Below are 144,179 nucleotides of genomic sequence, written 5' to 3' on the forward strand. Positions count from 1 at the left end.
CACAATTGGCACAGCGTCGTCCAAGGGTAGGGGAGGGAATGGCCGGCAGGGATGTAGCTCAGTTGATAGAGCATGGCGTTTGCAACGCCAGGGTTGTGGGTTCGATTCCCACGGGGGGCCAGAATAAAAAATAAAAAAAATAATGTATTCACTAACTGTTAGTCGCTCAGGATAAGAGCGTCTGCTAAATGACTAAAATGTAATGTAAATGTATACCACATGCTCTTAGAACATTCTATCACAGGCTCTTAGAACATTCTATCACACCCTCTTAGAACACTATATCACAGCCTCTTAGAACACTATATCACAGGCTCTTAGAACACTATATCACAGCCTCTTAGAACATTAGATCACAACCTCTTAGAACACTATCACAGCCTCTTAGAACAGTATAAGAGCCTCTTAGAACACAACAGCCTTTTAGAACACCTTCGCCGGCTCTTAGAACACTATAACAAGCTGTTAGAACAATACATCCTAAACTCTTAGAACAATATCACAGCCTCTTAGAAAACTTTATCACATTCTCTTTGAACAAAATATCACAGACTCTTAGAACATTATATCACATGCTCTTAGAACAAAATATCACAGGTTCTAAGAACACTATGTCACAGGCTCTTAGAACATTCTATCACACCCTCTTAGAACACTATATCACAGCCTCTTAGAACACTATCACAGGCTCTTAGAACAGAATATATCACAGCCTCTTAGAACACTATATCACAGCCTCTTAGAACACTATATCACAGGCTCTTAGAACACTATATCACAGCCTCTTAGAACATTAGATCACAACCTCTTAGAACACTATCACAGCCTCTTAGAACACTATATCACAGGCTCTTAGAACAATATAAGAGCCTCTTAGAACACAACAGCCTTTTAGAACACCTTCACCGGCTCTTAGAACACTATAACAAGCTGTTAGAACAATAAATCCCAACCTCTTAGAACAATATCACAGCCTCTTAGAAAACTTTATCACATTCTCTTTGAACAAAATATCACAGACTCTTAGAACATTATATCACATGCTCTTAGAACAAAATATCACAGGTTCTAAGAACACTATGTCACTGGCTCTTAGAACATTCTATCCCACCCTCTTAGAACACTATATCACAGCCTCTTAGAACACTATATCACAGGCTCTTAGAACACAATATCACAGCCTCTTAGAACATTAGATCTCAGCCTCTTAGAAAACTATATCAGAGCCTCTAAGATCAATATATCACAATCTCTTAGACACTATATCACAGCCTCTTAGAACACTATATCACAGTCTCTCATAACATTATCACACGCTCTTACAACACTTTTCACAGGCTCTTAGAACACTATATCACAGCCTCTTAGAACACTATATAACACCCTCTTAGAACACCATCACAGATTCCTAACACTATATCACAGCCTCTTAGATCATTATATCATAGGCTCTTAGAACACTATATCACAGCCTAAAGAAACACTATCACAGGCTCTTAAATACTATCACAGGCTGTTGGAACAGCATCACAGGCTCTTAGAACAATATATCACAGCCTCCTAGAACACTATATCACAGCCTCTAAGAACACTATATCACAGCCTCTTAGATCACTATATCATAGGCTCTTAGAACACTATATAACAGCCTTTGGAACACTATCACAGGCTCCTAACACAATATCACAACCTCTTAGAACACTATCACAGCCTCTTAGAACACTATATCACAGGATATTAGAAAACTATCACAACCTCTTAGAACACTATCACAACCTCTTAGAACACTATACCACATGATATAAAAACACTATCACAGCCTCTTAGAACACAATATCACATACTTTTAGAACACTTTACCGGCTCTTAGAATACTATCACAAGCTGTTAGAACTCTAAATCCCAACCTCTTAGAACAATATCACAGCCTCTTAGAAAACGTTATCACATTCTCTTTGAACAAAATATCACAGACTCTTAGAACATTATATCACATGCTCTTAGAACAAAATATCACAGGTTCTAAGAACACTATATCACAGGCTCTTAGAACATTCTATCCCACCCTCTTAGAACACTATGTCACAGGCTCTTAGAACATTCTATCCCACCCTCTTAGAACACTATATCACAGCCTCTTAGAACACTATATCACAGGCTCTTAGAACACTATATCACAGCCTCTTAGAACATTAGATCACAACCTCTTAGAACACTATATCATAGGCTCTTAGAACACTATATCACAGCCTCTTGGAACACTATCACAGGCTCCTAACACAATATCACAACTTCTTAGAACACTATCACAGCCTCTTAGAACACTATATCACAGGATATTAGAACACTATCACAACCTCTTAGAACACTATAACAGCCTCTTAGAACACTATATAACACACTCTTAGAACACCATCACATATTCCTAACAGTATATTACAGCCACTCACACACTATATTATAGCCTCTTTGAACAGTATATATCACAGGATCTTAGAACACTATATCACAGCCTCTTAGAACATTATATCACAGACTCTTAAAACACTATATCACAGTCTCTTATAACATTATCACAGGCTCTTACAACACTATATCAAATGCTCTTAGAACAATATATAACAGGCTCTTAGAACACTATATCACAGCCTAAAGAAACACTATCACAGGCTCTTAAATACTATCACAGGCTGTTGGAACACCATCACAGGCTCTTAGAACAATATATCACAGCCTCTTAGAACACTATATCACAGCCTCTAAGAACACTATATCACAGGCTCTTAGAACATGATATCACAGCCTCTTAGAACACTGTATCACAGGCTCTTAGAACACTATATCACAGGCTCTTAGAACACTATATCACAGGCTCTTAGAACACTATATCACAGGCTCTTAGAACACTATATCACAGCCTCTTAGAACACTATATCACAGTCTCTTAGAACACTATATCACAGCCTCTTAGAACACTATATCACAGCCTCTTAGATCACTATATCATAGGCTCTTAGAACACTATATAACAGCCTCTTGGAACACTATCACAGGCTCCTAACACAATATCACAACCTCTTAGAACACTATCACAACCTCTTAGAACACTATCACAGCCTCTTAGAACACTATACAACAGGATATAAAAACACTATCACAACCTCTTAGAACACAATATCAAATACTTTTAGAACACTTTACCGGCTCTTAGAATACTATCACAAGCTGTTAGAACTCTAAATCCCAACCTCTTAGAACAATATCACAGCCTCTTAGAAAACGTTATCACATTCTCTTTGAACAAAATATCAGAGACTCTTACAACATTATATCACATGCTCTTAGAACAAAATATCATAGGTTCTAAGAACACTATGTCACAGGCTCTTAGAACATTCTATCCCACCCTCTAAGAACACTATATCACAGCCTCTTAGAACACTATATCACAGGCTCTTAGAACACTATATCACAGCCTCTTAAAACATTAGATCACAACCTCTTAGAACACTTTCACAGCCTCTTAGAACACTATATCACAGGCTCTTAGAACACTATAAGAGCCTCTTAGAACACAACAGCCTTTTAGAACACCTCCACCGGCTCTTAGAACACTATATCACAGCCTCTTAGAACATTAGATCACAGCCTCTTAGAAAACTATATCAGAGTCTTTAAGATCAATATATCACAATCTCTTAGACATTATATCACAGTTACTCATAACATTATCACACGCTCTTATAACACTATATCACAGGCACTTTGAACACTATATCACAGCCTCTTAGAACACTATAGCACAGCCTCTTAGGTCACTATATCACAGCCTCTTAGAACACTATATAACACCCTCTTAGAACACCATCACAGATTCCTAACAGTATATTACAGCCTCTCACACACTATATTATAGCCTCTTTGAACAGTATATATCACAGCCTTTTATAAAACTATTTAAGATTTTCTTAGAACACCATCACCGGTTCTTAGAACACTATCACAACCTATTAGAACACTTTATCACAGCCCCTTTGAACAAAATATCACAGCCTCTTACAGCAATATCACAGGCTCCTAACATTATATCACAACCTCTTAGAACAACATATCTCAGCCTCTTAGAACACAAAATCACATCCTTTTAAAACACTATCAATGGCTGTTAGAACACTATTCCAAGATGTTAGAACACCATATCCCATCCTCTTAGAACAATATCACAAACGTTTAGAACAATTTATCACAGCCTCTTAGAACAAAATATCACAGGCTGTTAGAACACTTTATCACAGGCTCTTAGAACACTATATCACATAATCTTAGAACACTATCACAGACTCTTAGAACACTTTCAAAGCCTCTTAGAACAATATCATAGGCTCTTAGAACACTATATCACAGGATCTTGGACACTATATCACAGCCTATTAGAACACTATATTACAGCCTCTTAGAACACTATATCACAGTTTCTTAGAACGCTATACCACAAGCTCTTAGAACACTATCACAGCCTCTTAGAAGACTATATCACAGTATCTTAGAACACCATATAACAGCCTCTTAGAACACTATATTACAACCTCTTAGAACATTATATCACAGCCTCTTAGAACACTATATCACAGCCTCTTAGAACACTATATCACATCCTCTTAGAACACTATATCACAACCTCTTATAACACTATATCACAGGCTCTTAGAACACTATAACATAGGTTCTCCTAACATGATATCACAACCTCTTAGAACACTATATCACAGCCTCTTAGAACACTATACCACAGGATATTAGAACACTATCACAGACTTTTAGAACACTTTACCGGCTCTTAGAATACTATCACAAGCTGTTAGAACTCTAAATCCCAACCTCTTAGAACAATATCACAGCCTCTTAGAAAACTTTATCACATTCTCTTTGAACAAAATTTCACAGGTTCTAAGAACACTATGTCACAGGCTCTTAGAAAATTATATCAAACACTCTTAGAACACTATATCACAGCCTCTTAGAACACTATATCACAGCCTCTTAGAACAGTAGTTCACAACCTCTTAGTACACTATCACAGTCTCTTAGAACACTATATCACAGGCTCTTAGAACACTATAGGAGCCTCTTAGAACACAACAGCCTTTTAGAACACCTTCACCGGCTCTTAGAACACTATAACAAGCTGTTAGAACAATAAATCCCAACCTCTTGGAACAATATCACAGCCTCTTAGAACACTATATCACAGCCTCTTAGAACACAAAATCACATCCTCTTAGAGCACTATCACATCCTCTTATAACACTATCACAGCCTCTTAGAACACTATCACAGCCTCTTAGAACACTATATCACAGCCTCTTAGAACACTATATCACAGCCTCTTAGAACACAATATCACAGCCTCTTAGAGCACTATCACAGCCTCTTAGAACACTATATCACATCCTCTTAGAACATTATATCACAGCCTCTTAGAACACTTTATCACAGCCTCTTAGAACCCTATCACAGCCTGTTAGAACACTATATCACAGCTTATTAGAACACTATGTCACAGGCTCTTAGAACGCTATATCACAGCCTCTTAGAACACTAACACAGGCTCTTAGAACACTATATCACAGCCTCTTAGAACACTATATCTCAGCCTCTTAGAACACTATCACAACCTCTTAGAACACTATCACAGCCTATTAGAACACTATATCACAGGCTCTTAGAACGCTATATCACAGCCTCTTAGAACACTAACACAGGCTCTTAGAACACTATATCACAGCCTCTTAGAACACTATATCACAGCCTCTTAGAACACTATCACAACCTCTTAGAACACTATCACAGCCTATTAGAACACTATATCACAGGCTCTTAGAAAGTTATATCACAGCCTCTTAGAACACTAACACAAAGGGTCCTAGAACACTATAGTATTGGCTGTTGTGACTTATTGCTTTAATACTACTCTTGAAATTAAGGATACGTCCGACATGGCCCCCCATTCCCTACATAGTGCACTTCTTTTGACCAGAGCCTTATGGGCCCTTTTCAACAGTAGTGCGCCACATATGGAAAAGGGTGCCATTTGGGATGCACCCTACGTTTTAAAGTCCTGATAACCGTCGTCTTAGTTTTATGCTTAGTTAATTTTGGGGTGGGGGGGGGTTCTGCATCACTGGCATTTGCACTTTAAACAAAGTTAGTGAAATGTACATTCAAGCCTTTTTGTTTTCCTTTATCATAGCAGCAGATTATTTGCCATAATCACATAATAGGTTTTAGTCAATGTGCCTGTTTCAACTCACAAAACCCTTTTGGATCTGCCTTATGTTCTATTCTGGCTTTCATCACATTGCCCACTCATTCTATCACTTCCACTCTAATGGTGTATTCATTTAATATTTTCAGGAGTCTCGCATCAAAGCACTTGGACAGGAATCTCAAGGATTTCGATATGCAGACACTAACCTGTGCACATAGATTCAGTCCAACAATATTCCATATGTTAATTAAGTAAACATAGGTCTGCTGTTACACTTCCTTAACAAAAATATAAATGTCACCATTTGGTAATCATTGAGAGTTTAAATCTTACTTGAGATACTGCACATGCATGTTTAATTTAACTTTCAAGCAAATTTCCCATTGACATCAATGCATGCACAGCTCAGGTTCAACACAAACATCTCGAGTTAGGATTCAGCCCTGAATGGATAACAGTTTGAGGTGCAATTGCCTTCTAATAGGAAAAAGTCTTGACAGTGTTTCCCGTTCCAGATCATAAATAGAACGCTATTTGTTTGGCTGCTCCTGAAGGCAATCAACTTACAACGTAATTCCCTTGGTGTAACTTTGACCGATACACCCTTGGTGTTTCTCGCTCTAATAATGAAGTAACACCCCAGGTTACTGAACACACTGCTAAGGGCAGCCATCTGTTTTCCAATAACCTAGTAGACATGCTGTTTTTGGAAGAATGAATGTGTCTACTGGTGACCTCTGGTAGTTGACATCCTCTGGACCATCATCTGATTTGGGATTATCATTGGACACCCTAACAGACTGTATATTAACAGGCATCTACAGGCCACATCTGTCCTGCACTGAAGCTCATTTACCAGCATATAAATTAGGCTGACAAAAGGTCATGAGAGTTGGTGGGTTGTGTGTGGTGGTTGGGGGCCTCAGTCCTCCACTTTTAATGGTCCTCTGTGTCTCAGGCTAAGGGTTGTGCTGAGGGCTCACTTTGGGGAAGAGGGCTCTGTGTGTGTGTGGGAGGGGGGTAGTGGATGCATTCCAATGGGGCCACAACCTCCGGAGCAGATTTGGAGTGTGAGCCGGGATGTAGCCGAACCAGGGGAGCAGTCGAGAGCAGACGCGTGATCCAGAGTCAGATCGCTGAAAAGTCTGCCAGGCAGCAGGCAATTTGCCTTCTAATGCCTGAAAACAACCCTGTATCTTGAAGAGGGAGGTCCTTTCAATCCCCTGGGTAGATTTGAATCATACTGTTGTCTCAACATCATGCAAAAATATTATATATCATATAATTCTAGATGGGGCTACGCTGCTCTTTGTTGCATGATAACAGTGTTCCCAAAGCATCGTCATGTCATGCGATTGCTTTTTGGTTCGCGTTTAGAATGGCATTGATGATGTCAAAACACTGGCGCCATGGATTCATAAAAGCACAAACTGGTTGCCATCGTATTCATGGACTTGAATGAAAAATCGTTCTTCCAGAGAAAGCTCGTACAGTCATTAGAAGTAATACAGTGATTATGTTGATGGTCATGGCCTTGCAAGTTCCGTGCTGTGGTCAAAATCGAAACGGAGAAGCACCAGTGATGGGGGCTCTAAATCACATGACGTTTTGGCCAAACCAAGGATGAGGACACGTCTGCAGATAGGAGCTCACACCATCTCTGCAGGGTCAGGGCAAATAGTCGAATAGGACACAAAAAGCTTTTATGTCCTGACCTCTCGGGAAGACTTTAAAGAGCCAGAGACTTTGACGTTGACTCTGGCAAGTGATATCTGATTGAATACAGACCTTCATTCTTTCCTGGCTATATGAGGAATGTTCATGATACCATTGCACCAATTGTCCTCAGAGAGTCCACAGTAAAGACAGACTCGCAGCAACTCTCCATGGCCCCAGATGCTTGTATCAAAAAACATTTTTATTAATTTGTTATAAAAACCGTCCATTGTCCAACAAGTCCCCTTGGATGTGAAGGAAAGGGAATTGAAACAAGGGTATGATTTGGTGCACTTCTAACCATCTAGCTTATTCATGTCACAAGTTCTCAGAACTCTAACCTCATGTGGCGTGTCAGCATTACAGCAGTATTATGTGGGTTTTGTGAGGGAGGGTTTGTGAGGTTTCAAATGAAGTGTTGCCATTAATGTTACCTCTGAACTTTCTCTGACTTATTGGTGTGTTTTGGTACAAGTGCTATCATTGTCTTACACTGTAGTATTAGCATGACCATCCAATGGCCAATCTGAATCTATTCTCTCCCACAACACTTTGAAAGGACAACTACATTATCAGACACATGCTAGTGAACAGTGACAACAGATAAGCACAGTCTTGAGGCACCCAAAAACGATAAGCAGAAACAACTCTCTGTAGGTCTTTGAACTTGCAGTCTACTTTTCCAACTAGACCAAAAACAGTAGATTGATGTAGATACATGAAACAGAGGGAGATCAAGATCTTTATCTCCCCTTTAATCAGTTACAGTGGACTTTTCTCATGGACAAACCCTTGACAGAACCATGAGCTCTCATGGACAGCCAGCACATAGAACAACAGAGGTTCAACGGGTTTTCCACTTATAGCAAACCAATTTCATGGTGGCTGCAGACCAGAAGTGAGAGGGAAACATAGCAACGTTAACACACAGCATTCGCCACAGCACATACTTCCTCACCCAAACCTTTGATACATTAGCTAGATCAACTTATTAGTCTAGTTTGAAGACCATCTCAAATGGTTATTTACACATTTTCTAACACAACAGTAGATGAGAAGTATTTACTATCATGACGCCAAAGGCAACAAAGGCACTCCAACAAGAACAACAACGACAATGGCACTGTAAACCTCTTCAACTCCCTTTAAAATATTTACTTTTCCCAGAAGGGCTGATTTGGCAAATCCTAATTAGGGGTAATATGAGTCGATTAGTTACAATAAACTAACAGTAGGTGGACCAGGAGCCAGTGGAGCTGATAAGGATAAATTACTTACTGGTCGAGAAACAGACAGTAACACTTTAGAAACAGAACAGTTGAAAAATACATGGCAAATAGAAATCAAAACTGGATGGTATTCAGAAATAGATGGGAGGGGTTGAGGGTAGCTGAAGGATGGGACTAAAAACAAACAAAAGATAACTAATGTAAAATATAATGTGTCCGTAAAATGTATATAGTATGTATAAGCTGGAAGTAGAAGCCTAAGTGTTGTTGTCCATTAGTTTACTCCAATTAGGGGAGAGGTGGTAGTGTTAGGGGAAAATAATAAAGGAAAATATATAAACAAAGGAAAGTATAAAACATATACAGTGGGGAAAAAAAGTATTTAGTCTGCCACCAATTGTGCAAGTTCTCCCACTTAAAAAGATGAGAGAGGCCTGTCATTTTCATCATAGGTACACGTCAACTATGATAGACAAATTGAGAAAGAAAAATCCAGAAAATCACATTGTAGGATTTTTTATGAATTTATTTGCAAATTATGGTGGAAAATAAGTATTTGGTCACCTACAAACAAGCAAGATTTCTGGCTCTCACAGACCTGTAACTTCTTCTTTAAGAGGCTCCTCTGTCCTCCACTCGTTACCTGTATTAATGGCACCTGTTTGAACTTGTTATCAGTATAAAAGACACCTGTCCACAACCTCAAACAGTCACACTCCAAACTCCACTATGGTCAAAACCAAAGAGCTGTCAAAGGACACCAGAAACAAAATTGTAGACCTGCACCAGGCTGGGAAGACTGAATCTGCAATAGGTAAGCAGCTTGGTTTGAAGAAATCAACTGTGGGAGCAATTATTATGAAATGGAAGACATACAAGACCACTGATAATCTCCCTCGATCTGGGGCTCCACGCAAGATCTCACCCCGTGGGGTCAAAATGATCACAAGAACGGTGAGCAAAAATCCCAGAACCACACGGGGGGACCTAGTGAATGACCTGCAGAGAGCTGGGACCAAAGTAACAAAGCCTACCATCAGTAACACACTACTCCGCCAGGGACTCAAATCCTGCATTGCCAGACGTGTCCCCCTGCTTAAGCCAGTACATGTCCAGGCCCGTCTGAGGTTTGCTAGAGTGCATTTGGATGATCCAGAAGAGGATTGGGAGAATGTCATATGGTCAGATGAAACCAAAATATAACTTTTTGGTAAAAACTCAACTCATCATGTTTGGAGGACAAAGAATGCTGAGTTGCATCCAAAGAACACCATACCTACTGTGAAGCATGGGGGTGGAAACGTCATGCTTTGGGGCTGTTTTTATGCAAAGGGACCAGGACGACTGATCCGTGTAAAGGAAAGAATGAATGGGGCCATGTATCGTGAGATTTTTAGTGAAAACCTCCTTCCATCAGCAAGGGCATTGAAGATTGTCACGCCCTGGCTCTGGGGACTATGTTATGTTGAGCCAGGGTGTGTAAGTCTATGTTTTGTATTTCTATGTTGGTATGTCTGTTGGGTTCATTTCTATGTTTGAAGGAATGACTCCCAATCAGAGGCAACGAGTGTCAGCTGTGTGCTGGTTGTCTCTGATTGGGAGCCATATTTAAACTGTATGTTTTCCCTTGGGGGTTGTGGGTTTTTGTTCCTTTACGGTCAGTGTTAACCGTTGGACTTCACGAGTCGTGTTTTGTTTGTATTTAGAAACTTTAATTAAATAAAGTCATGTTTCTTTCACACGCTGCGCCTTGGTCTACTTCGCTACTAGACGATCGTGACAGAAAAACCCACCAAGACAGGACCAAGCAGCGTGAAGAGGAGAGAGGAAGGACCTTGGATCAGGGGAGTAGGAGTTTCGGCTGGGCCACGCTAAGTGAAGAGGAGAGAGGCTGGTCTATGAAGCAATGGATCGAGAGTCTGGCGAGAGCTAGGGAGGCCTGGTCCACGGGGAGGAGAGAACCCCAGAAATTTTTTAGGGGGGGGCTCACGACGTGGACGACGGGGCAGCAGGAGGCCGCGATGGAGCGGTCCAGCGGGTGTGAAGAGGAGGCCGCCAGGTTAAGGGGGCCACTGGTCACAGAGGAGAGGGAAAGTGTGGAGGCACGGCGAGAGGTACTGGGGTGTATTACCAGTCCGGTCCGGCCCGTTCCTGATCCCTGCATAGGGCCAGTGGCGTGTGTCCCCAGTACGGTTCGGCCTGTTCCTGCCTCTCGCACCGAGCCTGTGGTGCGCGTCGTCAGCCCTGTCCGGCCCGTTCCTGCTCTCCGTACCAAGTCGGTGGTGCGCGTCGCCAGCCCGGTCCGGCCCATTCCTGCTCTCCGCACCAAGTCTGTGGTGCGCGTCGCCAGCCCAGTCCGGCCCATCCAAGCTTCCCGCACCAAGCCAGTGGTGTGCGTCGTCAGTCCGGCCCATCCAAGCTCCCCGCACCAGGTCAGTGGTGCGCGTCGTCAGCCCGGTCCGGCTCATTCCTGCTCCCCGCACCAAGTCAGGGGTGCGCTTCGTCAGCCCGGTCCGGCCCGTTCCTCCTCCACGCATCAAGCCAGGGGTGTGCGTCGTCAGTCCAGCACAACCCGTGCCTGGGTCATGTCCGGAGCCGGATCCGCCGCCGAGGCGGAGTGCCCACCCGGTCCCTCCCCTGTTGTGGTTGTTTGGCGCGGCCGGAGTCCGCGCCTTTGGGGGGGGGTACTGTCACGCCCTGGCTCTGGGGACTATGTTATGTTGAGCCAGGGTGTGTAAGTCTATGTTTTGTATTTCTATGTTGGTATGTCTGTTGGGTTCATTTCTATGTTTGAAGGAATGACTCCCAATCAGAGGCAACGAGTGTCAGCTGTGTGCTGGTTGTCTCTGATTGGGAGCCATATTTAAACTGTATGTTTTCCCTTGGGGGTTGTGGGTTTTTGTTCCTTTACGGTCAGTGTTAACCGTTGGACTTCACGAGTCGTGTTTTGTTTGTATTTAGAAACTTTAATTAAATAAAGTCATGTTTCTTTCACACGCTGCGCCTTGGTCTACTTCGCTACTAGACGATCGTGACAAAGATGAAACGTGGCTGGGTCTTTTGGCATGACAATGATCCCAAACACACCGCCCGGGCAACGAAGGAGTGGCTTCGTAAGAAGCATTTCAAGGTCCTGGAGTGGCCTAGCCAGTCTCCAGATCTCAACCCCATAGAAAATCTTTGGAGGGAGTTGAAAGTCCGTCTTGCCCAGCGACAGCCCCAAAACATCACTGCTCTAGAGGAGATCTGCATGGAGGAATGGGCCAAAATACCAGCAACAGTGTGTGAAAACCTTGTGAAGACTTACAGAAAACGTTTGACCTGTGTCATTGCCAACAAGGGGTATATAACAAAGTATTGAGAAACTTTTGTTATTGACCAAATACTTATTTTCCACCATAATTTGCAAATACATTCATAAAAAATCCTACAATGTGATTTTCTGGATTTTTTTTTCTCATTTTGTTTGTCATAGTTGACATGTACATATGATGAAAATTACAGGCCTCTCTCATCTTTTTAAGTGGGAGAACTTGCACAATTGGTGGCTGACTAAATACTTTTTTTCCCCACTGTATATTGGGGGGGCTTCCCGAGTGGCGCAGCGGTCTAAGGCGTCACTACAGACCCAGGTTCGAGCCCGGGCTGTATCAGAACCGGCCGTGATCGGGTGTCCCACAGGGTGGCGCACAATTGGCCCAGCGTCATCCGGGTTAGGGGAGGGTTTGGCTGGCGGGGGCTTTACTTGGCTCATTGTGCTCTAGCGACTCCTTGTAGCAGCCGGGCGCCTGCAGGCTGACTTCGGTCGTCAGTTGGACGGTGTTTCCTCTGACATATTGGTGCGGCTGGCTTCCGGGTTAAGCGGGCGGGTGTTAAGAAGCACGGTTTGGCGGGTCATGTTTCGGAGGATGTATGACTCGACCTTCGTCTCCCGAGCCGGTTGGGGAGTTGCAGCGATGAGACAAGATCGAAATTGGGGAGAGAAAGATAAATAAATAAATAACAATAAAAACATAATAATAATATATATCGGGGATTGGAAAAGATGCAGACAATTACATTGATGGAAGCCACAATCTATATGCAATATTAAAGCTGATCCACCTCCTAAATAAAAAAATAAAATAAAAAATAGACTTTAGTTGAAACCTTTAAGGTTCATAAGGCCTAAATAACACTGGCATTAAATAACATGACAGGTGTCATAAATATTCATAACAGTTGATAGCCGCATTTATGACACTTGATTTCACACAATCGATAATGACATACAGACACACAGTACTTATACTGTATTCATAGAGCAGAACAAAATCTAACCAAATTGCTCGATACGTTTTTATTTTAAGAGCAAGCATCGTCTGCATAGCATACGGTTCTTTGTTGACATAATTGCTAGTATAAATCTGCTTTTCATATGTTTCTGAATATCCTCTCGTGGCCTACATTGAGTACACTAAACAGTCTCTTCAACTCCAGGCTTTTTCAAGGAGAAGAATGTGTATCTGATATGCTGTGACAAAATTGGACAGTGTTGCAGCAACAGAACAGCAGTAGCCTAGGGCTAATTGTCCATATGTAGTCTCACCAGCTAGTCATACACTGTGTTTGTGTTGTGCTATCAGTACTTGTCCAAATAATGCTTTTGTGGTCTGTTGACATCTTATGGCATAGTTTCATATAAACATGAATAGCTCATTCAGAGTGAATTCATATATATACACTATCATCAGAAAATAATACAGTGTATGACAGTCCTGATAGGGAGGGGGGGGGGGGGGGGGTAAAAAGAAAACAAACAACTTTAACGCACACAATCGTCAATTACCATCCATTGTAGATCGTTTGTAAACAACTTCAGGATTTGAATTAAATGTTTGCTTTAAGCTTGTGTCGAGGGTGCCAGAATAGCTACGGAAATACTACTGTCAGGTAAAAAATAAATCAAATCTAGACATACAGTATTCAGCAACTAGACATGGACATTTAGAACCCATGAAGAACCACAGTGCCTGGAAAATACGGTTCCCTTACTCCATCGCAACAATGGAGACTTTAATTTAGTTTCGATTCAGCATTTTATTCCCAAATGAAATTGAAATCCTAATCCTGCATGACTTTTTCTAACAGCTATGTGTCTTTTAGGAGCGTGAAAGTGTTGTTTCATTTGGCATGGTCAAGATCATATAGTCTGACTTAAACGGATGATGAGGTTACCTTGTCAAGGGTTCCTCAGGCCAGAAGACTATTGGTCTCCAAAATTACTTTCTTAAGCACTCTGACGAGAGAGGCGTTCAAATATGCACCCTTGATACACTTCACCACTAACCGCACTCCCTAAAGCTTATTTTTGAGTTGTGTCTCTGATGATCTCACCTCTCCACGTTGACTACTCAATTCGTCACCAAAAAAGTGATGATGATAAAACATAGCTTTGACAAAATAAATTAGATTAAAAATAAAATGTGCCTCGAGGTGAGTTCAGGAACAACCAATGGAGGACTCCATGATTTGTTTGGTCAGAAGACCTGACAGATGAAACAGTGTTGGTCTTGCTGGTTGTTTATAGAGGAGAGGTGCAGTGTCAGAATGGTCAACACCTTCTCAGTCGGTGTTCTTCTAACATTCATTTCCTCACTGCATGGGTGGGTGGGTGTGGAGCAGCATGTGTGCTCATGAGTTGTGAATGTGAGTGACAACAGCTCAGTGTGAGAGTCTCACTTGGAAAAAACTGACTTACTGTAACTTGCATGTTGATCATTTGCATGAAGCTATTTATTTACTGTTTGTGGCAGTTGGTATTGTCCTTAGGACATTGGTTCACCATCATCTCTAGTGATGGAAAAATGCATTGAATTTGTCACAAACAATTGGAGATAATTTGCAAGTGGTTTCCATCTGGATTGTAAAAGTCCTGTCTAAAAGACATGAGCAAAGCTTTGAGGCTCTGAGTAAGGGGGTTTCTTTCCTTTTTTCTTTAATTTCCAGTACTGTGTTGTCTTAAAGCGGCAATCTGGGATTGAAAATGTAACTACAGTGGACACCCCACCACTTGTTTTGGTAAATAGCTGAGAGCAGGGGCTTGAAAATGTAACTACTCTCAAATGCATAAACTCTAAGAAAAAAAGGTGCTATCTAGAACCTAAAATGGTCATTCGGCTATCCCCATAGGAGCACCCTTGGGAGATCCATTTTGAGTTCCAGGTAGAACCCTTTTGGGTTCCATTTAGAACCCTCTATGAAAGGGTTCTACATGGAACCCAAAAGGGTTCTATCTGAAACAAAAAAGGGTTCTACCGGGAACCAAAAAGGTTTCTCCTATGGGGACAGCTGAAAAACCATTTTGGAATCCTTTTTTCTAAGAGTGTAGACAGAGCTATGGATGCAAGGACCTACTGACCATCCATTTACAAAACATGTCAAACAATCTAACTGAGGCAAAGCTTTGTCAGGGGACATGTGTGTTTATCCTCCACTCACTTGCCCTCTCCTCTCCTCTCCTCTCCTCTCCTCTCCTCTCCTCTCCTCTCCTCTCCTCTCCTCTCCTCTCCTCTCCTCTCCTCTCCTCTCCTCTCCTCTCCTCTCCTCTCCTCTCCTCTCCTCTCCTCTCCTCTCCTCTGTCTCTCCTCTGTCTCTCCTCTCGTCTGTCTCTCCTCTGTCTCTCCTCTCCTCTGTCTCCTGTCCTCTGTCTCTCGTCTACGCTCTCTCTTCTCGTCTCCTCTCTCTTCTCCTCACTCTCTCTATCTCTGATTCCCTGTCTTTCTCTCTCTCCTATCCTCTCTGTTTCTCGCTCCCTCTCTCCTCTCTCACCTCTCTCTCTCTCCCTCCTCTCTCTCTCCCTCCTCTCTCTCTCTCTCTCTCTCTCTCTCCTCTCTCACCTTTCTCTCCCTCTCACACACAAACACCCCCACACCCCTAGAGGAAGTAAAATGCATGGTGTCAGGACTGTATGTACCCAGTGTAGAGGTATGAAAAAGACCAGGATAAGAACATTAGTATTTGTGTGTTTGTGTGTGCTTACACGCAAGGATGAATGCATGCATGTGTACACTACCAGTCAAAGGTTTGGACACACCTACTCATTCAAGATTTTTTTTTTTTTTTTTTTTTTTACTATTTTCTACATTGTAGAATAATAGTGAAGACATCAAAACTATGAAATAACACATATGGAATCATGTAGTAACCAAAAAAGTGTTAAACAAATCGAAATATATTTTATATTTGAGATTCTTCAAATAGCCACCCTTTGCCTTGATGACAGCTTTGCACACTCTTGGCATTCTCTCAACCAGCTTCACCTGGAATGCTTTTCCAACAGTCTTGAAGGAGTTTCCACATATGATGAGCACTTGTTGGCTGCTTTTCCTTCACTCTGCGGTCCAACTCATCCCAAACCAGGTTGGGGGATTGTGGAGGCCAGGTCATCTGACGCAACACTCCATCACTCTCCTTCTTGGTAAAATATCCCTTACACAGCCTGGAGGTGTGTTGGGTCATTGTCCTGTTGAAAAACAAATTATAGTCCCACTAAGCCCAAACCAGATGGGATGGTGTAACGCTGCAGAATACTGTGGTAGCCATGCTGGTTAAGTGTGCCTTGAATTCTAAATAAATCACAGACAGTGTCACCAGCAAAGCACCCCCACACCATAACACCTCCTCCTCCATGCTTTACAGTGGGAAATACACATGCAGAGATCATCTGTTCACCCACACAGCGTCTCACAGAGACACAGCGGTTGGAACCAAAAATCTCAAATTTGGGTAATATGGTCTTGGTATTTTACCAAATAGGGCTATCTTCTCTATACCCCCCTTACTTTGTCACAACACAACTGATTGGCTCAAACGCATTAAGAAGGAACGAAAACCACAAACTAACTTTTAACAAGGCACACCTGTTAATTGAAATGCATTCCAGGTGACTACCTCATGAAGCTGGTTGAGATAATGCCAAGAGTGTGCAAAGCTGTCATCAAGGCAAAGGCTGGCTATTTGAAGAATCTCAAATATAACATGTTTTTTTATTTGTTTAACACTTTTTTGGTTACTACATGATTCCATATGTGTTATTTCATAGTTTTGACATCTTCACTATTATTCTACAATGTAGAAATAGTTTAAAAAAAGAAAAACCCTTGAATGAGTAGGTGTGTCAAAACTTTTGACTGGTACTGTATGTTGTGTGTGTGTGTGTGCATACTGTACATGCAAGTGTGTACCTTTCTTACCCATATCTCATTCAAACTACCATTCTAACAACTAGTCTACGGTCTTAAACATAGTAAGCAGTGCAGAGAGTGTACCTAAGAGAATCATATTTCTAACAGATCCATCTGTATTGATAGGAACAGTCATAGTCCCACCATTCTCCTGTCTGATGACCAGGAGTAGAAATACGAACAGTCCTCACCACCATCAGGCTGTCCACTCCTCCAATACCTGCAGAAGAAACAACTCATAGAATGAGACTGGCCTACTATTCCATTCAGTTATTTCATAGTGACACAGAACTCATTAAATGTCTTACGCTGTGGTCAGTGGTGTGCCATCCACCCATTTCCAGATCCCCTCAGTAACAGCGTCAGTCAGACCAATCCAGACATAGTCGTGTACTCCGCATAACAAATTGACAAATGTCTGCGGTTGTTGCAGAGACAACATTGTTAATACACAGCCATTATTGCTCTCTCTCTCTCTCTCTCTCTCTCTTTCTCCCCTCTCTGTCTCTGTCAGGTTTGCTCCTCTCTCTCTGCAGTCCTGCTCCTGGTCCAGGTATTCTTCTCAATGGAGATGTAGTAACAACTGCAACTACACCTCTTCCATCCTTGCGGACACTATAAGTTTGATATGTATTGCTTTAGTCACTTTACCTCCGCTCACATTGAATTAAGTATACAGTGACTGTCAAACAGCACAGTCATTAGCCAATTTTACTCACTGATCAGACATTTCTGTAGCTGGTCTCTCTCTTTGGTCAGGTCGTTGTAGCTGGTCTGTAGTTGGTCTCTCTCTGCAGGCAGGGTGTTGTTGCTGTTCTGTAGCTGGTCTCTCGCTTTGGTCAGGTCGTTGTAACTGGTCGTTAGCTGGTCTCTCTCTTTAGTCAGGGTGTTGTAAGTGGTCTCTAGCTGGCCTCTCTCTTTAGTCAGGGTGTTGTAAGTGGTCTCTAGCTGGTCTCTCTCTTTAGTCAGGGTGTTGTAAATGGTCTCTAGCTGGTCTCTCTCTTTAGTCAGGGTGTTGTAAGTGGTCTCTAGCTGGTCTCTCTCTTTAGTCAGGGTGTTGTAAGTGGTCTCTAGCTGGTCTCTCTCTTTAGTCAGGGTGTTGTAAGTGGTCTCTAGCTGGTCTCTCTCTTTAGTCAGGGTGTTGTAAGTGGTCTCTAGCTGGTCTCTCTCTTTAGTCAGGGTGTTGTAACTGGTCTCTAGCTGGTCTCTCTCTTTAGTCAGGGTGTTGTAAGTGGTCTCTAGCTGGTCTCTCTCTTTAGTCAGGGTGTTGTAACTGGTCTCTAGCTGGTCTCTCTCTTTAGTCAGGGTGTTGTAAGTGGTCTCTAGCTGGTCTCTCTCTTTAGTCAGGGTGTTGTAACTGGTCTCTAGCTGGTCTCTGTCTTCAGTGTTGTTATTTTTCAGGAGGGACACAGCCTGTAACAACAGTTTTTCTATCTCATGGATGTTCTTGGCGTAATCTGTAATGATTAAGAATCAATCACTTGCAGAAAATCCTTTCAATTAATTATATAAATATATGTTGGTAACTCTTAACCCCTTACAAAGGGTATAAAGGGTTTATAAGTAGGTTACTTAATAGAATAGTTTATACAGGCTACCACAGTAGTACTCGTAGTTGTTTAAAATAATAATAATGACAATGCAACAGTGCAGGGTTTCCATTAGCTGGTAATAGCTGGCTTTTGGACCATTAAAAAAATGAAAAGCCTATAAATTAAATTGGCACTGGCCAATTGTCCAGGAGAAAAAAAAATCCCATTGCGAAATCATGCATTTTAGCCTATTAATTGATTAAAATACCAGTGGATGTAGTGCAAGAGCTGCTGACACAGCTCAAACAGCTGTTTGTTGCTGCTGGAGTGAAACTACAACCACACTTCTTCCAACCTTGCAGATACTCTATAAGTTTGATATTTCCTGCTTTAGTCACTTTAATACCACTCACATTTAATTAAGTATCATGATACAGAGACTGTCAAACAGCACAGTCATTAGCCAATTTTACTCACTGATCAGACATTTCTGTAGCTGGTATGTATCTGCAGTCAGGGTGAATGCACACACAAAGCTGCTGATACAGCTGTTAGTTGCTGCTGGAGTGAAACGTGATCTCCCCTCTTTCAAAATGTAAAATTGATAATTTCATCTCTGTCACATGTAACCGCTCACAATGGTGTTTTCCCGCTAATTGCATTATTGAACAAACATTCGCTCGTAGCCTACTGCCTTGTGCGAATTGCTGCGCTTATAATTTGAAGAAATAATAGTTTATCAAAATGTTATGCTAAACGTTCTGATCTGTTGCGTTAGACTCATCGCTTCAAGTTTTTTTTTAAATGTAGCCTAGGCCTACTGGTTGTATTAATTTGGGATCTTTCATCCCACATCTGTCCCAGAGTCGACAAGCTGACCAAAAGAATAGGTGAACTTTTCTACTCTGGGGGATAGTAGATTGACATAGGCTAGTGATTTTGCAGTTCGTTACTCGCCTTGTTGGCTGAGGAAAAGTAAATGTGGGCAGTTATTCTAACATAGGCGGCCTGTGGGTTTCAAGTTCGGGGAAGCAAATTTTCACCATAAAAATTCACCTTTATAATAAAGCATTCCATGCATCCTCGCATTTGCAGACTTCTGTAAGATAGCCAACTATTCCTATTGTGATGATGATTAGATTGGATAGTCATAATTTAGGCTAATAATAAACACAGTTCATGCAATTCTACTCCATTTTATCTGAATGTAGACATTAGCAGAATCTTACAGGGTAGCCTACTCTACTGACACTGACAAACAGATCAATAAAAACAACGTTGTTTTTAATTGTCCAAAAACAAACTAAAGTGGCAGTGACCCAATTATAAAGACAGTGAATATGCACCAATAAGACACACTACTGTTCACTCAATTAAGTTGAGCATTTTGATAACTTAGAGCCAATTTATGCTTGATCCGAAAATGCACTGTTGTAACTTCTACTCCTGAAACTTCTACTCTTGTAACATCTACTGTTGTAACTTCTACTGTTGTAATTTCTACTCCTGTAATGTCTACTGTTATGTCTACTGTTGTAACTTCTACTCCTGTAACCTCTACTCCTGTAATTTCTACTATTGTAACTTCTAGTCCTGTAACTTCTACTGCTGTAATTTCTACTGTTGTTCTGCTGTTACCTCAGTCGTAGTTTTGTGTCTGTTCCCTGCACTGCTGGGGCCTGTGTGTGACACAGCCTAAAGTAAGAGACAATTTTAACTCTCAAACCAGCATGACACTAACCACCACCACGTAAAACCAGCCTTAGTTTATGATTGGTCAGGATGCACTTCCTGCCAAAGGACACACTTCGTTATTGCATTTTTTTTAACCTTTATTTATCCAGGTGAGTCATTTAACAACAAATTCTTATTTACAATGACGGCCTGAAAACACATCTACACACGCACACACACACTATATAAACATTAATGACTCCTGCCGTATACACTAGGCATGTATCCTAAATAGCACCCTATTCCCTATATAGTGCACTACCCATGTACACTACCGATAGGGCTCTGGTCAAAAGTAGTGTACTATATAGGGAATAGGATACCATTTGGCACTCAACCCAGGCATATACCCTGCCTTCCTCATTCTGCTACATGAAGTGCAGAAAGTCTTTATTGAAAACGTATTAAACATTTTTCAGCCATATTGCATATAGTCTCGTCGAACTTTAATTGAACCTTATGATTAACGTAATGACATATAAAAACACACACACACACACACCATTATTATGTTATCCATCAGAGGATACTCAGCCAGACAAAGCAGGGTTGATTGCTGTAAATGTGAGAGCGATAGGGGATAGGTGTGTGTGTGTGTGTGTGTGTCTGTGTGCCTGCCTGTGCGTGACTGCAAATTAACAGTTTTACCAGGGAATGAGGAAGTCACACACACACTCAGGGCCCCAATAACACATGGATCAGCAAACAGTTTCTGCACACTCAGCACAAACATTAATTGGATGGCACGGACTCAAACCCACTGAGTCCAGGCCTTGTGGGGAGTGCGCACACTTAATCTTAAAGATGTCGTCCAGTATATTTTTTTACTTTTACACTTGAAAAGCGATATCCCAAGTATAAATACAGTAAAGTACAGACACTAAAGAGGATTTTTTTTTTTTTTTGAGCAAAGTTGGTCCTGAGCGCTCTGGAGCAAGCTTTCATCAACAATCTTTCTGTACCTTGCTCCGTTCATCTTTGCCTCGATCCTGACTAGTCTCCCAGTCCCTGCTGCTGAAAAACATTCCCACAGCATGATGCTGCCACCACCATGCTTCACCGTACGGATGGTGCCAGGTTTCCTCCAGATGTGACGCTTGGCATTCAGGCCAAAGAGTTCAATCTTGGTTTCATCAGACCAGAGAATCTTGTTTCTTATGGTCTGAGAGTCTTTAGGTGCCTTTTGGCAAACTCCAAGTGGGCTGTCATGTGCCTTTTACTGAGGAGTGGCTTACGCCTGGCCACTCTACCATAAAGGCCTGATTGGTGGAGTGCTGCAGATATGGTTGTCCTTCTGGAAGGTTCTCCCATCTCTACAGAGGAGCTCTAGAGCTCTGTCAGAGTGACCATTAGGGTTCTTGGTCACCTCCCTGACCAAGGCCCTTCTCCCCCGATTGCTCAGTTTGGTCAGCTCTAGGAAGAGTCTTGGTGGTTCCAAACTTCTTCCATTGAAGAATGATGGAGGCCACTGTGTTCTTGGGGACCTTCAATGTTGCAGACATTGTCTCGACACAATCCTGTCTCGGAGCTCTACGGACAATTCCTTCAACCTCATGGCTTGGTTTTTGCTCTGACATGCACTGTCAACTGTGAAACCTTATATAGACAGGTGTGTGCCTTTCCAAATCATGTCCAATCAGTTGAATTTACCACAGGTGGACTCCAATCAAGTTGTAGAAACATCTCAAGGATGATCAATGGAAACAGGATGAACCTGAGCTCAATTTCGAGTCTCGTAGAAAAGCGTCTAAATACTTATGTAAATAAGGTATTTCATTTTTATTAATTTTTTACATTTGCAAAAATATCTAAAAACCTGTTTTAGCTTTGTTATTATGGGGTATTGTGTGTATTGATGATGGGGAAAAAACGATTTAATCCATTTTAGAATAAGTCTGTAATGTAACAAAATGTGGAAAAGGTCTAATACAAAATATTACATGACATTACATTTCATAACACATTAAGTGTGTGCCCTCAGGCCACTACTCTACTACCACATATCTACAATACAAAATCCATGTGTACGTGTGTGAAGAGTGCATGTGTTATCATGTGTATGTGTAAGCGTGTGTCTGTGCCTGTGTGTGTGTGTCTCTTCACAGTCCCCGCTGTTCCATAAGGTGTATTTTTATCAGTTTTTTAAATCTGATACTCTATTCCACATCAGTTACCTGATGTGCAATAGAGTTCCATGTAGTCATGGCTCTATGTAGCACTGTGCGCCTCCCATAGTCTGTTCTGGACTTGGGGATTGTGAAGAGACCTCTGTTGGCATGTCTTGTGGGGTATGCATGGGTGTCCGAACTGTGTGTTAGTAGTTTAAACAGACAGCTCAGTGCATTCAGCATGTTCAGCTTACAAAAACAAGTAGTGATGAAGTCAGTCTCTCCTCTACTTTGAGCCATGAGAGATTGACATGCATATTAATGTAGTAGGCTAGACCTGCACTAGGGGGTTAGCCAACAGCTTGTATCTGCAAGCTGTTGGCTAGCCCCCTAGAGTCGATTGACGCACCAGTGCAATCTAAGTAAGTAACGACCCCAAAAAATGTCACAGGACTCGTCTGAAGGTAACAAGTATTGACGGTAACCATAGTATGACCATCTTACAACAATTCCATTTGACAGCTTAGCACCCCCCTTCCCCCAATGTCTTAGACTCTAAAGAACTAGAGCGCACGTGCCAATACCAGAGTGGGGACATTCACTATACCTACTGTATGCAAAAAAAATTGTGACAAAACCATCACTAGGCCTAGAGTTGAAAATGTGATGGAAACCCATTTAACTTGTTTTCTTTATTCCATACGTGGTGTGAAGGAACATTTTATGTTTGTGCTTTTCTAATAACCAATTCAACTGGGTTATGCAAGTGACTGATTGATCATGCCTGGGAGGAATCCTCACTATCAGTATAAGCAATTTGGCAGTACGCCCAGAACATTGTTTTGAGAAACGAAAGGGGTGTCTCAGTTTCAAGGTGTCAGCTTGGAGAGAAGAATCCTCGTGAGGTATTGGTCGGTCACATCCATGAACCAAACGTTAATGATTAATAATAATAATAATAATATGCCATTTAGCAGACGCTTTTATCCAAAGCGACTTACAGTCATGTGCGCATACATTTTTACGTATGGGTGGTCCTGGGGGTCGAACCCACTACCCTGGCGTTACAAGCGCCATGCTCTACCAATTGAGCTACAGAGGACCATTATGAATAATGAAATAGCTAAATCATGCAAATATAACTTGTCTGTGTAAGCAGTATATAAGAAAACTAACGGGACTCCCGACGGACATGTACTACGGTGAATTAAGTTTGTTGGAACCTCTCCAGCTTGCTGATAATAAAGAATGATTCATTTAAGATTGACTTCAGGTGTCCCTGGTAGTAATTTCCACAACAATGGGAATTTAACCGAAAAAGTTATTCTTATGTGCACTACGTATTTACGCACAGACTTTTTGATGGAAAAAGTCAATTTGATGGAAACACAACTCTGATGGGAATATGCACCGGGGTTTCCGTTAGCTGATAACTGCTGCTTTTGGCCAATAAAAAAATGAAAAGCCGATAAATACAATTATAGTGTTGCCAAATTGTCCAGGAGAGGCTGTCTATCATAGCCTACACCCCGAATTCACACTTCAGCAGCAACATTCTCTCGCTCCTTGCGCGCACCTGTGCTGAGGAGAGCGAGAGTGAGAGAGGGCCCGTAGCCTAGGCAACTGTTGATTGCGAAGATTGAGGCCTTTTTCATTCAAGTAAAACCAAAGTTAGAGGAAAAAGAGTATGCCTATAGTGAAAAGTGATGAATTTAATATACTGTACGTTTTTAATATTGTGGTGAACTAAGATGAGAAGAACGTTGGCGCGGCCAAATGCAAACTGCCGTGCAACTTGCTATTCAGATAGGATGCAATTTTGGAACTTAAATGTATTTATTTTCATATTTATAATTATAATTATTTTTATTTTTTATTTATTTTTTATTGTATATCATTGTTATTATTGTAAGCATATTTATTAATGAAACAGTTATTTAAATATGCAAAACATTTTCATTGGCCAAATTAAGTTCCAACTGTAATGCTATGTTTGCAGCAACATAATAGCCTGCTTGTATTTTCCCTATAAACAAAGGCTTGACTTACTTTTGATACCCTAATATCGTTCAGAAACTTTTCTGATGGTTTGGTGTGCTGTGGCTATTATTAAGATTTAGCACAGGCACAGGCACCAGCGCTCCGACTGACTCCGACAGTTGAACTTGAGGTGAGAAAGAATGTTTTAGACCTACCAGAGTAACTTCTATAATCTGACAATATAATGTTGTTTATACAAAATATTTTGATCGAAGCCTATATCTGTATAGCAGATGCAGTAGCCATCTGACATCTGACATGAAGAAATGCATGTCGGTGTACTAGTATGCTGCTGGCATAGATCTATCTCTTTCTCTATCTTTGTGGGGCTAGTCCTAAGCTTATCTTCCTTTATTTTTTTATGTATTATATATATATATATACACTACCAGTCAAAAGTTTGGACACCTATTCATTCAAGGATTTTTCTTTATTTTTACTATTTTTTACATTGTAGAATAATAGTGAAGACATCAAAACTATGAAATAACACATATGGAATCATGTAGTAACCAGAAATGTGTTAAACAAATCAAAATATATTTTAGATTTTAGATTCTTCAAATAGCCACCCTTGACGACAGCTTTGCACACTCTTGGCATTCTCTCAACTAGCTTCATGAGGTAGTCACCTGGAATGCATTTCAATTAACAGCTGTGCCTTCTTAAAAGTAAATTTGTGGAATTTCTTTCCTTCTTAATGCGTTTGAAGAATCTCAAATATAAAATATATTTTGATTTGTTTAACCCATTTTTGGTTACTACATGATTCCATATGTGTTATTTCATAGTTTTGACATCTTCACTATTATTCTACAATGTAAAAATAGTGAAAAACCCTTGAATGAATAGGTGTGTCCAAACTTTTGACTGGTACTGTATATACACTGCTCAAAAAAATAAAGGGAACACTTAAACAACACAATGTAACTCCAAGTCAATCACACTTCTGTGAAATCAAACTGTCCACTTAGGAAGCAACACTGATTGACAATAAATTTCACATGCTGTTGTGCAAATGGAATAGACAACAGGTGGAAATTATAGGCAATTAGCAAGACACCCCCAATAAAGAAGTGGTTTTGCAGGTGGTGACCACAGACCACTTCTCAGTTCCTATGCTTCCTGGCTGATGTTTTGGTCACTTTTGAATGCTGGCGGTGCTTTCACTCTAGTGGTAGCATGAGAAGGAGTCTACAACCCACACAAGTGGCTCAGGTAGTGCAGCTCATCCAGGATGGCACATCAATGCGAGCTGTGGCAAGAAGGTTTGCTGTGTCTGTCAGCGTAGTGTCCAGAGCATGGAGGCGCTACCAGGAGACAGGCCAGTACATCAGGAGACGTGGAGGAGGCCGTAGGAGGGCAACAACCCAGCAGCAGGACTGCTACCTCCGCCTTTGTGCAAGGAGGAGCAGGAGGAGCACTGCCAGAGCCCTGCAAAATGACCTCCAGCAGGCCACAAATGTGCATGTGTCTGCTCAAACGGTCAGAAACAGACTCCATGAGGGTGGTATGAGGACCCGACATCCACAGGTGGGGGTTGTGTTTACAGCCCAACACCGTGCAGAACGTTTGGCATTTGCCAGAGAACACCAAGATTGGCAAATTCGCCACTGGCGCCCTGTGCTCTTCACAGATGAAAGCAGGTTCACACTGAGCACATGTGACACACGTGACAGAGTCTGGAGACGCCATGGAGAACGTTCTGCTGCCTGCAACATCCTCCAGCATGACCGGTTTGGCAGTGGGTCAGTCATGGTGTGGGGTGGCATTTCTTTGGGGGGCCGAGATGAGATCCTCAGACCCCTTGTGAGACCATATGCTGGTGCGGTTGGCCCTGGGTTCCTCCTAATGCAAGACAATGCTAGACCTCATGTGGCTGGAGTGTGTCAGCAGTTCCTGCAAGAGGAAGGCAGTGATGCTATGGACTGGCCCGCCCTTTCCCCAGACCTGAATCCAATTGAGCACATCTGGGACATCATGTCTCTCTCCATCCACCAACGCCACGTTGCACCACAGACTGTCCAGGAGTTGGCGGATGCTTTAGTCCAGGTCTGGGAGGAGATCCCTCAGGAGACCATCCGCCACCTCATCAGGAGCATGCCCAGGCGTTGTAGGGAGGTCATACAGGCACGTGGAGGCCACACACACTACTGAGCCTAATTTTGACTTGTTTTAAAGACATTACATCAAAGTTGGATCAGCCTGTAGTGTGGTTTTCCACTTTAATTTTGAGGGTGACTCCAAATCCAGACCTCCATGGGTTGATACATTTGATTTCCATTGATAATTTTTGTGTGATTTTGTTGTCAGCACATTCAACTATGTAAAGAAAAAAGTATTTAATAAGATTATTTCATTCATTCAGATCTAGGATGTGTTATTTTAGTGTTCCCTTTATTTTTTTGAGCAGTGTATATATATATAAATACATAAATAAATAAAGGAAGATAAGCTTAGGTCTAGCCACACAAAGATAGAGAAAGAGATAGATCTATGCCAGCAGCATACTAATACACCGACATGCATTTCTTCATGTCAGATGCCAGATGGCTACTGCATCTGCTATACAGATATAGGCTTCGATCAAAATATTCTGTATAAACAACATTATATTGTTAGATTATAGAAGTTACTCTGGTATGTCTAAAACATATATATATATATATATATATATATATATATATATACACACAGTGCCTTCGAAAAGTATTCAGACCCCTTGACTTATTCCACATTTTGTTACATTACAGACTTATTCTGAAACGGATTAAAAAAACTAAAATCCTCAGCAATCTACACACAATACCCCATAATGACGAAGCGGAAACAGGTTTTTAGTAATTTATGCAAATGTTTTAAAAATAAATAACAGAAATACCTTATTTACATAAGCATTCAGATCCTTTGCTATGTTTCTACAACTTGATTAGAGTCCACCTGTGGTAAATTCAATTGATTAGACATGATTTGAAAAGGCACACACCTGCCTTTATAAGGTCCCACAGTTAAAAGTGCATGTCAGAGCAAAAACCAAGCCATGAGGTCGAAGGAATGTCCGTAGAGCTCCGAGACAGGATTGTGTCGAGGCAGAGATCTTGGGAAGGGTACCAAAATGATTTCTGCAGCATTGAAGGTCCCCTAGAACACAGTGGCCTCCATCATTCTTAAATGGAAGAAGTTTGGAACCAACAAGACTGTTCCTAGAGCTGTCTGCCTGGCCAAACTGAGCAATCGGGGGAGAAGGGCCTTGGTCAGGGAGGTGACCAAGAACCCGATAGTCACTCTGACAGAGCTCTAGAGTTCGTCTGTGGAGATGGGAGAACTTTCCAGAAGGACAACCATCTCTGCAGCACTCCACCAATCAGGCCTATATGATAGAGTGGCCAGACAGAAGCAACTCCTCCGTAAAATGCACATGACAGCCCGCTTGGAGTTTGCCAAAAGGCACCTAAAGATTCTCAGACCATGAGAAACAAGATTCTCTGGTCCGATGAAACCAAGATTGAACTCTTTGGCCTGAATGCCAAGCGTCACATCTGGAGGAAACCTGGCACCATCCCTACGGTGAAGCATGCAGGTGGCAGCATCATGCTGTGGGGATGTTTTTAAGCGGCAGGGGCTGGGAGACTAGTCAGGATAGAGGGAAAGATTAACGGAGAAAAGTACAGAGAGATCCTTGATGAAAACTTGCTCCAGAGCGCTCAGGATCTCAGACTGGGGTGAAGTTTCACCTTCCAACAGGACAACGACCCTAAGCACACAGCCAGGACAACGCAGGAGTGGCTTAGGGACAAGTCTCTCAAAGTCCTTGAGTCGCCCAGCCAGAGCCCGGACTTGAACCCGATCGAGCATCTCTGGAGAGACCTGAAAATAGCTGTGCAGCAACGATCCCCATCCAACCTGACAGAGCTTGAGAGGATCTGCACAGAAGAATGGGAGAAACTCCCCAAATACAGGTGTGCCAAGTTTGTAGAGTCATACCCAAGAAGACTCGAGGCTGTAATCGCTGCCAAACGTGCTTCAACAAAGTACTGAGTAAAGGGTCTGAAATATTATGTAAATATGATATTTCCCTTTTTTATTTGTAATAAATTAGCAACAATTTCTAAAAAGCTGTTTTTGCTTTGTCATTATGGGATATTGTGTGTAGATTGATGAGGGAAAAAAACAATTGAATCAATTTTAGAATAATATTGAAGTCCCTTTATGGCGGGCACTTTCTGATTTACATCCCAAGCCCTCCCCTGTTAAGTTAGAGCAGAATTGTGTGAAGCGAATCACTGGCTAGTGGCTACAGTAGGTTTCACTTTCAGGTATCAGTCACGCTGCTAGGTTTGTGACGCCCGCCAGAGATTGCCCATACCTCCAGTGTTTTCTCGCCAGGACACAATGTTAATTTTCACCCTCAGACTCACTCTGTGTTTTTTATGAGGTGCTTCGCAGCAAACAGTAACGCAACATGTCAGGAGAGAGAGTGTAGTTAAAAAATAGACTTGTTTTTCTTCCACCCACATGGTGGTAGCAGTTGCACCCCCTCCCCCACCCCAACTGAGCCAGTGTAATGCACGCATCCTGGCTGTTTTGTTTTCACAGAGGGTAAATGTTAGGGCAGATTTAGGGAGACCTGTTGCAGGCTGGAGTTAGGTATGCAAGGCTGAGGACATGAGCCCAGGGGCCACCCACACACTCACACACTGCCCTCCTGGTTTCATTCACCCTGAGAGAGGAACAGATCAAGTGATATGGGAGCGCCCAAGGACCATACTAGCAGAGCAAGATGTTGGCCTCCGCCGGGACACAACTTATAAAGCTGTGAACGGCAATTTAGTGCCATTCCCGTGGCCCGTAGTGATACAGATTGCAGTACTCATCTGAGGCAGACTACTATAACGCATTAATAAACATTCAAGAATCCCTTGGATTGGATCTGGGATAAGCACATGCACAAACAATTTGCAGAGCCTTGAAATCTGGGCCGGGCGCAGATGTATCGTCTTATTTAAAGTCAACACAGGGAATGAAGCATAGGTCCTTGGTACATGATGCGTCTCTTGGATAGCAGTGTGTTTTAGGCTTTGACGAGATTCCCCTTTAGCTTGACCTAGCAGTTAATAGAGTCTAACCTTTAGGTGGCCTACAGTGGCTTGTGAAAGTATTCACCCCCTTGGCATTTTTCCTATTTTGTTGCCTTACAACCTGGAATTAAACTAGATTTTTTTTTGGGTTTGAAACATTTGATTTACACAACATGCCTACCACTTTGAAGATGCAAAATATGTGTTATTGTGAAACAAACAAGAAATAAGACAAAAAAACAAAACTTGAGTGTGCATAACTATTCACCCCCCCCCCCCCCCAAGTAAAATACTTTGTAGAGCCACCTTTTGCAGCAATTACAGCTGAAGTCTCTTTGGGTATGTCTCTATAAGCTTGGCACATCTAGCCACTGGGATATTTGCCCATTCTTCAAGGCAAAACTGCTCCAGCTCCTTCAAGTTGGATGGGTTCTGCTGGTGTACAGCAATCTTTAAGTCATACCACAGATTCTCAATTGGATTGAGGTCTGGGCTTTGACTAGGCCATTCCAAGACATTTAAATGTTTTTCCCCTTAAACCACTCGAGTGTTGTTTTAGCAGTATGCTTAGGGTCATTGTCCTGCTGGAAGGTGAACCTCCGTCCCAGTCTCAAATCTCTGGAAGACTGAAACAGGTTTCCCTCAAGAATTTCCCTGTATTTAGCGCCATCCATCATTCCTTCAATTCTGACCATTTTCCCAGTCCCTGCCGATGAAAAACATGGTGTTCTCTGGGTGATGAGAGGTGTTGGGTTTGCGCCAGACATAACGTTTTCCTTGATGGCCAAAAAGCTCAATTTTAGTCTCATCTGACCAGAGTACCTTCTTCCATATGTTTGGCGAGTCTCCCATATGACTTTTGGTGAACACCAAACGTGTTTGCTTATTTTTTTCTTTAAGCAATGGCTTTTTTCTGGCCAGTCTTCCGTAAAGCCCAGCTCTGTGGAGTGTACGGCTTAAAGTGGTCCTATGGACAGATACTCCAATCTCCGCTGTGGAGCTTTGCAGCTCCTTCAGGGTTATTTTTTACATTTTTAGTCATTTAGCAGACGCTCTTATCCAGAGCGACTTACAGTTAGTGAATACATATATATATATTTTTTTTATATATACTGGCCCCCCGTGGGAATCGAACCCACAACCCTGGCGTTGCAAACGCCATGCTCTATCAACTGAGCTACATCCCTGCCGGCCATTCCCTCCCCTACCCTGGACGACGCTGGGCCAATTGTGCGCCGCCCATGAGTCTCCCGGTCGCGGCCGGCTGCGACAGAGCCTGGATTCGAACCAGGATCTCTAGTGGCACAGTTGGCACTGCGATGCAGTGCCTTAGACCACTGCGCCACTCAGGAGACTGAGTGGCGCAGTGGTTATCTTTGGTCTCTTTGTTGCCTCTCTGATTAATGCCCTCCTTGCCTGGTCCGTGAGTTTGGTGGGCAGCCCTCTCTTGGCAGGTTTGTTGTGGTGCCATATTCTTTCCATTTTTAATAATGTATTTAATAGTGCTCCGTGGGATGTTCAAAGTTTCTGAGATTTTTTTATAACCCAACCCTGATCTGTACTTCTCCACAACGTTGTCCCTGACCTGTTTGGAGAGCTCCTTGGTCTTCATGGTGCCACTTGCTTGATGGTGCCCCTTGCTTAGTTGTGTTGCAGACTCTGGGGCCTTTCAGAACAGATGAGAGAGGCCTGTAATTTTCATCATAGGTACACGTCAACTATGACAGACAAATTGAGAAAAAAATTCCAGAAAATCACATTGTAGGATTTTTAATGAATTTATTTGCAAATTATGGTGGAAAATAAGTATTTGGTCACCTACAAACAAGCAAGATGTCTGGCTCTCACAGACCTGTAAATTCTTCTTTAAGAGGCTCCTTTGTCCTCCACTCGTTACCTGTATTAATGGCACCTGTTTGAACTTGTTATCAGTATAAAAGACACCTGTCCACAACCTCAAACAGTCACACTCCAAACTCCACTATGGCCAAGACCAAAGAGCTGTCAAAGGACACCAGAAACAAAATTGTAGACCCGCACCAGGCTGGGAAGACTGAATCTGCAATAGGTAAGCAGCTTGGTTTGAAGAAATCAACTGTGGGAGCAATTATTATGAAATGGAAGACATACAAGACCACTGATAATCTCCCTCGATATCGGGCTCCACGCAAGATCTCACCCGTGGGGTCAAAATGATCACAAGAACGGTGAGCAAAAATCCCAGAACCATACGGGGGGACCTAGTGAATGACCTGCAGAGAGCTGGGACCAAAGTAACAAAGCCTACCATCAGTAACACACTACACCGCCAGGGACTCAAATCCTGCAGTGCCAGACGTGTCCCCCTGCTTAAGCCAGTACATGTCCAGGCCCGTCTGAAGTTTGCTAGAGTGCATTTGGATGATCCAGAAGAGGATTGGGAGAATGTCATATGGTCAGATGAAACCAAAATATAACTTTTTGGCAAAAACTCAACTCGTCGTGTTTGGAGGACAAAGAATGCTGAGTTGCATCCAAAGAACACCATACCTACTGTGAAGCATGGGGGTGGAAACATCATGCTTTGGGGCTGTTTTTCTGCAAAGGGACCAGGACGACTGATCCGTGTAAAGGAAAGAATGAATGGGGCCATGTATTGTGAGATTTTGAGTGAAAACCTCCTTCCATCAGCAAGGGCATTGAAGATGAAACGTGGTTGGGTCTTTCAGCATGACAATGATCCCAAACACACCGCCCGGGCAACGAAGGAGTGGCTTCGTAAGAAGCATTTCAAGGTCCTGGAGTGGCCTAGCCAGTCTCCAGATCTCATAGAAAATCTTTGGAGGGAGTTGAAAGTCCATGTTGCCCAGCGACAGCCCCAAAACATCACTGCTCTAGAGGAGATCTGCATGGAGGAATGGGCCAAAATACCAGCAACAGTGTGTGGAAACCTTGTGAAGACTTACAGAAAACGTTTGACCTGTGTCATTGCCAACAAAGGGTATATAACAAAGTATTGAGAAACTTTTGTTATTGACCAAATACTTATTTTGCACCATAATTTGCAAATAAATTCATTAAAAATCCTACAATGTGATTTTCTGGATTTTTTTTTCTCATTTTGTTTGTCATAGTTGACGTGTACCTATGATGAAAATTACAGGCCTCTCTCATCTTTTTAAGTGGGAGAACTTCCACAATTGTTGGCTGACTAAATACTTTTTTCCCCCACTGTATATACTGAGATCATGTGACAGATCATGTGACACTTAGATTGCACACAGGTGGACTTTATTTAACTAATTATGTGACTTCTGAAGGTAATTGGTTGCACCAGATCTTATTTAGGGGCTTGATAGCAAAGGGGGTGAATACATATGCACGCACAACTTTTCCGTTATTTATTTGTAAATTACTTTAGAACCAATTTGAACAATTTGGTGTATGTCCATTACATGAAATCCAAATAGAAATCCATTTAAATTACAGGTTGTAATGCAACTGTCACGACTTCGGTCAGGGCTGCCTCCCCTCCTTGTTCGGGCAGGCTTCGGCGTTCGTCGTCACCGGCTTACTAACCACTGCCGCCCCAATCATCATCACAATTTTCTCATCTTGTCTATCACACACACCTGGTTCCTATCCCCTAATTAGTCTGTGTATAAGTGTTCCCTCTGCCCCCTTGTCCTTGTGGGTGATTGTTAATTGTGAGAGTAATGTAGCTCGGTGAAGCTACTCATAACATTGTGTTGCCAGGGTAGAGTTTCCCCCCTGTGCCTATGTATTATTGGATTCCGTTACAGTGTAATTACCAGGGATGTTTTTTTCCCCTGTGCCTGTTTCGCTGATCGCTATTGGAGCGCATTTGTGTGTCAACGAAGGAATAAACTCTGTATTCGGTGATTACCCTCCTGCGCCTGACTCCTTTCACCACACTCACCACAGCAACAAAATAGGAAAAATGCCAAGGGGGATGAATACTTTTGCAAGGCACTGTATATGGAATATTATTAAATCTTATAACCATTGCTCTGAGGGGTGTGTTATGTTGAAACAAGGCCTACAAGACAATTTCTTGCAAATTAATGGGACTGGCATGGACACACCCCTCACTCCAAGTTATGCAAATATTTTCATGAGGAAGTTTGAAAGTGGTTTTGTTCTAAATGAAAACCCATACAAAATCATATTAAGCACGATTCTTGTTTCATTGATGACATCTTGCTTTGGTAATTCATTAATTGATGATGTCACTAATTTACTACATCTATATCAACTGTTTATATTTTTTAAAACCCTTACATTTCTAGACCCTTACAATTCTAGACCCTTACATTTCTACACCCATACATTTCTCTTCCTGATTTTGAGGGTGAAACCGTGCAGGACAACAAACACTTTAGGAGACCCTCAGATGATTCTCAAATCCTCTGTGATATTCATTAAAACGTCTGCATAATGTAGAAAAACAACAGCGGTCATGAAGGCCATGCAGGGATCTCATCTTTACTCAGTAGATACTAGGCTCTTTTGAGAGTGAAGGGGGGTTGGAGGTAGGCTCTTAATGCTTGACAAATTTATTAAAAAATTCCTTTTGGATACTGCTTTATGGGTGGCTTGTCGATAATCTCAAGCATGAGGTAATGTGGCGCGTGTCCAACAGAAACCTCTCTCAGCCAATTGCACGCCTTGGATGGTGATGTCCCTCCCGCAATTCCAAAATTGTGTGGGGTTTGCGGACACAGAGATCTGACCCCCTGAACAAAATGTTTTCTGAAATTATGTAAAGAAAATACCAGTAAGGAATATCTGGGCGGCAGGTTGCTTAGTGGTTAAGAGCATTGTGCCAGTAACCGAAAGTTCGCTGGTTCTAATCCCCGAGCCGACTAGGTGAAAAATCTGTTGATGTGCCCTTGAGCAAGGCACTTAACCCTAATTGCTCCTGTAAGTCGCTCTGGATAAGAGCGTCTGCTAAATGACTCAAAAACAAATAACAATATCATGTGGAGCTCTCACATTATGAGTCTGTGACCTTGTAACTTGGGGTGAAAACCCCTTGTGGTGCAAAATCAGTTACTGTTATGATAAAATGGCCTAACGTTTGTTATTGCACTTATTCTGTTTAACACAGACCCCATTATGTTGTTGCAATTTCATTCAATACATTTTAGAGGCAGACAAAGTTCCCATAGTTCCAATCAGGTTTGAATGGAACCCTGACTGAATGGCAGGCCTGTTGTTGGGGTATGTGTGGGGCTTGATCTTTTGGCAGTCTGGCCCCACACATCAACCAGGATTAAGGGGCAGGGCAATTTGTGACTGTTGTTTTCGTAATCAGTGGCTGTATTGGAGGGAGAGTTGTTTCTCCTCTCCTAGGCAATCAGCAATTAGTTCCGGGAGGTGTGCTCTTCACCTTTGCAAGGCAATTAGTATTAGTACTTCAGTCTCCCCTGGTTTCTCAGTGGCGGTCGTGTTAGCGGCAGTCTCGTCGCAAAACTAAGACCATCGCCGAAACAAAGACTGTTCTGCCGAGTTATTCGAGGAAGGAAGGAGAGGAAGGCTCCACACCACTCTCTCACTTGAGTATCTTACCTAGTTATTTTCAGATGATTTTGCTCTTTTGAAGCTTTGTCAACTGTGTGTGTGTGTTTTATATACCTGTTCGCTCCTCTCCCTGTAGGCTTTACAGACGCTCCCACCCCTTGGCTGCAACCCTTCTAAGTTAGTGTGTCCTGCGCGCACAACCCATGTGGAATTCCTGGTCTCTGGCAGCGTTTGGAACTGCCGATCTGCGGTCAAGAACGCTGAGTTCATCTCAGCCTATGCTGCCCTTCAGTCCCTTTACTTTTTGGCCCTGATGGAGATATGGATCATCCCAGAGAACACTGCTACTCCAGCTGCTCTCTCTTTATCTGACTACATTTTCTCTCATAGTCTGAGAGCATCTGGTCGTCACAGTGGTGGCACATGGCTGCTCATTTCACCTAAGTGGAGATTTTCACTCACCTGTCCATCTCATCATTTGAATTTCATGCATTCACTGTCACTTGTCCACTCAAGCTTAACATTGTTGTCATCTATCGCCTGCCAGGTGTCCTTGGAGAGTTCCTCAATGAGCATGACCCCTTGATAAGCTCATTTCCTGACGATGGCTCACCACTCTTTGTACTTGGTGACTTTAAATAAATAAATAAATAAAATAAATTGGTCATTTAGCAGACGCTCTTATCCAGAGCGACTTACAGGAGCAATTAGGGTTAAGTGCCTTGCTCAAGGGCACATCGACAGATTTTTCACCTAGTCGGCTTGGGGATTAGAACCAGCGACCTTTCGGTTACTGGTACAACGCTCTTAACCACTAAGCTACCTGCCGCCCACTTTAACCTCCCGACGTCTGCCTTCGATTAATTTCTTTCCAATTCTCTCTTTCCCCGCCTTGCCTCTTTTGACTGCACCCTTTACCAGTCCCCTCCCACTCACAAGGCAGGCAATACGCTTGACCTCATCTTTACTAGAGGCTGTTCGCCTACTAATCTCACTGCAACCCCCCTCCAGGTCTCTGATCACTACTTTGTTTCCTTTTCGGTCTCCCTTTCCTCCAACCCTAGCCACTCAGCCCCTACACAGACGGCCATGTGCCATCGCAATCTTCTCTTTCTCCCCCACTACTCTCTCCTCTTCTATCCTATCATCTCTCCCTTCTGCTAAATCCTTCTCCCTCCTGTATCCGGATTCTGCCTCTTCGACCCTACTCTCCTCCCTTTCCGCATCCTGACTTTCACTCTCCCCTTTCCTCCCAGCCGGCTTGACCCTCCCCTCCTGCTCCGTGGCTGAGTGACTCATTGCGAGCTTACAAAACAGGGCTGCGGGCTTGGAGGAAAACTAAATTTCCGGAGGACCTATCATCCTTTCACTCCCACCGCTCTACCTTCTCTTCCTCTGTATCCGCTGCTAAAGCCACTTTCTATCACTCTAAATTTCAAGCTTCTGCCTCTAACCCTATGAAACTATTTTCCACCTTCTCCTCCCTCCTTAATCCTCCACCCCCTCCCCCTCTGTGGACGATGTTGTCAACCACTTTGAAAAGAAGGTTGACAACATCCACTCCTCATTCACTCAGCCTATGGAGTCCACTGGTCCCACTCACATAGAACTACCCTACGCCTTGACCTCTTTCTTCCCTCTCTTTCCAGATGAAATTATGTGACTTGTGAGGTCTGACCCCCTGACAACCTGCCCTGTCGACCCCATCTGCTCTTCCCTTCTCCAGACCATCTTTGGAGACCTTCTCACTTCGCTCATCAACTCATCCCTGACCACTGGCTGCCTCCCTTCTGACTTCAAAATGGCCTGAGTAGCTCCCCTCCTCAACAAACCAACACTTGACTCCTCTGACATCAAAAACTACAGACCGGTATCCCTTATTTTTTTTCTTTCCAAAACACTTGAGCGTGGTGTCTCTGACCAACTCTTTCGCTATCTCTCTCAGAATTATCTTCTTGACCCTAACCAGTCAGGCTTCAAGACGGGTCACTCAACCGAGACTGCTCTTCTCTGTGTCACGGAGACTCTCTGCAATGTCAAAGCTGCCTCTCTCCTCTGTTCTCATCCTCCTAGATCTATCTGCTGCCTTCCACACCATGAACCATCAGATCCTCCTCTACACCCTCTCAGAGCTGGGTGTCTCAGGCTCTGCACACTCTTGGATTGCTTCTTACCTGGCAGGCCGCTCCTACCAGGTGACATGGATCTGTGTCTGCACCACGTAATCTCACTACTGGTGTCCCCCAGGGCTTGGTTCTAGGCCATCTCCTGTTCTCTTTATACACAGTCACTCAGCTCCATCTCTTCTATCATTGCTATGCAGATGACACTCAACTACTTTTCTCCCCCCCTTCTGACACCCAGGTGGCAACATGCACCTCTGCCTGGCAGGAAGGCCTGTCCGCTCCAAGACCTCTACATCACGGTTGATAACTCCACGGCGTCCCCCTCCCAGAGTGTAAAGAACCTTGGCGTGACCCTGGACAACACCCTGTCATTCTCTGCAAACATCAAAACAGTGACTCGCTCTTGCAGGTTCATGCTCTACAACATCCTTAGAGTACGACCCTACCTCACACAGGAAGCGGCGCAGGTCCTAATCGAGGCACTTGTCATCTACTGTCTGGAGTACTGCAACTCACTGTTTCGTGGGCTTCCTGCTTGTGCCATCAAACCCCTGCAACTTATCCAGAATGCTGCAGCCTGACTGGTGTTCAACCTTCCCAAGTTTTCCCATGTCACCTCGCTCCTCTGCACTGGCTTCCAGTCGAAGCTCGCATCCACTACAAGACCATGGTACTTGCCTACGGAGCAGCAAGAGGAACTGCCCCTCCCTACCTTCAGGCTATGCTCAAACCCTACACCCCAAGCCAAGCACTCCATTCTGCCACCTCTGATCTCTTGGCCCTCCCACTCCTATGGAATGGCAGCACCCGCTCAGCCCAGTCCAAGCTCTTCTCTGTCCTGGCACCCCAATGGTGGAACCAGCACCCCCCCTCGCAACTAACACTCGCACTTGACTTTTTCCCCCCTTACTAGCTCTGACTTTGCTGATCGCTACATTATTGAGGAAAAATGTACTTACTATGACCGTGATATGTGGTTGTCCCACCTAGCTATCTTAAGATGAATGCACTAATTGTAATTACTGTGAAGGCCTGGGCACCCTGAGGATTTGATTAGATTTATTAGGATCCACAATTAGCCAATGCTAATGACGACAGCTAGTCTTACTGGGGTCCGACACATAACGAAAAACACAATACAGACAAAATACTTTACAATTTACATACATTTAAAAACATTAACATGTAGTGTGTGTGTTTGCATCTATCAGTTACACATACATGTCAGTACATAAACACAACAAATGAGGAACCTGCATGTGTGTCAGGTATAGAGCAATCACCCTAATGCTTACTGACAGCTCATGGCTTGGGCTCAGCTGCTGGCGTTTTATGAAGGCAAGTCTTGGGTTTCAGGCAGCTCTGCTTCAAGCCTGGCAGGGTGGGCGTGGGGTCCCAGCCCCAACAGTAGCAGGAAGAGCGGCCATGCTGTGCCTCCACTGAGCCTTGCGAGGCGCAGCATGTCTCAACGCCCGAGGACCCCTGTCTGTGTTACATTTCACCACGTAATTAGATTACTAATGTAGTGTGAAATGAAATTTGGGTTTTTCGACAAAACCGGCATTCTCTGAGGCGACTCACTTTTTTTCCAATGTGCCAATAAAGTGCATGGTTTTCCTCAAGGGCGATATTACAATGGAGTCATATGTGCTGCTTCCAACGTTCATCTGTGTTGCCAGTATAAACAACTGCCTTATAATTACTTCCTTTGACCCCCCCTCTATCTCCCGGCTGCTCTCACACTAATTTCAAGGTTATTTCAGAATAAAACAATTATACATAGAGTGCACATAGTGGTTGTAGGTTTTTCCTAACCCCCCAAGCTTCGCAATAGCTTCCAGCTGTCTCTTTAGGACTCTTTGGGAATATTAAGCCCCAGTCACTTGATAATAGCCTTACAGTTGATTAGCAATCCTCCATTCCAGAGGTGAAAGATAATTGTCCCCATTCTGAGTTTTAAAAAATGTATTGTGTTGCATGTGTACTTCTGTTGATATTATGCTGATTTATTCACTCTGCCTTAAGTCTAATTTAGTAATTGGCAGATTTAATCCAAGGTTTAACGTATAACATGAAATGAAACAATACATTCAACATGAAATATATGTGAAGTAGACAGATGGTAAAACATATCCATGCCAATATTTCAAATCTCGAACCAAATTGAGGAGGATATTGAGGATATTGAATATATATATATATATATATAGGAAGCCATGCAGCGGCTTGACTGAAAACCACCAGCGGTTGGCGTACACTCTTCCAATATGCACTAGGAAAACTGTGAGCATGCTCTTTGTAAGAAAAAACCCAGAAAAAACATTCTAGATAAACACAAATAAATTGAATTTGCTGTGGGTCAGCGACCTAGGGAATGACTAAACCAGACCTTGAGCTGCAAGCCCCTGTAGGTGTGTCTGGAGACATTAGGGGGATGGAATGGCACATAATATATTTTTCTTTAGGGAGAGTTTGCAGAGGCTCAGGCCCATTTTCACATCACATGTCACGTCTAAACGCCAGATTTCCATCCTAACATCGTGTCTCGTAAATAACGGCAGTTAATTTGCTTCCTCGATGCATTTACCAATTGTTGATTTGCAAAGAAGGCATTAAAATGAAACTGTCTTGGGTCTTGTACGCAGACAGGAAGCGTACTAATTTCACTAGCCATTAACACTGTGAGCCAATGGCTGTTTTAAAGCGAAAAGCAGTCTCTGCATACTCTCACTCTGTCATATGATATATGATGCAGGGGAGCACACATCTGGTGACAATCACGGGTATCAGTCTTGACAGCGTAACTGTCAACACGCATCTCCTGCACCAAATCTCTGCCGGCTTTCATATTTTACCCCTCCATTCCAGAAACCATTTCTTTGTTTTCTCCCTCCGTGCAGTAAGCCAAGAGCTTGTTTGCACAGATGACTCCATGATCGTGTGTTTTTCACAGCGGATAAAAGACTCAACCCCAAGTGCATTCTTCTGCAGGCAGTTGTTGGAAACAGACTGCACATATTTGGCTTCTTTGGATTAGTGATAATAGTTTGTGTTTACCGTGAACATGCAGTACTTATTAAAATAGAGCAGTAGTGGACATTCTGCTGAAAGTCAGTTGTTTTCTCTTCCCATCATGGGGAATCTTTTCTACAGCAGAGTGCAGTGTCATAGAGAGGGTTGGCGCAAGGCCATAAGTGTGAAGCATGGAATCCTCTCCTGTATTGGCTAGCATCTCGGCTTGACAGAGCACTGCTTGGTCTCAGGGGTTCATAAGTCTGTTGAATATCTCCAGTAGCTATGTCAGACCAATGATTTAGATGGAAAGGATAGTTAGCTAACTGAACAATGAGGTTTGATACCAATAGTATTGTGACAAATCCAGCAGCCAGCGTCAGTGTGTACAATAAGTTGTTTGCCGCACCTGACTTTGAGAGCTGGAATGAATGCTTGGTTTGAGCACCGCGCCAGGTGGGTGGAGTTCATACAAATGATAGTGCCCCTGCATCGCTCCTGTAAGTTGGAGTGTACAGGACTGGGTTTGCCATTTAGACAGCTTGAAATGTTCTTATTGCAAATATCAATTGTATGAATGCAATAGGTAGACAACAGAAGTACAGTGCATTCGGCAAGTATTCAGACCCCCTGACTTTTTCCACATTTTGTTAAGTTACAGCCTTATTCTATCTTATGTAGCAAAATTTGAAATTGTGTTTTTTACATTGGATAAAAGCAAAGACACAGAGCTACAAAATGGTATATCATACACTGCATGTAAGGGAACAATGGGAAAGTAATTCTGCTTTGAAAGTTGATAAACTTGTAATCTCACTTTTGAGAAAATGGCCTTTGAATGTTTTGGTACCTACTGAAGAGCTCTTCTTTGTCTACACCCATTCAGCATCGTTCACACCCTCTTAAGCTTTATCCCCACCCATCTTGTTTTGCTCTCGGATCGTTCCCGAGCGCACACTTGACGCTCTGGCCGATGAGTAGGGTTGATCCGAGCATTCTGACCTCACAACGGCAGTCAAGCACCCAATCTAACTGGCTAACATTGGACTAGCTACTTCCAGATACAAAATTAGGATTATGGTTCATTGTTTACCTCTGGATAACATGAAAACAGCCTAACCAGCTCTGCCAGGGCGGGTAAAATGGTCACTGGGGTGTTCTCAGAGCATTGGTGACTGTAACTGTGCTGCTGGCAACAATTTAATCACCCTTTTTTGCCGACATTTACCATATTCAATGGGTGATGTGCGTTCGTAAATTCATCAGTTATTCTGCGCTCTGGCATACTCAGACTGAATTTACGAACGCACCCGAAATGGTTACTTGCATAGTGGAGTCTTTTGTTAAGATATGTAGCTAGCTAGCTAGGTAAACAATGAACCATAATCCCAACTCATGATGTTACTACCCTGCATGAATCTGCAGGTAGCTAACCAACCAGGTTCTATGTTAGCTAGCTAACATTAGGCTCTAACTAGCCAAGCAAATGGCTCTGAGATACGAATAATACGTATATGATCTTAACGCTACCTAGCGAGCCAGCCAGCTAACGTTAGCTAGCTAGCTAACAGTACACTTTAACTTTAAATGAAACACTTTCTGTCAAAATTAGAAATGTGTAATATCTGAAAATGTAGCTAGTTAGACTATTTTACCCGTAAACGTCATGCATGATGGACGCGTCTCCCAGTCATGGATGCCATGGTTGCCCTTAGTTTGAAGATATAATCCGGAGACAGGTGTTTTCTCCATCTCTTTAGCTATCATACTCCACTACAGAAAGTGGAGAGCAACACTTATGCAGCTCCACTACACGATACATAAAAAAAGCAGTGTTAGACAGGATTACCTACACATACTGACCAGATCAAGTAGACAGAAGCGTGCTACAGTTGAAGTCGGAAGTTTACATACACGCTGGTTGGAGTCATTAAAACCCGTTTTTCAACCACTCCACAAATTTCTTGTTAACAACTATAGTTTTGGCAAGTCGGTTAGGACATCTACTTTGTACATGACACAAGTAATTTTTCCAACAATTGTTTACAGACAGATTATTTCACTTATAATTCACTGTATCACAATTCCAGTGGGTCAGAAGTTTACATACACTAAGTTGACTGTGCCTTTAAATAGCTTGGAAAATGACAAATGATGTCATGGCTTTAGAAGCTTCTGATAGGCTAATTGACATCATTTGAGTGAACTGGAGGTGTACCTATAGATGTATTTCAAGGCCTACCTTCAAACTCAGTGCCTCTTTGCTTGACATCATGGGAAAATCAAAAGAAATCAGCCAAGACCTCAGAAAAAAATTGTAGACCTCCACAAGTCTGGTTCATCCTTGGGAGCAAATTCCAAACGCCTGAAGGTACCATGTTCATCTGTACAAACAATAGTACGCAAGTATAAACACCATGGGACCACGCAGCCGTCATACCGCTCAGGAAGGAGACGCGTTCTGTCTCCTAGAGATTAACGTACTTTGGTGCGAAAAGTGCAAATCAATCCCAGAACAACAGCAAAGGACCTTCTGAAGATGCTGGAGGAAACAGGTACAAAAGTATCTATGTCCACAGTAAAACGAGTCCTATATCGACATAACCTGAAAGGCCGCTCAGCAAGGAAGAAGCCACTGCTCCAAAACCGCCATTAAAAAGCCAGACTACGGTTTGCAACTGCAAATGGGGACAAAGATCGTACTTTTTGGAGAAATGTCCTCTGGTCTGATGAAACAACAATAGAACAGTTTGGCCATAATGACCATCGTTATGTTTGGAGGAAAAAGGGGAAGGCTTTCAAGCCGAAGAACACCATCCCAACCGTGAAGCACGGGGGTGGCAGCATCATGCTGTGGGGGTGCTTTGCTGCAGGAGGGACTGGTGCACTTCACAAAATAGATGGCATCATGAGGAAGGAAAATTATGTGGATATATTGAAGCAACATCTCAAGACATCAGTCAGGAAGTTAAAACTTGGTCGCAATTGGTCTTCCAAATGGACAATGACCCCAAGCATACTTCCAAGGTTGTGGCAAAATGGTTTAAGGACAACAAAGACAAGGTATTTGAGTTCCCATCACAAAGCCCTGACCTCAATCCTAATGAAAATTTGTGGGCATGAACTGAAAAAGAGTGAGCGAGCAAGGAGGCCTACAAACCTGACTCAGTTACACCAGCTCTGTCAGGAGGAATGGGCCAAAATTCACCCAACTTTTGTGGGAAGCTTGTGGAAGGCTACCCGAAACGTTTGACCCAAGTTAAACAATTTAAAGACAATGCTACCAAATACTAATTGAGTGTATGTAAACTTCTGACCCACTGGGAATGTGATGAAATAAATACAATCTGAAATAAATAATTCTCTCTACTATTATTCTGACATTTCACATTCTTAAAATAAAGTGGTGATCCTAACTGACCTAAAACTGGAAATTTGTACTAGGATTAAATGTCAGGAATTGTAAAAAACTGAGTTTAAATGTATTTGGCTAAGGTGTATGTAAACTTCCGACTTCAACTGTATATGGCAGACCAATCCGAACTCCTCTCTCGGCATGTCCAGCCCACTCATTACCTCAGCCAATCATGGCTAGTGGGAAGGTTGCTGTCTTTTTCTGTGGCTTAACCAACTAGGCTCGTAATTTAACAATTGTATTCGTATTTACAGATGGCATACAAGTTTGTTATTAAGGCACATGAAAGTTCATATGTTCCAGAAGTCATTTCTGCCAAAAAAAGCATTTTGATAAAAAAATAAAGTTTATGTTCAAATGGCTCTCCTATGAAGTAGTGACCCGCAACATACGCCTAGTTTCCTGAAACGGGTCACAAGTACACAATACCCCATAATGACAAAGCCAAAACAGGTTTTTAGAAATGTTTGCAAATATATATATATATTAAAAAAACATAAATACATTATTTACATAAGTATTCAGACCCTTTGCTATGAGACTCGTAATTGAGCTCAGGTGCATCCTGTTTCCATTGATCATCCTTGATGTTTCTACAACTTGATTGGAGTCCACCTGTGGTAAGTTCAATTGATCGGACATGATTTGTAAAGGCAAACACCTGTCTATATAAGGTCCCACAGTTGACAGTGCATGTCAGAGCAAAAACCAAGCCATGAGGTCGAAGGAATTGCCCTTAGAGCGCCGAGACAGGATTGTGTCGAGGCACAGATCTGGGGAAGGGTAACAAAAAATGTCTGCAGCATTGAAGGTCCCCTAGAACACAGTAGCCTCCATCATTCTTAAATGGAAGAAGTTTGGAACCACCAAGACTCTTCCCAGAGCTGGCCGCACGGCCAAACTGAGCAATCTGTGGAGAAGGGCCTTGGTCAGGGAGGTGACCAAGAACCCGATGGTCACTCTGACAGAGCTCCAGAGTTCCTCTGTGGAGATTGGAGAACTTTCCAGTAGGACAACCATCTCAGCAGCACTCCCCCAATCAGGCCTTTATGGTAGAGTGGTCAGACAGAAGCAACTCCTCAGTAAAGGGCACATGACAGCCCGCTTGGAGTATGCCAAAAGACACCTAAAGACTCTCAGACCATGAGAAACAAGATTCTCTGGTCTGATGAAACCAAGATTGAACTCTTCGGCCTGAATGCCAAGCGTAATGTCTGGAGGAAACCTGGCCCAATCCCTACGGTGAAGCATGCGGGTGGCAGCATCATGCTGTGGGGATGTTTTTCAGTCAGGATCGAGGGAAAGATGAACAGAGCAAAGTACAGAGACATCGTTGATGAAAACCTGCTCCAGAGTGCTCATGGACCTCAGACTGAGGCGAAGGTTCACCTTCCAACAGGACAACGACCCTAAGCACACAGCCAAGACAATGCAGAAGTGGCTTCGGGACAAGTCTCTGAATGCACTGGAGTGGCCCAGCCAGAGCACGGACTTGAAACCGATCTAATATCTCTGGAGAGACCTGTAAATAGCTGTGCAGCGACGCTCCCCATCCAACCTGACAGTGCTTGAGAATATCTGCAGAGAAGAATGGGAGAAACTCCCCAAATACAGGTGTGCCAAGCTTGTAGCGTCATACCCAAGAAGACTCGTACAGTGGCTTGTGAAATTATTCACCCCCCTTGGCATTTTTCCTATTTTGTTGCCTTACAACCTGGAATTAAAATGAATTTTTGGGGGGTTTGTATCATTTGATTTACACAACATGCCTACCACTTTGAAGATGCAAAATATTTTTTTTGTGTGAAACAAACAAGAAGTAAGACCAAAAAACAGAAAACTTGAGCATTTTTTTCTTTAAGCAATGGCTTTTTTCTGTCTACTCTTCCGTAAAGCCCAGCTCTGTGGAGTGTACGGCTTAAAGTGGTCCTATGGACAGATACTCCAATCTCCGCTGTGGAGCTTTGCAGCTCCTTTAGGGCTATCTTTGGTCTCTTTGTTGCCTCTCTGATTAATGCCCTACTTGCCTGGGGCCTCATGTACAAAGACTTGCGTTGAATTCATACTAAAACATTGCGTACGGACAAAGCCATAAATGTGCGTACGCACCAAAAAAATCTGATGTATGAATCTCTGCGTACGCAGCATTCCACATACATTCTCTTTGTACATCCCAATCAACGCGAAATTGAGCGCACATGCACGAGCACCACACCACACCCTGTCTCCTCCCTCAATTAAATCAATTTCAATATGGTAATTAGTCCAATTTGGCAAAAGAAACCTGCAAGAACATGGCTAAAGCAAGCAAGAAACGAAATTTCACTGAAAACGAATTAGAGGTGCTACTATCAGAGGTAGAAACAAGAAAAAATATTTTATTTGGAAATCTGTCCTCTGGAATTAATAACAAAAGAAAGAAAAAAGAGTGGGCGAGTTTGTCTGATGCCGTCAACGCGGTGGGATCTGAGAGTCGCACCGTAAATGAACTGAAGAAGAAATGGTCAGACATAAAGGTGGAAGTTAAGCGGAGAACTGCTGCGCACCGACAAAGTGTGGGCAGAACAGGCAGTGGTACAGGGACCGATGAACTTGCACCCTTTGATCAGAGAGTTGCCTCTATTGTAGGAGACACGTTAATCTCTGGAATCGTATCCGCTGATGTAGGAGACTCAGATATACTACAGGACTGCCAGCAAGGTGACTCAGATTTATTTCCTTAACTTTGATATACATAGCCAGCCACCGTTTAATTTTAAAATGCATGCAATATAGCAAAAGGTACACCAGAGATTTCACGTATCCACTGCTTTTATTGCAAATGCGTGTACCCATTAATAAGGAACAGACTCAAATTACTGTTAAGATGTGCCTGTGTTTAATTGGACTTAGGAACCGCAGGAACGTCCACTGGCACGCACTCAGAGTCCGCACCACCTGAGCAGCCAGAGCCCATTCAGTCCAGCGTCTCCCGTGTCTCTAATGTTCCCCCCAGTGCTGAAGCCCGTCCATCTGGCCGTGTCTTGATGCATGCTGTTCTGGAGTCACAACAACAAATTGTTAGGGCCATTGAAGAAATGAACAGTCACCTTAAAAATGTCACTGACGCACTCACAGAAATAAGCCATTCATTAAAAGAATTGGTCAAAAAATGAACTTTGTGTCTGAGTACCATTTATATTGTCGCAATTACACGTTGACGGGCCTGAATGGCTTGTTGATTGTGCTGCACATATACTGGTCCTGGGTCAGGGTCATCTGGCGGTGCCCCCACCTCACCAAGGGGTATGCCATGCCTGTGCGCGACATTGTGCAGCACTCCACAGGCCAGTATGATGCGGCAAACCTTGTCAGGGCGGTATAACAGCATCCCCCCGGTCCTGTCAAGGCAGCGCCACCGACATTTCAGCTGCCCAATCGCCCGCTCCACAACTGACCGAGTGCGGGAATGGGCATCATTGTATCTGCGCTCCCTGTCAGTTTGTGGGTTGGTGAGGGGGGTTAACAGCCACGTCTTTAGTGGATAACCACTGTCTCCTGATGGGCAGTAATAATAATTACAGACACAAACATTTTACTTTTAGATAGAACCATACATTTAAATGCATAACTTACCAAGTAGCCACCCATCGCGCACCCTGCCAGCTTGGAGTCTCATCCCAACCATGCTGTTTGTAAGGATATATGAATCATGGGTTGACCCAGGCCACCTTGCCACAATATTTGTTAGGCGCATTTGTGCATCACATATAATCTGCACATTTATTGAATGGAAATGTTTCCGATTCACATATGCAAATTCGTCTTCAGATGGCGCCTTTATAGCAATATGTGTGCAGTCGATCGCTCCGATTACATTAGGAAAACCGGCTATCGCTGCAAATTGCGCTTTGATGTTTGGCTGGTCACCTGCATCGTATGGGAACGTTATATACCTGGTAGACAAGCGGATGATGCCGTCCCATACAGGTGGCATTGCACGGCTCAAACACGACTGGCTTATTCCTGAGCGGTCTGCCAGTTCTCTTTGGAAAGAACCGGTTGCTAGGAAACCAAGTGTAGTAAGCACCTGTAAAGGAACGGGTAATGCGTGGCTCCTCACTGTCTCTCTTTCCAAATTCGGACCCAACTCAGCGCAGAGCTCCAAGAGTATAGCCCTTGGAAATCTGAAACAGCTGATGAGCCAGTCATCGTCGTGGGCCAGAAAATCACCGTGGTCCCTAAAAACTCGTTCTCTCCGGATTTGTCCATTGAAAATGTCTTCTAATAAAGCCAAAGCTGCCATTGCTAGACGGGTTGTATCAATTTTCACATCCTTTATATATGTTCTTACTTAATTGCATAATTAATAGAATATTCTAATAAGACTCGTGTGACAATAATATGGCAAATCATTTATCAATTACAAATTATAAGCAATATCTGGCAGGTGCGATAGAACAGTTCGTAGTGTAATGTTTGCCACTTCACTTTATTGCCTCTATGAGTCGCCAACGGACAAACATCACAAAAATGTACGTACGCCAGGCCTGAAGTTTACGTGGAAGAACGCACATTCTTACGTTAATTTCACTGTTAGTACATCTGACCGTGAACGTGAAAGCTGGCGTACGCCGTGTTTTCATGCGTACGCAAGATTGATATAAGAGGCCCCTGGTCTGTGAGTTTTGGTGCGCAGCCCTCTCTTGGCAGGTTTGTTGTGGTGCCATATTCTTTCCATTTTTTAATAATGGATTTAATGGTGCTCCGTGGGATGTTCAAAGTTTCTGATATTTTTTTATAACCCAACCCTGATCTACAACTTTGTCCCTGACCTGTTTGGAGAGCTCCTTGGTCTTCATGGTGCCGCTTGCTTGGTGGTACCCCTTGCTTAGTGGTGTTGCAGACTCTGGAGCCTTTCAGAACAGGTGTATATATACTGAGATCATGTGACACTTAGATTGCACACAGGTGGACTTTATTTAACTAATTATGTGGCTTCTGAAGGTAATTGGTAGCACCAGATCTTATTTAGGGTCTTCATAGCAAAGGGGGTGAATACATATGCACACACCACTTTCCGTAATTTATTTTCTAGATTTTCTTTTAACAAGTTATTTTTGGAATTTCACTTCACCAATTTGGACTATTTTGTGTATGTCTATTTCATGAAATCCAAATAAAAATCAATTTAAATTACAGGTTGTAATGCAACAAAGTAGGAAAAATGCCAAGGGGAATGAATACTTTTGTAAGGCACTGTAATCACCGCCAAAGGTGCTTCAACAAAGTACTGAGTAAAGGGTCTGAATACTTATGTATATGTCATATTTCAGTTTTGTACCTTTAATACATTTGCAAACATTTTCTCTCAGGCTGTGTAAAACTGATACCATGTCTCTTTGGCCAGTGAATTCTGTCCACCATTCTTCTTCCAAGACCAAAATACTTGTAAATGACGGGTAGAGACTGGCAATAGCAAACATGCTGGCAGTTATCACTGAAACTAAAGACTTCCATCTTTCAAGGCGATTAAGTCAGTCTTTCATCCCTTTGCTGTCTTAAAGCTTCTATTACCTGGTTGTCTGTTCTGCACAGTTAACAACAATTAATCAATTGTCAGCACACACTTCTGCAGGAAAGGAGAAATCGTAATCTAATTTTAGATGGCAGTAATGTATTTCCTTAATAGGTATATACAGTATGAATGTTCTGCTTGTTCTGAGTCTGTCTGCCTTATAATATTACTCTTTATCCAGGTGCATTATGGAATACGTATGGAAAGAGTACTCAAAGAGTTCTACTTTACATTGTTGGAGAAAGGTTTGTGGTCCCCTCAGGCTAACATCCACATGGCCAGTTGGGGCTCTGGTGGTGACCCTTGGCATCACATGACTGGCTTTTAGTGAAATACCATGGTAGTCCAGATCCAAAGAAGACAATAGTGTATATTACAAGGGGATATCTAACACTATAACAATTTTAGGTTCGCCAGTGTGATATGCCCTCTCTTTTAGACATTTTGAGTTCTTAGCTTGGTCTTCCAGTCATTGTCCTTTATTTATCTGGCTCTTTGTAGTACTCATTAAAATATATAGGAATTCTTATGACCATATAAGTAGGAGTTTATTTTACGCTGCCTTACAGATGGAACCCCTCTCTCGGTGGGCAGGGAAATGGTGCAGCTTGGAGCTTGGGCTCTGTTCATTTTTAATGGACTGCGTCTGCATTTGCCTGCTGAAAATGACAAATATCACCAATGAATGCATATTTCGTATTTCGGTATTAGCTCCATGAAAATATTTCTCTTAGACATTCTATCTTAACTAAATACCGTTGAAACTTTACAACTGAACATTATAGAGGAAATATCGACTGGCCTTTTGCAAGATTCCTGAGTTGGCAGTAAAACTCAAGCTCCATTAAAAGTGTATTAATAGGCAATGAATGGAAAATTACATGTTGGAGGGATTCAGCTGGACTATATCAAATGAAAGCATTGAAAGTAGCGCACCTGATTCTTCACAGCACTGTTGGGAAAAATATAAAGATGCTATGGGGAAATCTGACTCGCACGTTAAATCTTCACTGTATGTTTTACTAATACCTTCTATTACAGCCAGTAACCCTAAACTAATGTCAAATTCCCCCTTGTATTTGGCCCTTTTATTTATGTTCTATTTCATTATTAGTCCTCTGAGATAGACATGAGACCAATCAGATCTAATAAATAAACATTTACTCATTCACCTGTACGGTATCCCTCTTAGCAGGACCATTAATAACACTTTCTAAAAGCAATAGATCACTGATGTCACATGGTCAAGATGATTGAGGTGACGAGGTGGGATGGTGTGACCTGCAACAGGGATTAGCCAGACACAATAAGAGCGAATCAACCATTATTTATTATTATTATTATTATTATTATTATTATTATTATTATTATTATTATTATTATTATTATTTTGAGTGAATCAACCATGTAGCCTATCCACAATCCCTTTGAGTCCCAAAAAAGTGCTTCCCTCTCCCATTGGGTGTAGCCTAGCTGCGGGTTCATATTCCATAGGTTTCGACATAGTGCAGAACGTTTCTGGAAATATTTTGATTTCTTTCCAGACCTTTGCTATTTTTGTGATTGTTTTATGACTTGCCAATAGAGGGGGCATTACATTGGTTTGCACTGGACCAGAGCTGAAAGTATGTTACACATGGTTAATCTCAGCACCAAAAGACCACAACTTGTCACTCCTTCCAAGTGGGGTATTGAAATGTGTCTCTCTTTATTCTTCCATAAAAGGTTTGAAATGGGTCTAAACTCTGAGCTTAATTTTAATGTGATGATGGAGCAGGAGGAACTTTTACAGTGATTTTACTTGGCTATGTTTCGCTTAACAGTCAGATTGCCAGTGCTTCACTAAAAACACTCATTAGGGAAAATGTACAATCATGAACATTTTTATTGACAGCATTGATTTATGAAGCGATGTATTATGAATGGACAATGACACGTTTTTATAGAATGAAGCATGATTATGGATATGATGGTGGTCCTTTAAGAGGAGAGACTTGATTGGATTGAAAGCTAGTAAAAGTATAATGTGAGTCATCCCACCATACCTGTGCTTGCTCATCTACTTAAATAAGACAGGCTATCAATTGTCTATCAACTCAGTCCATTTGATTAGGTCTATTTGCTACCAGCCAACCATCATGTCAATGCTAAGAGTTCCTTTACAACACACTGAGGCCTTGTTGAGGCATAGTACTGTAGGAAGATGGATGTACCTTCTGACATAAAACAATACCAATCTGTTATAAAAGTATGAAACCCAGAAAACAACTAGGAATATTCGTGTCACCACTGTCCAGACAGTCAGGAAGAGGCAGGACAGGAATAAACTGGTTCTCTGGGGCAATGCAAATGGTAATGGTGTGTACAGTATGTTATTGTGTAGAATATGGTCTGATCCTTTTCAAGAGACATTGGGTCATACAGTAATACAATACAGTAGAATGGTAATATGTGCTTATCAAATAGCTAGTACACCAAGTACTGGTGGTGCTTTATGGAGACACGGCAGTAAGAACAAAATGTATAGGACTACAGCAGCGAGGAAGGAATGCAATTGGAGTGTCTCATAATCTAGATTTTTTTTGGCTACAGTATACCCATTTGAATCCAGTTAAAACAAAAAAAGATTATGCTTTGTAATGGGGTTATTACATTTCCAATGAAAACGTTCTTGAAACATACCATACTTAACGCGGAATTACTTAATTAGCTTAAACGAGGGCTGTCCCTCATGTATTTATGATCCACATATTTAATCTCATGGAAAATGTAGTTAAATAATTAAACCAAGCTGTAAACATGCCTGTTCCCTTGAGGAAATATTATGGGAAACTGATATGAAACATCAGGTTTTCTTTTTTTGAAGCGTATTCATATATCTCCACAAGGACACTGCAAAACACTCACAAGAAGTTCAGTTTTGCAACATTTGAACTTTTATCCATTGAAAAGGTAGTGAGTTAGTGATGTTATAAATTATTTCCAGAACAGAGGATTGAGAGATATGAAACAATAGTATAGTGAAATAAATCAAATTAACCAATACTACTCCATATTATCAATCCAATGAACCAATACTACTCCATATTATCAATCCAATGAACCAATACTACTCCATATTATCAATCCAATGAACCAATAATACTCCATATTATCAATCCAATGAACCAATACTACTCTAGATTATCAATCCAATTAACCAAAACTACTCCATATTATCAAGACTAAATGAATATGTACAGGAAACCTAACTTCCGGTTATCATGTAAGAACTACATTTATGAAGTGTCAAATTAGATTTAAAAAATGTAATTATACTTACATGACACATACATTTACTTATGTTACAATACATTTATCATACATCCCGGACCAGATGAGCCCCCAAATATGGGCACTGTGTGTTTATAGAGACCCTTATGAGTTCACATTAGACTGTATATGACTACATTTTCTATCATTAATAATACTGATAAAACCAATGACGCTACAGTATTTCAATCAAGATTTCAACAAAGTAAAAAATACTTGAGGTGCCTTTTACAAATTGCAGACACCTTACATACCTCTCCAATGAATGGCAGCTAAATGAGCTATTCAACAAAATTCATGGCAACAGCGAGCTCCCATAGAATTGCATGTTATTACTGTAGGCATTGTGTTTATTTTCACCCACTTTTTCTGACATGATTTAAGGACTTTCCAGATTCAGTGTAAAGGTATATGGTATCCTGGCTTTTGGAATTTGTTAGACTCAGTAATACAGTTTAGAGACAAATGAACTGGATGGCATTAACTGTTGACTTGTCCAAATAAATTAGGTTTTGAGTTCTTGCTCCCCTCTGTCTAAGCTCTCTGACTCTGCTCACACTCACACGCTCTGTCACTTTCTCCCAGCGCGGACATAGATTAGTACCCAGCCTTGATTTATTTAGGCCCTGTCAAACTGTAATCTTCCTTAATCAGCAAGACTAACTAATCTTTAAACCAAGTGGGCTCAGGACTCATGCGGAGGGATAGATGGCCACTGATTGATTTCAGAATAAACAGTGTGAACAAATATTGTGTTTAGAATGCAGCCTTAGGTACATGGCAGCGGCAACTGCGATTTGTCATATTGCCAATACCGATCCAATTCTTCCAGTTCTATATGAAGTGTAGGGACTGGTGGTTAATGCACCACATCCAAATATAACCTTGACATGGAGCTCCTTCAGTTAGTCCTGCACGGCGTTCAGAGATGTTGACACATAATTAGTCCTGAGAGAACAATCATTGGTTCCTCTGAGGGTTATCATCAGCATCATCTTGCCCTGGACATGCTGGGTAATGCCTGCTGAAATGTAATCCTTGGATATCAAATCAAATCAAATTTTATTGGTCACATGCGCCGAATACAACAGGTGCAGACATTACAGTGAAATGCTTACTTACAGCCCTTAACCAACAGTGCATTTATTTTTAACAAAAAAAGTAAAAATAAAACAACAACAAAAAAAATGTTGAGAAAAAAAAGAGCAGAAGTAAAATAAAATAACAGTAGGGAGGCTATATATACAGGGGGGTACCGTTGCAGAGTCAATGTGCGGGGGCACCGGCTAGTTGAGGTAGTTGAGGTAATATGTACATGTGGGTAGAGTTAAAGTGACTATGCATAAATCATTAACAGAGTAGCAGCAGCGTAAAAAGGATGGGGTGGGGGGGCAGTGCAAATAGTCCGGGTAGCCATGATTAGCTGTTCAGGAGTCTTATGGCTTGGGGGTAGAAGCTGTTGAGAAGTCTTTTGGACCTAGACTTGGCACTCCGGTACCGCTTGCCGTGCGGTAGCAGAGAGAACAGTCTATGACTAGGGTGGCTGGAGTCTTTGACAATTTTGAGGGCCTTCCTCTGACACCGCCTGGTATAGAGGTCCTGGATGGCAGGAAGCTTGGCCCCAGTGATGTACTGGGCAGTACGCACTACCCTCTGTAGTGCCTTGCGGTCGGAGGCCAAGCAGTTGCCATACCAGGCGGTGATTGTCCAACAGCGCCGGAAGAAGATGGGTGCCGTTTTACAGCCCTCTAACCAATTGTACTATTATGTGTGTTTTTCCGCGTTATTTGTAATTTATTTTGTACATAATGTTTCTGCCATCGTCTCTTATAACCAAAGAGAGCTTCTGGATATCAGGACAGCGATTACTCACCTCGCATTGGACGAATATTTTTTCTTCAACGAGGCGTTCGCGAAGGATATCATACAGACACCCGACAAGGCCCAGATCCCCGTCATTCGCGTGAGGAAGAGACGGAGATATCGCGGACGCAGATCCGGGTGCCTCGTAAGGATCCGACGGCGAGCGAGTAAACTGCCTCTCCCATCAATCCTATTAGCCAACGTTCAATCTTTTGAGAATAAAATTGACGATTTAAGATTACGGTTATCCTACCAACGGGACATTAAAAACTGTAATATCTTATGTTTCACAGAGTCGTGGCTGAACGACAACAATGATAACATTCAGCTAGCGGGCTATACGCTACATCGACAGGACAGAACTGCAGACTCTGGTAAGACAAGGGGTGGCGGTCTCTGTATATTTGTAAACAACAGCTGGTGCACAAAATCAAATACCAAGGAAGTCTCGAGGTTTTGCTCGCCTGAGGTAGAGTATCTTATGATAAGCTGTAGACCACACTATTTACCAAGAGAGTTTTCATCTATATTTTTCATAGCTGTCTATTTACCACCACAAACCAATGCTGGCATTAAGATTGCACTGAATGAGTTGTACAAGGCCATTAATCAACAGGAAAACGCTCATCCAGATGCAGCGCTCCTAGTAGCCGGGGACTTTAATGCAGGGAAACTTAAATCCGTTCTACCTAATTTCTACCAGCATGTTAAATGTGCAACCAGAGGGAAAAAAACTCTAGACCACCTTTACTCCACACACAGAGACGCATACAAAGCTCTCCCTCGCCCTCCATTTGGCAAATCTGACCATAACTCTATCCTCCTGATTCCTGCTTATAAGCAAAAACTGAAGCAGGAAGCACCAGTGATTCGGTTAATAAAAAAGTGGTCAGATGACGCAGATGCTAAGCTACAGGACTGTTTTGCTAGCACAGACTGGAACATGTTCCGGGATTCTTCAGACAGCATTGAGGAGTACACCACATCAGTCACTGGCTTCATCAATAAGTGCATCGATGATGTCGTCCCCACAGTGACCGTACGTACATACACCAACCAGAAGCCATGGATTACAGGAAACATCCGCACTGAGCTAAAGGGTAGAGCTGCCGCTTTCAAGGAACGGGACTCTAACCCGGACGCTTATAAGAAATCCCGCTATGACCTCCGACGAACCATCAAACAGGCAAAGAGTCAATACAGGTCTAAGATTGAATCATACTACACTGGCTCTGACGCTCGTCGGATGTGGCAGGGCTTGAAAACTATTACAGACTACAAAGGGAAGCACAGCCGCGAGCTGCCCAGTGACACAAGCCTACCAGACGAGCTAAACCACTTCTATGCTCGCTTCGAGGCAAGCAACACTGAAGCATGCATGAGAGCACCAGCTGTTCCGGACGACTATGTGATCACGCTCTCCGTAGCCGATGTGAGTAAGACTTTTAAGCAGGTCAACATTCACAAGGCCGCAGGGCCAGACGGATTACCAGGACGTGTACTCCGAGCATGTGCTGACCAACTAGCAAGTGTCTTCACTGACATTTTCAACATGTCCCTGACTGAGTCTGTAATACCAACATGTTTCAAGCAGACCACCATAGTCCCCGTGCCCAAGGACTCTAAGATAACCTGCCTAAATGACTACCGACCCGTAGCACTGACGTCTGTAGCCATGAAGTGCTTTGAAAGACTGGTCATGGCTCACATCAACAGCATAATCCCAGAAACCCTAGACCCACTCCAATTTGCATACCGCCCCAACAGATCCACAGATGATGCAATCTCTATTGCACTCCACACTGCCCTTTCCCACCTGGACAAGAGGAACACCTACGTGAGAATGCTATTCATTGACTACAGCTCAGCATTCAACACCATAGTGCCCTCTAAGCTCATCACTAAGCTATGGATCCTGGGACTAAACACCTCCCTCTGCAACTGGATCCTGGACTTCCTGACGGGCCGCCCCCAGGTGGTAAGGGTAGGTAACAACACATCTGCCACACTGATCCTCAACACGGGGGCCCCTCAGGGGTGCGTGCTCAGTCCCCTCCTGTACTCTCTGTTCACCCATGACTGCATGGCCAGGCACGACTCCAACACCATCATTAAGTTTGCCGACGACACAACAGTGGTAGGCCTGATCACCGACAACGATGAGACAGCCTATAGGGAGGAGGTCAGAGATCTGGCCGTGTGGTGCCAGGACAACAACCTCTCCCTCAACGTGACCAAGACAAAGGAGATGATTGTGGACTACAGGAAAAAAAAGAGGACTGAGCACGCCCCAATTCTCATCGACGGGGCTGTAGTGGAACAGGTTGAGAGCTTCAAGTTCCTTGGTGTCCACATCACCAACGAACTATCATGGTCCAAACACACCAAGACAGTCGTGAAGAGGGCACGACAAAGCCTATTCCCCCTCAGGAGACTAAAAAGATTTGGCATGGGTCCTCAGATCCTCAAAAAATTCTACAGCTGCACCATCGAGAGCATCCTGACTGGTTGCATCACCGCCTGGTATGGCAACTGCTTGGCCTCTGACCGCAAGGCACTACAGAGGGTAGTGCGTACGGCCCAGTACATCACTGGGGCAAAGCTCCCTGCCATCCAGGACCTCTATACCAGGCGGTGTCAGAGGAAGGCCCTCAAAATTGTCAAAGACTCCAGCCACCCTAGTCATAGACTGTTCTCTCTGCTACCGCACGGCAAGCGGTACCGGAGTGCCAAGTCTAGGTCCAAAAGACTCAACAGCTTCTACCCCCAAGCCATAAGACTCCTGAACAGCTAATCATGGCTACCCGGACTATTTGCACTGCCCCCCCACCCCATCCTTTTTACGCTGCTGCTACTCTGTTAAGTATTTATGCATAGTCACTTTAACTCTACCCACATGTACATATTACCTCAACTACCTCAACTAGCCGGTGCCCCCGCACATTGACTCTGCAACGGTACCCCCCTGTATATATAGCCTCCCTACTGTCACTTTATTTTACTGTATATATAGCCTCCTTACTGTCACTTTATTTTACTTCTGCTCTTTTTTTCTCAACACTTTTTTGTTGTTGTTGTTTTATCCTTTCTTTTTTTGTTTAAAATAAATGCACTGTTGGTTAAGGGCTGTAAGTAAGCTGCACCTGTTGTATTCGGCGCATGTGACCAATACAATTTTATTTTATTTTATTTTATTTTATTTGATGCAACCAGTCAGGATGCTCTCGATGGTGCAGCTGTAGAATTTTTTGAGGATCTGAGGACCCATGCCAAATATTTTCAGTCTCCTGAGGGGGAATAGGCTTTGTCGTGCCCTCTTCACGACTGTCTTGGTGTGTTTGGACCATGATAGTTCGTTGGTGATGTGGACACCAAGGAACTTGAAGCTCTCAACCTGTTCCACTACAGCCCCGTCGATGAGAATGGGGGCGTGCTCAGTCCTCTTTTTTTTCCTGTAGTCCACAATCATCTCCTTTGTCTTGGTCACGTTGAGGGAGAGGTTGTTGTCCTGGCACCACACGGCCAGGTCTCTGACCTCCTCCCTATAGGCTGTCTCATCGTTGTCGGTGATCAGGCCTACCACTGTTGTGTCGTCGGCAAACTTAATGATGGTGTTGGAGTCGTGCCTGGCCATGCAGTCATGGGTGAACAGAGAGTACAGGAGGGGACTGAGCACGCACCCCTGAGGGGCCCCCGTGTTGAGGATCAGTGTGGCAGATGTGTTGTTACCTACCCTTACCACCTGGGGGCGGCCTGTCAGGAAGTCCAGGATCCAGTTGCAGAGGGAGGTGTTTAGTCCCAGGATCCTTAGCTTAGTGATGAGCTTAGAGGGCACTATGGTGTTGAATGCTGAGCTGTAGTCAATGAATAGCATTCTCACGTAGGTGTTCCTCTTGTCCAGGTGGGAAAGGGCAGTGTGGAGTGCAATAGAGATTGCATAATCTGTGGATCTGTTGGGGCGGTATGCAAATTGGAGTGGGTCTAGGGTTTCTGGGATAATGCTGTTGATGTGAGCCATGACCAGCCTTTCAAAGCACTTCATGGCTACAGACGTCAGTGCTACGGGTCGGTAGTCATTTAGGCAGGTTATCTTAGAGTCCTTGGGCACGGGGACTATGGTGGTCTGCTTGAAACATGTTGGTATTACAGACTCAGTCAGGGACATGTTGAAAATGTCAGTGAAGACACTTGCCAGTTGGTCAGCACATGCTCGGAGTACACGTCCTGGTAATCCGTCTGGCCCTGCGGCCTTGTGAATGTTGACCTGCTTAAAAGTCTTACTCACATCGGCTACGGAGAGCGTGATCACATAGTCATCCGGAACAGCTGGTGCTCTCATGCATGCTTCAGTGTTGCTTGCCTCGAAGCGAGCATAGAAGTGGTTTAGCTCGTCTGGTAGGCTTGTGTCACTGGGCAGCTCGCGGCTGTGCTTCCCTTTGTAGTCTGTAATAGTTTTCAAGCCCTGCCACATCCGACGAGCGTCAGAGCCAGTGTAGTACGATTCAATCTTAGTCCTGTATTGACTCTTTGCCTGTTTGATGGTTCGTCGGAGGGCATAGCGGGATTTCTTATAAGCGTCCGGGTTAGAGTCCCGTTCCTTGAAAGCGGCAGCTCTACCCTTTAGCTCAGTGCGGATGTTTCCTGTAATCCATGGCTTCTGGTTGGGGTATGTACGTACGGTCACTGTGGGGACGACATCATCGATGCACTTATTGATGAAGCCAGTGACTGATGTGGTGTACTCCTCAATGGTGTCTGAAGAATACCGGAACATTCTGGGTGATTCTGGGAAAAAGCGCGCTCTCCTCCAAGGAGTGAATGTCCCGAGACAGAAGAGTCATTTTCCTGTGCGTTTTTGCTGCCAACTTTACTTTATTTTCCTTTTTTCCATCGCAACTTTTTTCCCTCATTCAACTTTTTCACTCCGGACGCTTTATCTGGACATGGTTCGTCAACATCTTCAACAGCCGAAGCTAAGTAGTAACATTAACATGATGTCTTCTAATTGCAGTCGCTGTACTCATAATATACAGGAGAACGATCGCCTTACGGCGAGAATAGCTGTGCTACAAGCCCAGCTTCAGACGCAATCGTTAGGCAAGGGTAATTTCAGTGTAGGAAAGGAAGAAACAGCGTCTGTGCCACCAGTAAGTACAGATAGTAACGTTAGTATAAATCCCCCCGCACAGTCCCCGCAGCCGGACAACTTTCTCATGTCTTCTGGAGGGAAATACTGTTGGAATGCTCAACCGGTGTCGCTCATTCAGCCGACAGAAACTTTCAACCGGTTTTCCCCATTATGTAGCGAGTCGGAGTCTGAGTCTGAGTCTTCTCTTGTCTCTACTCCTCCCGTTACGGGGTCTGAGACGCCGAAGGCTCCCACCATTAGCTCTGACAAATTGAAAACCCTAGTCATTGGCGACTCCATTACCCGCAGTATTAGACTTAAAACGAATCACCCAGCGATCATACACTGTTTACCAGGGGGCAGGGCTACCGACGTTAAGGCTAATCTAAAGATGGTGCTGGCTAAAGCTAAAACTGGCGAGTGTAGAGAGTATAGAGATATTGTTATCCACGTCGGCACCAACGATGTTAGGATGAAACAGTCAGAGGTCACCAAGTGCAACATAGCTTCAGCGTGTAAATCAGCTAGAAAGATGTGTCGGCATCGAGTAATTGTCTCTGGCCCCCTCCCAGTTAGGGGGAGTGACGAGCTCTACAGCAGAGTCTCAGCACTCAATCGCTGGTTGAAAACTGTTTTCTGCCCCTCCCAAAAGATAGAATTTGTAGATAATTGGCCCTCTTTCTGGGACTCACCCACAAACAGGACCAAGCCTGACCTGCTGAGGAGTGACGGACTCCATCCTAGCTGGAGGGGTGCTCTCATCTTATCTACCAACATAGATAGGGCTCTAACTCCTCTAGCCCCACAGTGAAATAGGGTGCAGGCCAGGCAGCAGGCTGTTAGCCAACCTGCCAGCTTAGTGGAGTCTGCCAATAGCACAGTCAGTGTAGTCAGCTCAGCCATACCCATTGAGACTGTGTCTGTGCCTCGACCTAGGTTGGGCAAAACTAAACATGGCGGTGTTCGCCTTAGCAATCTTATTAGGATAAAGACCTCCTCCATTCCTGCCATTATTGAAAGAGATCGTGATACCTCACATCTCAAAATAGGGTTACTTAATGTTAGATCCCTCACTTCAAAGGCAGTCATAGTCAATGAACTAATCACTGATCATAATCTTGATGTGATTGGCCTGACTGAAACATGGCTTAAGCCTGATGAATTTGCTGTGTTAAATGAGGCCTCACCTCCTGGTTACACTAGTGACCATATTCCCCGTGCATCCCGCAAAGGCGGAGGTGTTGCTAACATTTACGATAGCAAATTTCAATTTACAAAAAAAAATATGGCGTTTTCGTCTTTTGAGCTTCTAGTCATGAAATCTATGCAGCCTACTCAATCCTGACTAGAACCAAGAAATTTGATCATATTACTCCAGTGCTAGCTTCCCTACACTGGCTTCCTGTTAAGGCAAGGGCTGATTTCAAGGTTTTACTGTTAACCTATAAAGCGTTACATGGGCTTGCTCCTACCTATCTTTCCGAGTTGGTCCTGCCGTACATACCAATACGTACGCTACGGTCACAAGACGCAGGCCTCCTAATTGTCCCTAGAATTTCTAAGCAAACAGCGGGAGGCAGGGCTTTCTCCTATAGATCTCCATTTTTATGGAACAGTCTGCCTACCCATGTGAGAGACACAGACTCGGTCTCAACCTTTAAGTCTTTACTGAAGACTTATCTCTTCAGTAGGTCATATGATTGAGTGTAGTCTGGCCCAGGAGTGTGAAGGTGAACGGAAAGGCTCTGGAGCAACGAACAGCCCTTGCTGTCTCTGCCAGGCCGGTTCCCCTCTCTCCACTGGGGTTCTCTGCCTCTAACCCTGTTACAGGGGCTGAGTCACTGGCTTGCTGGTGCTCTTTCATGCCGTCCCTAGGAGGGGTGCGTCACTTGAGTGGGTTGAGTTACTGACGTGATCTTCCTGTCTGGGTTGGCGCCCCCCCTTGGTTTGTGCTGTGGTGGAGACCTCTGTGGGCTATACTCGGCCTTGTCTCAGGATTGTAAGTTGGTGGTTGAGGATATCCCTCTGGTGGTGCGGGGGCTGTGCTTTGGCAGAGTGGGTGGGGTTATATCCTTCCTGTTTGGCCCTGTCCGGGGGTTTCTTCGGATGGGGCCACAGTGTCTCCGGACCGCTCCTGTCTCAGCCTCCAGTATTTATGCTGCAGTAGTTTATGTGTCGGGGGGCTGGGGTTAGTTGGTTATACCTGGAGTACTTCTCCTGTCTTATCCAGTGTCCTGTGTGAATTTAAGTATGCTCTCTCTAATTCTCTCGTTCTCTCTTTCTCTCTGAGAACCTGAGCCCTAGGACCATACGTCAGGACTACCGGGCATGCTGACACCTTGCTGTCCCCAGTCCGCCTGGCCTTGCTGCTATTCCAGTTTCAACTGTTCTGCCTGCGGTTACGAAACCCCTACCTGTCCCAGACCTGCTGTTTTCAACTCTTAATGATCGGCTATGAAAAGCCAACTGAGAGACCTGAGCCCTAGGACCATACGTCGGGACTACCGGCCGTGGTGACTCCTTGCTGTCCCCAGTCCGCCTGGCCTTGCTGCTATTCCAGTTTCAACTGTTCTGCCTGCGGTTATGGAACCCCTACCTGTCCCAGACCTGCTGTTTTCAACTCTTAATGATCGGCTATGAAAAGCCAACTGAGATTTATTCCTGATTATTATTTGACCATGCTTGTCACTTATGAAAATTTTTGAACATCTTGGCATGGTTCTGTTATAATCTCCACCCGGCACAGCCAGAAGAGGACTGGCCACCCCTCATAGCCTGGTTCCTCTCTAGGTTTCTTCCTAGGTTTTGGCCTTTCTAGGGAGTTTTTCCTAGCCACCGTGCTTCTACACCTGCATTACTAGCTGTTTGGGGTTTTAGGCTGGGTTTCTGTACAGCACTTCGAGACATTAGCTGATGTACGAAGGGCTATATAAAATAAAATTGATTGATGTTCCAGTCTGTGCTAGCAAAACAGTCCTGTAGCTTAGCATCTGCGTCATCTGACCACTTTTTTATTAACCGAGTCACTGGTGCTTCCTGCTTTAGTTTTTGCTTATAAGCAGGAATCAGGAGGATAGAGTTATGGTCAGATTTGCCAAATGGAGGGCGAGTGAGAGCTTTGCATGCGTCTCTGTGTGTGGAGTAAAGGTGGTCTAGAGTTTTTTTTCCTCTGGTTGCACATTTAACATGCTGGTAGAAATTAGGTAGAACGGATTTAAGTTTCCCTGCATTAAAGTCCCCGGCCACTAGGAGCGCTGCATCTGGATGAGCGTTTTCCTGTTGATTTATGGCCTTGTACAACTCATTCAGTGCAATCTTAATGCCAGCATTGGTTTGTGGTGGTAAATAGACAGCTATGAAAAATATAGATGAAAACTCTCTTGGTAAATAGTGTGGTCTACAGCTTATCATAAGATACTCTACCTCAGGCGAGCAAAACCTTGAGACTTCCTTAGTATTTGATTTTGTGCACCAGCTGTTGTTTACAAATATACACAGACCGCCACCCCTTGTCTTACCGGAGTCAGCCGTTCTATCCTGCCGATGTAGCGTATAGCCCGCTAGCTTTATGTTATCCATGTCGTCGTTCAGCCACGACTCGGTGAAACATAAGATATTACAGTTTTTAATGTCCCATTGGTAGGATAACCGTAATCTTAGGTCATCCAATTTGTTATCCAATGATTGAAGATTGGCTAATAGGATTGATGGAAGAGGCAGTTTACTCGCTCGCCGTCGGATCCTTACAAGGCACCCCGATCTACGTCCACGATATCTCTGTCTCTTCCTCACGCGAATGACGGGGATTTGGGCCTAGTCGGGTGTCTGTATGATATCCTTTGCGGCCGCCTCGTTGAAGAAAAAATATTCGTCCAATACGAGGTGAGTAATCACTGTCCTGATATCCAGAAGCTCTTTTTGGTTATAAGAGATGATGGTAGAAACATTATGTACAAAATAAATTACAAATAACGCGGAAAAACACACATAATAGTACAATTGGTTAGAGGGCTGTAAAACGGCAGCCATCTTCTCCGGCGCTGTTAAATAATTTGACAGTGGCTTGTGAAAATATTCACCCCCTTGGCATTTTTCCTATTTTGTTGCCTTACAACCTGGAATTAAAATGGATTTTGGGGGGGTTTGTATCATTTGATTTACACAACATGCCTACCACTTTGAAGATGCAAAATATTTGTTGTTGTAAAAAGAAAAGAAAAAAAAAAGAAAAAGAAAACTCCCCCCCCCCCCAAAGTCAATACTTTGTAGAGCCACCTTTTGCAGCAATTACAGCTGCAAGTCTCTTTGGGTATGTCTCTATAAGCTTGGCACATCTAGCCACTGGGATTTTTGCCCATTCTTCAAGGCAAAACTGCTCCAGCTCCTTCAAGTTGGATGGGTTCAGCTGGTGTACAGCAATCCTTAAGTCATACCACAGATTCTCAATTGGATTGCGTTCTGGGCTTTGACTAGGCCATTCCAAGACATTTCAATGTTTCCTTTTAAACCACTTGAGTGTTGCTTTAGCAGTATGCTTAGGGTCATTGTCCTGCTGGAAGGTGAACCTCCGTCCCAGTCTAAAATCTCTGGAAGACTGAAACAGGTTTCCCTCAAGAATTTCCCTGTATTTAACGCCATCCATCATTCCTTCAATTCTGACCAGTTTCCCAGTCCCTGTCGATGAAAAACATCCCCACAACATGGTGCTGCCACCACCATGCTTCACTGAGGGGATGGTGTTCTCGGGTGATGAGAGGTGTTAGGTTTGCGCCAGACATAGTGTTTTCCTTGATGGCCAAAAAGCTCAATTTTAGTCTCATCTGACCAGAGTACCTTCTTCCATATGTTTGGGGAGTCTCCCACATGCCTTTTGGCGAACACCAAACGTGTTTGCTTATTATTTTTTTAAAGCAATTTTTTTCTGGCCACTCTTCCGTAAAGCCCAGCTCTGTGGAGTGTACGGCTTAAAGTGGTCCTATGGACAGATACTCCAATCTCCGCTGTGGAGCTTTGCAGCTCTTCAGGGTTATCTTTGGTCTCTTTGTTGCCTCTCTGATTAATACCCTCCTTGCCTGGTCCGTGAGTTTTGGTGGGCGGCCCTCTCTTGGCAGGTTTGTTGTGGTGCCATATTCTTTCCATTTTTTAATAATGGATTTAATGGTGCTCCGTGGGATGTTCAACGTTTCTGATATTTTTTTATAACCCAACCCTGATCTACAACTTTGTCCCTGACCTGTTTGGAGAGCTCCTTGGTCTTATAATATGCCATTTAGCAGACGCTTTTAACCAAAGCGACTTACAGTCATGCGTGCATAAATTTTTGTGTATGGGTGGTCCCGGGGATTGAACCCACTACCTTGGCGTTACAAGCGCCGTGCTCTACCAGCTGAGCTACAGAGGTCTTCATGGTGCCGCTTGCTTGGTGGTACCCCTTGCTTAGTGGTGTTGCAGACTCTGGAGCCTTTCAGAACAGGTGTATATATACTGAGATCATGTGACACTTAGATTGCACACAGGTGGACTTTATTTAACTAATTATGTGACTTCTGAAGGTAATTGGTTGCACCAGATCTTATTTAGGGGCTTCATAGCAAAGGGGGTGAATACATATGCACGCACCACTTTTCCGTTATTTATTCTTTTGATTTTTCTTTAACACGTTTTTTTTTTTTTTTTACTTCACCAATTTGGACTATTTTGTGTATGTCCATTACATGAAATCCAAATAAAAATCCATTTAAATTACAGGTTGTAATGCAATAAAATAGGAAATACGCCAAGGGGGATGAATACTTTTGCAAGGCACTGTATGTGTGTCTGAGGAGGGTTCCTTCTGTTTCAGCCCCCTTATTAACGTCAGAGTAAATCAAACCAACGGGGTGTCGTGAACATCGCTTCCCTGTCTGGAGCACTGAGGCTGATGAAATGCAACAGGAGATGATATTGTAGGTATGGCCTCCACCACTGCATGGTAACCCCCAAGAACTGGCGCTTGTACTACAGACGACTGTATCGATCCGCTAAAACAGGACTAGTAAAGGCCCAGTGCACTTCTTTTGTGAAGAAAATAAAATAAAAAATAACTACTTCCCGCGGCTATGGTTGTGACCTGGATATTCTACACCCTTTCTGAGAGATGACCAAAGATTCAGCACAAAGGGCAAACAGTGTGAGGGAAAACTCAGTTGTAGCACTTCTGTTCCGCCATGTTGATGACCGGTGCTGACACCTGCGTCTGTGATTGAGCTGGATCAGCCAACACCTGTAACCTTATTACTAATGATGGGGCTAACACCAGGGAAGCATAAAAGCATCAATTACATCAAGTCTGCTGTACATTTTATTGATTATCTGCCATTACAGTAATCCTTCATACATGTTGGCTTGGTGTCATGCTACTGTGATAAAGGGGATGATTTGAGCAGCCAGGAACATTGGTGGCAGCTACTGTGACCTAATGCTCTTAACTCTTGGAGGCCCCCTCAGCCTCCCTCTCTTTGCCAGTTCATAAATAACCTTGTGAGGCGTGCCAAGAGGTAAGAAACAGCTGGCTTTTCAGACAGTCCCTGCTTTATCCTCCACTGTAAAAAGCAAGTGCAGAAGAGATGGTGAAAGTCACTACTGTTAATGCTGATGTTAACAAAGGTTTTACTTATGAAAACCCAAGTGATGTTAATGTGCAGTTGAAATCCTAGTCACACCAGTGTAATAAACATTGCTCCACTCATGGATTAAGCATGTGGTAACACTACTTGAAACAGCATGACACTACACCGTCACAATACTGTCATAACCATGACTTAACCAGCATGACACTACACCGTCACAATACTGTCATAACCATGACTTAACCAGCATGACACTACACCGTCACAATACTGTCATAACTTAGCCTGACAGGGTGTTTGTTATGACAGCCATTGTCAACTCACCTCTGACATACTGTACTATGTGGCATTGGAGGTGTTACTCTCGTTGATATTGTCATTGATACGGACACAAAATCAGTCCTTAAATACAACATAAACCTAATGTGCTGAGTGGTTCTTATTATCTGTAATTGATTGAATTGGAGACCTACATCCTACTTATTCACGTTATCAAGGTGAAAATATATAATTTCATAGAGAAAATTAAACATTCTTATTTTGAATATTCACGCTGCGCATCATATTGAATGTAAAAAATCTATTTACTGTTGAAGTCTCCTCTTCAGCTGCTGCTTTGGGGCACATTGACCCCAGTTGCTATGTGAACATTCTGCCAAACAAACACAATTCTCTGGCTCTGTTGTCAGACTGGGTGACTACTCTTGCACATTTACACTCAAAGAGAGAACTTTAAACACACTGGATGGCAATATGATGGAGCACTGAATGTTCACTTCACGGTGGTTTGTCCTCAGCAACATTAGACGCCTCCCAACATCCTGCTCGCTATAAATGGTTTAATTATCATGCCCATGTCATAAAAGTCAAATCATATAGGAAGGGCATCCCTCAACTGAGTTTTACAGCAAGAACGGCTATTAACATTTCAACTAAATGCATTCATGTTTATGGCGATGGGTGTAAATGGTGGTTAATTTGATGTGTTTTGTGCTGTTCTGATGAGCATACTAAGGTGTGCAGTGACTTCATTGGAATATCTGTGAGGGGAACCTCAAGAGCCAATGGCACCAAGCATTCTAAGGGTCTGGCAGCTGTCCTAATTCAACATGACAGTGCATGAGTTTCCACTGATCCCCTTGCATACATTTGACTGTTAATTTTAATGAGCAATGCCACTAGAGCCATTGCATTTGTTTTTAATGGTTTGGCAGTATACGATGAGGTAAACAATCCTCAGAGCCCCTTTTAGATTTCAAAAACAAGAAATATATTTTATTACGCCCACATGTCTGCTGGGGGGACTATTTGGGCTAATGGTTGTATGAGCAATCCGCTCAATATTTGCACAATCACCATTCCCCTCAGTCATAAAAACCTTTTAATGAAGTCGAAAAGCATCAGGACCACAGTGCTACATCCTGATGCTGGTTTGTGCACACAGTGGAACAACATGGGGATCAATTCCAGATGTTTTCCTCTGAATAGTATTGTTTTAAAGCAGCCCATACGTTGGTCAAACAGCATAGTTGAACTGGGCAGTGTTTATGAGGTTTTTCCTCTACAGGCAGCTCCTTAAAAGATCAGCAGGTAGGCTAAGCATGTTGGATAAAGATGAAGAATTACTTACCTAGCAAAAGGTCAACCATTACCTTCAATTGCACTCTATGGCCCTTTAGTAGATCTCTGAGCATGTGACCTTGTGAACTATTGTCTTGGGCTGAGCATAAGCAGTGAAGGATTGAGGAAGAACTTGGATGTGACAGAGAAACATCCAAACCTCACCAGCGCCCCCTGTGTCCTGACAACAACAGATCAGCCAATAAAGCTTGTTTGGCTTTGGTTACATCTATTTGGTTAAATCGCCTAGGGATTGGACTTCCACAATATCTTTAAGTCAATGGAAAATGTCCCTGGTGACATTCTAAAGTGTACTGTATTTTACCCACATTCCATCACTGCTGGAAGAACGCATTTCATGCAACCCGGCACAGACCCTAAGCATACAGCATTAACAACACATGTCGTCTGGAGAGAACGGCAGTCACCCGTTATAAAAATGACAGCAGGTAAACAGCAGACAGCACCGGAAACGCTGTGTCCCGCATTGAAAATGACTCTGACGGTTTTTCCTTCGCCGTTAGTCGGAGCGGGATTTAATGGGAGATTACAGAGCCTCCCCATTGACCCCGGAGCTTTGCTCAGCAAGAGTTTACTTGCTTTTTTTATAGACTTACTGAGAGCTCCTCCTCCAAACTGCACCCAGAACAATGGTTCATTCTCCTGTACCAGTGCTCCATTACGGGGCCTGTGGCTTGGCAGTGGGGAGGGCCTCTGATTTCAACCACATGTACTGCACTCAAATCAAAAGAGTCAGCCCTGGCAGCACGGTCGCAAAGCTCTCAGAGACAGAGAGAGAAGCAGAGAGAGAGAGAAAGAGAGAAAGAAAGAGAGAGACAGAGAGAGAGTGTGAAAGAGACAGAGAGAGAGACACAGAGAGAGAGACACAGAGAGAGAGAGAGAGAGAGAGAGAGAGAGAGAGAGAGAGAGAGAGAGAGAGAGAGAGAGAGAGAGAGAGAGAGAGAGAGAGAGAGAGAGAGAGAGAGAGAGAGAGAGAGAGAGAGAGAGAGAGAGAGAGAGGGGTGCAGACGACTAAGGCCAGAGATGGACTCAGAAGCTGGATCCAGAGGGGCCTAAGAACCCAGAAACCAATGCAGAAGTAACAAGGGATAGCCCCATGCCAGGTTCCCCCCAACCCTTCCAACCCCTACCTCGCTGGGCTGGCTGGACTTGGTGAACTCTGATTCCCAAATCCCTTGGACAGTAATGTTTCAATGGAAGCTAAATATGTCAACAGTGCTCAAACACAGGGATTTGTATTTTTATGCTTCATATCAAAGTCCAATATGTGTGAGTGCAGTCATCCGGTCTCATCACCAAAGCCAGGGCCGATAAACGATTAGGAAGAGGTTAAAACCGTTTGGTTGATAATGAAAGCTCACAGTTGCCGGTGTTTCCAACTGATTGCTCAGTTGTCTGGTATGGGAGTGAGTGTCTGCTTGGGCTGAAGCCGACACATCTGTGCCTCGGAAGTTCACTGTCAGATACAATTTGAATGTCAAAGATTATCGTGATATTAATGTGACAACCCAAACTTGGATGCATTCACCTCCTCCCTGATGGATAAAAACACTGAAAGCACATTTGGATGTACTTTTTGATTCACTGCAAATATGCCTTACAAATTTGTTGCACAGATGACTTATTTTGGTTGTAAGATGAGTTATTGTTCTTTACCTGTGTTTCCATCTCTCCATGGGGGTGTTGCTTTCACTCATATTTCATCCTAGTAAGTATGACGAATGCATGTCATAAATCTCTATTTATACAGACAGTGTAAAGAACATTGACAGATACATACGTAATCATGCACCTTCTTCCATTACTTTTCCCCATGAGAAAACTGTAGCTTTCGAAGTTTGATAGAAAATGATGCATGTAGTTTTGTTATCACAACATCATTACTTTAAAGGATTGGTTCACTATTTTTGAAACAAATCTCTATTTGATGGGTCCAGACACTTTTTTTTAGCGATTTCATTTGGTTTTGAGAAACATCGACCACCCACATTAGACTTCCTCATTGCTCGTTCTGCAGCATGGGGGCTCCGGAAAAACATGAACAAAAGCTCCAAAATGCCCTTTTAGAAACGGCAAAGCTCTCAGTATAGTGATGAAGTTCTTTAGATGTTGTACTCTGTGTATTTTGTCGTTAAAGGTTGACTCTCTGACTGGCAAAAACAAGGATAGTGTGGTGGCAATCTAAGTGCACTCTGGGACAGTGGAGGTCTGTGTTTACTGTGTGAGTGGACATTAGGACTTGGCTGTGTTCCTCCTATGCTGATGGTTAAACGGAGGACAGAGCCTTGGGGCATTGCAGACTGCCGTGTGAGGTTAACCACGGGAGAGACGATGCAATCCAACACTCCCCAAAATGGTCCTGGGCCTCGGAGCCTTCAGTTTCACTTCTCTTTATGTCTTCCCATGATCACAAGTTTTTATTTGGTCAAGTTTTATAAGGACTTTGATTTCCATGCACTGGTGTTTCCTACTTTCTCAATCAACCTCAATTCCGTGGAATTGATGGAGGATGTGAAGGGGGGTTAGCTTCTGCATCGTCCAAACGCGTAATCAGTCAGTGATAAGGATGTGCATTGAAAGATGTGCACGGGAAGCATCCTTGCGTTTTACCCTGGAAACTGTCACCTACAGTATGTCACCAGCACATTCCATAGAGGTCTCAAGCTTTTCATGTAGAATTACATTCATTTGAAGCTAATGTGTCACAATTACAGATTACATTTGGTGTCCATGTCCCTTCAATCTATTTTGTGCATAACTCTGGTCAAAGCTCAATCCAAGTCCCACAGAAATAATCACTTGTACATCTGCTTTCGCCATGAATGAAATGCAGTCTGCAGACGAGTCCTTGACTCAACGATAGACAGGACATTATCAGTATGATTAACATGCGACACATATCTTTTACATGACTATAGAAATTAATATATTGTTCTGTGATGGGGTGAGACAGTTTTACCTATTCAGGTAATTATAACGGTGTAAGCATTAGTCGATTAGTATGTTCTGTCCTATGTAACATATACCATAGCTCATGAGACTTGGTTGGTTCTGTCATGGCATTTATAACTTCACTGTGAAGATGTTATATCATGCTACCACCTATATGTTATCCAAGTATATGACAAGTTATGAAATAAATCTTCAACAGTAGTTCTGTTTAGAAATTGTTACTTGTTCCTCTCAATCATGGCTCAAATATGAGGTGCCACACTATAGACCTGTGTAATTGTTCCTTAGGGCTACATTCTACAGATGAAATAGGGGAGTATTATTCGCTTTACAAATTCATCTACAGATCTAGGATCTTAATTTGATCATGCTTTTGCAAATTTTCCTACATAGCAGGAAATGCAAACTTGTAGTGTATTCTACGTTTAAAAACGCTTCTAAAGTTTGTAATCCCACATTAAAATATCTGACTTGATTTGCCCTAACGAAAAATGTATCAACCACTACAAAAAATGTACATTAATTATAATCCACATAGTAATTCACATTTCCTGTTGCTGCATGATTATTTTCCTGCTGTAGCAAACTGGCTCAAATTAAGATCCTACATCTGTACATAAACCATAAAGAAAGGATATTTTGATTTGTGAAGATTTCGCATACTCATGCAATGTTACTTAGTCTTCCTCACCTTTTTGTCAGCTCCAATTTATCCACTTAAGTTTCTTATGACATTGACAGTTAGGAACTATTTTCTTTGTGTGGATGACAGAGTAACTTTCGTCTTCCTGTGTTTCTTCTTCTTTAAAATGTCTGAGCAAGTAGATGGGGACAGTCCACCCAGACTTTGTAAGGGGATTCACCTGGCAAATCTCCCCCTCTACTCCTTTTTTCCGTATTTTTCTAGGCAAGCGCATAATTTAGGACTGTAAAATTGGCTGCAGTTAACATGTTTGGTTGGATTCCAAGTCTACTACCGGGGGGCAGCAGGCTTGACAGACATTTACCACACCTGCACTGTTCATACCGTTCTTCATAATTTAGTATTCTATAAATGTTTCACACAAACGCAGATTAATAAAACGTGTTTAATGCCCACGTTTCAATACTATAATAAAAAAATGTATGTAACAATGGTGCTCTGTCTCAACGTGTGAGTAAGTAAACATTTATCTGACATGGTTACCAGTTGTAGCCCATACTGTGACCCTTTGCTCTAGCCTGTGTGAAGAGTTAAATAATGTTTAACTGTTGGATGAAACTCTGCTGACAGATAACATTAGATGTAGAGTAATATCTGCTTCGTTTTGACAATCCTCCAGCCCCCTACTGATTTTACAATCAGAAATTCACTGTCTTTACATTTGCCAGGAGCTAACAGCATGCCCACACAGCTTGAGTCATTTTTAAAAGCCTCAACAAAAAAATACATCGTTACCAATAATGTTACGCTGTGTTAAGTTGGGGTTTCTTTCAAGAGCATTTCTCCATGTGCTGTCATTGACACTATGCAAGACCGCTAAACTTAGCCACCAGCGTTATCAAAATAGTTACTGTTCTGGCCAGGCCTTTGGTCATCTGTTCTGTTGCATCAGGTAGAGGGTCAGGTGAAGGAGACAGAAACACCAGTAAAACCCAGACAGGCAGCCAGTTGTCCTGAGGGGCTAGGTGGTCTCTGGTTTCTCACTCTACCTCAGTGAGTCCATATTAAGGTAATTGAATTCACTACTTGGCCTAACTGGGGTTTATTTTTGGTGTCGGGAGTGAAAGCCATAGAAACACTATGGCATATGCTGGAAGGCATGCATTTACAATAACACACCCACTCACACACGCACACACCTGGACACAGCATATCTAGCCCCTGTTCTCTGTTCTAAATTTAGCCCACTGGGGGGTTAGACAAACCCACTGCACATGGCCATGTGTTGAATGAAAAGAAAAAACTATGGTGTCTCAAATTTCAATTTCCTTATAAAAAATGTGTTGTCCTTGAGTCAACATTGGAATTACCACATGTACAAACAAGTGTAATGAAAAATAAATGTCCACACCTCTATAAATACAAGGTGCCTTTGTTTATGTAATTTGACACTGGCTAATCAAGTACAGCTTTAATGTTAATTGATCCAAACAAATAGTGCATACACTTTTCCAACACCACAGTGCTGGGCAGGTTTCAATTTGTGAGCAGATTGGCACTTTATTTCCACTAAGTACAGTTATATTATACTGTTTTTATGATTAGTAAGGGTTTTTGGCAAGATGCAGGAGCCATAGAACATTTTGTGGTGCTCTTTCATCACATCTTATGCTTATTCAGATTCTGAGGATTTGAAGTAAATTGTCCACATAGCCAAGACCCTGGCAAACAATGAATTCATAACCTTTGACAATACATATCTTGTTAGCCCAATCTAAATACATGTTGGTGAAACTTGCCAACTACAATTATGACTTGCCATCTCTTCTGAAAGTGAAGGAAAATCTGAATAATGCTTCAAGTCATACTACAGTCATCTGAAACAAACAATAAGAAACTGTGCATACTCTGTAGCTTTCTGAGCACCTTAGGCTAACCTAGAGAGATGTAAATTTATATCACATTCAATTCCATGACGTTTGATCAATAATAGCGAGGCTAATAATTAGGCAATGAGATTCATGCCAATTAGTGAAGTTACAGCCCAATTAATGTAGACTCCAAATCAGGGGCCACCAACACACCATTTTAAACGCAGGAACAAGGCATTTAATAGTGTTATTTCCAATCAAGTGCGCACAATAAGTTTGGCTTATTAAGAAGTTGGAAAGACCCTGAGGTTGGCATACCCATCGCAACATTAAATAATGCACTTGGCAATTATTATGAACCCCCTTATTGTCCATTATGAAAGAGAATACAGATGTATTCCATGCTAATCATTGCGGTTACGTTCTCCCAACCCGTTCTCCCCAATTTCCCCCCCATTTTCTTTTCCCTATTTTCTGTTGGAAGGTTGGAGTGGGTATGTTCAGTGTAATCACTACTGTTTGCAGTAAGGACCAGTTTGCCTGTTATTCCAGACGTGTGTTAATCTCTCCTCATCAATAAACTGAAATAAAACTGCTGAGAAGGTACCTAATTAAATTGTGTTTTTCTCAGAACAGAAACAACACTGTGTTTTCCATGTTGACGTGGTGCACTGTGAAGTCCTGGCAACTCCTCTTGTTTACTTCAGATTTGAGTCATGAAGACATTTGTTTAAATACTTTCTACTTCAGGAAGCTAGGGTTTCTCAGGGTACCTGCTAATTGTATTCTTCTCCAGACATAGGAATTCCTTATGATCTTATTCACCGAATCAATTATTTATCTGGATTATTAGGTATGTGCAAGCATGATCACAGAAAACCCTATTTGATTATTTATGATGATGATTTATGATTTCACCTAGTATGATTTGTAATCTTGGTAGCCGTTATGTGCAGTTTTACAAATGGCAGCCTATAATCTTCAAAAGCCATTGGTGGTGACATACTGTAACAAACGGATTTCTCTTCTAGACCTGGGGGATTTTTTCTTTCTATGGATCATGATGGAAAGCCCTAGCCTGTACTTTCTAGGAGAGTGCTGGAAAATCACAGTCTAAATCATACGATTTTGAATGAATCAAGTTGATTTAGTATGGCTCGATTACTACAAAAACAATGTAAGTGCTATAATGTGGATTTCTCTTGATGAAAGATTAGTCCACTCCTGGAGCCCTTTATTGGCTGTGAAACCCCTCAATGCAGATGTCTGTTGGACTTGGATTACATTCTTTGAGGTGCAAAACGTATTTTCATAGCTGAACTTTGACTGGCAGCAAGCTACATTAACGGTATTATCCACTGTCAATTTATCCAAACTAAAATGCCTGAAGTTATAATGAGAGTATTACAACCAAAGATGTGTGTGTGACAGGCATAAATCTATCTCCAGACCACATAAGTCTTGTAGAACTTAGTCTGGTCTAGCAACTGTCCTCAGGTCTAATACAAGTCACAGCACCAATGTAACAGGCTAAGGATGGTTGTAAGTTCATGAGACTTTAATATCTTTGGGCCTGAGGCGAGGCCACATCACTGTGACAAAAATGAACTGCTTCATGCAGGAGTGCAACCTATGATCACTGCAATGGATACTTTTTCCCATCACCCTCAATGCATTATAGGGTCTAACAAGAGAATGAAGCACCAGTTGTAGCTCTTGTTATCGACACTTTATAAAATGTCCATTATGTGATCTTTGGTATGTGTTTAACATTCAACATCATTAGGCTAATTTAATAAAGGACACCAAAACTGGTCAATTGTTAAGACTATTTTCTGCATATACCTGCGTTTGTGCTTCCTGGTGTTAATACATTTGACCCTAGAGGTACAGTCAATACCATTTCTTTTTAGATCTAGGCAGTAAAACCATAAGAAAGCATTTAAAGTGTTGCAGCACTGAGACACTGCTATAAAGCTCCAGGCCAGCTGGCAAGAGCTGATTTTACTAGCCTACACTGTATCATAAAATTAAGTGCTGTACTGTGTACTTGAAAATATTTAGGTTAAAACAGAGATTGTTCAAATAAATCAAATAGGTCTTAGTGCTCATTGTGATGTTATTCATATGTCTTTCATCAAAGATATCCATAGTTGATGAACATTAATTGATTTATAGAATTCTGAGCAAATACAAATGGACACATTGATTGCTAAATTGTTATCTCAGGTTAACTGTATTCCATCTGTTATCATAAGCTGGTTGGAATAGACATGTACACAACATATACACTGAGTATACCAAACATTAGGAACACCTTTCTTCCTAATGTTGAGGAACACCTTCCTTCCTAATGCTTCCCACAGTTATGTCAAGTTGGCTGGATGTCCTTTGGGTGGTGGACCATTCTTGATACACACGGGAAAATGTTGAGTGAAAAGCCCAGCAGCGTTGCAGTTCTCAACACACTCAAATCGGTGCGCTTGGCACCTACAACCATACCCTGTTCGAAGGCACTTAAATATTTTGTCTTGCCCATTGACCCTCTGAATGGCACACATACACATTCCATGTCTCAATTGTCTCAAGGCTTAAAAATCCTTCTTTAATCTGTCTCCTCTTCTTCCTTGACACTGATTTGAAGTGGATTTAACAAGTGACATGAATAACGGATCATAGCTTTCCCCTGGATTCACCTGGTCAGTCTGTCATAGAAAGAGCAGGTGTTCTTAATGTTTTGTATATCAGGTTCCGTTAAAGCGAACAGGCAACATTTTGAAACACCCCAAATACGTATGATTTGTCTAACCCCACTATAAAATTGCAATACCATGCATGTGTAGGTACTGTAGAATGGGTTTATGGAAACATTGTACCCATACAGATAGTCTATAGCTAACGTCTGCTTTTCAGAAGGTTGCTGTGAATGGAAGCATAAATCAAGTCCCTCACAAACCCATGTTTCAATGTTTATATGAAATGGAAACATTAACTTTTGTGGTTCCTATCTTTGTTGTATTGGACAGGGAAGTGATATCACATTGCAGAGATCAAAGTTACAAAGATAGCTCTGTCAATGCCAAATCCTCTGAAGTAAATTATTCAAGATGACCAGAGTAACATCAATACTCCTATATCCATCCTTATTTTTCTCTCTCTCTCAAACCAGTTACATCATTAAGAAAATTCCACCTTACCCACTACTTTTTATTACCGACTGACTCAGGAGTTTAATTGTGTCTGGATGATATGGTTCCTGGGATACATTTTCAAGGATGTGACATCACACAGAAACCAGGTTTCCATCCAAACTTTTTATGTGAGTAAAGTACATCGGCAGGCCTGATGCAATCAGCAAATGTGTCGGTAAACTTTCCAAATGTCGACAAAACTATATACGCTAGATAAGGGGATCTTTTTGTGTCGGTAAAATGGCGATGGAAACGTTTTTTATGCCAAAACTTTAATAACCATCATATAGAAGTACATTTGGAGTGACGCGATGATATGTTGTGTGGTCCTCCCAGTACGACTCGGGAAAGCATGCAGTTTATTAGGCTACAGATTGAATAAGTTATGATGAACTTCACAGGGTGGTGAAAGTGCACGGTGATGAGCTTGATGCTGCTTTCCAATAAAATATTGAGGGTCTTGTTCTGGTGACATGATGATCGATGCTTGGCAAATAAAAATAATCTATTTTGTCCATAATAATCTCATGTAGGATATACCCGCACTATATATGCGAGCTGTTGGCTAGAGCGCACGGGCCAAGACCAGAGTGGGCACATTCATTATATAACACACCATTTTAATTAAGTGACAAAACTGTCAATAGTGTTGAAAATGAGATAGAAACACATTTGACTTGTATTTTTTATTCGGTACATGGGGAATTTAACTGCAGAAGTTATTTTTATGTGCACTATGTCATCATGCACAGCCTTTTATCAGCAACAATTACATTTGATGGAAACACATATTGTTTTTAAGCGGATTTTAGAAGATTGACAGGAAAATCTGTTGTCAACTGTATGAAAGCCTAGCTAGTGGTAAAGTTGAATTTGCCAGACAATGAGGAATTGTAATAGACGTCTGCCAAAGCCTTGAACTGTGTTACATGAATACTTGTAGCATTGAACATGCTCCAGCTTAGAGATCCTTGAGTGCCCATCGGTTTTACCTGTCAAGACAACCCTATTAATTTAACCACTAGATAGAAGCCATCTTCATGTAGTTACTACCTCATACAGACAAGCCTGGGAAAGTAGTGGAGAAGTCTCAATGGAGATGGGGACTTGATAAGTGAGAAGTAGGCATTGGTCTGAAGCCGAAAAAGAAAGGAAATTCACATGAGCACCACAATGCCTACTACACCCATGCTCTACCAAGGTTTTACTGCACACAGCTTTGACCTACTACATTACATTTTTACATTTTAGTCATTTAGCAGACACTCTTATCCAGAGCGACTTACAGTTAGTGAGTGCATACATTATTTGTTCATTTTTTTCATACTGGCCCCCCGTGGGAATCGAACCCACAACCATGGTGTTGCAAACGCTATGCTCTACCAACTGAGCTACATCCCTGCCGGCCATTCCCTCCCCTACCCTGGACAACGCTGGGCCAATTGTGTGCCGCCCCATGGGTCTCCCGGTCACGGCCGGCTACAACAGAGCCTGGATTCAAACCAGGATCTCTAGTGGCACAGCTAGCACTGCGATGCAGTGCCTTCGACCACTGCGCCACTCGGGAGAGTAGCTATGTTCATCTATTGTACTTCCAACAATGTATAGGCGGGTAGCTTAGGATTCAAACCTTCTCAAACAGCCTAATTCATACTCTTCAGAGGGATAATGGACTTTACAGTGTCCTGCTATTAAAATAAATACACATATCACTTTAAGCTACATAGTCTGCATAACTCTGTGGCTTGTCAGTTTTGGTAACTCCTGATTTGTGACCAATAATTAACTGCTAAAAAAACACCTGTAAAATACAAAGTCATTAGACAAGTACAAAACACTTTTAAGAATACATATTTATAAATCGGACATTGGATAGGTGCTCTAAATCCTTTAGCTACAAATGTTCTTAGTAATGCTGTACACAGCTGTCCAACTCCAGCAAAAGAGCACACATTCATTCCCACATTTATAAATGGCAGTATAAATATGAAAACAGATGGGAGCAGAGTTTGAGAGCTGGGCCCAGTTTCCCAAGAGCATCTTAAGGCTAAGTTCATCGTTACAACCTTTGTAGGAGCATTGTTAAATCTCAGAGCTGTTTCCCAAAACCATCGTTATTAAAGTTGCACTTGAAAACGCTCGTAATCTAACTGCTGCCTCAGACCACTTGTAGAACAGCTAAGTGCATCGTTAGATACTTTTCTTTGGCTGTTGTAGGAAAGATGCATCATTAAAATACTCATAAGCCTAAGTTCTGCTATCAGAAAACTGGGCGCTGGTCTCACCACCGTCCTCTAAAACAGTTAATGTGTTGAAAGCAGTTTCATTTTTTCACATAGCTAACCAAGTTGGCAAGCATGGCATTTTCTTTTGACTGTGCACAGGTCGCGCAAGCAAGGCATTATCATTATGTTGTTGTTGTTTTACCTGGATCCTTCATGTGCAATCAGCACCCTTGCTACTTTTTACTTGTGGATGGCAACTTCAGGTTTTCAGGAACACATTGAAAAGTAACTTGACACTGTGTTGATCAGTCAAGAAAATTGCATTGACAGAGGAGGGAGCGTACTGAATTAATGCAGAAGGTAAGGGAGAGAAATTCCTCTAGATCTTCTAACAGTGACGTGTCTGTCTGATGTCTGCATGTATTATAAATTAGCAGTGTGGCAGTTTTCACAAAGTTCCCAAAGTTTGGGGTATCTAACTGGCTATAATAGCAGCCAAGGACATTCACTAGCTTATTTGTTTGTGCTCTGATTACACGCAACTGTCCAGGTCAGTAGTTTAGACAGATGACTGTCTTCAGCCATATGAAAAACCTTCCATAGCAAAATATAGCTAGCTAGCTACCTTCCTTTTGCTTCTCATCCAACTGGTGTTAGCTAGCTAGCTACAGCTGCTAGCTTTCTACTAGCTAGCTGCTATTGTTGCGCAGCGACCGATTTGCTCGACTGGTTTAGAACTCTGAAAAGATGTTAGCATTGTCAGAAATGCTAGAAAAAGGTAGCACATCGTTGGTTTTTATTGGGCAGAAATGTTCAGGTGAGAGCAATAAATTGTGAATTTAAGAAAAACTGTTTCACCTACAAACTTGTTTAGTTCAAATGGATCTAAGTCTAATGGTCACCTTATGGATGCTGTAGCCTTGTTTTAATCCGACATCTAGAATTTGAGGTAGGTTTGGGCAACAAATTGTCTGACAACCCTATTGCTAACGACCCTGTAAAAAATCCAGTATAGTGGTTCTGGGTAACGGCTGGATGGATCATGACGAGTTGATTTTAACATTGAGCTTCAACCAATGCATACTATAGTCACGCCACGTTCATTGTGATGCAATAATTGTGGGTGCCCTCTAGAAATGTTGTTTTGTAGGTGCCATAGAGATTAGCTAAAGATAATTGTATCTCCACGGTAGATTGTAGGTCATAATTCTTAAAAGAGATCAGAGATCAAGCCATCTATAAAAAGATAGATTGATAAAGAAATCCCAGACGAGCCCCCAATTAATGTCATGGCCCAAGTCAACCGTGTTGCTATAAGTGGAAGACAAACCATTAGCCGAACTCAAGGACATGAAAGTGCCTGCAACCTCAGGAGTTGTAGTAAAAGCTTTTTCGAAAGACAGAATTTAACAGAATCTCCACCTAACAAGGGGAACTGCTTGGTCGATGCACAGGGGCACTATTAAGTCCAAGCCAAGTACAAATACCGATGGCTGGCCTAAATCCACATGCTTCCTGTTGACGCATCTGACAAAGTGGTGGTAAATACAGTGTTTAGCTTTCTGTTTTGACCATATTGTACTTCATTTTACATTGGTATGTCCTCGTTCAGTTTACATTTGCCACATCACATGACGTACAGCCTTAGGCTGAAGAAAGATGAAAATTAATGGTTAAACAGGTATTTTAGCCTCTCTGCAGTTGTGAAACGTGAGAGTCAGATGTTATACTAATCCAGCCATAAACACTCTGTGCACCACACATATCCTACTGCAGGTCTGTCTTTATACATTAAATAAGGGATCAACCAGAAAGAGACAATTTTATAACCTGAAGACAGCTTTACTCTGTAATGTCGTTCTTCATGTTGCTTAACGTGGGTTTGCTATGTAACTCTCACCATCAGTTCCCAGTTCCCAGCATCAAGCTGCTTGGCCATCAGAGGAGGTTGAATAAAGTAGGTGTGTAATGGTTAACATAATTAGCTATGTTAATTTGACCTCTGCATGACACGGCGTGTATGAAAGCAGGTATCGGAAAGACATTGAACAAATATCCAGCGGATGATTACTACAATGTTTCCATACAAAAGTATATTTTTGAAGGTTGGAATTATATTTTATGAAGGACACTGTACCGAAATGATACAGTGAAGTGCCCTTAAAACATCTAAACCCGTTAATTAGATTTTTTCCCTCTGGCTAAGAAATGAGAATCTTACAGAGTGGAAGAAAATCATAATCTGTGAGATACCACAGTTAAAAATAAACATCCAACTGATCCTCTGGCACGATGATTATGAAAAATATGATTCAACAACATGATGATGTGGACCAAAAACATTAAACGGATCTAAAAGCCGTTTAATTGCATTTGATCAAACAAAGTGTTTACACGCTTGTACTGTATATCTGCAGACTTGGGGCACATTCATGTTTTAAACTGCTTATCATAACTAACCTCTCGTTTTACAATGTTGTCCTAATTTTCCACAAATACTTTTAAGTGAAGGTCAAGTGATGTCCATAAACCGTTGGGAATGAATGTGGCCTATTAACATTTTAAATGACCTATTGCTTTACCCCCTGTCAAAGCACTAGAAACATTCTTGCCCATATATTACACAATACCGTTGTCCTGTTAAAACTGTGTAATTTACTTCCTTAAAATGCTGTTTTCCTATGAGAATAGGTTAATAGGAAAGAGTGCTGTATTGGCCATCCTTGTCTCTGCCTTGGAAGTTAAATTAAGGGAAGTGAAAATACAAGCCAAACTTTTATCATACCCATTAATATGCTGACATTTTACTCATTTGGCTAAATACTGTATGCACCAATAAACTGCTAAGGATATGTCTACTGTCATTTGTTGAACTGACAATCATTTAGGATGAAACCAGTGTCAGTTTAAAACCAAATACAGATCCAAACTCAACCATAACTCATCTTTGGCATGCATGAAGGTAAGCAAGTGTGGATGTTTTAGAAAAATAAACACTGGAATCAGTGCAAGAAACCAAGGAAAATAAATATCGTGCTTATTTTAGATTTTTACAACTGGCAACCTCAGGTCATTCTATCAAATGAAAGCTTTGTTCTGAAAACAGCGCTGTACATTAACAGTAATATTTCATTGTCACTTCTAATGGTCATGTGGCTATAAAAAGTAATGTATATTATGGATCAAACTTATATTTGGCATATTTGTGTGACAAGGAGTTCCAACTGGTTCTATGGCTCTTGTGCCATGTGACTAGAAGCCAGAATATATAAAACAAACCTAAGTTATAATTTCTTGGGCTATGTCTGAGGGCAATGGATTGACAGTGGGTTGATGTTTCCACTGTGCCAAAATAATTTGTTAATGTAAACAAAATGTAAACTTAGTAAGCCTTTAATAAGTCTTCATTAAAAATCATAAACTACACTAAATTCTTCTTCACTGATTACTATCGGTTGAATTGAAAACCTGTGCCCATTGCAAGTCAAAGTCAACCTCTACTTGGATACCAGTCTTTCCTCAGTTCCATGGTTGTAAAGAACACTCTTTGGTTGTATGGTTTGGAAATATTCTGTACTGCTCTGGGTTTTTGACATTGTCTGATTGATGAACGTCATGGATATTCAGTTTCCTTTCATTAGCAGATGTCATTGTATCACATTTTACTTAAATTCTGGGAGGTAGTCTTGGTGTTATCTTTGGTTCCTTGCCTCAAGTTCAATCTGTAAAGCATTCATGTGGTTATTTTTGTTATCATCAAGCTAACCAAAACCATTATTACTCATACTTCCGCTGTTTAAATGCACCAACAAGCCATTTCAGTAACGCATACTATATTTTACATACATTGCATAATGGGAAGGTTATTTTTTAAAGCCCTCAGTATAATGTTATGAAGACGGAATGGGGTTGAAGGTGGAATCCTTGGACTTTCTCCTCTCACCTGTATTTGAGGTAATTCAAATTACAGTCAACCACACCAATTGACAAATTCCCTTTTTAAGATGTTATTTGATATGCAAACCTATACCGCAAAGCTGACTGATTTATGAAGTGTGACAGACTGAGAGGGATGGGTTTAGTTTTGATTAATGTCGACTTGGAAAGCGCACCAAAAGAGTAACTTACATAGTATTGGAGACTCCTATAAAATAGTAATTTCTCATCTCACTTTACGGCTCATTTTCAGAAAGCCTCAAGATTTAAGTCACTCGAGACATTCTGACAGTGTGCACACTAGATATGATTACCTTAAATATTTCTTTAGTCGGACAATATCACGATTCATGATGTCATATTTATACATGTCTCATAAATGTCTGTTGTGTTTATGGCTCCTTGTATCTTGCGACACTCAACCAGATTCATCTTCCCAAGGAAAATACAATCTTCCTTCATTAGAAAACACTAGACTGAATTTGATAAAGAACACTTGGAGCCACAGACTTCTAAGTCATGCTATTTCACTTCACATATTGGTGGAAATGGGAAAAATACCTCCGCCATGTTCCATATCAAATGGAAGTGATAGAATTAAAATGAAATCAGGCACCAAGATAAACATTTCATTGGGGCAGTGGGACTGTAACGACCTGAAATGAAATCCAAGAATAAAATCATATATTTCCTCAACCGACCAGACCATTCTGTGACTGTCACATTCTTTCGAAGGGTTGTTTCAAAGTCCACCAGCAGGGACTTATTCCACCAGCAGGGACTTATTCCACATTTATCTTACAGCAGTGAACCAGGAGTCAAACAGTAGAATAAATGTGTGGTGAACGCCAAGCTAGAAATATCCCAATGAATTCATTAAAAAAGTGATAAAATACAGTTTTGATGGCTTTCCCCCTAATATATCTACCTTGCTCAACATGCCAACGCCCCAATAAAGAATGCCAAATTAATGTCTCATTCCAGGGCACCCTACTGACTTCCATTCAGCTTCGACACACGTTTGCATAAAAGGGCCATGAAGTTATTCAAAACTACGGTGGCTAGGTCTAATAAAAATAAAGAAATCTCTTCCCTTAGCCTAAACATGGGCACATTGTAGTAGCTCAAGCATAGACACAAAGTGAACTTGGAATGATCACACAATTTCAATCAGTCTTTGTAGTCATAACATACATGGAGTTTCTTTCTGGAACAGGGCTGCACCGGCCTGCCTGCAGAGGTGCTGATAGCCAGATGCAAGTATACGCTCTCAGAGTGCATGATGGGAAATCATCTCCTCCGTTGAAGCGATGAAAGGCCAATTAATGAGATGGTTAACATTAAACTAATAATGAAAATAATGTTACTCTTTTATCAATTTCTCATTTGCTGTTTCCTCCCTATTCTAATTGAAAGACAATGCCAAGACTGTGTACACTGCCAGGCCAACTACCTAACAGACAACTGGAAGAGCTGGAATTCAGCTGAAATCGATTTGAGACAGTTTCAATTTGTTAACTTTGTGTGCACATTGCTCTAAAACAGTGTTTATAAAGACAGTTCCCTCACACATCCTAAATTCCAGTTGAACCCCTTTCACCCAGTTAACCTTTAAATATGACCCATAACCAAATATATATTAGTCTAACACTGTGCTGCTTCACAAGTCACAGTGTAAAAGAAGCATCATATGTGATTCTAAGATGTCAGTATTTTATGAACACATTTTATTGCTGAGATAAATTGGCACAAAAACCTGACAGGTTTAAAGACACTTCTGAGGTAACTGTGAATTTGTTGCAAAATTTGCTTGCTGCTCGACACACAACACAAACGATAAACTACATCAATCATGTAGTGTACATATCCCTGCAGCGTGTGAGCGCCCAAATGAAATATTGTTTAACTTGGTTTGTAAAACTGTTCCTCCTATGGGAGGGAGGTGGCTTTTTTTATTCAACTCCCATTGTCTCCTCACCGCACACTGTTTTGACCTTAAATAAATAGAGTAACCAATAAAAACTAACAGGGCTACCAAGGGTGGTTCCTTCATGAAAGTGTTGTTCAAATTACTGAAGAAAATACGACAAATATGATCAAATCATATTCCCTCCATTGTTTGATGGTCAAGACAAAACATTCCTGGAGCACACATGACGCAGCAGAATTATATATTAAAACATGACCTACGACTATTAGTACTAAACTACGTTACCTCAGTTGGCAAGCTGCCAAGTGCAATGCAGGCAACCAGGCCACTGCTTCCTGCTATTGAGTTCTGTTGTTGTTGTACCTTAATAACAACAGCTTGGCAGACAGGCAAAGGCTAAAAGGTTGTAAAATGGACATGAGACTTGAAAGTACGTCTGATACGGGCCACCCAGATCTCAGTGGGTACTATGGTTGGTTAGAAAACATTTTCGCCACCATCCATGTATAATATGATAAAACATGTTTATTCAGTTTAAGAAATATCATACCAAGCACCAACCAAATACATTTACCAGAAATGAGGGTGATATGAGACACACTTTCAATTTGACTTTGAACATAGACAAAACTACCAATGAGAGTAAGAGCAACAGCACAGGTCTGAACTGTAGAGTTAAGAAATACAGTTGAAGTCAGAAGTTTACATACACCTTAACCAAATACATTTAAACTCAGTTTTTCACAATTCCTGACATTTAATCCTAGTAAAAATTCCCTGTTTTAGGTCAGTTAGGATCACCACTTTATTTTAAGAATGTGAAATGTCAGAATAATTGTAGAGAGAATTATTTATTTCAGCTTTTATTTATTTCATCACATTCCCAGTGGGTCAGAAGTTTACATACACTCAATTAGAATTTGGTAGCACTGCCTTTAAATTGTTTAACTTGGGTCAAATGTTTCGGGTAGCCTTCCACATGCTTCCCACAATAAGTCGGGTGAATTTTGGCCCATTCCTCCTGACAGAGCTGGTGTAACTGAGTCATGTTTGTAGGCCTCCTTGCTCGCACAAGCTTTTTCAGTTCTGCCCACAAATGTTCTATAGGATTGAGGTCAGCTCTTCCAGTTGTTTGTGATGGCCACTCCAATACCTTGACTTTGTTGTCCTTAAGCCATTTTGCCAAACTTTGGAAGTACAGTGAGGGAAAAAAGTATTTGATCCCCTGCTGATTTTGTACGTTTGCCCACTGACAAAGACATGATCAGTCTATAATTTTAATGACAGGTTTATTTGAACAGTGAGAGACAGAATAACAAAAAAAATGTGAAAGCATTTTAATGAGGGAAATAAGTATTTGACCTCTGCAAAACATGACTTAGTACTTGGTGGCAAAACCCTTGTTGGCAATCACAGAGGTCAGACGTTTCTTGTAGTTGGCCACCAGGTTTGCACACATCTCAATAGGGATTTTGTTCCACTCCTCTTTGCAGATTTTCTCGAAGTCATTAAGGTTTCGAGGCTGACGTTTGGCAACTCAAACCTTCAGCTCCCTCCACAGATTTTCTATGGGATTAAGGTCTGGAGACTGGCTAGGCCACTCCAGGACCTTAATGTGCTTCTTCTTGAGCCACTCCTTTGTTGCCTTGGCTGTGTGTTTTGGGTCATTGTCATGCTGGAATACCCATCCACGACCCATTTTCAATGCCCTGGCTGAGGGAAGGAGGTTCTCACCCAAGATTTGACGGTATATGGCCCAGTCCATCGTCCCTTTGATGCGGTGAAGTTGTCCTGTCCCCTTAGCAGAAAAACACCCCCAAAGCATAATGTTTCCACCTCCATGTTTGATGGTGGGGATGGTGTTCTTGGGGTCATAGGCAGCATTCCTCCTCCACCAAACACGGTGAGTTGAGTTGATGCCAAAGAGCTCGATTTTGTTCTCATCTGACCACAACACTTTCACCCAGTTCTCCTCTGAATCATTCAGATGTTCATTGGCAAACTTCAGACAGCCCTGTATATGTTCTTTCTTGAGCAGGGGGACCTTGCGGGCGCTGCAGGATTTCAGTCCTTCACGGCGTATTGTGTTACCAATTGTTTTCTTGGTGACTATGGTCCCAGCTGCCTTGAGATCATTGACTAGATCCTCCCGTGTAGTTCTGGGCTGATTCCTCACCGTTCTCATGATCATTGCAACTCCACGAGGTGAGATCTTGCATGGAGCCCCAGGCCGAGGGAGATTGACAGTTATTTTGTGTTTCTTCCTTTTGCGAATAATCGCACCAACTGTTGTCACCTTCTCACCAAGCTGCTTGGCGATGGTCTTGTAGCCCATTCAAGCCTTGTGTAGGTCTACAATCTTGTCCCTGACATCCTCTTTGGTCTTGGCCATGGTGGAGAGTTTGGAATCTGATTGATTGATTGCTTCTGTGGACAGGTGTCTTTTATACAGGTAACAAGCTGAGATTAGGAGCACTCCCTTTAAGTGTGTGCTCCTAATCTCAGCTCGTTACATATATAAAAGACACCTGGGAGCCAGAAATCTTTCTGATTGAGAGGGGGTCAAATACTTATTTCCCTCATTATAATGCAAATCAATTTATAACATTTTTGACACGCGTTTTTCTGGATTTTGTTGTTGTTATTCTGTCTCTCACTGTTCAAATAAACCTACCATTAAAATTATAGACTGATCATTTCTTTGTCACTGAGCAAACGTACAAAATCAGCAGGGGATTAAATACTTTTTTCCCTCACTGTATGCTTGGGGTCATTGTCCATTTGGAAGACCCATTTGCGACCAAGCTTTAACTTCCTGACTGATGTCTTGAGATGTTGCTTCAATATATCCACATAATTTTCCTTCTTCATGATGCCATCTATTTTGTGAAGTGCACCAGTCCCTCCTGCAGCAAAGCACCCCCACAGCATGATGCTGCCACACTCGTGCTTCACAGTTGGGATGGTGTTCTTCAGCTTGCAAGCGTTCCCCTTTTTCCTCCAAACATAACGATGGTCTTTATGGCCAAACAGTTCTATTTTTGTTTCATCAGACCAGAGGACATTTCTCCAAAAAGTACGATCTTTCTCCCCATGTGCAGTTGCAAACCGTAGTCTGGCTTTTTTATGGCGGTTTTGGAGCAGTGGCTTCCTTGCTGAGCGGCCTTTCAGGTTATGTCGATATAGGACTTGTTTTACTGTGGAAATTGATACTTTTGTACCTGTTTCCTCCAGCATCTTCACAAGGTCCTTTGCTGTTGTTCTGGGATTGATTTGCACTTTTCGCACCAAAGTACGTTCATCTCTAGGAGACAGAACGCGTCTTCTTCCTGAGCGGTATGACGGCTGCGTGGTCCCATGGTGTTTATACTTGCGTACTATTGTTTGTACAGATGAACGTGGTACCTTCAGGCATTTGGAAATTGCTCCCAAGGATGAACCGGACTTGTGGAGGTCTACAATTCTTTTTCTGAGGTCTTGGCTGATTTCTTTTGATTTTACCATGTAGTCAAGCAAAGAGTCACTGAGTTTGAAGGTAGGCCTTGAAATACATCCACAGGTACACCTCCAATTGACTCAAATGATGTCAATTAGCCTATCAGAAGCTTCGAAAGCCATGACATAATTTTCTGGAATTTTCCAAGCTGTTTAAAGGCACAGTCAACTTAGTGTATGTAAACTTCTGACCCACTGGAATTGTGATACAGTGAATTATAAGTGAAATAATCTGTCTGTAAACAATTGTTGGAAAAATTATTTGTGTCATGCACAAAGTAGATGTCCTAACCGACTTGCCAAAACTGTAGTTTGTTAACAAGACATTTGTGGAGTGGTTGAAAAACGACTTTTAATGACTCCAACCTAAGTGTATGGAAACTTCCGACTTCAACTGTATACTACTTCCATAAATATTCGTAATAAATTGAACTAAAACCGTGTTTACTTTGTCTTCACAGAACTGTACTACAGCCATATAATGTGATAACAACTAGGTAAAGTCATTTGAAGTTATTTGGAAGCCATATGTGGGATCTGCAACACTTCATCGTCTGATTTAATGAAAAGTTTGACTTGTTCTAAATTAATTTGAGACAGTTTTGCCAAATTTTAACTCTGATAATAAAGCACATCCATCTGTGCATTACTGTATGTCTGATTGCTTTTGAATGTGATCCATGTTTTTGCACGCAGTTGTTGAACATTCTCGGACAGTCAGCAGTGCGGAATGTAGGATTGCTTCATCTACAATAGTAAGTGGCTATGCATGATGCATTATTATACATTTACATTTACATTTAAGTCATTTAGCAGACGCTCTTATCCAGAGCGACTTACAAATTGGTGCATTCACCCTATAGCCAGTGGGTTAACCACTTTACAATATTTTTTTATTTTTTATTTTATTTATGTATTTATTTTTGGGTAGAAGGATTACTTTATCCTATCCCAGGTATTCCTTAAAGAGGTGGCGTTTCAAATGTCTCCGGAAGGTGGTGAGTGACTCCGCTGTCCTGGCGTCGTGAGGGAGCTTGTTCCACCATTGGGGTGCCAGAGCAGCGAACAGTTTTGACTGGGCTGAGCGGGAACTATGCTTCCGCAGAGGAAGGGGAGCCAGCAGGCCAGAGGTGGATGAACGCAATGCCCTCGTTTGGGTGTAGGGACTAGTGTGTAGGGACTAGTGTTATCATTGTCCTGCCTAACTCTTTTTGTTAGTGAGGACATGAGAGAGGCGAAGATATGGCTTCAAATGACAGCCATCTCGATTATCACATATGTTATGGCAGATATTATTATGAGTTGTAATTATTGGTAAGGGGGACTGGCCTACACACTAATCTATAGGCTATAGCAGGCCTCCACACTAATCTATTGGCTATAGCAGGCCTACACACTAATCTATAGGCTATAACAGGCCAGGCCTACACACTAATCTATAGGCTATAACAGGCCAGGCCTACACACTAATCTATAGGCTATAGCAGGCCTCCACACTAATCTATAGGCTATAGCAGGCCAGGCCTACACACTAATATATAGGCTATAACAGGCCAGGCCTACACACTAATCTATAGGCTATAACAGGCCAGGCCTACACACTAATACATAGGCTATAGCAGGCCAGGCCTACACACTAATCTATAGGCTATAACAGGCCAGGCCTACACACTAATATATAGGCTATAGCAGGCCTCCACACTAATCTATAGGCTATAACAGGCCTACACACTAATCTATAGGCTATAGCAGGGCTCCACACTAATCTATAGGCTATAGCAGGCCTCCACACTAATCTATAGGCTATAACAGGCCTCCACACTAATATATAGGCTATAGCAGGCCTCCACACTAATCTATAGGCTATAGCAGGCCTCCACACTAATCTATAGGCTATAGCAGGCCTCCACACTAATATATAGGCTATAGCAGGCCTCCACACTAATCTATAGGCTATAGCAGGGCTCCACACTAATCTATAGGCTATAGCAGGCCTCCACACTAATCTATAGGCTATAACAGGCCTCCACACGAATATATAGGCTATAGCAGGCCTCCACACTAATCTATAGGCTATAGCAGGCCTCCACACTAATCTATAGGCTATAGCAGGCCTCCACACTAATATATAGGCTATAGCAGGCCTCCACACTAATCTATAGGCTATAGCAGGCCTCCACACTAATCTATAGGCTATAGCAGGCCTCCACACTAATCTATAGGCTATAGCAGGCCTCCACACTAATCTATAGGCTATAGCAGGCCTACACACTAATCTATAGGCTATAGCAGGCCTACACACTAATCTATAGCCTGTACCACCACCAGTCAGGTGCAATCACACTGGAGGAGTAGCGGCAGCTGTAGTTGGTCAGCCGTGAGCATTCAGGCCCGGGTATCATGGTTAGACCAGCAGGTAGGGAGCTAATTTCCTGGCTTAACAATAATATACACTGGCAATGGTCCTCCTATTTATCCTATCGTTTGTTTGATATTATGGCCCCACCCTTCCCTTTCCAAGAGTACCCTGTTATTCCACAAGTTGTTGCTCTTAACTTTAATTTAGAATGTCACCCCTCTGTAACCTTGCCCTTTGACCCCAGGCAGGATATTCCCTCCATACTCTATGTACCAAGGGCCTACAGTCCAGTGGGACCTGTCAAGCCCTTAATTGCTTATCCTCGTCTGCGTTCAGACGCTCGTGGCATTCCAGTTTGTGCGTCTTATACATTTGTGGGCCTAAGGTTGAGCTTGGCAGGAGTCCAGTGCCAAAGAAGGAATACTAGAGGCTTTGTGGCCTGCTTCTGTGTCTTGGACATGAACACGTAGGGAGTGGATGGATGGATGGATGGATGGATAGATGGATGGATCAGGGAGCCTGAACCAGGGCAGGCCCAGTTTTGACCGTTGTGTGACTGCTACCCATGTTCCTCAGTCTGCTATCTGAAGAGGACATGCAATACAACATGTCACACTGTACCATGGGTGTGTCACGATCGTTGATGAACGGGTCAGACCAAGGCGCAGCGTGATATGCATACATGTTTATTTAAAGGAATAAACAACAGACAAAACAACAAAGTTGTCCAAGGCAGCACAACACAACATACCTTAACTGGAACAAGATCCCACAATCCACTAGTGCCAATAGGCTGCCTAAGTATTGTCCCCAATCAGAGACAACGAGAGACAGCTGCCTCTGATTGGGAACCACACCGGCCAACATAGATCTAGACATACTAGAACTACAACATAGAAATACACAACATAGAAACTACACACCCTGACTCAACATATACGAGTCCCCTGAGTCAGGGCGTGACAGTACCCCCCACCCCCCAAAGGTGCGGACTCCGACCGCGCAACATAAACATAACAGGGTAGGGGCCGGGTGGGCATTCCGCCTCGGAGGCGGATCCGGCTCAGGGCGTGACGACCTCTCACTCTTCGCCTCCCTGTTGCGCCCCTGGTCGGGTCTAGACCTCGGCGCGTTGCTTCCCCTCTCCTTCCTCCCACTATACTCCAAGCCCTGTCTGGACCCTGGTGTGGGAGACCCCGAACCTGGAGAGGGGCTGACGTCTGGGTCTGGACTGGAGCCGCTGACCGGAGCTGGGTTGGGCACCGGTGGAGCGGACTACTCAGGCTCCGGACTGGAGCCGCTGACCGGAGCTGGACTGGGCACCGGTGGAGTGGACTGCTCTGGCTCCGGAGTGGAGCCGCTGACCGGATCTGGACTGGACCCCGGTGGAGTGGACTGCTCTGGCTCTGGAGTGGAGCAGCTGACCGGAGCTGGATCAGGCACCGGTGGAGCGGACTGCTCTGGCTCCGGAGTGGAGCCGCTGACCGGATCTGGACTGGACCCCAGTGGAGCAGCTGACCGGAGCTGAACTGGGCACCGGTGGAGCGGACTGCTCTGGCTCCGGAGTAGAGCAGGCACGGGCCGTGCCGGACTGGACACACGCACCACTGGCTTGGTGCGAGGCGCAGGAACAGGCCGGACCGGGCTGGCGACGCGCACCACTGGCTTGGTGCGAGGGACAGGAACAGGCCGGACCGGGCTGGCTACGCGCACCACTGGCTTGGTGCGAGGGGCAGGAACAGGCCGGACAGGGCTGGCGACGCGCACCACTGCCTTGGTGCGAGGAGCGGGACTCGGTTCCTTCATTAACCCCCGCTCCTTCTGCTGCCTAACCAGCTCCTCTCGCCGTGCCTCTACGCTTTCCTTCTCCCTTTTAGCCTCCTGTAGCCTCGTCATCCACCCCGTGTGCCCCCCCAAAAATAATTATTGTGGTTGCCTCTCGGGTCTCCGTCGTCGGCACGGTTGGCGCCGTTTCACCTCTCCTGCCTGGGCATCTACCTTTGCCCATGGCCCTTTCCCCGCAAATATCTCCTCCCATGACCACCATTTGCCCACCTGTGACATGGCTATTCGCTCTTCCTGGGCACGCTGCTTGGTCCTCGTTTGGTGGGATCTTCTGTCACGATCGTTGATGAACGGGTCAGACCAAGGCGCAGCGTGATATGCATACATGTTTATTTAAAGGAATAAACAACCGACAAAACAACAAAACGAAACGTGAAGTCCAAGGCAGCACAACACAACATACCTTAACTGGAACAAGATCCCACAACCCACTAGTGCCAATAGGCTGCCTAAGTATGGTCCCCAATCAGAGACAACGAGCGACAGCTGCCTCTGATTGGGAACCACACCGGCCAACATAGATCTAGACATACTAGAACTACAACATAGAAATACACAACATAGAAACTACACACCCTGACTCAACATATACGAGTCCCCTGAGTCAGGGCGTGACAGGGTTACAAAGCCCATGCTCATGTAACAGGTTGTTACAAAAGTGTTATGGTGATGATGAATCTATATTACATATTTTATATTATATATATTTTTTAAGGAGGTAGATCAGCTTAATATTGCAGATAGATTGTAACTTCCATCAATGTACAGTGAGGGAAAAAAGTATTTGATCCCCTGCTGATTTTGTACGTTTGCCCACTGACAAAGACATGATCAGTCTATAATTTTAATGGTATGTTTATTTGAACAGTGAGAGACAGAATAACAACAACAAAAATCCAGAAAAACGCATGTCAAAAATGTTATAAATTGATTTGCATTTTAATGAGGGAAATAAGTATTTGACCCCTATGCAAAACATGACTTAGTACTTGGTGGCAAAACCCTTGTTGGCAATCACAGAGGTCAGATGTTTCTTGTAGTTGGCCACCAGGTTTGCACACATCTCAGGAGGGATTTTGTCCCACTCCTCTTTGCAGATCTTCTCCAAGTCATTAAGGTTTCGAGCCTGATGTTTGGAAACTCGAACCTTCAGCTCCCTCCACAGATTTTCTATGGGATTAAGGTCTGGAGACTGGCTAGGCCACTCTAGGACCTTAATGTGCTTCTTCTTGAGCCACTCCTTTGTTGCCTTGGCCGTGTGTTTTGGGTCATTGTCATGCTGGAATACCCATCCACGACCCATTTTCAATGCCCTGGCTGAAGGAAGGAGGTTCTCACCCAAGATTTGATGGTACATGGCGCCGTCCATCGTCCCTTTGATGCGGTGAAGTTGTCCTGTCCCCTTAGCATAAAAACACCCCCAAAGCATAATGTTTCCACCTCCATGTTTGACGGTGGGGATGGTGTTCTTGGGGTCATAGGCAGCATTCCTCCTCCTCTAAACACGGCGAGTTGAGTTGATGCCAAAGAGCTCGATTTTGGTCTCATCTGACCACAACACTTTCACCCAGTTCTCCTCTGAATCATTCAGATGTTCATTGGCAAACTTCAGACAGCCCTGTATATGTTCTTTCTTGAGCAGGGGGACCTTGCGGGCGCTGCAGGATTTCAGTCCTTCACGGCGTAGTGTGTTACCAATTGTTTTCTTGGTGACTATGGTCCCAGCTGCCTTGAGATCATTGACTAGATCCTCCTGTGTAGTTCTGGGCTGATTCCTCACCGTTCTCATGATCATTGCAACTCCACGAGGTGAGATCTTGCATGGAGCCCCAGGCCGAGGGAGATTGACAGTTCTTTTGTGTTTCTTCCTTTTGCGAATAATCGCACCAACTGTTGTCACCTTCTCACCAAGCTGCTTGGCGATGGTCTTGTAGCCCATTCCAGCCTTGTGTAGGTCTACAATCTTGTCCCTGACATCCTTGGAGAGCTCTTTGGTCTTGGCCATGGTGGAGAGTTTGGAATCTGATTGATTGATTGCTTCTGTGGACAGGTGTCTTTTATACAGGTAACAAGCTGAGATTAGGAGCACTCCCTGTAATTGTCTGCATCACTTCCAATCCCCCATGTTTATATATATATATATATATATATATATATATATATATATATATATATATATATATATATATACATACACATACACATACACATACATATATATATATATATATATATATATATACACACATATACACACATACATACACACATACATATATATACAGTGGGGGAAAAAAGTGCAAGTTCTCCCACTTAAAAAGATGAGAGAGGCCTGTAATTTTCATCATAGTTACACGTCAACTATGACAGACATATTGAGAATTTTTTTCTCCAGAAAATCACATTGTAGGATTTTTAATGAATTTATTTGCAAATGATGGTGGAAAATAAGTATTTGGTCACCTACAAACAAGCAAGATTTCTGGCTCTCACAGACCTGTAACTTCTTCTTTAAGAGGCTCCTCTGTCCTCCACTCGTTACCTGTATTAATGGCACCTGTTTGAACTTGTTATCAGTATTAAAGACACCTGATCTCACCCCGTGGGGTCAAAATGATCACAAGAACGGTGAGCAAAAATCCCAGAACCACAAGGGGGGACCTTTTGAATGACCTGCAGAGAGCTGGGACCAAAGTAACAAAGCCTACCATCAGTAACACACTACGCCGCCAGGGACTCAAATCCTGCAGTGCCAGACGTGTCCCCCTGCTTAAGCCAGTACATGTCCAGGCCCGTCTGAAGTTTGCTAGAGTGCATTTGGATGATCCAGAAGAGGATTGGGAGAATGTCATATGGTCAGATGAAACCAAAATAGAACTTTTTGGTAAAAAGTCAACTCGTCGTGTTTGGAGAACAAAGAATGCTGAGTTGCATCCAAAGAACACCATACCTACTGTGAAGCATGGGGGTGGAAACATCATGCTTTGGGGCTGTTTTTCTGCAAAGGGACCAGGACGACTGATCCGTGTAAAGGAAAGAATGAATGGGGCCATGTATCGTGAGATTTTGAGTGAAAACCTCCTTCCATCAGCAAGGGCATTGAAGATGAAACGTGGCTGGGTCTTTCAGCATGACAATGATCCCAAACACACCGCCCGGGCAACGAAGGAGTGGCTTCGTTAGAAGCATTTCAAGGTCCTGGAGTGGCCTAGCCAGTCTCCAGATCTCAACCCCATAGAAAATCTTTGGAGGGAGTTGAAAGTCAGTGTTGCCCAGCGACAGCCCCAAAACATCACTGCTCTAGAGGAGATCTACATGGAGGAATGGGCCAAAATACCAGCAACAGTGTGTGAAAACCTTGTGAAGACTTACAGAAAACGTTTGACCTGTGTCATTGCCAACAAAGGGTATATAACAAAGTATTGAGAAACTTTTGTTATTGACCAAATACTTATTTTCCACCATAATTTGCAAATAAATTCATAAAAAATCCTACAATGTGATTTTCTGGAAAAAAAAATCTCATTTTGTCTGTCATAGTTGACGTGTACCTATGATGAAAATTACAGGCCTCTCTCATCTTTTTAAGTGGGAGAACTTGCACAATTGGTGGCTGACTAAATACTTTTTTCCCCCACTGTATACACATACATATCCACTTGGTTCTTTATGATGAGAGTTGGTATGATTTGAACAATAGTACGGAGAGCTTTTCCTGACCACGCTAACACATACAACATAGTTCTAGGTTTTAAATTGAGCTGACTCAGTCAAATGAAATCACAACTCTCCTGCGCTACGTTATAACTCTGAGAGCTTGACGTCAGTCTCACAATCCCACAGACCCAATGCCCAAATAATATCCATGCTGAGTTAGGGCCTGCTCCACCAGAAACCCCTAACCCCATCCAACATTCGGCTCTCATGTCCTTGACGGGGTAAGCCCCAGCCCCAGAACACATGTTCTTATTCTGGGAGTCCTGGAGCCGGTGGTGTAGTCAGGGCGGTCCTCGCTGGGGGTCTGGGTCCTTCAGTGTGGCCCGAGCCAGGCTCCATTTAGGGCCCTTCTCCCCAAGCCAGGCCTGTTTGGGACTCTCTTCAGGGCCTCGCAGTCGCCAAGTGCCTGGAGCTGAACCCAAGGCCACCACTCCTGTAGAACAATAAGCTAGATAAAGCTAGAAAATAAAACACGAAAAGGAGACAACTCCATACTTTATATCACCCCATAAACGGTGGCCCTTTTCTAAACAGGCGTGGACCACTCCCCTTAAACATTGATCTTTCCACAGTGCTTCCTACTGTAGGCTACAAGGCTGTTTTCATTCTTCTTTTCCACATTCAGCAGAAGTTCAGCTCAACTTTGGAAAAAGACAGGGCCGCTTCCCTTTCAGGCACCGCACAATATCCAAATCCCTGTCAACGTGCCACAGGCTAAGAGAGCAATGTAAAGATTTATGCTCAGCTTAAGTGATTTAAAAGTCCTTCAAAATATTTTACTGGTCTGCTTATCCTATGGGGTATAAATATATGGAAGGGAGGAGACAGCATGGTCTAATGGCACTGCCCGCCTGTTCCTAAACCAGGATACGCACCATTTATTTGTACTTTAGGTATGCAATTATGAATAGTAGATAGGGGTGAGGTAATATCAAATTGAATGATTTAGGATAAGGTAATTCACAAATTGCAGATATGGGAATTGCACAGCACTGGGTTTTCAAGGTAGGCCTAAGAGTGAGGCATTTTCTTGGCCCTGATTGATGTAATGAAAAGGGGAATGTCTTGGATCCATTGAATTGACTTTGATACACTCTTTCAAGAACTCATAACCTCTGCTGAAAACTGCTGTCCTCTCCAGCACGCTGGCACACACTCAAACAAACACATTCACACACATTCAGTCTCAGTTTGGGGTTGTAAGATCTGTTTGCAATTCATTTGTTCACACATTTATTTTTGTGCTCTTATAGCTTTTTGAGATGATGATAACTTAATGTGCCAGTAAGAAATTGCATAAGCAACCCAAGGGAAGACTCAAAGAACACAAAAAATGAAAACTAAATGGACGAAATGATTACAGTATGTACGTTATGATGAGGATCACAAAAGAACAGATTCTAACTCAGCGTTCTGCGAGCTAACACGGTAAATGCAATATAATTTCATGGATGATGTCAGACTGTAGAAAAAAATAAAAAATTGTAGCGTAACACGTAACAACATAATTCACTCAACAATATTCTACTGCATTATGGTCAAGGGCATGAAAACACCAAGCTTTCTACACCAGATGCGGAGATACGAACTCAATCATTTTCATTGATATGGTATCCCACCATCTTGTAAATGTTTGTAGGAAAATAGACCAAGACGTAGACTGTCAACTGTACAAATCCTACAAATTGACCAACCTTACTGATGTTATGACAATACCTACAGTAAATAGACATAAAGTTCTTATGTTGAAATTTAACAAGAATAAAATCATGCATTGGCTCAATGTAATAGATTTTGAGTACAACTTATGGAATGACAATGAGGATCCAACTCCAATCCCTAATGGTTAGGCCCCTATACACTCAAAGGACACAAGAACAGCATACTTTCACAGTACCACATTACTGTACGTGTAACTTTGCCAATGTTGCATTTTTCCATCGCTAGATGGCAGCAGTGTACATCAATAGGCATTCCCATTCAACCACTGGAAAAACTGAGGATAGATTTGCAGAGACAGAAAGAGAGCGAGTGGGCAAGTCATACAAAAATCCAACTCTGGAATCTGGCTCTTTTTGTACTATGGAGTTTGGCCATTTCTTAGTTGTGAGCAAACTGGTCCACTATGTTACCTGCAGGCTGTTCTGCATGTCAACATTTCACTGCCTTGTGCAGAACTGACTAACTTCCTCGTCAGGACAAAGGAGAAACTCTAGGAATCCAGCCAAAGGAAGGAAATAGAAAAAAAACAGATTTTCTTCTTCTATCTTTTACACGTTGAAGTGATGTTTTGAATGGAAACACCCAGGAGTGATAAGGTGGGACGTCACGTCTGGCTTCCATCATACCCCCAGCCTCCTGTATGTTATTCCCTTGGCTGTGTGGAGTGGAGGCTGGGGCTGGCACTCGGCTGGGGCTGCATCCACAATCCCTCCGCACTGAATCAGTTCCATTGGAATTTGAGGTCAATCTCCTGAAGGATGGACGAGAAATATGGCACACACTTAGAGGGGGGGTTGGAAGTGCATATATCTAAGAAGGATCCAACAAATGCCTGTAGACTGTAAGGAAAACCACAGTATGCCAATTCAAATAAATGTAATTAGTGTGTAGGCCTGCTCTCCGCGGGACCAAAACTAAGCAAAACATTTCCATTGAGCAAAGCCTAAAGTTATTTTGTTTTGTTGCTTCTAAGTTTGCCTTGATTCCAATAAAGGGAGAATCACACTTATTTGTTTACTTCAAGGGGAGGTCCAGAGTTTATATCCACAAATATCTCAGCTGATTCCCCAGAGGCACAATTCATCTAGACTACTTTTTTATAGCTTTCAATAAAACATGCTTTAAAAGATGTTCTTTTCCTTTGTCTGTTACTCCAGATTTGATCGTCAGAGTATCCGAGCCAAGGCCTGTGCCGTTTAATTTTCCATTTCAAATAAGATCTTACACATCATGGTTGATATTCAAGGCCATTCATTCCTCTGTGGACTCCCTTCACTGAAGCATTTGGATGTTATTTGGTGTTCAGTACAGATAGCAGGCACATAAATTATCCAACTCTGTTTGAATTTGCTGTCTCCACTTCAAGGGGAGTGTTAATCCTTACCAGTCTTTTGGGATAAGAAAATTAAAGTACACTAATTTATGGATGTCACTCCTGAGAAAACCCTCCTCAGTCCCCCACTCTTCTTCCTCAGTGGATTTGTTTTGTCAGACAGGTAAACTGAGAAGCCGCTTGTTTTTTCCCCCCACAAGGTCCCGACTATTTTTCATGGTATAGTTGACCTTTGACCCAGGTTCTCAGGTCAACACCCATACATCACATTTGATATTTGAAGTGAGCACCATGTGGACCACAACAATGGATTAGCTGTTGGACGACACACCCATCCATCACAATTTCTGCTTTGATTGTGTATCAGAATACCAAATGGCCTCTTAACAGAGCTCATAGCTACCCACTAAATCAGAGTTAGTAAGGGAGGAGCAGTGAGCCAAATGTTTCTCCTTGACAGTGAGATACTTGTGCCTGAACCAGAGAAGGTGCAATTCTGACTATGTGATAAAATATACCGTTATTTTGTGTGCTATACTTTAAGAATGTGATTGATTTACTAGTACAACATTTGAATGCATTGAATGCCAAGTTGGTTTAAAAATAAACTAGGCTTCACTGTATGAAAATAACTGTCAATTTTTGCAAATAAATGTACTGTATCCTAAAACCTAAACACACTAAACACCATTCACTCTGCCCACCCATGATTTAAGCACCTCTCATAATTTAAGTACCACAAGTTGAACTGACTGACTCTTCAACATCAACCACACCTGCTAAAACCCATTTCATAGAAATTACAGGAATGATAGATTACATGAAAGCAGTGTTTCATGGGTGTTCATGTCCACACACCTGTCCAGCCATCACTAGAGTTAACACTTCCAGCTGTTTAGGGCCGCAGCGTCAACTTCAAGGCTTTCTTTTACTTCAAACATTGTCAAAATATCCCCTGAATAATGGACTGTGGATAGGGTGTAGTGGAAAGGTCGGCTTTCAAAAGCTATCATTTCAATGGATTTTTACTGTTACTTCTTTTACACACTGTAAATCGGATTCATGCTTTGTTTAATCTCCATAAGCAATAATACCTCAAACTGACAAAGTACAAGACTTGAAAATGAAATTAATTTATAGGCAGTGATGTGGCTTTATTTAGTGTTTCTTGTCTATCAATCTCTACATACATATTTTTAAATGTACTTCAGCAACCTAATGAGATGATCCAACTTTTGTCAGCATTTCAGATTATGTTAGATATCTAACATCTAATAGTTACCACAGTCATAATCTACTCTGTTCATATTTTCCATCCCTGTTTATAGTCAAGACAGAAATACTCATTGATTATGAAATCATACCATAGATTTAGATTTGTTGGCTTGCTTACAGAACTCCAGAATGAATCCATTCCCTTTATCTCCAAATCTGAGAAGAGCGATGGGGCTCCACATGGCATGGCTACAGATTTAGGATACTATATTGTCACAGCAAAATAATCCTGCAGCAACAGGATTTGAATGTTTAGTCCATAATTTCAAAATATATTTTTATTTGTCATATGCTTCGTAAACAGCAGGTGTAGACTACCAGTGAAATGCTTACTTACGGGGCCTTCCCAACAATGCAGAGAGAAAGAAAATAAATAATAGAAAAATAATAACACAAGGAATAAATACACAATGAGTAAAGATAACTTGGCTATATACATGGGTTACCAGTACCGAATCGATGTGGAGGGGTACGAGATAATTGAGGTAGATACAGTATGTACATATAGGTAGGGGTAAAGTGACTAGGCAACAGGATAAATAATAAACAGTAGCAGCAGCATATGTGATGAGTGAAAATAGTTAGCAAAAAAAAGGGTCAATGCAGATAGTTAAATAGTTAACCAAATAGCTACCCGGACTAACTATTTGCAGTCTTATGGCTTGGGGGTATAGAGGTCCTGGATGGCAGGGAGTTTGGCCCCAGTGATGTACTGGGCTGTACGCACTATCCTCTGTAGCACCTTGCAGTCAGATGCCAAGCAGTTGCCATACCAAGCGGAGATGCAGTCATTCAAGATGCTCTCAATGATGCAGTTGTAAAACTTTTTGAGGATCTGAGGGCCCATGACAAATCTTTTCAGCCTCCTGAAGGGGAAGAGGCATTGTCGTGCCTTCTTCAGGACTGTGTGGGTGTGTGATGTGGACACAGAGGAACTTGAAGCTCTTGATCCGCTCCACTACAACCCTGTGTCCTACAGCCTCTGTTTCCTGTAGTCCACGATCAGTTCCTTGGTCTTGCTGACGTTGAGGGCGATGTTGTTGTCCTGGCACCACACTGCCAGGTCACTGACCACCTCCCTATAGGCTGTCTCATCGTCTTCGGTGATCAGGCCAACCACCGCCGTGTCGTCAGCAAACTTAATGATGGTGTTGGAGTCATGCGCGGCCATACAGTCGTGGGTGAACAGGGAGCACAGAAGGGGACTAAGCACGCACCCCTAAGAGGTCCCCGTGTTTAGGGTCCGCGTGGCGTATGTGTTGTTGCCTACCCTCACCACCTGGGTGCAGCCCATCAGGAAGTCAAGGATCCAGTTGCAGAGGGAGGTGTTCAGTTCCAGGGTCCTGAACTTAGTGATGGAGGGCACTATGGTGTTGAACGCTGAGCTATAGTCAATTAACAGTATTCTCACATAGGTGTTCCTATTGTCCAGGTGGGAGAAGGCAGTGTGGAGTACAATAGAGATTATGTAATCTGTGGATCTGTTGGGGTGAAATGCGAATTGGAGTGGGTCCATGGTGTCTGGGTGATGGTGTTGATGTGAGCCATCACCTGCCTTTCAAAGATTTCATGGCTACAGATGTGTGTGCTCCAGGGCGATAGTCATTTAGACAGGTTACCTTGGCGTTCTTGGGGACAGGGACTATGGTGGTCTGCTTGAAACATATTACAAACTGGGTCAGGGAGAGGTTGAAAATGTGAATGTTAATGTGTTTAAAGGTCTTATTCACATCGGCTACGGCGAGAGAGATCACACAATCGTCCGGCACATCTGGTGCTCTCATTCATGGTTCGGTGTTGCTTGCCTCGAAGCGAGCGTAGAAGGAATTTAGCTCATCTGGTAGGCTCGTGTCATTGGGCAGCTCGCGACTGGAGTTCTCTTCGTAATCTGTGATAATTTGCAAGCCCTGCCACTTCCGACGAGTGTCAGAGTCGACATAGTAGAATTCAATCTTAGTTCTGTACTGACGTTTTTACTGTTTGATGGCTCGGCAGAGGTCATAGCGGAATTGAAGGCTCGGCAGAGGTCGTCCGGACTCCTTGAAAGTGGCAGCTCTAGCCATTAGCTCAGTGCGGATGTTGCCTGTAATCCATGGCTTCTGGCTTCTGGAACATATTCCAGTCTGTGTTAGCAAAACAGTCCTGTAGCTTAGCATCCGCTTCATCGGACCACTTCCGCATTGAGCGAGTCACTGGTACTTCCTGTTTGAGCTTTTGCTTGTAAGCAGGAATCAGGAGGATAGAGTTATGGTCAGATTTGCCAAATGGAAGGCGATGGAGAGCTTTGTATGAGTTTCTGTGTGTGGAGTAAAGGTTTTCTAGAGTTGTGCATGCTGGTACAAATGAGGTAAACGGATTTCAGTTACCCTGCATTAAAATCACAGACCACGAGAAGCGCTGCCTCTGGATGTGCATTTACTTTTTTGCTTATGGCCCTATTCAGCTCGTTGAGTGCGATCTTAGTGCCAGCATCAGTTTGTGGTGGTAAATAGACAGCTACGAAAAATACAGATGACAACTCTCTCTGTAAATAGTATGATCTGCAGCTTATCATGAGGCATTCTAACTCAGGCGAGCAAAACCTAGAAACCTCATTAACATTAGAGATCGCGCACCAGCTGTTGTTAACAAAGAGACCCACACCTCCCCCTTAACCTTACCCAAAGCTGCCGTTCGGTCTTGACGATGCATAGAAAAACAGCTAGATGTACAGTATATTATCCATGTCCTTGTTCAGCCACAATTCCGAGAAACATCGGATATTACAGTTCTTCAGGTCCCATTGATAAGATAGTCTCGAACGGAGCTCGTCCAGTTTGTTCTCCAGTGATTGTATGTTCACCAATAGAACTGAGGGTAGAGGCGGTTTATCTACTCGCCAACGTAGTCTCGTCAGGGAGCCCGCTCGTTTGCCTCTCTTGTGCTGTCTCTTCCTCTTTCGAGTCCCGGGGATTAAGGCCTGGTCTGGAATGAGCAATACGTCCACAGAATAAATTGTCTAAATCATCATCCACATCGAAGTTAGTGGTCACTGTTCTGATGTCCAGAAGCTGTTTTCGGTCATAGGAAATGATAGCGGAAATATTATGTACCAAAAAAGTTAATATCAGTGTTAAAAAAAAAAACACAAATTAGCAGAATTGGTCAGTAGCTCGTAAGACTGAAGCTATCCACTGCAGCGCCATCTTCATCAAGATTACCATTGAACGTTTAGTCCATAATGTTGCTTGAACGGTGGTTAGGCTATTAGCTGGCTAAAAGTAGGCTACATGAAAAGTGCAATACTGTTAATATAACCCTGTGTTATTGTGGGTTTTCGGTGAATTTATATAAATCACAAAGCTCATCTGCATTTCCTGCGGTGCAGTAAAATTCTCAGCAACAAAAGTGATCAAATTAAGATCCTACATCTGTTAATGGCAGTATTTATTTATGTTTTAGGAGGTCTGTGCTGTCATTAAGTAATCCTGAGTGGCGCAGTGGTCTAAGGCACTGCATCGCAGTGCTAACTGTGCCACTAGAGATCCTGGTTCGAATCCAGGCTCTGTCGCAGCTGGCCGCGACCGGGAGACTCATGGGCGGCGCACAATTGGCCCAGTGTCGTCCAGGGTAGGGGAGGGAATGGCCGGCAGGGATGTAGCTCAGTTGATAGAGCATGGCGTTTGCAATGCCAGGGTTGTGGGTTCGATTCCCACGGGGGGCCAGTATAAAAAAAAAAATGTACTCACTAACTGTAAGTCGCTCTGGATAAGAGCGTCTGCTAAATGACGTAAATGTAATTAAGTAATCCATTACATGAGGGCTATCCAAAGACAGTCCAAAGGATACAGAGCTCCTCTTTTTATCTGCAGAAAGGCTCACATCACTTACCTCTGCACTGAGCAATATACTGTGCAATGCAAACAATGTGTTTTTTAAACATTCTTACTGCTGAAATCTGTGGCATTGCATATAGGGATAAGGGGGAGATGAGTCAAAGCACATTTCATAATAGGGTTATTTGAGATCATTAAACATGGCATTACGATCATTTGACACTGCGTAGTATGTCAATTGATGAGCTGAAATGTACACTTGATTTTCACTGTATTTTCCAGTCTCTTCCTGTTGTTGATAGAGTTGAAATGGAAGCTGAATTGTTGAAAAGTTGAATTGACCCCAACGTGGACCCTCTCCTCAGTAACATCCATTGTCAACGAAGCCTGTCTCAAATTATTGCAAAGTATTGCATGAACATATAAACTATTACACTACAGGAACTCAATGGGAGAAGTGTGAGGCACAATTTAAGGATGAAAGTTTAGAGAAGAGTAATCACCCAGTGAATACCAGATGTAACTACTGAAGGTAATAATTATTTTAAAAAATATGGTAATTAGCGTGCCCTTGGGGTTATCTGATCTAATTCTATATTAACTGTTTATTATATAACCAAAAACAGCTGTGAGGCACAATAAATCCTTTTAAGAACTATTTCATTCCTGTGTTGCTCTTCCCTCTCTTCCCTCTCTTCCCTCTCTTCCCTCTCTTTCCTCTCTTTCCTCTCTTCCCTCTATTCCCTCTCTTTCCTCTCTTCCCTCTCTTCCCTCTCTTCCCTCTCTTCCCTCTCTTCCCTCTCTTCCCTCTCTTCCCTCTCTTTCCTCTCTTCCCTCTCGTTCCTCTCTTCCCTCTCTTCCCTCTCTTTCCAATCTTCCCTCTCTTCCCTCTCTTCCCTCTCTTTCCTCTCTTCCCTCTCTTCCCTCTCTTCCCTCTCTTCCCTCTCTTTCCTCTCTTCCCTCTCTTCCCTCTCTTTCCTCTCTTTCCTCTCTTCCCTTTCTTCCTCCTCTCCCGACGTCATCCTGCAGGAGGCCTGATTACAAACGGATGCAACTTGGCTTTTCCAGCCGCAGAGTTAAGGTCAACGAAAATGGAAGACGAAAGTCAAAAGATTTCAGTCTTGATTAGCTTTGCGCCGATGTGATTGATTTGATGTCTGTATTTACTACCACTTCATAGTTGTTGGTTCCAAGAGAGAGATGTTTCATGTTTCATGGGAAAATGTCAAAACGTTTGTGCAGATCTTACTTTCTTTCTTGCTGTGTGCATGGTTTGAAGTGAGGGCTTTTACACGCAAATGCTGTCGTAGCTACCTTTTTGCTAGCCAAGTCTGGGGTGGAGGCAGTGAGTGGTTGGAAATGGAATTATGGTGATTTCTTTTTCAGGGCCCTCTCAACCGGAGTGCCCGGCCCAAGAATGTGTCTCCCTTACCCAGACACTCTAGTCCATATACGGATCAGTCTCATTTAACCAGACACTCTGGTCCACATACGGATCAGTCTCTCTTACCCAGACACTGGTCCATACACAGATCAGTTTCACTCACTGGAAGAATACATGTATGCCAAACTCCTAACTTTCATCAAGCACTTTCCACTTAGCATATTGCCTACTCAGACCTTTATGTATTATCAGAGTATAAAACACGTTCCTCAATCTGCATGGAGAATCTCACTTATCCCCCCACAAGTAATCAGAGTGCTCTAGCCTGAGTGTTACCCAATACACAGAAAGGCAGGGCCTTCTTAAAGGGAGCGCCAACAGCAGGCCTAAGTGTACAACTCCTGCCAGCTAGGGCGATATCACGCTGGCACCATCAAAGGCGCCATTAGCGGCAGGTGAGCGCATTAACATTCTGTGGTTTAGTGTGGTGCACGAGGAGGAAAATGTGTGTTTTCTCCTTCACATGTGTAATCACTGCATCTGGTGTCCCAGAGTTCACTCACTCCTCCTTCCTCTATGGTTACGTCATTTTTTCATGGAACAAATTTGATAACATTTGGTAACACTTAAGAAGAGGAGGGGGATACACCTGTTCAGTGGATTATATCACAGAGGGTCAGTGAGCTGTGAATCTTAATAGGCGTGTCACAGTCTCTGTTATGGTGCTAACTCAAAAGCTAACGATGACGTCTATTATGGTGCATGGGAGAGATTATGTACCTTATTATATTATTATGATGATCGAAGTCTGCCTAATCCCCCAATAAAGCCTAAACTTAACCAATCACATTCATTTCTGCCCCCGAGGCAGAGCTTCCCTCAGAACAAGAAAGAACAATGCCAATCTGTATTTAATTCCAATATTTCATGCCATTATGACCCAACTTCCCACCGGGCACAGATATCAGTTCAACGTCTAGTTTTGATTTACATTCGGTTGAGTTGTCAACTAACGTGAATTCAACGTGAAATCAACAAAACATTTCTCCATGCCTTTGAATCTAGGTTAAAAGTTCAGTGAAAAAAAGAACGTTGATGATTTTACTTGATGATTTTTTGCAAATCCAATCAGTTTTCCATGTTGATTCAATGTCATCACACTGAATTTTTGTTGTTGAAATGACATGGAAACAACATTGATTCAACCAGTTTTTGCCCAGTGGGTTGTGTCTGTGTTGTTCCTGTATTCAGCTCCTCAGTGTTTTTTAATTAATAAGAAAAATAAAACTGATGGCAGGAAAGGCAACGTAGCACACAATACACATTTTCTGCTTAGAGAGCATGCAAGAGTTTCAAATAAACTCAAGCCCTTCGCAACAGATGCTATTAATTGCCAACAGGAAACTCATTTAGCTCCTGGAGGTAAATCCGGGGATCATATTGGTCATAGTCGAGAGAGAAAGCCATACACATCTACGGTTTCAAGAGTGTGTGAGAACAGAGAGACATCTGTCCTGTTAAGCTGCCAGTTCCACTGCTTTCACGCTCATGAGACTACCGTTGCCCTTGCTGCTGGTAGTTCAGTTGGGATTTTGGAGGTGGTGGAATTGTCCCAAAATGCAGGGGCGTTTTGGCAGTATGGGTTTCTATGGGTAACATGTTCTCTGGGTAACATGCCAAATGTCACTGCTGTATAGGCCTACAGTACGCTTTAGCCTGCTGAACTATATCTCTTTTTTGTATTTCTCATTACTTTTATTTTTTATTTTTTTCTTAGGGAGGGGGTAGACAATTATTAGTGAACTTGGGACTATAAGGTTCTATCTGCAAAAAGATGATTCTCAGATAATTGGCTTTAAAGTTCATTATCATTGGTTTGAATGGTATCAGCATTTTTTTAAAATCTTATATTCTATTGAACTTAACAACATGAATAAGTTGCTGTGGGGGTTAAGGGTCAAAATGTATGTTGCCTTGTTTTCTCCAAGGTAATACAGTCATTCCATTACTGTTCTTTCACAGTTTCCTATTTAAACTCTTGTGAAATCCAAAGATTATTGCTTTATGGTATGTGGGACTCTGAAACAACACTGTTCCTGATTTCTCACAATATTTGCTTTCTTTCTCTGTGTTTACCTCAAAGGAGGTCCCATGTATAATGCATTATGTTCGGCCTGGCCCTAACTCACCTCACACTCAACCAGATAATTCATTTCATAAATTGGGGTTATGGTATTAGCGAAACAGCCACAGTGTCAGCCAATTAAACAAACAATATTAAAGAGGAAAACCATTGATTTATTCAGCTGCTATGTTTCAATCAACATTCATCTGTCTTTTATCTTCAATGGGCAGGGCTCCAATAAACCGCGTGAAGGAAGCAAATTAGTTTGTAGGTCTTTGTTGTGGGAAAGGATCCATTCTGTGTAATGGACAACATTCCAATCGGTACATACAAGTAGTTTTTATTTCCTCTCATGAGTCACGAACAGGCCTGTCAAATATGCCCGTTTAACACGGTCTCACTGCAGTTCTTATGTTGCTCCAGCAGATGAGCTCGTTAGACAGATTCTCACGTTCTCACAGTAAACACAAGATATTCTACTCAGTCCTTCCTCCTCATGCGCATAAACTCTACTGTTAACTTTTACTACTTAATGGAAGTGACCTGACGTTAGATGTGGAACTGCATTGCATGGGAAAGTTTATACGAGGAAATCAGTTCCGCTTGGTTACACGGCTTCCCCTCATAAGGGTCCACCTGGGTGCACTCTGCAGGGCCTGAAATCAGGCATACGTCTCTCCTTGTAGGCCTTACTGGCCAATGAAATAAAAGAGGAATGAAAATCTCAGGCAAAATCACTCCACTACTGCCAATGTAACCTGCAACCCCCTTATCCTCTAGGTCTCAGTACAGTACAACACTGGTTTGACTGGAGCAATCCTGTCAGGATTATTTCACTAAGATTTGTAGGCAGTGGCAAAACGGGGGTGGACACTTTCATGCAACCAGGATATTTAGGGGACAGCTTTCCAGGAAAAGGTTATGACCGATTTCAGGCCTTCAACCTGTAGCGTCCTGTGTGGCCAATAGTGATAGCAGGGAACGTACCTCAACAGATGTTCACACAGTGTCTCACAGGACTTTCATTTTCGTTAAATGCCAGCAGACTTGCGGTACTGTGGACAGGCATTATTGATTTCAAACTAGTATTTGCTATTCATCCAAATGTCAGTAATATACTTTTTTTTTTTTTTGTAACTGTTAATTCCATTGTGAAATTATGGTTGAATAATTCAAGAATTATAGGCCTATTGTGTTTATGATAGGCATTTACTACCTTTGAGTCCAGTACATTCAAATGTATTTCAATTTTCAAACACACCTCAAGTCGTTGTATTGTATAACCTTCAGGAATATCATCTTCACCTGAATGTTTTAAGAGAGAGTTTGTTCTGGGTCAGTTTCTGGGTCAGTCTCTGGGTCAGTCTATTCAGATGCTTTAAAAAAGTAAACCTTCCATTCTTCATGAAGGGAAACATTTGGTTTTCTCCAGGTGGCGAAAATGCAGTGGAGAAACTGCAGAACCTCTGTTGAAGAGCGATTTCAAGGTTCAGTTCTGGCGTGATTTATATCTGTTACATACAGATGTAGGATCTTCATTTGATCACTCTTTTGTTTGGTGAGAATTTCCTGTAAAGCAAGAAATGCAAACTTGTAGTCTATTTGATTTTTTAAAAAGTTTACAATTTCCACTTAGACATTTCTGACTTGATTTGCCCTAACGAAAAATGTATCAACCCCCCCAAGAAGTTCATTAATTACATTGAGTATACAAAACATTAAGAACACCTGCTCTTTCCATGACATAGGCTGACCAAGTGAATCCAGGTGAAAGCTATGATCCCTTATCGATGTCACTTGTTAAATCCACTTCAAAAAGTGTAGATGAAGGGGAGGAGACAGGTTAAAGAAGGATTCTTAAGCCTTGAGACAATTGATCCTAGAGACAATTGAGTCATGGATTGCATATGTGTGCCATTCAGAGGGTGAAGGGGCAAGAAAAAAGATTGAAGTGCCTTTGAATGGGGTAGGGTAGTAGGTGCCAGGCGCACCGGTTTGTGACAAGAACTGCAACGCTGCTGGATTTTTCACGCTCAACAGTTTCCCATGTGTATCAAGAATGGTCCACCACCCAAAGAACATCCAGCCATCTTGACACAACTGTGGGAAGTATTGGAGTTAACATGGGCTTTTGACACCTTTTAGAGTCCATGTCCCAACGAATTGAGGCTGTTCCTAATGTTTGGTATACTCAGTGTATAATCCACAAAATGTCCTGTTGCTTCAGGATTATTTTCCTGCTGTAGCAAACTGGCCCAAATTAAGATCCTACATCTGTGCTAGATGACAAAGGAAACAACATGTACAATGTTAGTATGTTACTTGTCATAATAATGGTGTGAACTTGAATTAGAGATATTTTGACACGACCTCTAGTAAAATGTGTTGACTGGCACAGTATATATTACCCAGTCAAAACCCAGTGACAAAATCTATTGCTTTTGAAAAAAGTCCTCAATATTCCAATATAATGAATATCTAGCTACTCAAATATAGTCTTGTTTTGATGTAGAAAACCCCTAAGTAAATTCAAAGCTCCCAGTACAAACATATAAAAGAACCTTTCAAAATTACTGTTTTGTGGCCCCTTATGTTAATGCATTGTGGATTAAAGCTTGTTTGCTAAATTCTCTGCGATCCACCAGTATTGGACCTCTTGCTTTAATTTCACAGCACTCAATTTCCATTCCCATGGTACTTGCATGTATATCAGTGAACTTGGGATACATCCTTTCATTAAAGTTGGTTCTCAGCTTTTCAACAAACTGATAATAGACTCCTTACTGGCATGACTGACACCAAGATAGATTATCTAGATTCTCTTTTCCCATGTGATCCTCCTTCTACAACAAGGTGGATATGTAAGTGATAATGCCAGAGAATCCGGTGTTTGGAGGATATTTTGGCACAGGTGTTTTTAGGCCTGAGAAGATAATACTTTTTTTTTTTTTATTACATTGTTTGCAAATTGATATGTGACACGTATTAATTTCAAAATAGCATGCAAAACAGGCAAGCCCCCCCCACATTTATTTATTTATTTATTCATTTTTTGCTAAAAATGTGTGGCTCAAAACAGGTGGGGCCACCTGCCCTGAATGACGGGTCACCACTCCTTATTTGTCACTTGGGTTCTTTACAGTCTTCTAGAGAATAACTATTGCTAAAATTGAGTAATGACTATATGGAAAACGAATTATGCCATCTTAAAATAATCAAACAAAAATGAAGTTTCAACAGCAATGATTCATTGGCATGTAATACAGTCTTCTGATGAATAGTAGTGCAGAACAATAGAGGATAAATCACATTGAATCACAAAGCCTTGAGAATAACTTCAGTTTAATAGGCTGACTCACTGTCCCCAGTAACCCATTACTACCCTTGAATGAGTGAAGTAGTTAGCAATGACATATAGATGTCGACTTTTTATTGTACATCATATATAGGTTAATACTCATCAGTTCTTTTATTTTACAGACCACTAGCATGGCACCCAAGCAGGGTTCTAGACTAACTTTTTCCACTGGTGGCACTGGTGCTACCACATTTTTCAGTTGATGGCACCAGAATATGATTCGCACCAATTTTTATTTCTAGTTAATGACCCAACCTGTTTCCAGGGGTTGAAACCAAAATTATTTTCCAATCGTTTCGTTCTCAACAGAACCCCAAAAAAATATGTTCCGTTCCACTGTTCCGACCAGCATAATAAAGTTCGGAACCGGTTCAAACCAGAAAAAAGTACTGGTTTATATTGTTCCTTTCTGTTCCTTTTTTAACTTGTGAAATCAGCATAGTTTCTACATTTAGCTCATTAAATTGATCCACCAGTCAGTGCAGACAGAGCAGCTTTCTATGGACCTGGCAAGCTAGTTGTTTACATGCTTGATGGACAGGTGCAAGACGTAGGGCGCAAGATGCAACATTTTGCAGGGTGGGAGAGAGGGGACATGGAGGAGGCTTGGCTTGAAGCATTGGGCATCATGATATGATGTGCATTATAATGGGTTTAGTATATTAGTAGTAGTCCTATCATTACTTCACTGAATTACATAATTACATACTAGCTAGATACCTACAGAGGAGCAGCTAATAATGGAGTAACTTGAACGTCCGAGAGTTCGGCTCAACGCCAAGGCTAGCTATGAAGCTTGTGTGTACAGTGGCACCAGAATTCAAAACACGTCTTACCTTTTTGTAGTTAATAAATCCAATGTGAAACGTGATAACTAGCTAGTATCCTTAAACTTTACAATGGTTCTGTTCCGGAACACTATAGATCACTTTAGTTTCCAGTTCTGTTTCCGTTCCTTGGAAAATGTTGTTCTTTTCCGGTTTTTGGTTCTGTTCCCTGAACCGGTTCCAACCCCTGCCTGTGTCCCATAATGTACCTGCATTCAATACAGAACCAGGCCAATTATGACTAGCCATTTTTAAAATTAGCATGCCCTTGCTGGGTTTGACATTCAGGTAAATTTGCCTGTGGCACACCGGGCCAGTGCAAACTGAAAGCTACTGGCCCAAAGGAAAATAATACTGGCCCGGGAAAGCGAATGATGAGCGCATCATTTAAAAGTTATCTTTAATTTGGGGGCTGAGCAAGTAGCCTATAGCCTATAACGACCTATCCTACCCTCCATACATAAATCATTTTAGCTTGACAATATCAAATTTAGATTGATTGTTTGGATGGGGAAAACACCTTTGCGCAATCTCAAAAAGGGTGTAATTTTAAGCGATTTAGAATTATATACAGTGGGGAAAAAAGGATTTAGTCAGCCACCAATTGTGCAAGTTCTCCCACTTAAAAAGATGAGAGAGGCCTGTAATTTTCATCATAGGTACACGTCAACTATGACAGACAAAATGAGAAAAGAAATTCCAGAAAATCACATTGTAGGATTTTTTATGAATTTATTTGCAAATTATGGTGGAAAATAAGTATTTGGTCAATAACAAAAGTTTCTCAATACTTTGTTATATACCCTTTGTTGGCAAGGACACAGGTCAAACGTTTTCTGTAAGTCTTCACAAGGTTTTCACACACTGTTGCTGATATTTTGGCCCATTCCTATATGCAGATCTCCTCTAGAGCAGTGATGTTTTGGGGCTGTCGCTGGGCAACACAGACTTTCAACTCCCTCCAAAGATTTTCTATGGGGTTGAGATCTGGAGACTGGCTAGGCCACTCCAGGACCTTGAAATGCTTCTTACGAAGCCACTCCTTCGTTGCCCGGGCGGTGTGTTTGGGATCATTGTCATGCTGAAAGACCCAGCCACGTTTCATCTTCAATGCCCTTGCTGATGGAAGGAGGTTTTCACTCAAAATCTCACGATACATGGCCCCATTCATTCTTTCCTTTACACGGATCAGTCGTCCTGGTCCCTTTGCAGAAAAACAGCCCCAAAGCATGATGTTTCCACCCCCATGCTTCACAGTAGGTATGGTGTTCTTTGAATGCAACTCAGCATTCTTTGTCCTCCAAACACGACGAGTTGACTTTTTACCAAAAAGTTCTATTTTGGTTTCATCTGACCATATGACATTCTCCCAATCCTCTTCTGGATCATCCAAATAGTGTGTTACTGATGGTAGGCTTTGTTACTTTGGTCCCAGCTCTCTGCAGGTCATTCACTAGGTCCCCCCGTGTGGTTCTGGGATTTTTGCTCACCGTTCTTGTGATCATTTTGACCCCACGGGGTGAGATCTTATGTGGAGCCCCAGATCGAGGGAGATTATCAGTGGTCTTGTATGTCTTCCATTTCCTAATAATTGCTCCCACAGTTGATTTCTTCAAACCAAGCTGTTTACCTATTGCAGATTCAGTCTTCCCAGCCTGGTGCAGGTCTACAAGCCTGGTGCAGGTCTACAATTTTGTCCATTTGGAAGACCCATTTGCGACCAAGCTTTAACTTCCTGAATGATGTCTTGAGATGTTGCTTCAATATATCCATATAATTTTCCTTCCTCATGATGCCATCTATTTTGTTAAGTGCACCAGTCCCTCCTGCAGCAAAGCACTCCCACAGCATGTTGCTGCCACCCCCGTGCTTCACGGTTGGGATGGTGTTCTTCGGCTTGCAAGCCCCCCCTTTTTCCAGCAGTACGTAGTCTGGCTTTTTTATGGCGGTTTTGGAGCAGTGGCTTCTTCCCTGCTGAGCGGCCTTTCAGGTTATGTCAATATAGGACTCGTTTTACTGTGGATAAAGATACTTTTGTACCTGTTTCCTCCAGCATCTTCACAAGGTCCTTTGCTGTTGTTCTGGGATTGATTTGCACTTTTCGCACCAAAGTACGTTCATCTCTAGGAGACAGAACGTGTCTCCTTCCTGAGCGGTATGACGGCTGCGTGGTCCCATGGTGTTTATACTTGCGTACTATTGTTTTTACAGATGAACGTGGTACGTTCAGGCATTTGGAAATTGCTCCCAAGGATGAACCAGACTTTTTGCTCACCGTTCTTGTGATCATTTTGACCCCACGGGGTGAGATCTTGCGTGGAGCCCCAGATCGAGGGAGATTATCAGTGGTCTTGTATGTCTTCCATTTCCTAATAATTGCTCCCACAGTTGATTTCTTCAAACCAAGCTGCTTACCTATTGCAGATTCAGTCTTCCCAGCCTGGTGCAGGTCTACAATTTTGTTTCTGGTGTCCTTTGACAGCTCTTTGGTCTTGGCCATAGTGGAGTTTGGAGTGTGACTGTTTGAGGTTGAGGACAGGTGTCTTTTATACTGATAACAAGTTCAAACAGGTGCCATTAATACAGGTAACGAGTGGAGGACAGAGGAGCCTCTTAAAGAAGAAGTTACAGGTCTGTGAGAGCCAGAAATCTTGCTTGTTTGTAGGTGACCAAATACTTATTTTCCACCATAAATTGCAAATAAATTCATAAAAAATCCTACAATGTGATTTTCTGGAGAAAAAAAAATCTCAATTTGTCTGTCATAGTTGACGTGTACCTATGATGAAAATTACAGGCCTCTCTCATCTTTTTAAGTGAGAGAACTTGCACAATTGGTGGCTCACTAAAAACTTTTTTCCCCCACTGTAAATCATCATTACATCATTCTGCCAAGTAGGCCAACTTTGCAGTCAACATTTAATTGGGGAGTTTTTTGGGGAAAACCTTTCAAAATGTTTATCGTATCTGAAGATTATGTCTTTGTTAAATGTTTTTCATGAAGAAATGGAATGTTGGTTATGTTAGTATCAAAAGGGAATGTTTAGTGTAACGTCACATAGAACAGACAGGAAGTGTGTTGTAAACAGGGGAGACTGGTGATTGGCCAGAAGAGGGAGCATCATTGTTTATAAATAGGGGTTAAACGATGAGAAGGCAGAACGGCCATGGCAATCTGAGGAGCCGTTCTCCGGACACCGCGGGTCTGTACTTATGCTGTAACCTCGTGATTTTAATAAAAGCCTCTAACACGATGCAGCATGAACGGACTCTTTGTTGACAGCAATAATGGCCACCACTCATCAGATACGACATAATGGCGCCCAACGTGGGGCTGGGTTTGCGTCTCTTCCTTGTTTCAGTCAACCGCCAGGCTAACTCGCTTTGAAGCATGGCCAAAAAGGGTGAGTGTTTTCTTACCGCTTCGGAGTTTGTTAGATTGGATACGACTTGTGTACACTGGAGAGATGTACCATATGACCTTGCCTCGGGTGGCGTTGTTGCTGTTGACTAGAGTTTGCTAAAATGTTATTCCATTGGTAACGGGTGGCAATGGGGAAATTTAGAGCATTAAGATAGATTCCATTGGTAACGGTTGACAATGGGGAAATTTGGAGCATTAAGATAGATTCCATTGGTAACGGTTGACAATGGGGAAATTTGGAGCATTAAGATAGATTCCATTGGTAACGGTTGACAATGGGGAAATTTGGAGCATTAAGATAGATTCCATTGGTAACGGTTGACAATGGGGAAATTTGGAGCATTAAGATAGATTCCATTGGTAACGGGTGGCAATGGGAAATTTAGAGAAGGCCGATATGCGCATTCTTTAGGGCACCGTGAATCTGGTAAAGACCTCGAAGCGAGGCGATTCTTTAGGAATGGGCCATGAAATCCTTGCAACGCGTTCGGTGTGGTAAGGTTGATTCTGGGAATTATAAGCTGGACGGATTATATGCATGTTATGCTCATCGTATAGTTGACGAAGTATAATGCATGGGGTAACCTCTCTATGATTATCCAGAACTTACGGCAGCATAAAGTTAGGCGGAGATATGGATAATAATGGACAATGATTTGGCCACGGTGCAGGTTACTTAGGGCTGGGTAGGCCGCAGTTGGCTAGAGGCTAAAGCTAATGTTAATGCTAAATGGGAGTGTGTTTCATGCTACATGGTACATCGTGGCTAAGGCTAATGCTAAATGCTAATTGTGTTGTGTGCTACATGCTAATGTATCCTTAGAGACTCCATTGCGATGGATTAAAGTCTCTTAAATTTGTCTCTGTGTTTAAATCAGGTTATATGTTTTGTGAGCGCTGTTAAATGTTGTTTGACTATAAGGGGGAAACGGGAGTTACAGCTGGACTGTTAACCGTCTATTTGGGATTGGGGAGAGTCCACGGTGAAAAAGCATGGGGTTAAATGGATGTGCGCATGCGCTTGATTTTACGGGACTAAAACTACAACATGCGGGTGTGCTAAGCCTACAAACCAAAATGGTGGGTTAAGGTCATAGGTCCCATTTGGCGTTACCCTGCAAGGGAAATGGACACAGACAAAGAGGAGAGATTTTAACACGAGTATTCTAGTTTAATCGGCGATGGTTAAAGATGAAACTTGTTTTGTGACCTATTGAATTTATACATTAAATATATGTTGGCGAAGTATAATGAATTAAATTAAATGACGGATTAAAATAAAATAAAAATGTTTTTGAGCGATCTATTTAGTTCTGAGGTTAGTCTTAGAGTGAATAATGTAGAACGAACGAATATTGAATGGTTGGAAATACTCAGTGATTGCATTAACTACTAAAAGCTGTTTCTGTGTCTTTGTTCCATTGTCATGAGAGACAGGAGAGAGGAGGGGCTAACGTGTGACTGACGTGCGTCACGTGACAAGGTGTGACGAGGCAGACGAGAGGATCAGATATCAGGCTAGTTCACAAAATCATCTTTGACAAAATATGTGATGTTGTGACGATTTTACATAGGCTTGGCAAATGATTCATTAAAAATTGCATTTGAGGCTATGTGCATCACTTGGGTTAATTACAGATGTTTTGGGAATCAAGGACTGACATTGTTCTGAAAATTTAAGATAATTTCATGCTGATAGAGCAAGGGGTTATGGGAATTGGAGTATTGAAGGGTTAGAGGCTTTGTTTTTGGGATTGCTTTGAAGTTGACTAACTACATTTACTTGCAGTTGATGGGTTGTGGTAAGATAGCCAACACTAATTGATAAATTGGTGACATGGGAATAAAAATTGGTTTTAATTATTCATGATTTTTAATTGATTTATTTGGAGTTTATTTGAATTTATTTGGAGTTGTTAGTTTTATATTAATAATTACAGGGGGGAAGCCTTAGGCTATACAGTCTAAAATAAGCTAATTCATAATAAAGGAATATAAAAGAGTAGTTACAATGGGGAGAAAGGACAGCAAGGCTAGATGAAGGTGATTACACCGATTGATATAGGGAAAAATAGTAATCCTTTAACTAAAGTAGTGTTAGAAAGTAGTGTTAGAAAAACTAATGGCAGAAGTTAGTACACCTTTCTCACATACGGATTCAGCAAAAAGTACAGCTTAGGGATGTTTATCCTCAGCTTTCAGTGATCATCTAGGAGGGTGATTGTTGCATCAGAGATGAAGACGAATAATAGATAGAGGACAAGCAGAAACGACGATAAAGATGAATCCAAAACTCCAGAAGGAAGAAAAACCGAGATGTCTGGGAACTTAAAGAAGATGAGGATGATGAAGATGAGAGTGATTGAGAGAGGTTATGGGTGGATATGACTCTGGGATCAGAAGGAAGTTGGCAAGAGAGAAACGAAGAAGGATACACGAGATTTGATCTCTGATGAAAGTTGAACGAAGAAGGAGACAAGAGATTCGAGTTCTGATGAAGAAAGCGATGAAGATTTGGAGATTAAAGGTGCTTTATGTTCAAGAGGATTTTATCCTACAATGACTAGCAAAGAAGAAATAGAGATATAGACCGATGTTTATCATGCCTGGATAAAGCAAATAGTTTAGAAGTAACACAGCTGAAGATACAGAAGAGGAGAAACTGCTGAGAAAAGGATCCCAAGAATTGGAGAAGAAGAAAGAACAGGACGAAGAAACTCTGAAAACTCAATCATACAACGGGTGGAGAAGATAAGTTTTGGTTATGAAGAATCAGAGTGAACCAAATCAACAATCACTGTTACAGCTTCAACTGAACAATATCAAATGTAATTGTATCAGCCACCAAGGGCGGCACCAGTTGATTCATATCCAAAGCCAGTTTCTGGACAGACACAGAATTGAAGAGGACGAGAAGAAATAGGAGGAGGAAGATTTCAGCTACACTTCCAGCAACTTTTAGAAGACTGTTATAATTGTGGACAGATTGGGTACTTTATCTGTGATGAAAATGCGTCAGGAGGAAACAACAGAGGAAGATATAGGAGCAAGTGAAGATCACCTGTTAGTGCCTAGAAGATCCGGAAGGGGGGTATCAGCTGAGAGCATCGATTAGAGAAGAAGAGAAAATAGCTAACAGTTGAAACAACCGACCATTAGAAGTGATAGTGAATAGGGGAAAACTTATTTGGGTTCAGCCTAAAGAGGTTAAACATCTCACTAATTGATAACTAATTAGGATAGGGATTTGAGGTAGTAAAACAGTTAATTACTCCTAAGGTACTAATATTAGAAGATACTGTTATTGCAGTGTTGGGAAGAGATGCATTGTTTAAATTGAATTGTACAATAAGATGTACACTAGACGACTGTCTATTAGACAATCTGTCTGAAAAGTTAAAAGGGGTGACTGTTTATTCTGGGTTACATTCTTACACTAAGAGGTTTCAGGCTAGGCTAAAAGGTGTTTAGTCGTTTGCCAAGTCTGTGTGTAATGAGTCAGAAGCAGGTGGGGAACTTTCCCAATCACATATTCTAAAAATTTGGTGGTAAGGGATTTTGTGAATAAATCAGGGGAAAAAGTTTTAAATGTTATGAGAGAAAAGATTGGATTAAAATAAATTAGGAGTAGATTAGGGTTGAAGGAACTCTGAGACAGAAAGCTAAGTTTCAAAGTTAGTAGTAAGAGAGAGAACAATGGTGAATGACACTGTAGAGTAGGAAGATCAAGGTAATTATAGGTGTATTTTGTGTAATCAAAAGTTTAAAGTCAGGGATTAGAGAAAGGACTGAGATTTGGGGAAAAAGTGACACTAGTGGTGATAGATGGAAGTACAAGCAGAGACAACTTTTCTTTGGGGAAATTAGGAGTAACTAAGGACATTAACACTTCAGTTTATTAGAACAACAGGGAGAAGCAATTTAACTCTTTCAACATTGATAGTTATTAAAGCCATAAATATATCGCATTTGATTATAAGGGAACGAATACAGCACCAATTTTAGGGGAAAGAATACTTATTAGGTTTAGGATGGGGACGTTCCTCCCATATGGAGAGATAATTATGGAGAATAAGTATTGTTATCAGGACCAGAAGTAGAAGCGGTTGCACCTAGTCAGAGGAGGTATTATTTGGCGTAATGTTACAGAGAAAGGTCAGGGAGAATATATGTGTACTTATCTAGTGCAAGCATTAGAAGTTGTTCCGGTTAAGAATTATTGGTTAAAAGGCTATGTAATTCGTAAAGTGACGCTTATGATGGAAGATTTCAAATCTGTTGAAGTTTAACAGTCACCAAGGGAGTTCAGGAAGAATATGTTACAGTAGTCACTCCAACAGTGAATAATACACATAGGATAATGGGAACTTTTGCACTAGAAGTAATTAGGGTTGATACAGCAATTAAGTCAACTACTTTAATGGTAACTTTGGAAGGGATTAGTGATACGATGGCAATAGCAAATGTAGGGAGTATGACATCGACAACAACTTTTCTGAAATTAAATGGGGAATTTTAGACTCATGGGTTATGTTACGGATGGAGAGTGCTGTCAAGGATAGTACGAATAGGGTTAAAATAGGAGAACAGATTGTCACGGTTCAGACAGACGACCAGAGGACCACAATTGCGTCACACCAGAAAGTTTATTAAACTTAAGGGAAAAGGGAAGTAGGGAGTGAATGAAGGCTCCAGGGGTAACAGGGATCCCGTCCAATGCGCTGGGTCTGTGCCCCCCCCAGTGGCAGCGATGCGTCCTATGAAGCCGGTGGTGGGTGGTCCAGAAGTCCTGGGGGGGGGAGACACAGACACAACAGGGCGGAATGAAACAAGGCAGCAGTACAGTTCAAGGGAAATCCAAAATACGTAGTAGCAAGGCAGAAGGCTGGTCAGAGTTACCGGGATTGAAGAGTAGTCAGGAGTCGTAATGGCAGAAGCAGGTCTGGATCTCCTGAGGCAGAAGAGTATCCAAAAAACAGGCAGGTCCGGGGTCACAAAACCAGGGTGAGCCAGAAGCGCGAGCAAACAGGTTCCGGGTGTGAGCTTTGCAGACGATCTGACACCGGAGAGCTGAAAGACAGGGCCTTAAATACTGGGAGAGGTAGTGGGTAATGCAGCGCAGCTGGCAGAGTAATTAGAGCAGAGCAGAGCAGGGACAGGTGGAGCTAGTTAGGCTGAGTAGAGAGAGTGGTGAGCAGAGTGGAAGAAAATTAAGGTGGTAACCCGGTGGAGTGAGAGGCCCATGACACAGATAGTGGTAGAGAGAATATAGATTCATCATGGAGGACAGGATGAGGTCTTTGATTTTAATGACAGACAAGGAGAGGTATCTGATCAGTACCGCTCGTTCTTCTGTTGTGGAAATTAGAGATAGATTAACTCATTCTGTAAGATCAGTGAGGAATCTTGAGGGTCCATGTCTGTTGAGAATTCCAGCACCAAACATGTTAGACGGTCGCGCAGCCTCTATCAGGTATGGGTCAGTCTTATGCTTTGTCATGACTGTGGTATCAGCAACAGTCATTGACAGATAAAATAATGTCATTGTCAGAACAGTGGTTTAAGCTTAGGTTTAAGGGTTCTTGGTTAAATGAATTACCCTATGGGAATTGTTAAATGGGAAAGGAAAATCAGGTAACAACGGAACCCTGAAGTATTCAGGTGAAACATTGAGGGCTAAAAGTTGTTTTTGTTCTAATAAAACATATGAGGTAAAGGGTATGTTTATGGGAATATCAGATTGTGATGATTATATGATGACTTTGGATAAGCATGACATTAAGGGTAGTAATGAGAAATATAAGGTTACTTTTTAATATACCAGGTAGTAAGAAGAGCAGGACTTTGATGGTTAAACGATTAGCTTTTGACTGACAATGTGACTATTGGGAATTTTAGAGATATTTGGTGGGTTTGTGATGATAAAACGTATATATTGTTACCCTATGGATGGATAGGATGTTGTTAATGTCAACGTTGAAGCTTCCATATGAGGCTTTTACTATTAAAAGAGGAGTAGCACCGAACACAGATCAATCTGAAACTAGAGTTCAAAATAGGATGAAAAGGGACATGTCATAGGCTTCAAGCCTATCATTGAAGGATAAGTCTAAGGGAGAAGGGGGGACTTTATTCATGGTATGATGTAACATTTGGGAAGATCATATTGATAAATATTAGTTATACTTTGAGTCCAGATAGTTCAGATAATATCACTGGGGTTATAGATGCATTGAAGGAAATAAGGGATGCATTTGTAAGACTTGGTTGCAAGATCAGTTAGGCCCAGTAGGGGCAGTGATGGGTCAGATTTTAGTTTCAGCTTTGATAACACTGTGATGTTTGTAATTTGTTACTGATCTTTGAGAAAGATATGATATTGAGATAGGTTGGAGAGTGATTCCTGGAGACAACACTCAGATGCCGGTGTTGACTGTTCCTGATCTGGATAAAGATGGACAAGTGGAACTGATGGATAAATATCATTTTGATTATTTGATGATTTTTCAAAAAAAATAATTTTTTTTTTCAATATTGGGGTGATGTTGGTATGATTTATGAATCAAAGGGGGGAATAGGTTTATGTGATTCATGCATCATTTATATATCATTGTTATATTCTTAGTTGATATTGATGTTTAAGTTGAAAGTGTTTGTTTTGCAAAAGATACTGTTTGGTCGTTTCTTTTTCTTCCAGAAGCATTTGGGGGAACATGTGGAGATTGAAATACTCAAACAAAGACAATATGAAGGGACAATATGACTGGAGGAGATGAAACAAGGAGGGTGTGGCCGATTCCATCATCAACAAGTCCATTGGAAAAGGAGACTACAGGGAGATGAAGTGTAGTGGACTACATTCCAGTGTCTGCAATGAAATATAGACATATTTGATGTGTAATACATAATTGTGTCATATTCTTAGGGATTAATTTTTGTAGAAGGATATTTGATGTTATTGAATACATGTGAGGATCTTAGATGTTTTTGTTTATTTCGTGAATGTTTAGGGACAGAGAGGCTAGGAAGGGAGAGTTTCATTGTACGGTCCAATGGGTTGACCAGCCTTACAATGGATATTTATTGGATAGGATTTTGTTTGCAGGGGCTTACATGTGTATTTAATTGCATCATAGTTTCAAATGCATTTACATGGTTAATGAGGTTATCTGGAGTACCGAGGTGGTTGCCTGGGGCAGAGGGACCGTGAGAGAATTTTACTGTCTTGATTGATTAATGGATGGAAGGTTGCCGGACAGTTTTTCGCTCTTACACTCCATAGAGATTTGTTCATATTTCATAGTAATGTATTCACACTTCATAAACAGTTATTTCATAGAAAGGTATTTACACTCTAGAGGAGAATGTTTTTGGTTTAATGTTAAACCTACTCAATAAGATAAATTGTTACTAGTCATAATCCTATTCTGTTTGTTTTCGAGACTGTTCGTCTCGAAGGGGGGAATATCGTATCTGAAGATTATGTCTTTGTTAAATGTTTTTCATGAAGAAATGGAATGTTGGTTATGTTAGTATCAAAAGGGAATGTTTAGTGTAACGTCACATAGAACAGACAGGAAGTGTGTTGTAAACAGGGGAGACTGGTGATTGGCCAGAAGAGGGAGCATCATTGTTTATAAATAGGGGTTAAACGATGAGAAGGCAGAACGGCCATGGCAATCTGAGGAGCCGTTCTCCGGACACCGCGGGTCTGTACTTATGCTGTAACCTCGTGATTTTAATAAAAGCCTCTAACACGATGCAGCATGAACGGACTCTTTGTTGACAGCAATAATGGCCACCACTCATCAGATACGACATGTTCATTCAAACAGCGCATGATGACTGAATTGTGCATCACAAAGATCCAACCAAGACTTTGGACCAAACTTTTGGAATACCTAGCCTGCATACCCATTGTTGCATGCCCATTGCTGTTTGAAAAAATCTTGATAATAAAAAAAGCAATGCAAATTGTGAACAAAAAACGAACATGACCAGCTTTTTTTCACCAATAACAATGGGTGTCGCACTACCAAGTCAGAGTCGCAAATGCAAGTGTTTTGGTAGCAGTTTTGTGCCCTGACCCAAGCTAACCATGGTTACCTCATTGAGAGTTTCATCTATCCGTCTCTAGTCACATTAAGCTGATCCATCTCCTGACTTTCCAAGTGCAGGAATAGAGAAGAATCCTAACTGAAATGACTTAGCTGCAGCTGCATGATCAAACACATTGCTCAAATAAAAAAATAATTGCACAAAATGGTTTGACTCATAGGCTACCACAGCCACAAAGTATTACAGTTCGACCCCCCTGCATGTGGAAATAACAAATATTCTGAATGTGGTAACTACTGTCCAAATTATTACCAGCTATTGGTGTTCCCAAAACACGCTATGAGTCAGAGCAAAGCAGACCGACTTCCTGGAAATGTATCTAGGGCTGAGTAAGTCTCAAATGGCAGCCTATTCCCTATTTATTTTTATTGTATTTTATTTTACTTTTATTTAACTAGGCAAGTCAGTTAAGAACAATGAGTGTATGTAAACTTCTGACCCACTGGGAATGTGATGAAATAAATAAAATCTGTAATAAATCATTCTCTCTACTATTATTCTGACATTTCACATTCTTAAAATAAAGTGGTGATCCTAACTGACCCTTATTTACAATGACGGCCTACACCGGCCAAACCCGGACGACGCTGGGCCAATTGTGCGCCGCCCTATGGGACTCCCAATCACAGCCGGTACATGTATAGTGCACTACTTTTGACCAGGTTCCTATGGGCCCTGGTCAAAAGTAGTGGACTACATAGGGATCTAATGATGCAATCATTTTAAATAATTGCTGGAGATTCCAGTTGTGGTACATTATTACATGTATCGTTTTCTGGGATTCCTGTGGAATTCAAGTGATGTTGCATGCACATGGGCATGTGGGTACAATAACAGGAAGGGGAAACATAACATTGATTTGACCAAACGTTACACTTCTCAGGAATCCATTCTGGAAGGTCGTAGAGATGGTTTCTGATTCACATCCCTCCCTCTTTGTTGAAAAATTATTTCAGTGTATCTTTCGCTGCACTCCTGCGACTGAAAGCAGCTGTCCAACAATCCGGACCATATGTGAGGTATTTTGTGTAAATGTTGCATCGCGGGATCCCTGATTTACACAGGAAATATGTCAGTAACCTGTTTCTACCTACTGATGCATCATTTACTGTTTGGTTAAATGTTGCAGCATAGAAGATCACTTCACTATTCCATTGGCATACTTTGAGGGACTGAATGGTTGTCACGCCCTGACTCTGGGGACTCGTATATGTTGAGTCAGGGTGTGTATGTTCTATGTTGTGTATTTCTATGTTGGTGTTCTATTATGTGTATTTCTATGTTGGCCGGTGTGGTTCCCAATCGGAGGCAGCTGTAGCTCGTTGTCTCTGATTGGGGACCATACTTAGGCAGCCTATTGGCACTAGTGGGTTGTGGGATCTTGTTCTGTGAAAGGTATGTTGTTTGTGTCTACCTTGGACTTCACGGTTCGTTTTGTTTATTGTTTGGTCGTTGTGTTTATTAAGTTTAAATAAATATGTATGCATATCACGCTGCGTCTTGGTCTGACCCGTCGATGAACGAACGTGACAGAAGATCCCACCAAACGAGGACCAAGCAGCGTGCCCAGGAAGAGCGAATAGCCATGTCACAGGTGGGCAAATGGTGGTCTTGGGAGGAGATATTTGCGGGGAAAGGGCCATGGGCGAATGTAGATGCCCAGGCAGGAGAGGAGAAACGGCGGCAACCGTGCCGACGACGGAGACCCGAGAGGCAACCCCAATAAAAAAATGTTTGGGGGGCACACGGGGTGGACGACGAGGCAGCAGGAGGCCGTTAAAGGGCGGATCTTCAGGTTAGGAGAGGAGGCCACCATGTTACGGGGGCTATTGGTTCAGAGGTTTATTTGAACAGTGAGAGACAGAATAACAACAAAAAATTCAGAAAAACGCATGTCAAAAATTTTATAAATTGATTTGCATTTTAATGAGGGAAAGAAGTATTTGACCCCCTCTCAATCAGAAAGATTTCTGGCTCCCAGGTGTCTTTTATACAGGTAACGAGCTGATATTAGGAGCACACTCTTAAAGGGAGTGCTCCTAATCTCAGCTTGTTACCTGTATAAAAGACACCTGTCCACAGAAGCAATCAATCAATCATATTCCAAACTCTCCACCATCGCCAAGACCAAAGAGCTCTCCAAGGATGACAGGGACAAGATTGTAGACCTACACAAGGCTGGAATGGGCTACAAGACCATCGCCAAGCAGCTTGGTGAGAAGGTGACAACAGTTGGTGCGATTATTCGCAAATGGAAGAAACACAAAATAATTGTCAATCTCCCTCGGCCTGGGGCTCCATGCAAGATCTCACATTGTGGAGTTGCAATGATCATGAGAACGGTGAGGAATCAGCCCAGAACTACAAGGGAGGATCTTGTCAATGATCTCAAGGCAGCTGGGACCATAGTCACCAAGAAAACAATTGGTAACACACCATGCCGTGAAGGACTGAAATCCTGCAGCGCCCGCAAGGTCCCCCTGCTCAAGAAAGCACATATACAGGCCCGTCTGAAGTTTGCCAATGAACATCTGAATGATTCAGTGGAGAACTGGGTGAAAGTGTTGTGGTCAGATGAGACCAAAATGGAGCTCTTTGGCATCAACTCAACTCGCCATGTTTGGAGGAGGAGGAATGCTGCCTATGACCCCAAGAACACCATCCCCACCGTCAAACATGGAGGTGGAAACATTATGCTTTGGGGGTGTTTTTCTGCTAAGGGGACAGGACAACTTCACCGCATCAAAGGGACGATGGACGGGGCCATGTACCATCAAATCTTGGGTGAGAATCTCCTTCCCTCAGCCAGGGCATTGAAAATGAGTCGTGGATGGGTGTTCCAGCATGACAATGACCCAAAACACATGGCCAAGGCAACAAAGGAGTGGCTCAAGAAGAAGCACATTAAGGTCCTGGAGTGGCCTAGCCAGTCTCCAGACCTTAATCCCATAGAAAATCTGTGGAGGGAGCTGAAGGTTCGAGTTGCCAAACGTCAGCCTCCAAACCTTAATGACTTGGAGAAGATCTGCAAAGAGGAGTGGGACAAAATCCCTCCTGAGATTTGTGTAAACCTGGTGGCCAACTACAAGAAATATCTGACCTCTGTGATTGCCAACAAGGGTTTTGCCACCAAGTAGTAAGTCATGTTTTGCAGAGGGGTCAAATACTTATTTCCCTCATTAAAATGCAAATCAATTTATAACATTTTTGACATGCGTTTTTCTGGATTTTTATGTTGTTGTTATTCTGTCTCTCACTGTTCAAATAAACCTACTATTAAAATTATAGACTGATCATGTCTTTGTCAGTGGGCAAACGTACAAAATCAGCAGGGGATCAAATACTTTTTTCCCTCACTGTATATCAAATGAACGGTGCCCTTAAATTATTTAGTATTTTAACGGCTTTCCGTTTAATGGTTTTTGGACAAGCAAACCTTCTTTGATTGTTCTACACTTGGATAATTTCATTCTTTGATATCTGGAGTTGGAAAAAAATTATAAAGTTACAAAAAATATGTTACCGCAACACTCCTGGTTACCACCTGAATTTAGCTAAAATATCTCAACCTTTCCAGCATGACTTCGGGTTGTTTACAACTTTAATTGAAAAAAATAACTTGTTCCAAAATATTCTAAAAAATAAATAACGGAAAAGTGGTGCGTGCATATGTATTCACCCCCTTTGCTATGAAGCCCCTAAATAAGTTCTGTTGCAACCAATTACCTTCAGAAGTCACATAATTAGTTAAATAATGTCCACCTGTGTGCAATCTTAAGTGTCACATGATCTGTCACATGATCTCAGTATATATACACCTGTTCTGAAAGGCCCCAGAGTCTGCAACACCACTAAGCAAGGTGCACCACCAAGCAAGCTGCACCATGAAGACCATGTCAGGGACAAAGTTGTGGAGAAGTACAGATCAGGGTTGGGTTATAAAAAAAATATCAGAAACATCCCACGGAGCACCATTAAATCCATTATAAAAAAACTGAAAGAATGTGGCACCACAGCAAACCTGCCAAGAGAGGGCCGCCCACCAAAACTCACGGACCAGGCAATGAGGGCATTATTCAGAGAGGCAACAAAGAGACCAAAGATAACCCTGTGGGAGCTCCAAAGCTCCACAACTGAGATTGGAGTATCTGTCCATAGGACCACTTTAAGCCGTACAGTCCACAGAGCTGGGCTTTACAGAAGAGTGGCCAGAAAAAAGCCATTGCTTAAAGAAAAAAATAAGCAAACACGTTTGGTGTTCGCCAAAAGGCATGTGGGAGACTCCCCAAATATATGGAAGAAGGTACTCTTGTCAAATGAGACAAAAATTGAGTTTTTTGGCCATCAAGAAAAACGCTATGTCTGGCGCAATCCCAACACCTCTCATCACCCCGAGAACACCATCCCCACAGTGAAGCATGGTGGTGGCAGCATCATGCTGTGGGGATGCTTTTCATCGGCAGGGACTGGGAAACTGGTCAGAATTGAAGGAATGATGGATGGCGCTAAATACAGGAAAATTCTTGAGGGAAACCTGTTTCAGTCTTCCAGAGATTTGAGACTGGGACGGAGGTTCATCTTCCAGCAGGACAATGACCCTAAGCATACTGCTAAAGCAACACTCGAGTGGTTTAAGGGGAAACATTTAAATGTCTTGGAATGGCCTAGTCAAAGCCCAGACCTCAATCCAATTGAGAATCTGTGGTATGACTTAAAGATTTCTTTACACCAGCGGAACCCATCCAACTTGAAGGAGCTGCAGCAGTTCTGCCTTGAAGAATGGGCAAAAATCCCAGTGGGGGTGAAAAGTTATGAATGCTCAAGTTTTCTGTTTTTTTGTCTTATTTCTTGTTTGTTTCATAAGAAAAAATATTTTGCATCTTCAAAGTGGTAGGCATGTTGTGTAAATCAAATGATACAAACCCACAAAAAATCCATTTTAATTCCAGGTTGTAAGGAGACAAAATAGGAAAAATGCCAAGGGGGGTGAATACTTTCACAAGCCACTGTATCCTGAATGAAGTGTCTGAGCTGTGAGTTGAGGTCCAATGAAATCACAGTCCCTCCCTCTCGCAAAGATTGTGTCATCATCCCTTCATTTGAGGAAGACGACTGATTAAATATTGTATTAATCAAATGTTCTTTGTGTTAAAAATTGTAATGTTAAAATACTTATCACATTACACATTAGGAATGACAGGATGCATTTGAAACTTCACACACAGTAAAACTTTTGTATGACTTAACACAATAATTTGATCGATAGGAGTGGGAAAAAAGGTGCTTGTGCATTGATAAACACACCAAAGCACACAAAGACAGCATTAACGATAACTAATTAAATAAAGACCGCAGTTCTAAAAGCCTATTTCACACCATAGCCTGGTGAATTTGCAAGATAACTTTTCTTTCATTTTGATTTCGGCCCAAATGAAAATGCACTGACTCGCCCATGGATTGGTGATTCAGCATCTCAATGAAGAGTTCGGCGTTTGCTAGAGTTAGCGGCAGGTGGACGAGCATTATTCACCGTTGTAATATGGATGCTGGAATATGGAGCTAACTGAAGCCAGCTAGCTTTAGAAAACCCTGAGTAGATCTAGCTTGCATCGCAGCAAACCCCTCAGGTTGTCAGCAGCCACGCAGTGCCTTTACTCCAATAGAATGTAATCCCTCTGATGCACTGCAGTGCCCCTGTTCACAGGTATTTGAGGAGAGCGGGAACATTTGTCAATAGAGCCTTTTAATAACATCATAAATATTTATTAGGTTTTGGCTCTGAACTCCAGCACTTTGGATTTGAAATGATACATTGACTACGAGGTTAAAGTGCAGACTGTCAGCTTTAATGTGAGGGTATTTCCATCCATTTTGGGTGAACCGTTTAGAATTTACAGCACTTTTGTACATAATCCCCCCCATTTTAGGGGATCAAAAGTATTGGGACATATTCACTTATATGTGTATTCAAGTACAGTGGCTTGGCATTTTTCCTTTTTTGTTGCCTTACAACCTGGAATTAAAATGGACTTTTTGGGGGTTTGTATCATTTGATTTACACAACATGCCTACCACTTTGAAGATGCAAAATATTTTTGTGAAACAAACAAGAAATAAGACAAGAAAACAGAAAACTTGAGCATGCATAACTATTCACCCCCCAAAGTCAATACTTTGTAGAGCCACCTTTTGCAGCAATTACAGCTGCAAGTTTCTTTGGGTATGTCTCTATAAGTTTGGCACATCTAGCCACTGGGATTTTTGCCCATTCTTCAAGGCAAAACTGCTGCAGCTCCTTCAAGTTGGATGGGTTCCACTGGTGTATAGCAATCTTTAAGTCATACCACAGATTCTCAATTGGATTGAGGTCTGGGCTTTGACTAGGCCATTCCAAGACATTTAAATGTTTCCCCTTAAACCACTTGAGTGTTGCTTAAGGTCATTGTCCTGCTGGAAGGTGAACCTCCGTCCCAGTCTCAGGTCTCTGGAAGACTGAAACAGGTTTCCCTCAAGAATTTCCCTGTATTTAGCGCCATCCACCATTCCTTAAATTCTGACCAGTTACCCAGTCCCTGCAGATGAAAAACATCCCCACAGCATGATGCTGCCACCACCATGCTTCACTGTGGGAATGGTGTTCTCGGGGTGATGAGAGGTGATGAGAGGTGTTGGGTTAGTGCCATACATAGATGTTTCCTTGATGGCCAAAAAGCTCAATTTTAGCTCTGTGGAGTGTACGGCTTAAAGTGGTCCTATGGACAGATAGTCCAATCTCTGCTGTGGAGTTTTTCAGCTCCTACAGGGTTATCTTTGGTCTATTTGTTGCCTCTCTGATTAATGCCCTCCTTGCCTGGTCTGAGTTTTGGTGGGCGGCCCTCTCTTGGCAGGTTTGTTATGGTGTCATATTCTTTCAATTTTTTAAATCATGGATTTAATGGTGCTCCGTGGGATGTTCAAAGGTTCTGATATTTTTTTATAACCCAACCCTGATCTGTACTTCTCCACAACTTTGTCCCTGACCTGTTTGGAGAGCTCCTTGGTCTTCATGGTGCCGCTTGCTTGGTGGTGCCCCTTGCTTAGTGGTGTTGAAGACTCTGGGGCCTTTCAGAACAGGTGTATATATACTTAATATCATGTGACAGCTCATGTGACACTTAGATTGCACACAGGTGGACTTTATTTAACTAATTATGTGACTTCTGAAGATAATTCGTTGCACCAGATCTTATTAAGGGGCTTCATAGCAAAGGGATATGAACTTACCACTTTTCCGTTATTTCTTTTGTAGAATTGTTTTAAACCAGTTATCTTTTTCATTTCACTTCACCAATTTGGACAATTTTGTGTATGTCCATTACATGAAATCCAAACAAAAATCCATTTAAATTACAGGTTGTAATGCAACAAAATAGGAAAAAAGGGGGATGAATACTTTTGCAAGGCACTGTAAATGGAATTAACCATAAGTTAGCCTGTCTCATAGCTGGTTAGGTCTGAAGGATTCGTTGCCATAGAAATGTACCTGGCTAAAAGGTGAGCCACTTTCGTGTCACCGGTTATCCTGAGTTGAACTCGGAGTTGACCAAAGTTACCTCGCTATCTCCTCAAACCAGGTACTCTTATAGGGCTCTGTTTACTTCCCCTGGTCTTAATTCTATTGTTGTTTCTGGTGAATCGCTCTCCTCTGGGGTCCTTCAGGTTCAACAGGCTGTCTCTTCAGATGGTCTGCTCAGTGGACCCATCGACCCATTCAGCAAAGGTGTACATGGAGCGCAACAACCTGAAAAAAGGCCACAGTTCATATCACTTATCAGCCCATTTTTCACCGGTGCGTTATGAGTTATTGGAAAAGAGACAACTCTTCCTTGTTCGATGGTCTGCGCCTGTCAAAAAGAGTGAAAGCTTTATGAACGGAATCATAATATTTTTAGTTTGCTTCGCTAGAAGGCGGCTGCTAGCCTTTCAACTTGTGTGGCATTGTTGCCTTTTCACAGGAGCGCAGCCCGTCGTTGGTGCGGGTGAAGCCCTCCGGGTCCCAGCGGAGTGGTGCTCTCTGTGGGTCAGTAAGGGTGTTCTCGGTGCAAGTCTGCTCCGGGGCCTACGTCTAGTCACTAGATAAACACTGGATGGAAGTCTGTCTCATAACGATGTCCAAGCGTAGCTTTGTTTTCACAAGCCATAAATCCAGCAGCAAAAACACGGTGGGCATTCCTTATTAAAATGTCCACATGCGTTCAGGGTCGGACTACCGCAATTGGGGCCCACGGACACCGACCTACAGGCCCCCTCTGAGGTCGATTGGTTGGGGGGGGGGGGGGGGGGGGGGGCTAAGAGAACATTTTGCAGATTTAAAGCTAATTCCCTGCAATTCTACACTTTGTGCCATGGGTCATAGAGAAATATTGGTTGTTTTATACTGTAGCTCATCTCATGCTATTGTTCACATTTTGCAATGAGGTTGAGAGAAAATGTTGCAGTTTTAAAGCTAATTTCACACAAAGCTAGATTCAGAAACTATGTGGGGCTCTAACAAGAGGCTGGTCCCTCTGGCCAACAACCTCCGCTGATGCACCTGCAGTTTTATGGCTTACAGAGCATTGATGGTTGCATTTTTATTACCATGATGATTTGCTTTATAGTTTAGCTGTGGGGTAAAATGTAATCTTGAACATAACAAAGAATGTGTTTTTATGCGATATTCTCTCTATTGTCAACCGGATTAAATTCCTCACCATTATGAGCCGGAGATCCAGAACATTATTATTATCATAGATCTCAACATTATTATAAGTGCAATCCTCTGTGAATGGTAGTCATGTCTAAGCCTCTGAGGCTTAGGCAGGATCTTTTATTGCTTCCCAAAGGTCAGAGACCAGATGTGATTGTGATGGAACATTGCTGCTCTGAGAAGGCTATCCTTATCTTACCTGGAAAATATCTCCTTGTCCTCTCTAATAATGTAGACAGTGTTGAAAAGGCCTTCAATTGAAGAAGCTAATAGCAGTTGGCTGACAATTTCCTAATATGGACACCATGGACACCATACACTTAAGTTTATATTGTATAAAAATAGGAAAACAGACTGTAATGAAGTAAACCCTTCATTGGAAACACAAACAAACATGGTCAATGTTCACTGTCAGTTTGAGTCAGTCTGTGATAAATTTTTCCTCCAAAAGGTTCTGCCTGCATTTACAGATGTAGGATCTTAATTTGAGCCAGTTTTCTACAGCATGAAAATAATCCTGCAGCAAAAAATTTAATTATGTGGATTAATTAATATACCTTTTTTCTAGGGGTTAATTAATTTTTCGTTAGGGCAAATCAAGTTTGACATTTTAAAGTGGAAATTACAAACAAAGCCTTTTTAAACCTTGAATACACTACACGTTTGCAATTCCTGCTGTGCAGGAAAATTCTCAGCAACAAAATAGTAATCAAATTAACGTCCTACATCTGTACCACCATCAATGGCGACCCGTCATTCAGGGCAGGTGGGGCTAAACCACACATTCAACAATGAGTGGTTTGGAAGGAAATCAGAGGCTAACTGCAAGCATTGCAAAGCAATCACTAGCCTGCTATTCAGTGGAGTGGCTGTGTGGTCCCAAATCTGGGATTAAGGGTCTCTTTTCCAAGCTTAAAATGATGTCACACCTGTCTCTGCTCCCCCTCCCTGGCTCTCGAGGGTCCCCAGCTGATTTTGTATGTTTGCCCACTGACAAAGACGTGATCAGTCTATAATTTTAATGGTAGGTTGTGAGATGTGTGCAAACCTGGTGGCCAACTACAAGAAATGTCTGACCTCTGTGATTGCCAACAAGGGTTTTGCCACCAAGTACTAAGTCATGTTTTGCAGAGGCGTCAAATACTTATTTCCCTCATTAAAATGCAAATCAATTTATAACATTTTTGACATGCGTTTTTCTGGATTTTTATGTTGTTATTCTGTCTCTCACTGTTCAAATAAACCTACCATTAAAATTATAGACTGATCATGTCTTTGTCAGTGGGCACACGTACAAAATCAGCAGGGGATCAAATACTTTTTTCCCTCATTGTATCTGTCTGTTCCTCAGTTTGATCCCGGTGTCTGCATTGATGTTGTTATGTTTCTCATGTCCAGATGCTGTTCTTGTTTATTTTCTTGTTTATTTATTATTAAATCCACACCCTGTACTTGCTTCTCGTCTCTGTCGTTACGGAATGCAGACACCCGAAATCAGAAGCATCAGGGAGTTTTTTGTTTTTCATTTGGGTTGGTGACGTTGGGTCTAGGTGCCGCTGCTGAACGAACCAGGGATGTCTCAGCTGGCTTGTCAGGCTTCCATGCCTTAGCTGACTCGAGAGGTTTTCTTGCCTCAGTTGTCTCGGCAGGCTCCCATCCCACGTCATGCCTCGTCAGGTTTCCTCGCCTCAGCCGGCTCATCAGGCTTCCTCGCCTCAGCCGGCTCGTCAGGATTCCAAGCCGCAGCCGGTTTGTCAGGCTTCCACGCCTCAGCCGGCTCATCATGCTCCCACGTCTCAACCGGCTCGTCAGGATCCCACGCCTCGGCCGGCCCGTCAGGCTCGACAGGTCCCCATGTCTCGGCCGGCTCGTCCGGCTCCCATGCCTCGGCCAGCCCGTCAGGCTCGCCCAGGTAGGACGCCGGGTGGCGTCCCTAGAGGGGGAGGTACTGTCACGCCTCCTCCCGCTCCCCCTCCCTGGAGCTCGAGGGCGCCAGGTTGCCCATCATTACGCACACCTGTCACCATCGTTACACGCATCAGCTCCTCTTTAGGGCCTCTTTCTAGAGCTACGACCTGAAGATCACTGACGTCATCATGATTCGTCCTTGTTTTTTTCAGAGTTCCCAGTTGTCTTGAAAGCACAATAAATCCAGAGAATGTCAGACTTTGATTACAAAGTTTGATGACAGCATTTGCCCACGAAGGACCGCCTCGCCACCTTCCTGTTCAAGTGATCACAGCACAACAAGGCGAGTTCAAAAATGTATTGTATGCTGCTGCATAAATGATGTAATATGCCAGGGAGATATGTATACTGTAGCTAAGAAAGTAATACTAAGTGTATGTTGTGTAGTAAGCTGTTAGTAGCCCATGTGCCTCACCCTAATAATTTGGTCTATTTTCCCCTCTTCATTTCGCCTACTGTTTTGACTTGGTGGTGCACATGTAGCCTATAACCTGTTTTAGAGAAATGTAATAATCGAATATTGTAAGAGCTTGCATTGTCTGCTAATATGCCCCCTTTATTTATCCTACGGTTCTGAATTGGTGTACAGGGAGAACACTGTAAGAACTGCCCATGTTCTGAATTCTGTCACTGTACATTTCAAAAGTGCTGAACAAATAGTTATGTTGACTACATCCGTCCTAGCTTGCTCATTAATGTCTTAATTCGAAATTGCGGATTTCCTCTTATCTGCTTGTCGTCCCCTTATGCCATAGATTGTACATCTCAATTGTCAGTGGAAACCACATTTGTTTAAGCAAGTCAGCCATATCAGCTATGTTTTTTTTAAAGGCAGTAAATGAGGCTTAATGAACTGTTTCGCTCCCAGACAAGGCTCCACTCAGCCAGGTGTAGCAGTGGTAAGGTGTTGGGACTGCTGTTGGGACTCTGCTGTTGGGACAGCTTTATGTAGGCCCTAACAGTTTGTGGGCACCGTTTGTCACCGTTATAGTGCAGTTAATGTATTGTTTAGTGTTGTGTTGTTGTTGTTTTTTGCCCCACCAAGATGTACATGCTAAAACCATCTTTAAATAAATGCTTCAACTGGGTGGGTATGTCAATGTCTTGTTCTGTTTCATCTTTGAAACTCCACCACATCCACCATGCTTGTTTTCAGAGACCAATGCAATTATTAGAGTTAATCCAGCAATTATTCCAAGTCAACCATGTCTAACCCCTGAAATGCCAGACAGTCATTCATGGCTCTCACATTATGGCATGCCTTACTGGCATTCAATATCAAATAATTTGTTCATAATAATTTCCCCTTGTTAATTCATCTTTATAGACACCCAGATAAACGTAGTTTATGTCATTACATAATAGATCAGGTAATAGGTGTCCACATCACTAAGGATCTGTCATGGTCCACACACACCCACACAGTCGTGAAGAGGGCACGATAACGCCTCTTCCACCTCAGGAGGCTGAAAATATTTGGCATGGGCCCTCAGAACCTCAAAACATTCTACAGCTGCGTCATTGAGAGCATCTTGACTGGCTGCATCATCGCTTGGTATGGCAACTGCTTGGCATCCGACCACAAGGTGCTACTGAGGGTAGTGCGTACGGCTCAGTACATCACTGGGGCCGAGATCCCTGCCATCCAGGACCTTGTTACCAGGCGGTGACAGAGGAACGCCCTAAAAATTGTCAGACTCCAGCCACCCAATTCATAGACTGTTCTCTCTGCTACCGCACGGCAAGCATACCGATGCACCAAGTCTGGAACCAACAGGACCCTAAACAGCTTCTACCCCCAAGCCATAAGACTGCTAAATAGTTTGTTAAATAGTTAACCAAATAGCTACCCAAACTTTCTGCATTGACCCTTTTTGCACTAACTTTTTTGACATATCACATATGCTGCTGCTACTGTTTACTATCTGTCACTTTATTCCTAGTTATATGTACATATCTACCTCAGTTACCTCGTACCCCTGCACATCAACTCGGTACTGGTACCCTGTGTATATAGCCAAGTTATTGTTACTCATTGTGTATTTACTATTTATTTTATTATTACATGTTATTCCTTTTCTATTATTTCTCTATTTTCTTTCTCTGCATTGTTGGGAAGTGCCCGTAAGTAAGCATTTCACTGTTAGTCTACACCTGTTGTTTACGAAGCATGTGACGAATACAATTTCATTTGACATCAAGCTACCAACAGGTAAACGACACTGCTAGCCAAGCTAGCAATAATGGATGTTTTGGTTTTATTCACTGCCTCGTGAGAGATGTACTGTATGGTTTTCCTGACTTAACTTCGAAGATCATATCTCAGGGGCCCCCGTTCAATCAAAATCGGAAACCGGGATGCCAGCATAAGTCAAAAACAACATTCTTCAAGCTGACCTTCGAAAGAAGTGTTGCCAAAAATATGGCAGTCCAATATGGTAGTCAAAACAATATGTACAGTTGAAGATGGAAGTTTACATACACTTAGGTAGGAGTCATTCAAACTTGTTTTTCAACCACTCCACAAATTTCTTGTTAACAAACTACAGTTTTGGCAAGTCGATAAGGACATCTACTTTGTGCATGACACAAGTAATTTTTCCAACAATTGTTTACAGACAGATTATTTCACTTATAATTCACTGTATCACAATTCCAGTGGGTCAGAAGTTTACATACACTAAGTTGACTCTCCATTTAAACAGCTTGGAAAATTCCAGAAAATGATATCATGGCTTTAGAAGCTTCTGATAGGCTAATTTACATCATTTCAGTCAATTGGAGGTGTACCTGTGGATGTATTTCAAGGCCTACCTTCAAACTCAGTGCCTCTTTGCTTGACATCATGGGAAAATCAAAAGAAATCAGACAAGACCTCAGAAAAAAAATGGTAGACCTCCTCAAGTCCGGTTCATCTTTGGGAGCAATTTCCAAATGCCTGAAGGTACCACATTCATCTGTACAAACAATAGTACACAAGTATAATCACCATGGGACCACGCAGCCGTAATACCGCTCAGGAAGGTCTCCTAGAGATGAACGTACTTTGGTGCGAAAAGTGCAAATCAATCCCAGAACAACAGCAAAGGACCGTGTGAAGATGCTGGTGGGAACAGATACAAAAGTATCTATATCCACAGTAAAACGAGTCCTATATCGACATAACCTGAAAGGCCGCTCAGCAAGGAAGAAGCCACTGCTCCAAAACCGCCATAAAAAAGCCAGACTACGATTTGTAACTGCAAATGGGGACAAAGATTGTACTTTTTGGAGAAATGTCCTCTGGTCTGATGAAACAAAAATAGAACTGTTTGGCCATAATGACCATTGTTATGTTTGGAGGAAAAAGGGGATCGCTTGCAAGCCGAAGAACACCATCCCAACCATGAAGCACGGGGGTGGCAGCATCATGATGTGGGGGTGCTTTGCTGCAGGAGGGACTGGTGGACTTCACAAAATAGATGGCATCATGAGGAAGGAAAATTATGTGGATATATTGAAGCAACATCTCAAGACATCAGTCAGGAAGTTAAAGCTTGGTCGCAAATGGGTCTTCCAAATGGACAATGACCCCAAGCATACTTCCAAAGTTGTGGCAAAATGGCTTAAGGACAACAAAGTCAAGGTATTGGAGTGGCCATCACAAAGCCCTGACCTCAATCCTATAGAACATTTGTGGGCAGAACTGAAAAACCGTGAGCGAGCAAGGAGGCCTACAAACCTGACTCGGTTACACCAGCTCTGTCAGGAGGAATGGGCCAAAATTCACCCAACTTATTGTGGGAAGCTTGTGGAAGGCTACCCGAAACGTTTGACCCAAGTTAAACAATTTAAAGACAATGCTACCAAATACTATTTGAGTGTATGTAAACTTCTGACCCACTGGGAATGTGATGAAATAAAAAACATCTGAAATAAATCATTCTCTCTACTATTATTCTGACATTTCACATTCTTAAAATAAAGTGGTAATCCTAACTGACCTAAGACATGGCATTTTTACTAGGATTAAATGTCAGGAATTGTGAAAAACTGAGTTTAAATGTATTTGGCTAAGGTGTATGTAAACATCCGACTTCAACTGGAGCTGCATTACTTTATAAGTGCTCTCTGATAGAGGTCAAATATGGGCTCAATCCCTCTATACTCATATTATTCAATAACTGAAGTTGGGGTCGACACTTTATAGTTATAAGGGACCTCCGATATCAATGGCCCCAGCTTTAAAGTAAGGATATGAGCCGTTCACATTCCATGGTGGACATAAGGTTTCGAGACCAGTTCTTGGTACTAAGAGGGACTAGTAAAACACTTAAAGTACTCACAGCATCCTTGAGGAGCTTAGTGGCAACAGCCCACTCAGTACAAATTCACAGTAACCTGATCACCCATTGAGAATAAATATTTTCACAGCCTTTCGTTTGCAGTTGACGTTGGCCATTTTCAAAACCAGTTGTATTACATGGCTAAGCAGAGGAAGTGCGTTCGCTTTGAGTCTGACACACAAAACAGGCATGCTCAGAGGCCAAGAGGGGGCGGCTGTTTTAAAGGTGTCGCTGGATATTTTTCTTAAGCTATTTTCAATGTAAAAAATACAAAATATTGAGTGATTTGCCATGTGTTGGTGCACCATGATTACAAAAGCAGTTGTGTGAATTCTTTGAGAGAGGATGTAGGCTTAGCTTTTTACAACCACCAGTGAAGTTTCTGTTGATAACAGATGGATGTGTTTTATGCATAAGTAATGTCTTAATATAATGGTATCCTTTTAAAAATACACTCATCTCGAAAGTATTTCACAATTAATAGAGATGTGTATCCTGGAAAAGGCGCCAAAATCGACAAAATATGTTTTGAGTGCATAACTATTGAATTCATTTCTATGTTTTTATAGGGAGCATCTAAAACAATGAACAATGAAAAAGTATTTTCAATTAAAAAGTATTTTCCGTCACTCCAACGTTGATGGAGGCCGTTGCTTCAGGTGCTCATTTTTTCTTTGTGGAACAGATCACATCTATTAGAGGCGGTAACATCCCTAACATGCTCTCACAACGAGATATTTTTTGGTTTGATAGAGTTGATACCATGCATCCCCAAGGTCTAAATGATGATTTCTCATTTACCTTTTTTTTGTAGCTGTATTTTGAATGCTTATGTATATGAATATTTTCCTACATTCAATTACAATCTTTCTATCCAGATGTATATTTTTTTTATACCCCCAAGCATCTATTTCTGTAGGCTTTCCTGTGCAATAGGAAGTAACTAAATGCACCAAAAATGTCTCAAATTTCCTATACGTCATCAATATAGCTAAATGCTATTTATCAAATTCATTCTGCTGTTTTGAGTATTTGTATATGTATTTGTATGTATATTGCAATAATTGTTGGTTCACTAATGTTTTTATTACCACTATGTACCGCCCTCCCACAGTTGTGGGCAATTGTAATGATCACCTAGGCACCAGCATATAAAAAACAATGGCTTTGGCACATCTCTTGATGCTCTGACGCATTAGGTGAAATAAAAAGTTGAAATGTCTTTTATTTTAAGAAACTTGGAGTGTCGCCATTTCCCAATGTTTCTTGAACATGGGATTTCATTTGAAGTTATTGTCTTATATGGCAGAGCACCAAGCTATTAAAGCGAGATAGCGCACTTGTTACCGACTCTACATTAATTTCTCTCTCTCATGAAGTGGACTAGTCGATGGCATGAGATTCAATCTCACACACTTTGTTGAAATGCAGATATACCAAAACTATACATGAATGGCTAAATAACTGTAGTAACCTTGCAGATACATCCACCACATGCATATCATATGTTGATGGCGCTTGCATATACAGTACCACAGCTTACAAGATATGAAGATGAGGAAATGGGATGGAGAATAATTTCTGTCTTAGACTTGAATCAGAGTGGAGGACCAAATTCTTAATACAGTGGCTTGCGAAAGTATTCACCCCCCTTGGCATTTTTCCTATTTTGTTGCCTTACAACCTGGAATGAAAATATTTTTTTTTGGGGGGGGGGGGGTTGTATCATTTGATTTACACAACATGCCTACCACTTTGAAGATGCAAAATATTTTTTTGTGTGAAAAAAACAAAACAAAATAAGACAAAAAAACTGAAAACTTGAGCGTACATAACTATTCACCCCCCAAAGTCAATACTTTGTAGAGCCACCTTTTGCAGCAATTACAGCTGCAAGTCTCTTGGGGTATGTCTCTATAAGCTTGGCACATCTAGCCACTGGGATACTTGCCCATTCTTCAAGGCAAAACTGCTTCAGCTGGTGTACAGCAATCTTTAAGTCATACCACAGATTCTCAATTGGATTGAGGTCTGGGCATTGACTAGGCCATTACAAGACATTTAAATGTTTCCCCTTAAACCACTCGAGTGTTACTTTAGCAGTATGCTTAGGGTCATTGTCCTGCTGGAAGGTGAACCTCCGTCCCAGTCTCAAATCTCTGGAAGACTGAAAGGTTTCCCTCAAGAATTTCCCTGTATTTAGCGCCATCCATCATTCTGACCAGTTTCCCAGTCCCTGCCGATGAAAAACATCCCACAGCATGATCTTGCCACCACCATGCTTCACTGTGGGGATGGTGATCTCGGGGTGATGAGAGGTGTTGGGTTTGCGCCAGACATAGCATTTCCCTTGATGGCCAAAAAGCTCAATTTTAGTCTCATCTGACCAGAGTACCTTCTTCCATATGTTTGGGGAGTCTCCCACATGGCTTTTGGCGAACACCAAACGTGTTTGCTTATTTTTTTCTTTAAGCAATGGCTTTTTTTCTGGCCACTCTTCCGTAAAGCCCAGCTCTGTGGAGTGTACTGCTTAAAGTGGTCCTATGGACAGATACTCCAATCTCCATTGTGGAGCTTTGCAGCTCCTACAGGGTTATCTTTGGTCTCTTTGTTGCCTCTCTGATTAATGCCCTCCTTGCCTGGTCTGTGAGTTTTGGTGGGCGGCCCTCTCTTGGCAGGTTTGTTGTGGTGCCATATTCTTTCAATTTTTTCATAATGGATTTAAGTGCTCCGTGGGATGTTCAAAGTGTCTGATATTTTTTTATAACCCAACCCTGATCTGTACTTCTCCACAACTTTGTCCATGACCTGTTTGGAGAGCTCCTTGGTCTTCATGGTGCCGCTTGCTTGGTGGTGCCCCTTGCTTAGTGGTGTTGCAGACTCTGGGGCCTTTCAGAACAGGTGTAAATATACTGATATCATGTGACAGATAATGTGACACTTAGATTGCACACAGGTGGACTTTATTTAACTAATTATGTGACTTCTGAAGGCAATTGGTTGCACCAGATCTTATTTAGGGGCTTCATAGCAAAGGGGGTGAATACATATGCACGCACCACTTTTCCGTTATTCATTTTTTTTTCATTTCACTTCACCAATTTGGACAATTTTGTGTATGTCTATTACATGAAATCCAAATAAAAATCAATTTAAATTACATGTTGTAATGCAACAAAATAGGAAAAACACCAAGGTGGATGAATACTTTTGCAAGGCACTGTATTTCAGAATGTTAAGAGTGCCAGGTGTAAATCCATTTGGGTCGCACACACAAGCGGGGATCTCACAGTGAACTTAATTAAGTCGAAGTCCTGAAGCGGCTTTTAAAATGCAGAGTGTCACGTATCTTCCCACTGCAGATGGGAAGTAGTATAGGCCTCTTTTGATCGATGAGCTGTATGGTGCACCTGGACTACTTTTTTACAGACACTTGGAGACAGGTCCCCTGGGTTTGGCTCTTCCTGTATTAAACCAGAAGTTTTGCTTCTAGCTTAACACACAGAGACAGTTCAGCATAGTCATTTAAGGTAATGTCATAGTAATCCAACCTGCACTACTCTGAAACCACACAGTGTAAATAGTCATATCCCAATGGTCACAAACTGGTTGAATCAACATTGTTTCAACGTAATTTGTCATCGTATTGTGACTTGGATTCTACATGGAAAATACATTGGAGGACTCTAAAAAAAAGTATTCAATGTAAACTGCTGTTTTGAGGGTGAAATTTCAACCACAGGATTATGTCATCTTGGTAACCAATTTTCAACATAGACAAACCTTGTATAAAATATGTTGAATTTGTACCTTTAAAACAATGTCAGATCTTCAATGTTATATCTACAGCTGCCCTTTGATTTATCTACAGCTACCCTTTGGGCTCCCATCCAGGGTTTTAACCAAGCCTAGTCCTGTTTAGCATTGACATTTGTCACTGACTACTACAAATGTGGTATCATGAGAATTATTTTTGGGAGATCTCTTAATAACTAAATAGATTCACTGTTGCTATCGAAGTCATTCCAAAGGAGAGGTTTAACAGAGCAAATATAATTTTACCATACAAGTCATATATCATCTGTCACGTTCGTCTATGTCGTCCAAGTATGACCAAGGCGCAGCGTGTCCAAGAAACATGACTTTATTAAATAAACGTAATAGAACTACAAACAAAAGACGACTCAATGAAGTCCACGGTACACTGACCAAAAGGAACAAAAACCCACAACCCTCAAGAGAACACAAATAGTTTAAATATGGCTCCCAATCAGAGATAACGAGCCGACAGCTGACACTCGTTACCTCCGATTGGGAGTCACACGACACCACAATTAACTCACCCAAAACACCACCAACCGAATACACCCTATACAACAAACCCCACAACAAAACCCAACAAAACAAATACACCCTGGCTCAAATACAAAAGTCCCGGAGCCAGAGTGTCACAGTACCCCCCCCTAAAGGTGCGCACTCCGGGCGCACCAGCATACAGTCTAGGGGAGGGTCTGGGTGGGCGTCTGTCCACGGTGGCGGTTCTGGCCCTGGTCGTGGTCCCCACCCCACCTTAGTCACCACCCGCTTCCCTAGCCTCCTCCACATGACCACCCTCCAACTTACCCCACCTGGATTTAGGGGCAGCACCGGGCTAAGGGACAGCACCTGGCTAAGGGGCAGCACCGGACTAAGAGGCAGCACCAGGATAAGGGGCAGCACCGGGCTAAGGGACAGCATCGGGCTAAGGGACAGCCCCGGACTCAATGGCGGATCCTGGCTTGCTGGCTCTGGCGGATCCTGGCTGGACGGCTCTGGCGGATCCTGGCTGGCTGACGGATCTGGCTGCTCATGGCTGGCTGACGGATCTGGCTGCTCATGGCTGGCTGACGGATCTGGCTGCTCATGGCTGGCTGACGGATCTGGCTGCTCATGGCTGGCTGACGGATCTGGCTGCTCATGGCTGGCTGACGGATCTGGCTGCTCATGGCTGGCTGACGGATCTGGCTGCTCATGGCTGGCTGACGGATCTGGCTGCTCATGGCTGGCGGAAGGCTCTGGCTGATCCTGTCTGGCGGAAGGCTCTGGCTGATCCTGTCTGGCGGAAGGCTCTGGCTGATCCTGTCTGGCGGAAGGCTCTAGCGGCTCCGGTCTGGCGGACGGCTCTGAAGGCTCATGGCAGACGGGCGGCTTAGCAGGCTCAGTACAGATGGCCAGTTCAAGCGCCTTAGGGCAGACGGGCAGTTCAGACCCCGTTGGGCAGACGGCAGACTCTGGCCGTCTGAGGCGCACCGTAGGCCTGGTGCGTGGTGCCGGAACTGGAGGTACCGGGCTGAGGACACGCATCTCAGGGCTAGTGCGGGGAGAAGCAACAGGGCATGCTGGACCCTGGGGACGCACATAAGGCCTAGTGCGGAGAGCAGGAACAGGGCATGCTGGACCCTGGGGACGCACATAAGGCCTAGTGCGGAGAGAAGCAACAGGGCATGCTGGACCCTGGG

The sequence above is a fragment of the Coregonus lavaretus genome (assembly GCF_964263955.1).
Source record: "Coregonus lavaretus genome assembly, chromosome: 32".
NCBI classification, from domain to species: Eukaryota; Metazoa; Chordata; class Actinopteri; order Salmoniformes; family Salmonidae; genus Coregonus; species Coregonus lavaretus.